Source organism: Mercurialis annua, linkage group LG6, assembly GCF_937616625.2.
Source record: "Mercurialis annua linkage group LG6, ddMerAnnu1.2, whole genome shotgun sequence".
Lineage (NCBI taxonomy): Eukaryota > Viridiplantae > Streptophyta > Magnoliopsida > Malpighiales > Euphorbiaceae > Mercurialis > Mercurialis annua.
The window spans coordinates 5,293,483-5,436,997 of record NC_065575.1 but is presented as its reverse complement, the minus strand read 5'-3'; the positions used below and the strand labels follow the sequence as shown (position 1 = coordinate 5,436,997).

The 143,515-nt window shown below is 33.0% G+C and overlaps 13 protein-coding genes across 20 annotated transcripts; 6 read left to right on the top strand and 7 right to left on the bottom strand.

Annotated features, from left to right (window-relative positions):
- Positions 1–29,763: 29,763 nt before the first annotated feature.
- On the bottom strand, positions 29,764–35,195 carry LOC126653539 (uncharacterized). Of its 6 annotated transcripts, none has more exons than XR_007632257.1 (6): positions 33,968–34,279; positions 33,129–33,200; positions 32,911–32,954; positions 32,644–32,849; positions 31,515–31,640; positions 30,914–31,228 (listed from the first exon to the last, which is right to left on the bottom strand). XR_007632257.1 is itself a non-coding variant. In XM_056106284.1 (5 exons), exon 5 carries the CDS (start codon positions 30,491–30,493, stop codon positions 29,963–29,965), a length of 531 nt encoding a protein of 176 aa, XP_055962259.1. In that variant the 5' UTR covers positions 30,494–31,228; positions 31,515–31,640; positions 32,644–32,954; positions 33,129–33,200; positions 33,968–34,279; the 3' UTR covers positions 29,764–29,962. The 6 variants fall into 6 exon arrangements, 1 of the variants encoding a protein (XP_055962259.1); XR_007632259.1 differs by having other exon boundaries at positions 32,942–32,954; XM_056106284.1 differs by having other exon boundaries at positions 29,764–31,228; positions 32,644–32,954.
- Positions 35,196–39,019: 3,824 nt separating this feature from the next.
- LOC126686619 (glutamine-dependent NAD(+) synthetase-like) lies at positions 39,020–42,604 on the bottom strand. Its single transcript, XM_050380754.2, has 12 exons — positions 42,495–42,604; positions 42,192–42,397; positions 41,690–41,995; positions 41,280–41,607; positions 40,972–41,106; positions 40,729–40,897; positions 40,507–40,642; positions 40,287–40,425; positions 40,025–40,201; positions 39,672–39,935; positions 39,436–39,564; positions 39,020–39,348 (listed from the first exon to the last, which is right to left on the bottom strand). Exons 2-12 carry the CDS (start codon positions 42,383–42,385, stop codon positions 39,229–39,231), a joined length of 2,097 nt encoding a protein of 698 aa, XP_050236711.1. The 5' UTR covers positions 42,386–42,397; positions 42,495–42,604; the 3' UTR covers positions 39,020–39,228.
- A 7,392-nt stretch (positions 42,605–49,996) lies between these two features.
- On the top strand, positions 49,997–51,458 carry LOC126687477 (putative receptor protein kinase ZmPK1). The gene is made up of 4 exons (XM_050382039.1): positions 49,997–50,039; positions 50,563–51,009; positions 51,154–51,302; positions 51,396–51,458. Exons 1-4 carry the CDS (start codon positions 49,997–49,999, stop codon positions 51,456–51,458), a joined length of 702 nt encoding a protein of 233 aa, XP_050237996.1.
- A 77-nt stretch (positions 51,459–51,535) lies between these two features.
- On the top strand, positions 51,536–60,552 carry LOC126687297 (glutamine-dependent NAD(+) synthetase-like). The gene is made up of 13 exons (XM_050381814.2): positions 51,536–51,645; positions 51,742–51,947; positions 52,144–52,449; positions 52,532–52,598; positions 58,029–58,289; positions 58,454–58,588; positions 58,663–58,831; positions 58,919–59,054; positions 59,135–59,273; positions 59,359–59,535; positions 59,625–59,888; positions 59,973–60,101; positions 60,189–60,552. Exons 2-13 carry the CDS (start codon positions 51,754–51,756, stop codon positions 60,306–60,308), a joined length of 2,097 nt encoding a protein of 698 aa, XP_050237771.1. The 5' UTR covers positions 51,536–51,645; positions 51,742–51,753; the 3' UTR covers positions 60,309–60,552.
- Positions 60,553–73,667: 13,115 nt separating this feature from the next.
- On the top strand, positions 73,668–77,260 carry LOC126687298 (glutamine-dependent NAD(+) synthetase-like). The gene is made up of 12 exons (XM_050381815.2): positions 73,668–73,775; positions 73,862–74,067; positions 74,240–74,545; positions 74,625–74,952; positions 75,174–75,308; positions 75,397–75,565; positions 75,651–75,786; positions 75,867–76,005; positions 76,091–76,267; positions 76,357–76,620; positions 76,728–76,856; positions 76,943–77,260. The coding sequence occupies exons 2-12, from the start codon at positions 73,874–73,876 to the stop codon at positions 77,060–77,062; spliced, it is 2,097 nt and encodes a 698-aa protein (XP_050237772.1). The 5' UTR covers positions 73,668–73,775; positions 73,862–73,873; the 3' UTR covers positions 77,063–77,260.
- LOC126687299 (UPF0548 protein At2g17695) lies at positions 75,057–79,821 on the bottom strand. 2 transcript variants are annotated; one of them, XM_050381817.2, is made up of 6 exons: positions 79,715–79,821; positions 79,526–79,615; positions 79,271–79,447; positions 78,816–79,014; positions 78,018–78,218; positions 75,057–75,330 (listed from the first exon to the last, which is right to left on the bottom strand). In XM_050381817.2, the coding sequence occupies exons 2-5, from the start codon at positions 79,582–79,584 to the stop codon at positions 78,036–78,038; spliced, it is 618 nt and encodes a 205-aa protein (XP_050237774.1). In that variant the 5' UTR covers positions 79,585–79,615; positions 79,715–79,821; the 3' UTR covers positions 75,057–75,330; positions 78,018–78,035. The 2 variants fall into 2 exon arrangements, with proteins under 2 accessions (XP_050237774.1, XP_050237773.1); XM_050381816.2 differs by lacking the exon at positions 75,057–75,330 and having other exon boundaries at positions 77,863–78,218.
- A 1,258-nt stretch (positions 79,822–81,079) lies between these two features.
- Positions 81,080–83,132, bottom strand: LOC126653456 (oil body-associated protein 1A-like). The gene is made up of 3 exons (XM_050347354.2): positions 82,934–83,132; positions 82,046–82,449; positions 81,080–81,558 (listed from the first exon to the last, which is right to left on the bottom strand). Exons 1-3 carry the CDS (start codon positions 83,050–83,052, stop codon positions 81,383–81,385), a joined length of 699 nt encoding a protein of 232 aa, XP_050203311.1. The 5' UTR covers positions 83,053–83,132; the 3' UTR covers positions 81,080–81,382.
- An 8,702-nt stretch (positions 83,133–91,834) lies between these two features.
- LOC126687982 (MACPF domain-containing protein At1g14780-like) lies at positions 91,835–97,278 on the top strand. The gene is made up of 7 exons (XM_050382536.2): positions 91,835–92,219; positions 92,439–92,677; positions 93,788–93,992; positions 94,074–94,151; positions 94,259–94,442; positions 95,340–95,506; positions 96,408–97,278. Exons 1-7 carry the CDS (start codon positions 91,974–91,976, stop codon positions 97,113–97,115), a joined length of 1,827 nt encoding a protein of 608 aa, XP_050238493.1. The 5' UTR covers positions 91,835–91,973; the 3' UTR covers positions 97,116–97,278.
- Positions 97,279–100,170: 2,892 nt separating this feature from the next.
- On the top strand, positions 100,171–104,937 carry LOC126653589 (vacuolar protein sorting-associated protein 60.2-like). The gene is made up of 7 exons (XM_050347512.2): positions 100,171–100,358; positions 100,505–100,656; positions 102,050–102,143; positions 103,016–103,087; positions 103,185–103,296; positions 103,530–103,690; positions 104,667–104,937. Exons 1-7 carry the CDS (start codon positions 100,290–100,292, stop codon positions 104,718–104,720), a joined length of 714 nt encoding a protein of 237 aa, XP_050203469.1. The 5' UTR covers positions 100,171–100,289; the 3' UTR covers positions 104,721–104,937.
- Positions 104,938–107,564: 2,627 nt separating this feature from the next.
- On the bottom strand, positions 107,565–116,900 carry LOC126686515 (phosphoglucan, water dikinase, chloroplastic). 2 transcript variants are annotated; one of them, XM_050380585.2, is made up of 19 exons: positions 116,552–116,900; positions 115,810–116,419; positions 115,049–115,135; positions 114,820–114,951; positions 113,601–113,726; positions 113,331–113,509; positions 112,866–112,950; positions 112,359–112,508; positions 112,184–112,236; positions 111,428–111,636; positions 111,202–111,320; positions 110,903–110,973; positions 110,633–110,750; positions 110,237–110,323; positions 110,061–110,147; positions 109,903–109,979; positions 109,494–109,650; positions 109,295–109,406; positions 107,565–108,835 (listed from the first exon to the last, which is right to left on the bottom strand). In XM_050380585.2, the coding sequence occupies exons 1-19, from the start codon at positions 116,758–116,760 to the stop codon at positions 107,934–107,936; spliced, it is 3,570 nt and encodes a 1,189-aa protein (XP_050236542.1). In that variant the 5' UTR covers positions 116,761–116,900; the 3' UTR covers positions 107,565–107,933. The 2 variants fall into 2 exon arrangements, with proteins under 2 accessions (XP_050236542.1, XP_050236543.1); XM_050380586.2 differs by having other exon boundaries at positions 115,810–116,416.
- Positions 116,901–120,519: 3,619 nt separating this feature from the next.
- Positions 120,520–122,452, top strand: LOC126688031 (probable xyloglucan galactosyltransferase GT14). The gene has a single exon (XM_050382592.2). It carries the CDS (start codon positions 120,719–120,721, stop codon positions 122,189–122,191), a length of 1,473 nt encoding a protein of 490 aa, XP_050238549.1. The 5' UTR covers positions 120,520–120,718; the 3' UTR covers positions 122,192–122,452.
- Positions 122,453–125,689: 3,237 nt separating this feature from the next.
- Positions 125,690–127,716, bottom strand: LOC126685832 (probable xyloglucan galactosyltransferase GT14). Its single transcript, XM_050379802.2, has one exon. The coding sequence runs from the start codon at positions 127,514–127,516 to the stop codon at positions 126,044–126,046; it is 1,473 nt and encodes a 490-aa protein (XP_050235759.1). The 5' UTR covers positions 127,517–127,716; the 3' UTR covers positions 125,690–126,043.
- Positions 127,717–131,267: 3,551 nt separating this feature from the next.
- LOC126653513 (probable aldo-keto reductase 2) lies at positions 131,268–133,799 on the bottom strand. The gene is made up of 5 exons (XM_050347420.2): positions 133,424–133,799; positions 133,144–133,344; positions 132,343–132,515; positions 132,135–132,237; positions 131,268–131,758 (listed from the first exon to the last, which is right to left on the bottom strand). Exons 1-5 carry the CDS (start codon positions 133,634–133,636, stop codon positions 131,420–131,422), a joined length of 1,029 nt encoding a protein of 342 aa, XP_050203377.1. The 5' UTR covers positions 133,637–133,799; the 3' UTR covers positions 131,268–131,419.
- Between the last annotated feature and the right edge of the window lie 9,716 nt (positions 133,800–143,515).

Below are 143,515 nucleotides of genomic sequence, written 5' to 3'. Positions count from 1 at the left end.
TAAAATTTACTATTTAAGCTAGGATGATGTTTGAACGTGCTTAGATTTTACTATTTAAGCTAGGATCAAAGTATTTTGGATCATAAAATTTCGGGAGAAGTGGGTGCCTTTTTGGGTTGAGTTGGATCACGACACTCAAAATCTAAAATCCAACTTGAAATCAAAACTCCTAAATCTAACACACCAACTCAAAATTTTAAATACAAAGCATCAAAGTAAAAAGTCTAGAATCTGAAATATAGAACTAAAAATCCAAAAGTTAAAAGTTAAAAAACAAACCTTAAAATTGATAATTATACAAAAACAATCTTAAAAAAATATTTTTGATTCGGTTCAGTCTGATATTATAAGAAAACCCAATTTTTTTCATTTAAATTAAGTTTTGGAAATAAAAAAATTATTTAAGTTCTAATCAATAAAAACATTATCGAACCAAAAATCTGGCTGTTCAGTTTGGTTGAATCTAAATTATAAAAAGCTAATCCTTCAATTCATTTTAGCTTAATATTGAAAAACATTATTCGTCTCGGTTCAATTCAAGATTATAAAATTATTTAGTTTTTCAGTTTAACTCGGTTTAGCTTAAAATAAATACATGGTTGTGTTCGGTTCAATTTAAAATTATAAAAAAAAATAGTTATTCGATTTGGTTCGGTTTGGTTAATTGTGCTTTTGAACAAATGGAAAATTTTGGTTCAGTGTGGATCAATTTGAAATGATAGAAAAATAGGATTTTGGTTAGTTTCAATTTTGTAAAAAATAAAATAAAATTGGTTCGATCCGTTTTTTTTTTAAAATATAACATTTTGATTTGATTTAGTTCAATTTAAAATTATAACAAATTAATTACTTGTTTTTTACGGTTTAGTTTGGTTAAATTTTTTAGGTCCAGTAGTTTAATTTGAAATAATAAAATATTGGTTATTGATGGATACCGAATCCTATTGTAAATATAATGGAGCCGAGTCACAGGAGATCCACTCTCAGATGATACCGGACTCCCCCTGAAGATCCGAAGATATGGAAGAGACGCCGAATCCCTTAAGATTCGGTGATATGCTAATAAAGACCGAATCCTTAGAGATTCGGAGATATGCCAATAAAGACCGAATCCCACATGATCCGCCCAAAGCGTGTTAGGTCCGAGATTCGGGTAATCGACTAAGAATGGAAGTATTGTCCTATTCGGACACAAACACTATATATGGAAGGATAAGCTCTACTTTAGGAAGATAAGACTCACTACTAGAAATTCGTTGATTAGTGACGGATTTTAGCGACGGATTTCAAATCCGTCGCTAAAATTAATATTACCGACGGATTTAGCGACGGATTGAAAATCCGTCGCTAATTCCTAATAAAAATTGGCGGGAATCATCCCGCCAAATTTCGCGACGGAAATTCCGTCGCTAAAATTGGAGGGATGATTCCCGCCAATGAAAATTGCACTTTTAGCGACGGATTGTTGAATCCGTCGCTAAAAGTAAATAAATAGCGACGGATTGTTTAATCCGTCGCTAAAAGTTCTATTTTAAAAAAAAATTAGTTAATAGAAAAAAATTTATTAAAAATTTATTATTAATTAAAAAATAAATATTTATTAATTAAAAAAAATTATTAATTAAAAAATTATTATTAATTAAAAAATTATTAATTAAAAAAATTATTAATTAAAAAAATTATTAATTAAAAAAATTATTAATTAAAAACGTATTAATTAAAAAATTATTATTAAATCAACAAAATTATTATTTATTAAAAAATATTATTAATAAAACTATTTGAATTAAAAATATTAATGTAAAAAATAATTATATTCAAATGTGGGGGTAAAGTGTAAAAACAATAATTTGTTGTTTTTATTTAAAATAATTATAAAAAAGTTATTAAAAATATTAAGTATAAAAAATAATTAGTATGAAAAAAATATATTTTATATCGTGGAAGTAAATTGTGAGAGCAAATATTTGTTGCTTTTAGTTATATTTAAATATAATATACATACATATATAACAAGAATATGAGCTGGTTAAGATGGAGTTACGCGTGGGGGAACTCCAAAGTTAATGAGCTTTGGATGGGAGCAATGGAAGGATGAGTGACCTACTGGGAAGTTGGGAAATTTGCGGATGGATGACAGTGTGTGGTCTATCGCGGGTGGTTGGGTGACAGTGTGTGGTCTATCGCGGGTGGTTGGGTTCGGTGGGCTACCGATTAAATAATATTGTATTTTATGATTTTAATTAATTTTTTTTAATTTTTAAAAATTAGCGACGGATTAAAATCCGTCGCTAAAATCCGTCGCTAATTTTTTAATAATCCGTCGGTAAACTTTTTCTTCTGTCGTTAAAAAAATTTGCGACCAGAAATCCACCGACGGACAACGTCCGTCGGTAATCCGTCGGCAAACACATTTGCCGACGGATTTTGGCTGTTTAGCGACGGAAATTTCCGTCGCTAAACAGCGAATTTCTAGTAGTGACTATTTAGGAAGACGTTCCTAAATAGGACTCTTATCAGATTAAGGTAGATCACGACAAATCAGGAGAATCCCTACGATATCGCCGAATCCCTGCAAAGTAGGATTCACCTGCCTAATACAACTTGTTAGCAAAAATGCCAACTCGTAATAAAGTGGACTTTAAGTCCGGGTTGTCGAACCCACAAGGATGAGAGGTTTAAAGTGAGCGAAGTCGATCTTGAAATTCAATTCGGATAGCAAACGAGTGATTGGTTTTGATTAACACTACGGAAATAAACTCAAGCAATAATAAATAAACTAAAAGCAACAACAATTCAACAACTAATTGATTAACGGATTAAAAACGATAATTAAAAGTGCCTAAGGGTTGCTAATCATGCCAAAGCAATTCCTAGGTAGATAGGTCAGGTATACGGGTATTGGTTCGGGTCAAGCCATTCTAAGGTATCCAAATCCGCTCTCTCGAGCCGGAAATCGAAGAACCGGCAATTGATTAATAAGTCGAAATCCAACTCACTCTCGCGCAATTGAATGTCGACTACACCAATCAATCCGATTAATCCGCAAACTCAAACAACCGCTAAATCCCTAAATCACTCTCGCGCATTTAGGTCTTAAGCTTATGCTCAACTAGGTCTATTCGATTAGTTTAACTCTCGCCCTCACTAATCAAACACTAATCAAAGATTAAGAGGCCAACTTAATCAAGGCATTAAGACTAATAAACACAACAAAACCCTAACCCATACAACCCTAACCAATCATCTAGCAATTAAACATGGCAATCATAACAACTCCTAGACTAGGAGTTTAGCTACTCATGATTAAAGTTAAAGCAACAACTAAGCAATAATTAATTAACATAACAAAAGTGAGAATGATTACCTTAAATGAAGAACAATAAATCATAAAGAAGATAATGAAGAATAAAAGATAAAAGCTTGTATTCAATAGGTAAATCTTGTTCTTACAAAGCAATAAAAGCTTCCAAGCACCAACAATGGTGGAAACTATGGAGGCACAAAACCCTAAGTTATTCTACTCCTAAAAGATGACTAAAAGTGTTGTTACAAAATAAGTGATACCCTAAAGTTGAGAGATAAGGTGCCTTATATAGGCAAAATCAAAAGAGGAAATATAAAACATTCTAGTACAAGCTTTGTTGGGCTTAATAAGGAAATGTTCCAAGCTAAGCTCTAAATTCGAAATTTGGACTTTTTCTGAGTTTTCTTCACTTCTCGATCGAGAAACTTCATTAAAGTCAGCTTCTCGATCGAGAAGCAAGATTTTCCAATTCTCTGCCATTTTTTGCCTTGCTTCTCGATCGAGAAGGTGAGGTTCTCGATCGAGACATGCACAAAAGTTGTCTTGAAAGAGACACTATTTCTGCTGCACAAACACTGACTTCAAAACTTCATAACTCGCTGTAGAAACCTCCAAATGAGTTGGTTTTTGAACCCCTGGAAAGCTTAAGATGTCTACTTTATTTCTTATGAAGAACACAAATTCATTGGAAGTCTCTTACTGGTCCAAATTCTTCAATTAGTGCAGCGGGGTCAGATTTTCAGATTTGCAAATGTGCTTTTGGCATCTCTTTGCTTCGGAAATCTTCGGAATGCTCAAATTAAACCCAAAACTCATTGATTTCCATGTATTTAACCTGAAATACTAAAACACACAATAAGACCCAAAATAGCTCAATTATAACAATAAAAGCATATTAGAAGACCCAAAACCGACATAGAAAATAGGAGTATTTCTACTCCTATCAAACCTCCTCACACTAAACCCTTGCTTGTCCTCAAGCAAGAAATGAATCTTACTTAAGAACACATGCTAACTAATAAACTCATACTTGAACATGTATCAAACATTGCATTCCAACCAATGAATACTCAACCAAATGCTTCAAGAACCAACAAATAAGAGTGATGCAAACAAATGAGGAATGCAATTATAATGACATGATCCGGTGACATTAAGACTACAATCACGGAAGTACTTTAACAAAACAAGTTACATCTCGAGGTTGCTATCATATGCGAGACATGTACACAAATTTATCACAAGCTAACTTGGGCAAAACATGGCATAATTCTTAAGTATTAAGCAATGGAATAATCCTCTCTAGATTTCACTCACTCAAAAGATCAAGGTGTAAAAGAACACATGCAAAGTCACCACAGGCTTGCTCATAGTCCGGACTCCACTACTTAGTTCGGTTTCCGACAATTATCATATGGACTTTATTGGGTTGTAATGAGGCTAAGGGTTAGGGTAGGTAGAAAGGTAAAATTTTTGGTTAAACAAATAACTTGATGACTAACTCACAAAATATATCAAATTGATCTAACTTGGAATTTTGCACAATGTGAACAATTTTTTCCATGCCTCTATTTATTCTTTTGCATTCAACTTCTTTTTCTTTCTTTTTCTCTTTTTTTTCTAAACTTTCTTTATTCTTTCTTTGTTTTGATTTTCTTTCTCTTCTACTAAGATATTTTGTTCACTTTTCTTTTTCTTTTCATCAAGTTAGGATCAAGTGTTTCTTACATTAAAGTCAATCAAGTCAAATGTGGTGTTTAAAGAGGTAAATTTTTGAAAGGTTAAATGTGTGAAAATGTGGTTTAAAAACAAGAAAGGTCTTAGGCTCAAGTTTGTGTTATCTAGGGGTAAAAAGGTAGGCTTTTTAAGTGGTTTAAAGAAATGTGTAATCCTAATTGCCATACTCATCTAATTGCCAAAACTCAACAATGCAATCTTGAACGGACACCGAGCAAGTTCTAGAACTAAGCATGCAAAACACAACAAGAAATGTAGGCTCAAAATATTCAATCAATGAAAAATGTGTGTTTTTGCCATATGCTAGAAACTACATCAACTATGCCAAGCATGCCCAAATTTTGAAAATTACATAATTTTATGACATACATATCATGAATCCGCATCAAGCTAAATCAAGCATGCATCGAGGGTAAAAATTGCTCACAAGTGAGTTCACCCTAATCCTATCGAATCATGTCATACGATTGGCATTTCATTAGGCAAGCATCACCAAAAATTGTTTACTCGAGAAGCATCATTCTAAGCATTCATTAACCGAAAAATTGACAATTAATACGGTTCAAACATTTCATTCAACTTAGATAACATGCTTACAAAATTAAGCAAATGCTTCATGCACTAAAGGCACCAAAATCCCAACCTAAAATAACACAAACATCCTAAAACATTTAAACTAAATAAACACATAAAAGCATAAACACATAAAAACAACCTAAAACAATCTAAACACAAACGAGATTCAATTTTCCAACCCTCCTCACACTATTTCTAAGCAATGCCCTCAATGCTAAGAAATAAAACATATATGAAAATTGCATGAGTTTGGGTTAGAGAATAAAATCTTTTTCAATCAAACGCAAAATAACATAAATGAAACACTAAAAATAAATAACAAAAGATAAATGACAAGAAAAGAAATCGAACCTCTCGGGATTGCCTCCCGAGTGCGCTTTAGTTGGAGTCCAAAGCTAGACTCTTCACGCAAGGTTGTTAAAAATACAACCTAACATGTGGAAGCCGTCTTGGTAGCATCTTTTCCCTTTTTTTTCGTGTTGGCTCTTTCAAATAAAGCTCATGTGATATGAAGTATGCTTGTACTCTAAAATAATGAACATGAGGAGTATGAAGCATCTTCATATACTTCGTATTATTTCCATCAGACTCGGAATTAAACCCCTCTAAGAATGGATCTTTATAATCCAAGGATTTGTTGAATTCCTCGTAGAGTACCGTAATACCACATTTCTCCTCACTTTCATCATTTACACTCTTGGGACAAGTAAGTGGCTTGAAAATTGGAAGTTCAAGTTCAACATCCTCACACTTTTCTCTTTCGATCTCTATGTGAACCATTGTGTGAGGATGTTCTACTAAAGTACCATTATCTTTCAAATCTATGGCTATAGCATGTTGTGTTGGAGTAGCTTCAATTGCGGCTAGTAATCCTTCTTGGTTTGTCTCTTGCAAATCACTAGCTAACCGAGCAACTTGTATCTCTAGGTTATGAAGATGTGTAGATTGAATTTCATGATGTACCTCCATTCTATCTAATAACTCCATGATCTTGTCGATTTTGCTAGATTCATCAAACATTTCATCTTGTTGAAAACCATGCGATTGTTGTGGTTCATTGCCAAATTTGGAATTGAGGTACCATTGGTTTTGATATGGGTGATAACTTGAATTGAAGTTCAAGTTTTCATTGAGGTTCTCCCAATTGTTGTCCCAACCATAGTTTGGAGAGTTGTCCCACCCTGGATCATACATGCCGGAATAAGGGTCATTAACTTGCCATTGATCACTCACATAATTGACATGGTCATTCCAATTATAGAGTGTAGGACACTCGGCTCCGGTATGACTAAAATCCCCACAAATCTCACAATTTGGATTCCATGCCATTACTTTCGCCCAAAAAGATTCACCATAAAACTAATATTTGAAGATAAACCAACAAACACACAAATTTCCTGCACAACCACAAACAAGAACACCGAGCGTAAACCACGAAAAAGCAAAAATAAACAATAAAAATAAAAACAGAAAATAAGGCTAACTCGACCGAATTTCAAAATACTTTCAATCAATTAAACGCAACCTCATCCCCGGCAACGGCGCCAAAAACTTGTTAGCAAAAATGCCAACTCGTAATAAAGTGGACTTTAAGTCCGGGTTGTCGAACCCACAAGGATGAGAGGTTTAAAGTGAGCGAAGTCGATCTTGAAATTCACTTCGGATAGCAAACGAGTGATTGGTTTTGATTAACACTACGGAAATAAACTCAAGCAATAATAAATAAACTAAAAGCAACAACAATTCAACAACTAATTGATTAACGGATTAAAAACGATAATTAAAAGTGCCTAAGGGTTGCTAATCATGCCAAAGCAATTCCTAGGTAGATAGGTCAGGTATACGGGTATTGGTTCGGGTCAAGCCATTCTAAGGTATCCAAATCCGCTCTCTCGAGCCGGAAATCGAAGAACCGACAATTGATTAATAAGTCGAAATCCAACTCACTCTCGCACAATTGAATGTCGACTACACCAATCAATCCGATTAATCCGCAAACTCAAACAACCGCTAAATCCCTAAATCACTCTCGCGCATTTAGGTCTTAAGCTTATGCTCAACTAGGTCTATTCGATTAGTTTAACTCTCGCCCTCACTAATCAAACACTAATCAAAGATTAAGAGGCCAACTTAATCAAGGCATTAAGACTAATAAACACAACAAAACCCTAACCCATACAACCCTAACCAATCATCTAGCAATTAAACATGGCAATCATAACAACCCCTAGACTAGGAGTTTAGCTACTCATGATTAAAGTTAAAGCAACAACTAAGCAATAATTAATTAACATAACAAAAGTGAGAATGATTACCTTAAATGAAGAACAATAAATCATAAAGAAGATAATGAAGAATAAAAGATAAAAGCTTGTATTCAATAGGTAAATCTTGTTCTTACAAAGCAATAAAAGCTTCCAAGCACCAACAATGGTGGAAACTATGGAGGCACAAAACCCTAAGTTATTCTACTCCTAAAAGATGACTAAAAGTGTTGTTACAAAATAAGTGATACCCTAAAGTTGAGAGATAAGGTGCCTTATATAGGCAAAATCAAAAGAGGAAATATAAAACATTCTAGTACAAGCTTTGTTGGGCTTAATAAGGAAATGTTCCAAGCTAAGCTCTAAACTCGAAATTTGGACTTTTTCTGAGTTTTCTTCACTTCTCGATCGAGAAGCTTCATTAAAGTCAGCTTCTCGATCGAGAAGCAAGATTTTCCAATTCTCTGCCATTTTTTGCCTTGCTTCTCGATCGAGAAGGTGAGGTTCTCGATCGAGACATGCACAAAAGTTGTCTTGAAAGAGACACTATTTCTGCTGCACAAACACTGACTTCAAAACTTCATAACTCGCTGTAGAAACCTCCAAATGAGTTGGTTTTTGAACCCCTGGAAAGCTTAAGATGTCTACTTTATTTCTTATGAAGAACACAAATTCATTGGAAGTCTCTTACTGGTCCAAATTCTTCAATTAGTGCAGAGGGGTCAGATTTTCAGATTTGCAAATGTGCTTTTGGCATCTCTTTGCTTCAGAAATCTTCGGAATGCTCAAATTAAACCCAAAACTCATTGATTTCCATATATTTAACCTGAAATACTAAAACACACAATAAAACCCAAAATAGCTCAATTATAACAATAAAAGCATATTAGAAGACCCAAAACCGACATAGAAAATAGGAGTATTTCTACTCCTATCACAACTCTACTAGGTATATTCGACTACTATAAAAGGAGCACGAGGTATGCCTAGAATCACAATTACATTGATATACACAAAACGCTGCTCAAAGCTCTAAACTGACTTTAGCATCGGAGAGTTAATCGGACAACCACCGTCCGGTTAGCTTCTACCCTGTTTTGCAGGTCTTACTCACCGGTTCAGAAGGCAGACTCCATCAATTGGCGCCGTCTGTAGGAAAAACTTAGCTAAACTTCAAAAAGAAGGAGCTTTTCTGAACTCAAAAACAAATCTCATTGAAGAAGATGACTTCTGAAAGAGTAAACCTGAAGAATCAAACGTCACAGAGAAAACGGAAAGCAACAGAACTCTCAACTCCTCCTCCAGTAACTTTTGACGGGGAAGACTTCGGGAGAATAGCTGAAGAGCATAACGAAGCTCTAGTGGTAGCCATGATCATCGAACACTGGAACGTTGAGAGAATCCTGATCGATGAAGGAAGCGCAATAAACCTAATAACAAGAAAGGCTTACGAAAGCCTAGGAAGAGAACTAGCAGAACTAAAAAGAAATGCCACACATGTGATAGGATTTGGGGGCTCGCCAATTAAGCCCAACGGAACAATTACACTCGATGTCAAGCTAGGAAGGACGAGGAAAAGCGAGGAATTACCTACACGGTTTAGTGTCGTAGAAATCGACTTGCCGTACAACGCGATACTGGGGAGACCTTTCCTCCACGACTCAGCCGCCGTGACGAGCATAAAGGCATTGACCATGAAGATACCAACGAAACAAGGAATTATCACGATACAAGGAAACCGAGCCGAGGCGAAAAAGTGCTACGAACGAGCAATAAAAGAATCAGGCGAAACAATGGCAATAGAAGAAATCCTTAATCACGACATCAAAGAAAAAGAAACAGCACCCGAAGGCGAAACAAAGAAACTCCAACTCGACAAGGAGAAAAGAGTAAATCTCGGCGCAACCATGAACCCAAAGATCGAAAACGAAATCACGGCCATGCTGAAAAACAACGTCAAAACCTTCGCTGCTAACGCGTCAGAAATAGTCGGGATAGATCCCCAAGTCATTACTCATGATCTAAATGTAACGGAAGCGGCGAACCCTGTGAAGCAAAAGAAAAGGAAGTTCTCGGAAGAAAAACAAAAAATAATCGCTGAAGAAGTAGAAAAATTGGAGAAAGCGGGATTCATACGAGAAGTCCACTACCCCGAATGGCTAGCTAATGTAGTTATCGTAAAGAAAGCCAACGGAAAAAATAGAATGTGTGTAGATTACACCGATATAAACAAAGCGTGTCCTAAGTATAGTTACCCTCTCCCAGACATCGATCAACTCGTGGACTCTACTGCTGGACACGCGATGTATAGCCTAGCTGACGCAGCTCAAGGCTACCACCAAATTCAGATGAAGGAGCAAGACCAGGAAAAAACTTCATTCATCACGGAAGGAGGAACTTACTGCTACACGGCGATGCCTTTCGGTTTGAAAAACGCCGGAGCGACATACCAAAGGCTTATGAATTTCATGTTCAAAGACGAGATAGGAAAACGAGTCCAGGTGTATGTAGACGACCTAATCATCAAAAGCGAGAATGAGGAAACCCATGCAAAAGATCTTGAAGAAACATTCAACATACTGAATAAGTTCGGAATGAAGCTGAACCCTGACAAATGCACGTTCGGTGTACAATGCGGGAAATTCCTGGGATTTATGATATCTCAAAGAGGAATAGAGGCGAACCCCGTGAAGATCAAAGCAATTATGGACATGAAGGCACCAAGAAACATAAACGAAGTTCAAAAACTCAACGGGCGAATCACAGCACTCGGTAGATTCATGTCTTGCTCAGCAAAAAGATGCTTGCCTTTCTTCAAAGCCCTCAAAGGAACACAAAAATTTGAATGGAATGAAGACTGTGAGAACGCTTTTGAAGAAATAAAGAAGTTCCTCGTCACCCCTCGATTGCTCAGCAGACCGCTGAAAGGGGAGACGCTATATCTATACATCAGCACCACATACGAGACTATCGGAACAGTACTGGTGAGGGAAGAAGACAACGAGATGAAGCCAATCTACTACATTAGTCGAGTCCTGAAAGGCGCGGAGACACGATACCCCGAGATCGAAAAAATGGCACTGGCCGTATTAACCACAGCTAAAAAGCTGAGATACTACTTCCAAAGTCACAACGTTGTGGTAAGAACAAATCAACCATTGCGAAAGGCGATCCAACGACCAGAAACGTCCGGAAGATTAGTCCACTGGTCCATCCAACTCAGCGAACACGACATAAGATACGAACCTCGCCCGACTCTAAAAGCACAAGCTTTGGCAGACTTTGTAGCAGAAATAACTCCAACCGAGACTGGTCAGCCCAAACCAGCCTTGGTATGTGAACTTCACGTAGATGGAGCATCGAATGAAAAAGGAGCTGGAGCAGGAGCCATCCTCAAAGGACCCGAAAAAATCAGAATCGAATATGGAGTAAACATCCAATTCACCGCCAGCAACAATGTAGCTGAGTACGAAGCCCTAATCGCAGGCCTCGGCCTCGCATTAGAAATAAGAACGGAAATCCTAAAGATCTGTAGCGACTCCCAGCTGGTGGTAAATCAAGTCAAGGGAGAGTATCAAGCCAAAGAAACAGGGATGATCGAATATCTGGGACAAGTCAAAACACAGCTCCAACAGCTGGAAGCACAAGGAGGATGTTAGCAAAAATACTAACTTGTAGTAATCCGGAAATACGGAATCGATCCCACGAAGACAAGAGGTTTAAAGTGAGCGAACATGTAATTGGAAATTCAATTCGGAAAGCAATGATCAATTGGAATTATAGTAATGACTAAGGAATTTAAAACTAGTGAAATCAACACTTTGAGCAATTAAACACTAAAGCAATTAATTAATAACGGGATAAAACAATAGGAAAAAGGCGCTCAGAGGTTGTTAAATCATGCCACTAACGAATCCTAGAAAATTGGGTATAGTAGTGTTATCGGCTCGGGTCAAGTTTTCCTAGATTGCCTAATCCGCTCTCTCGAGTCCGCAATTAGGTCTAATTGAGATTAGATTATCAAGTTGAAGTCTAAATCGCTCTCGCGTAATTAGAATTCAACAATGACAATCTAATCCAATCGCGAAGCTAACTTCTAACCACCTAATCCCTAAACCGCCCTAGCGTGATTAGATATTAGGTTTGTGATCAACTAAGTCCGTCTAATTAATTGACTCTCGCCTAATTAACTAGTCTCTAAACATAGATTAATAGATCAAGTTAACCTAAGCAATAAGCCCCAATAATCACAACAAACTCCCAACACAACTCAACCCTAATCAACTATTCAACTAATCATGGCAATCATCAACAACCCCCAAACAAGGAGTTTAGCTAGCCATTATCAAAACTAAAGCAATAATTAAGCAAGAATTAAACATACTATTAAGATGTAGAAAGATTACCTTTAATAAGTAGAAGAAAAACATTCAACAATAACTATAATAATGAAGCTTGAATAATAATAATCTTGCATTAATCACCAAAGTTAAGAACAAGAATCTGGAATTAAAACTAAGAACAATTGTATCTAAAAATCTGAGAATAGTAATAGGAAATGGGGGCTACAAATCTAAATCTAGTGCATAACCCTAAAAAGGGAAAGTAATGTATCCTTATATAGTACTACCCATAATAGGGAATAAAAGTACAACCCATCTAGAATGTTTGGGCCCAATAGAGAAAGAAAGCAAGCAAAAACCGAAATCCTACTTTTCTCTTGTCTCGAATCGAGACACTCAACTTATGAGTGTGTCTCGATTCGAGACACACTAAACAGATAATTCTGCTTCTCAAATCTTTGTGTCTCGATTCGAGACACCCATTTAAGTGGGATGTCTCGATTCGAGACACCTCCTCAGAAGGGGGAGTCGACTTCTTTCGCTTCCGGCTTTAACTTCTTTTGCGCTCGACTTTCGCTTCCGCTCATTTTCCACTATTTCGGCCTCAAAACTCTTCGTAATGCTCTTGATTCCCTGAACATAAACACCCTCTATAAGTTAATCAATTCCATATAAAAACGGGGTGAAAACACATAAAAGCATACGAAAAGACATCCTAAAGATAGGAGTATTTCACTCCTATCAAACCTCCTCACACTAAAACCTTGCTTGTCCCCAAGCAAGAAATGAATCTCACTATCAACCACAACAGTTAGCAACCTTGGAGATTGTAAACACATGACTACACATGAACTCCCAACCAATGAAGGCACAAGACAAATTTCTAGTGTTATCAATTGTAAGCGATGCAACCAACGATGAATGCAAGTATAATGACATAGTCCAATGACATTGAGAATACTATTGGTAAGGCATTTGTGTTAAGCAAATTCGGAGTTACAATCATCTACGGGACATGCACACATTGGCCAAAATGAAATGGTAAATCATGGCATTATTCTCATAGGAACCAAGCAAAGCACAATGAAACTCACAAGATATCACTCCAACACACAAGTGTTTAGGGTAAACAATTAAACTCACATCGTGCTTATTCACCATAAGCTTGCCTTTAGTCCCGAACTCCACTATTTGGTTCGGTAATCAACAACTATCATATGGACTTGTGAGGGTTGTAACTTGGCTATGGGTTAGGGGTAGGTAGATTTGGATACTTGGCTAAAACTTGATTTGAACGACTCTTTTCTAATATACTTTCGACCTAGCTCGGATTTTCAACACTTGTGAACTTTTGAATTATTTTTATTTATTGCCTTTGTTTATCCTTTCTTTCTTTTCTTTTCTTCATTTTCCTCTTTTTATTTTTGTTTTCCCTTTTTTTTTTTCTTTTTCTTCTTGAAATTGTTTTTATTCTTTCTTTCTTTTGATTTTCTTTTTTCTCGAGGCAAATTTCTATTCTTTTAACACTTTCACATTTCTTTCTAGTCATCAAGCTAGTGTCACATTTTTCTCATCATTAGGTCATTCAAATCAAATTGGGTGTTTTAAGAGGTAAGTTGTTGAAGGGAGTTGTGTAATTTGTGTTTTGACAAAGAAGGGCTTAGGCTCAAAATGGTGATTCTAAAGGTAGAGGGTAGGCTTTTAAGTGATTTAGTTCAAAAATTTGGGGTATTCCTAAATGCCATACTCATCTAGTCATTAACACTCAACCTTTATAGTTTTGAACGGACACCAAGCAAGTTCTAGGAATCTAGCATGCAATTGACACTCACAACAACAATTAGGCTCAAAAATCACTCAATAAAAGGGTGTCATGCAAAAAAAACTCAATTCCTATGAAAACATGCCAACATCCTCAAATTTTCAACAATGGCACAACTTATCACATTACAAGCACACATCATGCATCCGTATTAAGCACTTCAAACTTATCAAAACACAACACCAATTAATCATGTAATTAACTCGAATTTCATTAAACCATGTCATACAACTTGCATCTTATTTAAACACATCACAATTGATTGATTCACACTAGAAAAATGCACTTACTAACTTCATTGATCGGGAATCAAACTTTTCATTTCACAAATACACCAAGGTCACTAATCATGCTTCAACATACACAAGCCAACGATTTAGTGCGAGGTGACTCAAAATAAACAACATAAAACAAACAAACTAGACTCCTACATTAAAAACAAAACAATAAAACCGAGACTCTAACGCATTCATATTTTCAACAACCCCTCCTCACACTATTTCTATGCTATGTCCCCATGGCAATGAAATAAAACGGAAAATTGCATGAGTTAGAGTTGAAGAAAGCAAATCTTCGAGTTCAATCGAACTCGGGTGGCTCCGGCGAAGGTGTAGGAGACGGGAAACGCGGACCGCCTTGGGCATTGTAAAACTCTTGCATCTTTTGCTCATGTCTCCTCATGCGATGTTGCATCCTTTCTTGCCTATACTCCATCTTCTTCCACATCCTTCTTTGCTCCTCCATAAAAGCACGTTGGTCCGCTTGGAAATCGTATGGGGGCGGTTGCTCCCATTGGACTCCCTCCGGAACACTAGCAAATTGTTCCCCACCTTCGGCACTAGTGCCGGCCATATGGTTATCTTTTCTTCTAGGTTGCTCCTTTGGCCGCCTCGGTATGGGCTCTTCTCTTGGCTCACTCCAACCCGCTCTAGGGTAAGGTTCGCCGGGATGGGTGTCTTCCCAATGTTCTTGTACGTATTTTCCAACAACCCGTTGTTTCCTTGCATAGCCCCCATGCGAGAGATGATCCACATCGATCATCTTTGGAGGTAACAACTTGTATTTGCTTTCATCAAACTCGGGGTCTTTTCTTGCTAAGTGCATCACAAACCAACCATGGCCGAGTTTCTTATTTTTCACCGGAGCTTCTAACAAGATTTTCATGAATCGATAGCCCACATTAACATGCACATCCGGGTTGGTTTCATCCTTGAGTACCCGGAGAATTAGCAAATCCGATCGTGTTACTTTGTTGGACTCATGGCGCCCGGCATAAGAGTGAGCATACCATTTGAGCAAAACTATGGCCGCGATATCCCTCACTTCATTTAGCTTCGCATTGTGGCTATCAAAAACCGCTTTACCCGATGCCCCATTCCAAACCAAATTGTCATCAAATTCTTCCGGTATAAACTTCAATCCCATATCCCACAACGAAAAATCTTCAATCAAGTTGGCCAACGTGTATTCCCGCTCTTTCCCTTCTAGCCGGAAAGTGAGAGTTGTCTCGCTTGTTGGTGATGGTTTGAGTGTGGTGAAGAACTCATAAGTAAGCTCCTCACAATACTCATGTGGAGAAGCTTCCATTTTTGTAAAATCCAACCATTCGAAATAGGGCTTTACAATCCCATGGATTTTCAACTTCGTCATGCTTTCCCAACAAACCTTGTATGGAACGGAAATACCTTTCTTCTTAAGGCTCTTGAACATATTTCCTTCCGCCTCGGTACGGATATCAAAAGGCGTATCAAAACGGTGTCGAAGAGCCCCCGGAGTGTTAACTCCGAAAACGTTGGACCCGGAAGCACTTTTCTTACGATTGGAACGGAAGGTTCCTAGCGTTGGTTCAACCGCTGGTGGTGGTGGGTTCGAAGTTTGCGCGACGGTCTTCTTTGATCGTGTAGCTCGTGACATGGCTAGAGTGGCGTAAAGGGTGTTCGGAAATGTGTTTGGAATTGAATTCGGGTAGATGGAGTGATGGCTAGGGCTTCTTGAAGGTTTGGCTTGATGAAAGAGAAAGAAGCTTTTGGATATGGAGGTTTTCTAATTTAGGTATGGAATGGTGGAGAAGATGAAGTGATGGAGTCCTTTTTATGGCTAAATTCATAGCTATGGATTGAAGGGCCAAGATGTGTTGTAAGTTGGTGATCCATGTCAAAAATTTGAATCTTGAAGGGTTAGGATCGTGCCACATCATCAATCCATGTGAAACAAATAAGAGCCAATGAGAAAATTTCAAAATCCCCCCTTTTAGTCAAGTGTCTCGAATCGAGACACCCTTATTAATCAGGTGTCTCGATTCGAGACACCAAGAGCTGAGAAGCAGAATAATCTGCTTCTCTTGTCTCGAATCGAGACAGCTTCCTAAGAGGCTTGTCTCGATTCGAGACAAGGGAAAACAGATTATTCTGTTTTTCCTTTGTTGGGGAACCTTGATTTTTTTCCGACGAAATGCTTCATCGAACTCCTACACATCCAAAAACCGAACATACCACGCATTATCTCGAACATAACAACATATGAAATACGCCAAATCATAAACAACATAAAAAAATTAAAACTTAAGGTAATTGCAAAATGAAAACAACTAAAAGCATTAAAATTCAAACCTCTTGGGATTGCCTCCCAAGTGCGCTTGTTTAAGGTCGAAAGCTCGACCGTCAATCCGTGGCACTTAAGTTGAAGGGGGAGCAAGATAGATCTTGTCATCTATTTGACCCGTCAAAGGTCCCAAGTAGGGCTTGCAACGGTTTCCGTTGACCTTGAACGTCTCGCCCTTTTGATTTTCTAATTCTATTGCTCCATGAACCGCCACGTGCCGGATCTTATACGGACCACTCCACCGAGATTTTAATTTTCCCGGAAACAACCGCAACCTTGAATTATAGAGCAACACAAAAGCTCCAACTTCAAATGACTTGGGTGAGATGTGAGCATCATGCCATTTCTTCGTTCTTTCTTTATAAAGTTTGGCATTCTCATAAGCATCAAGTCGGAATTCATCTAACTCATTAAGTTGCAACAACCGCTTCTCACCGGCCGCCTTGAAGTCATAGTTCAACTTTTTAATTGCCCAATAGGCTTTGTGTTCTAATTCAACCGGCAAGTGACACCCCTTACCATACACAATCCGATACGGCGACATACCGAGAGGTGTCTTAAATGCCGTGCGGTAAGCCCATAAAGCGTCATCCAACTTGAGGGACCAATCCTTTCTTGTCCCATTTACTGTTTTCTCTAAAATCCTCTTCAACTCCCGATTCGAAACTTCCACTTGACCACTCGTTTGGGGGTGATAGGGAGTAGCAACTCGGTGGTACACATTGTACTTTTTCATCAAAACCTCAAATTGCCGGTTGCAAAAATGCGACCCCCCATCACTAATGATAACCCTTGGAGTCCCAAATCGGTTAATTAGACGCTTGAGAAACTTCACCACTACCTTGGCATCGTTTGTAGGTAAAGCCTCCGCTTCTACCCATTTCGATACGTAATCCACACAAACCAAGATAAAAAGATTTCCATGAGACATCGGAAATGGCCCCATGAAATCTATGCCCCACACATCAAAGATCTCCACCTCTTGGATTGAGGTTAATGGCATCTCATCTCGTTTGGAAATGTTCCCTACTCGTTGACAACGATCACAATGGCCCACAAACTCCTTGGCATCGCGAAATAGGGTAGGCCAAAAGAACCCACTTTCTAGCACTCTAGCCGCGGTTCTTGACGCCCCATAATGCCCGGCGTAGTCCGCCTCATGACAATGGCTCAAAATTGGCATCACTTCCTTTAAAGATACACACCTCCGAATCATCCCATCACCACATACCTTGAAAAGGTACGGCTCATCCCACAAAAAACGTTTCACATCACTCAAAAATTTCTTCTTTTGATGGTGCGATAGATCCGGTGGCATGACATTTGAAGACAAGTAATTAGCTATATCCGCATACCAAGGTGTCTCTACTTCCGAGATTACCATCAACATTTCATCCGGGAACCGTTCATTAATATCAACACCAATTGGAATAGGTTCCGGAACTTCTAACCGTGATAGGTGATCCGCCACCACGTTCTCCGTTCCTTTTTTGTCTCGGATTTCTACATCAAACTCTTGCATTAAAAGGATCCAACGAATAAGCCTTGGTTTTGCGTCTTGCTTAGCAAAAAGATATCTCAAGGCGGCATGATCGGTATAAATGATGGCCTTTGATCCGAGTAAATATTGCCGAAACTTGTCTAAAGCAAATACCACCGCCAACATCTCTTTTTCGGTGGTGGTGTAATTGAGTTGAGCTCCCGCCATGGTCCGGCTCGCGTAGTAAATCACGTGGACCTTCTTATCCTTCCTTTGACCCAAAACACACCCTAAAGCTTGGTCACTCGCATCACACATGAGCTCAAAGGGCAAGCTCCAATCCGGAGACGATATAATTGGCGCGGTCACAAGTGCTTCCTTAAGTCTCTCAAAAGCACCTTGACATTCCTCTGTGAATTCAAACGGCGCATCTTTAACTAGCAATCTCGTCAAGGGCCGTGCAATAGATGAAAAGTCCTTAATGAATCGCCGGTAGAAGCCCGCATGGCCTAAAAATGCCCGAACTCCTTTGACCGTAGTCGGAGCGACTAATTTTTCAATAACCTCTGTCTTTGCCCTATCCACTTCGATTCCCGCTTCCGATATCCTATGCCCGAGTACAATGCCTTCATCCACCATAAAGTGGCACTTTTCCCAATTAAGCACCAAGTTTGTCTCAACACATCTTGCTAAAACCCGCCTTAAGTTTGCCAAACAACCATCGAATGAGTCGCCAAACACGGAGAAATCGTCCATGAACACCTCCATAATATCCTCAATCATGTCGTTAAAGATTGAGGTCATACATCTTTGAAATGTGGCGGGTGCGTTGCATAGTCCGAAGGGCATTCGCCGATATGCAAAGGTACCGTAGGGGCATGTGAAGGTCGTCTTCTCTTGATCTTCCGGGAGGATTAATATTTGATTGTAACCGGAGTACCCATCAAGGAAGCAGTAAAATTTGTGTCCCGCTACCCTTTCTAACATTTGATCGATAAATGGTAGCGGAAAGTGATCCTTTCGGGTTACCTCGTTGAGCTTCCGATAATCGATGCATACTCGCCAACCGGTTACCGTCCTTGTGGATATTTGTTCTCCTTTTTCATTCTCCACCATTGTCATACCGCCCTTCTTAGGGACACATTGGATTGGGCTTACCCACTCACTATCCGAAATAGGGTAGATTATTCCGGCGTCGAGGAGCTTAACAATTTCTTTGTGCACTACCTCCTTCATATTCGGATTCAATCTTCGTTGCCTTTGAGCCGACTTCTTTGACTCATCTTCGAGATTGATCTTATGCATCACAATTTGAGGACTTATTCCACGAATGTCGGAGATTTGCCACCCTATTGCTAATACATGCTCCTTCACCACTTGTACCACCCTCCTCTCTTGTTCCTTAGAAAGCTTGTTCGAGATGATTATTGGTAAAGTCTCATTCTCCCCAACAAAGGTATACCGGAGATGAGATGGGAGTGGCTTCAACTCAACTTGTGGTGGCACCTCGGAAGATGGTGGAGTCACACCACTACTCTTGTTCAAATTCTCCGGCTTAGGTTCATCCTCCTCGGAATACTCATCACTCGGATTATCGGAAATGGAAGGTGACTTTCGAAATTTCAGAAAAATTTGGGTCCCCTCCTTTTGCTCTTGTCTCGATTCGAGACAGTCTACTTATGGGACTGTCTCGATTCGAGACAAAATCATAGGGAGCTTCTGCTCCCTTTTTCTTGGTGTCTCGAATCGAGACACTCTCTTTAGTTGGGTGTCTCGAATCGAGACACTCATGTAGGGAACCCAGAAGTTGATTTTTCGTCACTCCGTCTTGATTAAACTCTTCCATACTCGCTTCAAGAGTATCCCTCACAAGTTCATCAACCAAATCGATTCTCATGCAATCTTCCTCCTCGATGGCATTCCGCATCACTCTCTTCATATCAAACTCCACACTTTCCTCATCAATTCTCAAGGTGAGCTTGCCGGCGTGAACATCGATGAGAGCACGCCCGGTGTTCATAAAAGGGCGACCGAGAATCATAGGACATTCTTTATCCACCGCATAGTCTAAGATCACAAAATCCACCGGAAAGATGAATTTATCCACTTTAACGAGTACGTCTTCCACTATCCCATACGGCTTTTTGAGAGAGTGATCGGCAAGTTGCAATACCATCGAGGTGCGCTTTACCGGTTGATCACCAAATAAAGACCTAAAAAGAAATAATGGCATCAAGTTAATACTTGCCCCAAGATCACACAAACAATTTATAGCATTCATATTTCCTATGGTGCAAGGTATAGAAAAACTCCCTGGATCTTTAAGCTTTGTCGGTAAATTGCTTTGGATTATTGAACTACAATGCTCCGTGAGCGGTATTGTCCCACCTTGCTCCCAACTACGCTTGTTCATAATTATGTCTTTCAAGAATTTTGCATATTGGGGCATCTCCCGAAGTGCATCCGCCAAACTTAGATTGATTTGTAATTTCTTGAAAATCTCAAGAAACTTGTGAAATTTTTCGTTCCCTTGAGCTTTCCTCAACCGGCTTGGGAATGGAACCGGTGGTACAAACGGTGGAGGTGGTGGTGGCCTCACATAGGGCTCTTCAACCTCGACAACCACTTCCTCACAATCCTTTGGCAACTCTTGACTTGAACTTGCTATGTCAATTACCACTTGAGGCTCATCCTCCTCAACAACTTGCCTCTTTCCGTTGGCTTTCTCAAGAGTTCTCCCGCTTCGGAGCTCTACCGCCTTAACATGTTCTCTAGGGTTGTTCTCCGTAGTAGATGGCAATCCCCCTTGTGGTCTACCTTGAAGATTGATAGCAAGTTGAGAGATTTGAGTCTCAAGCATTTGATTAGTGGCGGCTTGATTCTTTTGAAGTTGCTTCATCTCTCTAAGCTCATCCATCAACTTAGCAAGCATATTCCCTTCATCCATGTTTCTTTGAGGTTGAAACCCGGGAGGATGTTGAGGTCTAGCACCCGCATTGTTGCCATGACCTTGATTGTGATGGTAATTCCCTTGTTGTTGGGGAGGTCTATTTCCACCTTGGAAGCTTGGACCCGCTTGATTAGGCCCTTGAGCATTGCCTTGCCCTTCTTGATTTCTCCACCCGAAGTTTGGATGATTCCTCCATCCGGGGTTGTAGGTGTTCGAATAGGGGTCATTAGCTTGCCTTTGTCCCCCTATGTAGTTGACTTGCTCACTCAAGGCTTGACCCGTAACTAGGCATTCTCCTCCCGAATGGCCAAAATCACCACAAAATTCACAACCTACTTGCACATAAGCCACCGGAGCGTTTCTTTGCATCGGAGCGACTTGTTTCTTGAGAGCATCCACTTGAGCTTGAAGCGAAGCATTTGCGGCTTTGATGGACTCCATCTCCCTCACTTGATCAAGAGTCATGAGTGACTTTTGAGTAGGTGGCGCTCTTCTTTCCATAGGACCCCAAGTACTACTAACCACGGCCAATTTCTCCACCAATTCAAGGGCTTCCTCATAGGTCTTTTGCATGAGTGACCCCCCCGAAGCCGCATCGATAGTAGCTCGGGTAGTGACATTCGTCCCATCATAGAAGATTTGTATAACATGCTCTCTATTGAGCCGATGATGGGGTACACTTCGTTGTAAATCTTTGAACCGCTCCCATGCTTCATGAAGTGATTCTCCTTCAAATTGGACAAACTCAAGTATGTCTTTAGTCAACTTTGTAGTCTTGCCATGAGGGAAATATTTGTTAAGGAAGGCTTGAGCCAACTCCCTCCAATTGTGAATGGACTCATTAGGTAGAGAATGCAACCAAATGCTAGCCTTGTCCCTCAAGGAAAAAGGAAACATCCGAAGTTTAATTTGGTCCGCCGTTATCCCATGAAGCTTGAAAGTGTTTAGAACACCCAAAAACTTGGCGATATGCTCATTAGGATCCTCATGACTTAACCCAAAGAAGGCACAACGATTTTCCAAAAGTTGAATGGTACTCGGCTTGATCTCAAAAGTTGCCGCTTGAACCGGCATTGCGAAGCATCCAAAAGTTGCATTGTCCACATCCGGCAAGAAAAACTCACCCAAAGTTTGTCTTTGTTGGTTTGGCACGTGTGCGTGCGCTTGGGGTCGATCATCCCTTGGGTGGTCTTGTTGCCTTGGTCGGTTCACATTCCCTAATGGAGGAGCGGGTGGATATTGTTGTTCCCCTCCATCCAATAGAGGATTGAACCTCCCCTCTTCATCATAATTGTTTCCCTCGTTGTTCATAACTTCGGGTATACGGGCTCTTCTTCTTACACTTCTTTCGTAGTTACCGAGGTTATCTTGGAACGGTTCTAGTGGTAGATTTGCTCGTCGCGTATTGTGCATACACAAAAAATCAAATTCCCTACACAAACAACAACAAGAAAACCGAGTGTAAACCACGAAAGATAATTAATAACAATAAACCAAAAACAGAAAATAACGCTAACTCGACCGAATTTCACAATACTTTCAATCAATTAAACGCAACCTTGTCCCCGGCAACGGCGCCAAAAACTTGTTAGCAAAAATACTAACTTGTAGTAATCCGGAAATACGGAATCGATCCCACGAAGACAAGAGGTTTAAAGTGAGCGAACATGTAATTGGAAATTCAATTCGGAAAGCAATGATCAATTGGAATTATAGTAATGACTAAGGAATTTAAAACTAGTGAAATCAACACTTTGAGCAATTAAACACTAAAGCAATTAATTAATAACGGGATAAAACAATAGGAAAAAGGCGCTCAGAGGTTGTTAAATCATGCCACTAACGAATCCTAGAAAATTGGGTATAGTAGTGTTATCGGCTCGGGTCAAGTTTTCCTAGATTGCCTAATCCGCTCTCTCGAGTCCGCAATTAGGTCTAATTGAGATTAGATTATCAAGTTGAAGTCTAAATCGCTCTCGCGTAATTAGAATTCAACAATGACAATCTAATCCAATCGCGAAGCTAACTTCTAACCACCTAATCCCTAAACCGCCCTAGCGTGATTAGATATTAGGTTTGTGATCAACTAAGTCCGTCTAATTAATTGACTCTCGCCTAATTAACTAGTCTCTAAACATAGATTAATAGATCAAGTTAACCTAAGCAATAAGCCCCAATAATCACAACAAACTCCCAACACAACTCAACCCTAATCAACTATTCAACTAATCATGGCAATCATCAACAACCCCCAAACAAGGAGTTTAGCTAGCCATTATCAAAACTAAAGCAATAATTAAGCAAGAATTAAACATACTATTAAGATGTAGAAAGATTACCTTTAATAAGTAGAAGAAAAACATTCAACAATAACTATAATAATGAAGCTTGAATAATAATAATCTTGCATTAATCACCAAAGTTAAGAACAAGAATCTGGAATTAAAACTAAGAACAATTGTATCTAAAAATCTGAGAATAGTAATAGGAAATGGGGGCTACAAATCTAAATCTAGTGCATAACCCTAAAAAGGGAAAGTAATGTATCCTTATATAGTACTACCCATAATAGGGAATAAAAGTACAACCCATCTAGAATGTTTGGGCCCAATAGAGAAAGAAAGCAAGCAAAAACCGAAATCCTACTTTTCTCTTGTCTCGAATCGAGACACTCAACTTATGAGTGTGTCTCGATTCGAGACACACTAAACAGATAATTCTGCTTCTCAAATCTTTGTGTCTCGATTCGAGACACCCATTTAAGTGGGATGTCTCGATTCGAGACACCTCCTCAGAAGGGGGAGTCGACTTCTTTCGCTTCCGGCTTTAACTTCTTTTGCGCTCGACTTTCGCTTCCGCTCATTTTCCACTATTTCGGCCTCAAAACTCTTCGTAATGCTCTTGATTCCCTGAACATAAACACCCTCTATAAGTTAATCAATTCCATATAAAAACGGGGTGAAAACACATAAAAGCATACGAAAAGACATCCTAAAGATAGGAGTATTTCACTCCTATCAGAGGACAATGTGAAATCATTCAAATCCCGAGAGAGGAAAACACCGAAGCCGACGCCATCGCCAAATCAGCATCAGAACTCAGAGATCTATTCACTAAAATGCAGTTAAAGGAAATTCTCGAATCACCAAGCACCAGAAAAACAGAAGTCATGGCAATCGAAGAGGCCGACTCCTGGATGACCCCATTGATCAAATATCTAGACCACGGCGAGTTACCAACAGACAAAGTCGAAGCCATCCGCACCATCAGAAAATCTGCCAACTACTCATTTCACAACGGAGTTCTTTACCGAACCTCCTTGACTCATCCATGGTCTAGGTGCGTCTCGCCCCAGACAGGAGAATCCATCTTAAAAGAAATCCACGAAGGAATATGCGGAGCACATGAAGGAGTAGTCACCATAGCAAGAAAAACAATACTCCAAGGATACTACTGGCCGACCATCAAAGAAGACGCGAATAAATTAGTCAAGAAATGTGATAAATGCCAAAGACACGACAACATTAGTCGTGTACCAGCAGTACCTCAAGGATCAATGGAGAGCCCTTGGCCGTTCGCCACATGGGGGATTGACATAGTTGGACCGTTTGAAACGGGAAAACATCAATTGAAATTCCTAATCGTCGCAATAGAGCACTTCACAAAATGGGTAGAGGTAGCGCCAGTCGCAACCATCACTGCAGCCAAAGTAGAGGAATTCTTCAAGAACGAAGTAATATGCCGATTTGACATACCCCACACTGTAATAGCAGACAACGGCAAACAGTTCAATTGCAAGCGGTTCAAGGCATTTTGCAAAGGACTAATGATCAATTTGAAATTTACTTCGGTGGCGCACCCTCAAACAAACGGAATGACAGAAGTCACCAACCGAACCATAGCACAAGGAATAAAAAAGAGGCTTTCTCAGTATAAGGAGAACTGGGCAGAAGAATTATACAGCATTCTGTGGGCATACAGAACAACTCCTAGAAAAGGAACTGGCGAAACACCCTTCAGGCTCGCCTACGGTACTGAAGCTGTAATTCCGGTAGAAATTGGCATACCCAGTATCAGAGTAAACTATCTAGAAGAAGAAACTAACGAGGCTAGAACAAGGCTATGTCTAGACCTACTAGAGGAAAGGAGGGATGAAGCGGCAGTCCGAGCCGCCACATACAAGAAGCAAGCTGCAAGATACCATAACAAGAGAATGAATTCAAGAGAATTTCAAAAAGGCGATCTGGTCTTACGAAACGCGGAAGTTGGCAGAGGAAACGCAAGAGTAAAGAAAATGCAGGCTAATTGGGAAGGCCCCTACATTGTAGAAGAAGCTACTGGCAAGGGCGCATATAAACTAAAGACAATAACTGGGTCCATGGTACCCAGATATTGGAATGTAGAGCACCTGAGAAAGTATTATCAATAGATTAATTCATGGCATGTACTTATTTCCATTTTTGAAATAAAAGGGCGATTTGGCGATAAGAAGCAAATTTTATAGGCTCGCTCGAGACCTAATATATACAATTTAACAAGAATCGTTCGAATGTTAGTTAAAAACAATGTAGACTCGTCTGAGTCAAATAAATAAAAGGATCCATTCGGACCTACAAATAAATCACACCAACAGAAGTTTAGATTAACTTCTCAAAATAACAAACGAGTTTCAATTAACTCTACAACTAAAGAAAAGCAATGGTCAAAAGATCATTATATTCACAAAGGAAAATTACAAAGGATCCGCCTACGATCCAATACAAAAGCAAAAAATAATACAAAAAGAAGAAAATAAAAACTAAGCCTTCTTCAAAGCATCTTGCTTCTGCTTATCAAGCTTCGCCTTCACCTCCTTCGCCAAAGAAGCAGGATCCAACTGATTGACTCCAGAAAGATCGACGCTAGGATTCTGCTCCCGCAGCTTTGCCCCGATCGCCAACCGGTATTGAGTCATGACTTGGGAATAAAAGCTCCCAGAGTCACCCAAGCGCCGGCGGAGACGCCCCTCTTCTTTCTTCAGATCATCCCTTTCCTTAGAGAGAGCATCTGAAGAAGACTTTAGAGACTCGACCTCATCGGATAAAGTTCGAACCAGAGCCTCTAAGGCGGAAATCTCCCGAGTCTTGGCGGATACGGAGGACCTCAGCTGTTGGATCAGACCTGTCGCCTCGCCAGCTTCCTCCTCCATCTTTTGCTTTCCGGAGAGCCAGGATTCAGAATCCTTCTGAAGCTTTTTCATTTGATCCACCGCATCCCTTCGGCGGCGCTCCAAAACAGCGATGGACTGGACCACCTGCGAAAGAAAGCAACAAATAAGAAAAATATAGAAGCAAATCATAATATAAAATAAAAGAAGAAAAACATACCGAAAAACCGCCGAGACAGGCGAACTCAGCCAAACTATCGCCATGTTCGCGATCAATGGACTCGATGTCCTCTTTTACCATAATATTCTCCATGCAAGCATGAAGAATGGCGACGTTTGAAAGTCGAGGCCGATTTTGTGCGTCCGCCCAAGCTGCAAACCGAGGTGCCTCCTCGACAGACACCCCAGAAGATTTCTTCTTCTTGGGACGCTTGGAAGAAGCTCCAGCTTGGTCCTCAGCGGGACGTTTCTTGCAAGCGGTAGGCAACTCCTTCAGAGAAGGAACTGAATCCTTCGAAGGATGCAGAGGCGACTCAGGAGTCGCAGCAGGAACCTGATCGCCAGAAGCAGGATCAAGACCCACCGAATCATGCGACGGATTCGGCACGACAATCGTAGAAGGGTTAGGAACGCCGCTAGTGACCTCGCCCATATCTACAGTCATATCGACATGAAAATTATCAAGCAAATGTTCAAGAGAAGTCGACATCCTACAAAACAAAAACATAACAGCAAAAGTTAGAAAAATACCTTCTAAGGGAAGACCCGCCAAAAGTATTTCACGGCGACTTAAATATCGTTCTAAAAGAACGCTGTACTTGGGCATATCAAAGCGACAATCAGACAACAAGGACACGGCGAAGTCCCTTTCCCAATCATTCAGATCAGGTACATCAGTAAGCGAAACCTTACTAGAAGTAAAACTCCGCGAAAAAGAAGAAAAAGAGGAATGTTGAACCAAGAAAAACTTAGGGGTCCAACCCTTCAAAGAAGATGGAAGACTAAAAAGAGACCGATTCGGTCGACCACCCGCAAAAATAAATTCCTCACCCTTTCGGCGGGAGAAAACATAAAAATAATTAAAAAGAGCAAGCGAAGGCTCCTGCATCCGAACCCTACACGATTCCATAAAAGAACAAAGAAGGCGAATCGCGTTCGGATGAAGTTGACCCAAAGGAATACCTAAATTATGACAGACCTCTACGATTAAAGATTCTAAGGGAAACCTAAGACCCGCTAAAAGCTGCTCATGAAAAATTAATATCTTGGAAGACGAATCGGTGCTATGATTCGCCCGATACAGTTTTCCAGGCCTTAGAATAACATATGACCCAGGAAAACTAAATTCCTCGGCATAGCCAAGTATCTGCTCCCTTGACAAGGAGCTCCGGGTATATTCCAGCTCGTCACGAGCACCCTTCGCCCCCTCGGTTACTTCTGACATTTTTTAAAAAAATTAAATGGGGGGGAAACACGGAATGATAGTGAAATTAAAATTCTAAAAGATCAAAAGAGAGAAAAAGACGAAGAACAAGAAGAACAAGAAGAACAAAATCAAAACTGCAAACAACTACCAAGAAATCAAATTAGCGAAAAGGTAAAATACCTTGCAAGCAAATACGCAGGATCGAAAGAAAGATAAGGAACAACTTGAAAACGAGGAATCTTGAAAGCAGAAGAAGAAAACCCACAGAAAGCTTGAAGAAATTTGTTTTAGCAGTTACAGAAAGAGCAAAGATGGAAGAAGAAGGAAAATGAGCAATTATATAGCCTAAAACCGAAGAAACTGAAAAGACGAGATCCCATAATTACAAATAAGGACCAACTAATAGCGCACGAAGACACTTGTCCTTCATCCAGTCACAACCCTCTACTGATAGACGACGCGTGGCAAACGCGGAATCTTACTAAAGAAGAAACGTCGCCCACAGACATATGAAACGACTCGCCCGGAATACAAAACGACTCGCCCGTATAAGGGGACTCAGCTCCAAAAGAGCTAAAATCCACTAAGGCATAAATGCCAAACTACTTCAGCTCACTTGCGGGGGGGCTAATGATGGATACTGAATCCTATTGTAAATATAATGGAGCCGAGTCACAGGAGATCCACTCTCAGATGATACCGGACTCCCCCTGAAGATCCGAAGATATGGAAGAGACGCCGAATCCCTTAAGATTCGGTGATATGCTAATAAAGACCGAATCCTTAGAGATTCGGAGATATGCCAATAAAGACCGAATCCAACATGATCCGCCCAAAGCGCGTTAGGTCCGGGATTCGGGTAATCGACTAAGAATGGAAGTATTGTCCTATTCGGACACAAACACTATATATGGAAGGATAAGCTCTACTTTAGGAAGATAAGACTATTTAGGAAGACGTTCCTAAATAGGACTCTTATCAGATTAAGGTAGATCACGACAAATCAGGAGAATCCCTACGATATCGCCGAATCCCTGCAAAGTAGGATTCACCTGCCTAATACAACTCTACTAGGTATATTCGACTACTATAAAAGGAGCACGAGGTATGACTAGAATCACAATTACATTGATATACACAAAACGCTGCTCAAAGCTCTAAACTGACTTTAGCATCGGAGAGTTAATCGGACAACCACCGTCCGGTTAGCTTCTACCCTGTTTTGCAGGTCTTACTCACCGGTTCAGAAGGCAGACTCCATCAGTTATATTCAGTTTGGTTTAATTTGAAATTATAAAAACTTGGATATTCATTTGGTTTAATTTGAAATTTTAAAATCTTATAAAAAATTTGTTTATTCAGTTTGGTTTGATTCGGTTCGCTTGGTTAATTTTTGAACAAATTGAAATTTTTTGTTCAATCCGGTTCAATTTGAAATTATAAAAATCAGTTGTTTTGGTCAGTTTAGTTCAATTTTGAAAATTAAAAAAGTAATTTTACGATTTGATTTATAATGATAAAAAAATTAGAGTTTGGTTGGATTGGTTTTGAAAAGAAAAATAGAAGAATTGGTTTGATTTGGTTCGATCTAAAAAAACATTTAGTTCGATCTGATTTTACCTTTTAAAAAAATATTTTTCGGAAATAATATAATTATTTTTTTTATTAAATTTATAGTTCAAATTTATTTAAATATTGTATTTGAAACTTAAGATTTTTAAAAAATTTGGTTGTCCAAATAAAAATAAGAAATTAAGTTTTTGAATTTGAAATATATGATTTAATCTAATTTTTTCTATTTTTTTTTAAATTTTTAACTCAAAATATTTTAGATTAAAATGGATAGAATAAAAAATGATTTAAAATTTATGTCGGACAAAAATAAGGTGCATTTTTTAGGTTGGTTAAATGTTTGGGTTGAAGTTGAACCATTAATTCCCACCTCTACTTGCAAGGATTAGCTCGATCCATAAACATTCTCTAGAAGAACAAATGTCCTCATTCTTGGTTAATTGCTTTTGACACAAGGCACTCTTTTTAATTTCATTTCAATGTAAAAGCAAACATATAATTAGAATTAGAAACCAAAACCAAAACCAAAATTTTATTGCTTTACTACAAGTTCCAAAATCACAACTCAAAGCCAAAAATGTGAGCTGATCTATCAGTAACAGTCAATGCCTAAGCAGAACATAAGCAATTGCTACTATTCTACTACTGTCACTAACCCTAAAGAACTGAAAAATTACAAATTTAAAGCTTGTGTTATGCAAAACTACCACTTTAAACCAATCAAACTAATATCAAGAATTACATCTCTAACACCTTATTCACCTCTTGTTCACAATTTACTTTCTTAATCCATCTCTTCTCCTCTGCTTCGGGTTCCTCAGTTTGATCCCACAGCTCATTTATCTTCGCTTCCATTGCCTTATAATCGCCACTTTCGTTGAGAATCAGATGATCGTCTTCTCCGAAAGTGAGTGCTGATGCATCCAACAGTTCATTCACCTCAATTTCCAGTTTCTTCAATCCTTCTTCACATCTTTTTAAGTCAGCTACTAGCAATTCTTGATCAAATGCAATGTTCGAATTAGGCATTACTCGTCGCTGCATCCAGAAAAGCTCGAAATAACAGATTTCTTTCATTAATGAAAGAATTAGTTCATCAGTAACATCTTCTTCAAGCTCTTCATCATCTTCTAAAATCAACTCTGCCTTGTTCTTGCATAATTTCATATCTGCTGTCTTAAGTAAATCAAGAAGCCTCTCAATTACCACAGTATACTCACCTTCAGAAACCCATTTAAGTGAATCTTTAAGAACTTTAAATTTTGCCATTCACTACAACAAATCAGGGCTATAGGGGCGGTTTTTTCCGCATGTAGGGGCGGTTATAACCGCCCCTATAGGTTGTAGTTGCGTTTCGAGAACCGCCCTTAAAACGCCGTTTTCCCCGGCGCCACTACAACGTAGGGGCAGTTTTAGCAACTGCCGGGGAAACTATCTATTTTAGGGGCGGAAACCTAGGGGCGGTTATAACCGCCCCAATATTCTTTTATCCCTTAGGGGTGGTAATAACCGCCCCATAGTTTATGTATCCATCCCATTGTTCCCATGTCCATTAGGGGCGGTTCAAACCTGTTATTTTTTTTTATAATTAAATTTTATTTGCATGAACCAATAGTTTCAATTACACCAGTTGTATGATACTTGAAAAAACATATAAAAGCTTATTACACGTAATATAAATAAAATTCATTATGCATATAAAATCCGACAGACAATATCATTAACGTCTATATCCAAATTGTATTACAAAACAATATAGCATATAAAAATGCTTTTCATTGAAACTAATAACAAAAATTCATAAATCATTCTAAATCTGACAAAAACTATAAGTGGATAATAAACACACTTGGACTTCAAAAACAAGCCTGCAAAAGCTATTTTTATTGTTCTGGAAGACCGGGTAGTAGAACTGATTCGGCTATAAAGGCGTCTAAATGAAGAAGAGCTTGATAATGGGACGATGCCCCCAATGAGAATGGAGAAGTTGCCAACTAGAGCGTCCTACAAATATTCAAAAATTATTGCACACAACCGTTGCGCCATGTCATTCGTGCAACAAACCAATTGTGCGTTAGTCATGTGGAAAATTGAATGATAAAAAAAATAAATAATAATTAAAAGATTCCCTATCGCAAATGCTCATTGGCTTGATGTAAAAATGACGTGGCGCAACGGTTTCATGGGATAAACACTCACAAATATTACATAAAAATATACTGATCAAAACCATTAATTCTATCAAAAATTAATATGCACAGAATTTCAAACTTACAATATGCAGGATTACCATTTGATTTCCACTTTGTATTTCCGTTTTGATTGTTCACCTGTTGAATTGATGCTTCAGAATACGAATTCTCTGTCACAATCTTTAATTTATCAAAGCTGCGAGACTTTGACGCCATTTGTAATCCTGCATTTTATAAATACATGTTACAGCACTAAAATGTTCACTAAAACAAATACATAATAGCCACTATTATGCTACAAACAATAGCTATATTCATCTCAAGATGCAGCACATGCGACATGAGTCATGACTACGAACATATTAGATTATAAGAACAACGATAACAAACACCAGGATCCATTACAAGCACCATTCTAATTACATTAAAACCCATTAAAATCATATCACCTAAAAATATTACAAGCCCAACTATCATTCTCATCATGCTCATAGTTCAAACATAAAAACTAAAAAATGTCATTTTCAGGTTCGTAAACGTAAGAAACTATGGAAATTTGCAGCCACCATATATTCAAAAACATAGGCCTTTTAGTAGCACAAAATTGTCTCCCTTGTTATCATTAACACTACTTTTTAACCAGCTATCACAAACAATCAAAGTTAATCAATCGCAATCAAGAATTATCATTGACCAGTTGTCAAGTTAATTTCAATTCAAGTCAATTAATACACCCATGGAATCCTAAAAAACAAGCAAACTAAAAGTCTAAATCTTAATAAGAAACTTACTAATTCAGGAGACTCAGAAACTAAAAGGAATATGCAATCATATAATACATGACATTATACGTAATTTAAATCCTCCTAAACACACAAGAGACTATATTCTTATTTCTTCATCCTACATGTACAGGATAATTCACTTCACTTACATATTCCGATTGTTAATCCAGCCTCCCATAGCTAACTAATTGCTTATCCATTCACTCATATATTGATTTCTTGGTCCACAAGGAGTAATTTTTACAGTAAAGAATAACTTAGTGAAAGGAAGGGACTGGAGGACCAAAGATCAAATTGCAAATTAGGTGAAAAGAAATAGACAAAAGTGCTTAAAGGGATGGAATATGGAAAGTGGATCACAAAACTAACTCATAGGAATATGAATACATGAAAAAGAACTTTGTGCATAGAATATGGTAACTTGACTAGAATTAAATGATACCTTCAATACAAGATGTCAGAACATCAGATATGAAGATATAAATCATCTCAGTACAAGATCTTTAGGTCCATGCAACATTGCTTCTTCATCGACCCCTTGAGTTGCAAGACGCTCGTATTGCACGAATTTTCTTACTCATTCTTGTAGAGTTTAGGGGAGTTGACGAATCCGCCTTAAAAAGCTCTTTTCCTTATAGTGGTAATGACCTAAACAGAAAATAATAATGATTCATAACAAGTTATTCTAAGAACTTAGTTTAAACTAAACCTTAAAGTTGGGTGTTCTTAGTCTATCTCACTTGCACATACAACCTGTCAAAAAAATAAAAACTGAAACACATTAGGTTCACTTTAAATAATAATTAAAAGCATTTGTATGGCACATGATTAGTCTAAATTTATTGAAAATAGGCAATTGAGGTTGAGATTTTGAGATGTTCTGCCTCTGTGTATCCAAATTGATTGCCAATGTTCGATGAGAATCACCTTATTGCGGGTTAAGTCAACATATGAGACCTTCATGTACTTCTTTGGTAATTGCACAGACAACAGCTTGATCTGCAAGAAGAAATGGGTTAAATGAACAAATTATAGCACTGAACTTCCAAAATTAATTTTGAATACCTTTTTAAAAAGTTAAATGAACAGTGACACTGAACATCCAGAATTTCATGATAAATAGCGGTGAGTTTGCGTATTCCATACAAAACTTTTTCTTAAAAAGAAGAACAAACTATATCTGGTGTCTAAAACATTGTTGCGTTGAACTTCCAAAATTCATTTCAAATAACTTCAGTTCTTAGTCATCTAAAACTAGATTATCCTCTCAATTCAACATTTTCTTGATTTGATTCACTATAATTTCTTCAAATGACCTCATTCACCTTAGCCTTACCTGATGAGTCATTTTCATGCTGCATTATCCAAACAAATAGCCTAATTAATTAAAATTAAAAAGTATCTGTTTTATATGATTGATTTTAGTTTATTAACTTGAACAATGACAGATTTATAATGAGAATCTACAACCTAATTAATTAATATTGAACTAGTCTGAAATTTGAACAAATAACCTAATTAACTTTATTGATTAAAATTTAAACATATTGAAAAATCAATAACCTAATTTACTTCAACATTGATTCAATTAACTAAATAATTAAAATAAATTAAGCTAGCATAAAAGACAATTGAAGGTTCAAACACCATTATCATCAAGTTAAAGTAGTTCTGCGGATCCAATCTTATTAACATAGCATTTTATTTTCTGCCGCCATAACTGTTAGGGCGAAGGAGAGGAAAAAAACGAAGTTTTGATGTCTTACTTGATAATCGTCAATCGGTGACAAAATTCTGCTGAATCAGTGACAGACTTGCACAACGCACTAAGATTTTGCAGATGGAAAAGAGAAGCTCGTCAATTTTGCAGATGGAGAAGAGAAGCTCGTCAATTTTGCAGATGGAGAAGAGAAGCTTCCTTTATGAATCAAAAACCCTAAGAACTACCTGTACAAGTAATTGAGAGGTGAGATATAGGGAAGAAGATAAAATTGCAAATAGCGACAAATATATCGTGATATCGTGATTTGAAGATGGGGCAGCGGAAGAGAAGAGAGAAAAGGGGAGTGATAAAATTCTTGGACCTGATGTTTATTTACAACCGCCCCTATAATACTCAAATACTAGAGGCGTTTATAAACTCCGCGTCTATAATGACTTTTATTTTCTAATGGTAAATACTAGGGGCCTATTAGGTAACTGCCCCAACAAAACCGCCTCTAAAAGCACTTTCTCTTGTAGTGTTACTTCATCATCTTTTGACATCAAGAACATCAGAAATATGACCATTTGAAAAAGATTCTTCCCATGGCTGATTGCTCTGGCCTTTAAAGATTTCAAAGAATCAGATTTATCAAAATCTTTCAAGAAATTCAAGAAACTTATCTTCTTGATTTCCTCTTTATGATCAGCACTATTACCATTCTTGAAATCTTTAAAACTTTCTTGATCTCCCCCATGCAGCAGTGCATGAATCTTGAATTCGAGCCCGTAAAATCTTTTATTCTCTACAGAATAAGACTTGAATCTGATGATCTTCTCATGGAGTTGTTTGATGTTGCCATAAACGGGTTCTTCCGATTTTTCTGCTTCGTTTTCTTGAACTGTTTGTCCCATTACCTTAACGAATCGGTCACATAAATGATGCAAATCTTGGCGAGTTCTCTCATTATCTTCTATTGTTTTCTTTAGAGCATTTAGTATTTCAAATCCTAACTCTAATAGCGACTCGGTCTGGTTCTTGTGCAGTGACCGTGAGTCCATTTTTAATGAAACTAAAGAATCAAGAACAGACAAAGAAAAAGAACCTAAAATATAGAAATTGAAATCAGAAACAAAAAGATTAGACTTCTGTTGAATATATATAGAGTTTGATTCTGTTTAAGGAACTTGTTCAGTTTATATTTCTGTTAAGGGCGGTTATTGTGGGTGAGGGGAAGTGATCATTTTACCTGCGGGTCATAGTGAGTTCTTTCTTCGGTACATTACATTGGCATAAAATCAGAGACTTGCTTCAAAAATATTATTTGGGCCCATTTTAAGAAAGCTAAATATGATATTTTTGTTCTTATTTTATCATATAGATTAGGTTCCTTGTCATTTCTTAATTACGTTCATCAATTATTGAGTCACTTGACAATAACTAAGCATTAGACTTCTTAATTTCTTCATAAGTCATGTCATATAAATGATCAAGTCTGTTCGAATTACAGTTAACCTATATTATATGAAAATTTGTCGAGTTTTACGTTTCAGTCTTTCATTTTCATTGTTGAAATTAGTTTTGGAATTCCGAATTTTATATTTTATAACCCATTCTATTCTTATAAAACAAAAATATCATTTCGTGTTTCCGTTTTAACATTTTCAGTTTCATTCGTTTCCTTAGCATAAGCATTATGTAAATAGTTTTTTTTTTTTTTAACAAAGATTAAACTTCATTAATTGAAGAATGATATATACAATCAGAAAATGACTCCTCAACACTAATGAGTAAGCCATTTCATAAGTAAATGATGAAAACTGCAAAGCAGTCATCCACAAGGGCTTTTTTAGCCACCGAATGGGCCACCCAATTAAAATCTAATTTCTAAAAATTAGATCGAGAATAACTAAGACTACTCTAGCATCTTTGTCATCAGTGGTCTGAAATCAGTGACTCCTCCATTGCTGTTCGTAGTCCTAGTCCATCCGCCACAATTACTTCTATAATGCCAAGAAATCGCCGTGCCTATATAACAACTGAAAAAGCCAAATCGTACAAAAAAATAACATAATATAATTCGCCATATAAAATAGGTCTATAGTTACTTTGTTTTCAAAAAATAAATATTACTTTATCCTCTTATTTCTATTAGATGAATTGTAATGACATTCATCCAATAGTGAAGTAGATAAAGTAAATTAACACAAAGTAACTATACAAACGGCCATAAAAAAATTAAATATATGTTGTCGCCATGTAATACGCATTGTATATAAAAAATCACTAAATGATCAAAAATTCAAAAATCCATATACAATACCAAAAATTGATGAAAATATCAATTAGTCTTTAGATATAAGATCAACAAAAATTTAAAATAAATGTATATGAAAAATACCAGCATAATCATCCAATTTTATAGTTAAATCATTATCTTTATAAATTTAGAATTAGATTTTATATTTATATTTTTAATAACTAGATAAACTATTCTCCATACGACATATATTTATATTGCATACCATAATAGATCTAGCGTCATTAATAAAAATCTGTAAATTTGACATTTTTTAAAGATTTTTTTAATAATATAGTAAAAATCATGCCAGTTAATAAAATATTTTATAAAAAACATAATATAGTTTTTTTTTAAAATAAAATAAAATAAAAATTAACTAGATAAAATAAAATCATTAGAAAAATTAATAAAAAGTAATGAAACAAAATATAGACATATAAAAGAAAATGAAATAAAAAAGCGGACTAACCATAATTAGTCGTGCATATGATTGCAGTAATCTTTCATCGACATTGAATAGCTCCATATTCCATCCAAAATTTAAAATATTGCCAAATAGATAAACTTTACACTTTTAAAGCATCTCTAATAGATTTTTTATTTGTAAAAGATATAAATATAAAATAATACTATAATAAATTCTTTAGTTTTATAATTAAATAAAGATTTGGTTTAACTTGTTAAATTTGAAGTGTCAAAATAATTTTTTAATTTTTTAATAGCATTAAATACTTCTTTTACAATTATATACTTTTGAATAAAAAACTTTAATTTTTAAATTTAGAGAGTCCACTAAATAAAATTAATTTTACTCTTTATTGTTGAAAATATATTTTATTTAAAAATATTTTAAAAATAAAAAACACTATTTAAGATGCTTTAAAAAGAAAGCGCCAAGAATGTGATATGTAATCACGCCAAATTTATATTTTAAAATTTTAAAACACAGAAATTTGAAGTAATAAAGTAAATGCCAACAAAAATGGGTTTTTTTAAAAGGAATCGTTCAATTGTAAGGTTGTTGATAATACTTAATTTTCGACAATTATAGCTCATACCACAAATCAATATGTAGAGCAAACTATAGAACCCAACAAAAACACCAAACAAAGCAAATGACAAGAACTAAACAAGAATTAAAATAACAATAAAAAAATAAAAATGCCTTTTAGATATTATGAAACTGAATAAATGCATGAAAATATAAAACTGTTCAACCATTAAAAGGAGAATGACAGTTTGGTGAGTGTTACCGGAACAATGATACATGATGATGAAAATGGTTTCTTTAATAATAATGATTTTTGAAAAGCAAAAAATTAAAACAAACAAACCAATATTAAATAATGACATGCAATTGAAGAGAAAATATTCAAAGAATAAAACTAATGTCTAATAAGGAAATAAATTTTGAAGTTAAACTTTTTTGAGAATTTTATGTTATAAAAATGATAAAATTTAATATCAAATTAGAAGGGAAAATAAAATAACTTCCTACTTAAAATCAATATATTTATTGCCAAAAAATCAATATATTCAAGTGTCATAATGGTGCAGAAATTCAGTTTTTTAGTGAGCTAAATTCTACGGTCAGAAACTAAGACTTCCCGTCGGGCGAACAATGGATGATTTTGTTGTCTTTTGAAATTATATACCAGTTTTTAGGCTAATAAGGTTTGATATAATTTTTAAATGCATAAAAAATCATTTGATTTCTGTTCAATGAAATTCCAAATAAAGCACAGATTAATTAAGATTTTTTTTTTGAGAAGTCATATTAATTAATTTAGCTTGTTTTATTAAATAAATAAACAGTTAATTAAATATGAAATTATCAAAAGTAAACAAGAAAATAGAAAGAGACTGAAAGAAATAGCGGTTACCCTTTTCTGCAGAATATAATAAAAACTTACTGGAAATCTGCATCCATCTCCATCGGAGAGCGGCGCCGGTCTCATTGTGCGGTGGTTGGTGGCGTTGTTGTCGTTGTTGCGACTTTGAACCGAGAAGAAGGAAAAAGATGAAACTGCATCTTCAGGGTCACCGTCCGGTTACCAAATTGAAACTGCAACAAATTGACAATATCGGTTTCTCCATGCTAAATGTGGGTTTGTATTCGGAAATTGTAGCCGTCGGATTCTTCGGCTGGTAGGTCTTCTCTCTTCATGCTTTATCTCTCTGATCATCGACAGCCTGCACTGATAACTGCCAATGTAGTGTAAAATTCGCACCACCACTAGAAACCGCTGCCCCTTCTAAAAACCACCGTAACCACATTATATAAACCATCAAACTGTCGCTGCTTCAACATTTTGCACTTACAACAGCGCCTCCATTTGCATCCGGGTGTTTTGGAATAGAGACTCAATGATTCGAACCATATGAAATTGTTTGCCGTTTCAGAAAAGTGGTTCTTCAAAACCCTTGGATAAACAACAGTGGCCGGATGTGCCATGATTCTCCGACCTTTGTAAACAAAAGCATCGATCGGCCACTCCACCGCCGCCGCTACGACAAATGCTATGAACCCAAGAGTTGAACCCACCATGAATTAGGCAGTTGAAGTTGCAATTAACCGGAGGCGGAGGCTGTCACCAGAGAAGGAGGCTGTCACCGGAGGAGGAGGCTGATTTGAAGAGAGGGCGGTGGAATTTAATGTCAAAAGTGAACCATTATGTAAATAGTTGATCATAAAAGTAGTGACAGGCAGGCTTAACAAGATCCTGATGAATTTATAGGAAAAATAATTTGACATTGTAACCTCAGGTTCTCTGAAATATGTATTTCACAGTAACGGAAATTACTTCACAATGCTTTTGATTATAAATTGCACAGCCAGAATTACTTCAATTTATAACATAAGTTTACAACAATAATTAAAATGAAAAATTAATGATGGCTACAAGCCTTATTTAAAATTGCATACAATTTTAAGTATAAATAATGGGCAAGAATTGATAATTTCCAAAGCTTTTACACTGATGTGTACTTGCATCAGAATCCAATGGGATGCGGGAAGTTGTCTATGATTTGTTTTCTTCCAACTTCTGAACAAGTTCATCAATCTTTCGGAATTGGAATGGCCATGAAATATTGTACAGAAACTGACGAAGATCATAACGGTTGTCCTCTGCCGAATAGCTCTGCATGAATTAAGATATTAACAAGTTAATTTCTTGAACGGAATCAAATTATAGATTAATTATTGACATAATTCGATTGATTTATACCTCGACATAGTAGGAAGGTGTCAATGTTGTCATCTTGTGGCGATTGACGGAATAATAATAGAAGAAAAGTTTGACCTTTTCGGCCACCTCCGACGGACTACATTTTGAACTCCATTCAACACACAGATTCTGTATCAAGATATAGCATTGATAGAAGACAGTTAGATTTTGAAAGCAATATATAATATAGAGACATTGAAACCATTTGATGAGCAACGTTTTCCTGGATGAGATACCTTAAACATTGAAAAAGGACCGCAACGGAATGTCTTTCGCAACTTTCCATAAACAGAGAGTTCCTCATAAGTCATTCCCATGTCTAATTCATCGGTCTGTCTGTAGTCGGGACGAATAGGCTCCAATTCAGCACTTGGTGGAGAATCTGCTACTTGAGCTAAAGTTGGATAACCAAGATTCACAGCACCCCATCGCATAAATGCCCAAATATCAGTCTTGTTCATGCTTCCAAGAGGATTTAAATCTGCTGAGCTGCAATCGTACTGCACAAGGAAAAGATTTTCGTTTTAGCACCATCGATCAAACTGAAACGAACTTTAATTATGCAATGGTATGATTTTACTGTTAGTACCTTGGTAAGGTGACCGCGCAGCGATTCGTCAACATTAGAGGTACTCAAAACAAGATGGTATCTTGGTTTGTTGTTAACCCAAGGCAAGAGTGAGGCCAGAAAGAATGCTATAACCATTCTGATTCTTGCTTGAATGTTCTGCAATGCTAGGTTCTCAACTTCAGAACCTCCATCAACCTGCAGGGCGGGTACCGATGTTTTGAGATTGGCATATGATGTAGATATAGAGAAACATATATACGGATGGATTTTGCATAATTACCGCAAAACGTGGTAGTTTGCCTGTAAGTGCCTGAAAGAAGGTGACGAGTGGTGAAACCATGCTGTCGATTGTAAGATTATAATGCTTAGAACCAACCTCGGCAGCTAGTTTCTTTGAAAGATTTCTTGTTTCTTGGGAACTGTAAGCAAACCGATTCAACACTTTGTTAGGTCCAATGTTAATATTTGTATTGAAAAATCTGAGTAATATTAATTCCGACCTGTTTTCTGTCCCGAGGAAGAGAGTGTAAAATATTCGGCCTACAAATTCTTTAGGATCTGTAGGGTATTGTCCATCACTGTAACATCCCATTCGAACTGCATCGGCTTTCACTTGTTCATTTCCACTAGCAATCTCTGCAAATGGCAAAAGAAAATGAATCAGGAATGAACTTTACAGTTTGTCATATGTTTCTTGAAAAAATAATTTAGTATATATGAACCTTTGACAACAAGTTGACACATAGAGCCAACAATGGCAGAGACGGAGGAGCTATCTGCTCCACCGGAAAGAGGAAGTAAGAATCCTGAAGCTCCACTTCTTCGCAAGTAATCCCATAGCCAACAAGCAGGTCCCAATGCAATTTCTTCCTCAGGACAGTGATAATTGATCTGCAAAATTAAGTTTAATCGGCAGGAATTGTTGGCATTTTTCTTCTGTAGGTGAAGATGAATAAAGAGCGAACCTTAATGGGGCTCGAAAGGGATACTTTCCGGTCTATAGATTGACACAGATTGACAGGCACTTGTACTGACTTTACTGTTGGTACGCCCTTTGATTGTTGCTGGAAGCTAATAACAGATCCGCGTAGACTAGTAACCTGCAGGAAACATTAGCACCAGATTTTGCTTTTATTTAGTGTAGCACTAAGATATTTAGATACAGATACAGCCAAACAATGTTGTTTTAGCAGAAAACGTTGATTGAATGAAGCGTTTTTGCTACTTGACTTTAAACAGTACTAAGGAGAGTTTATAAATGTATAAAATTTACCTTGTCCAAATCGACTTGAGCAGTCACTACTTCAACATCCTTGAGAGAAAATTGTGATGCCAGAGAAATGACATCTCCATTGAGAACAACACAAGAACATCCATCGTAGTAAAGGCGACCACCGTCACATCCTTGGTGATTACTATACACATAAACTCCTCCAAGAGATTGGGTAGCAGATTCCAAAGCGCGAACACGAAGATTCAGCTTTCTCAACTGATGATGGCTTCCGCTCGCATTCAAGAACACTTCCACTCCATTAAGCGCTAGCTCAGTGTGCGGAGGGACCGGAGAGAAAAGCTCTTCACAAACTTCAGCAGCAACAGCACTAAATAGAAACAAAACATTAACTGGCTGCAAAATTCTAAAACTAGCCATAGCCAAAAGCAATGAGCACAAAATCTACTCACGCATCTAAAAATTGAACGTAACCATAGCCAAAAGGAGCAGATGTTTGAGAAATGGCCTCTGCTACATCAGTCGGGAGTTGAAAATCAACAAGCTGGTATTTTTGTTTCCATGCCTTGAACCATCTAAACTCCCTATAGTTTCCATCATTTGCCAGCCTCAACTTGGGACGAATCATTATGATTTTTCTGTCCATGCACAAAACTTGACAATTATAACGCTCTGATCCGTTGATCACAGCCATCCCGATGCTGCATAATATTCCATCTGTCCAGTCTCCAACCAGAAGTTCTTTCAAGCATTCCCATCTGCATAATGTGAAAACTGTTAGATTACCAGTTCACTCAACTTAACACACTCTAGCATGTATAAGCGCTGGGCAGCATTCTGCCAAGGTATCTATTTTTTCTATAAACACTCTCCGACACGTAAATCCTTATTGAACTTGAAGCGTGAACAGACAAACAGACAGCTAATAGTAGTACTTAAAATGAAGAAACTTACGAATGGGTGACGGTATCGAGCTCAAGGAAGTGGTCTTCACAGCCATAACCGCTGACTTCGAGCTCAGGACCGAGTCGGATAGCTGCACCAGCTTCCTTAGCCTGTCTGATGGACTCTTTGATGTTCTTCAAGTTGTTATCAAACTCCATAGCCCATTGTGTCAAGTTGCAGGTGGCTACTTTCAATATTCTCATTCTCTCTTAATCCTTCAATAACCAAAATTTTAAACTCAAATAAACATTAATTATTCTGAAACTAATTAATACAACAAAAAACATAAAGCTAGTGAAGCATTATGCTTACCGTTAAGTGAAGAATATGTCTTGAACTGTGAGGCCAAGTGCAGTTATGGTTTCTTATGATAAGTAGAAGAAGTGAGTGATGTTCGTATGGGACAGTTTCTGTCTATTTATACCACTTTATGGAGTTTGTTGGACAATCTTATTTTTCAAGGGAATTTTACTGTTTATTTTAATAAGTGGTGTGATAATATTGTTAAAATAATTTCTCACTTATACACCACATGCTATAATTTAAAAAAATCAAAGTCTTTGTTTCTATCCAATGTTGAATGGATGTGTGGAAATTAAGGGCCCTTCTCAATTTTCAGTTTTTTTATTTGAACTTTTATTATATTTTTTTTTATATTTTCAATTTAAATACTAAAAATTTATGACTTATTTTATATTATTTTTTGAAATTATTTTTCAAATACCTGTTTTTGGCAAAATATTTACAGTATTTTAACCCATCTTTTCCTATTTTACAACGTTACCTAATTTGGTAATTTATTTACCAAAAATACTCACTATTTAAAAAAATCTTGTCTCATTTTAAGTTAAATTTTTACATAACCACTCGTTTTTCTCTATTTTCTCTCTAAAGTTCTCTTCTTCTTTCCTTTTCCTTTTTCGTTTGATTTTCAGTTTGTCTCCTCCGATTATTTTTCCGTTTGTCTTTTCCGTTCGTTTTTCTGTTTGCCCTTCCGTTCATCTACTTCCGATGGATTTCTCATCATTTCCGGTCGTTTTTCCGTTCGTCTTGTCCGTTCACGCTAGTCCGTTCGTCTCTTCCATTCGCGCTATGGATTTCTCGACTCGTTTTTAGATTTGGTAATTTTTTGGGCTTTTTGTAATGATTTAAACATTTTGTAAATAAATTATTGTAAATCTATAATTTTTTGTTTATAAAATTATTCTATTATTCATATAATTATTTATTTTGTCTTTCTCTTATTCATAAATTTGTTTATTGCTACTGATTTTGTAATGCACAAATTGATTTATGGAGCATTTGTGCTAATTTTATAATATATTTACGTTTTAGTGTATTTTTGGTGTATTTATAATGTATTTCTGGTGTTTTTCGGGATATTTATGTTTTTTTTGGTGTATTTCTACCTTTTTAGTATATTTATGGTGCATTTACAGTGTTTATTGTGTAGTTGCAGTGTTTATGATGTATTTTTAGTGTTTTCATGGTACATACCACAAAAACACTACAAAAGGCATAAATACACTATCTATACACTAACCTTACACTATAAAAATACCACAAAAACACTATATATACACTATTGTTACACTATAAAAAAAAATTTAAGAAATAAATATATAAAAAATGATTTTTAATGTGAATAACTCAATTTAATAATATAATTAATTATTTCCAAATTTTACCGATACTATTGAAAACAAAGCAATTTTTTAATGTTTTAATAGGCATCGTTGTACACATTTAAATACGAATATAACTATCCAAATAGATTATGGTCATAGAAAATTTGTATTAAAAGTGTTTCTAGTCTAATGATGAAATCAGCGGGTTCTAATTGAAAAGAAAAAATATTTTTGTTATTTACAGAGAATTAAAAAGAAAAGTTAAAAAAGGCGAAGGATAATTTGGTGGATAAAGAATGAATTTATCCAAAATCTTTTACTATCACAAACACTATGTACACATGCTTAAAGTAATAAATCAATCAAAAAAGGGATGCGGCCTGCCATTTTTCAAGTTGGAAAATTGACATAATTATCATTTATGCAACGCCCAAATATCTACACGTTAGCTGGGAAAATTAAAACGTGTTATTACGGGGTAGCCTGTGAGATTGGCACCACTTATTTTTTTTCTGTGGCCCCATTTTCATATGGTGAAAACATTGGTACTAATCAGAATGTTTTATGGGTTAAATGCAAATTCATACACCAACTTTGACCTAATTTGCAATTATAACATAAACTTTTAAACTTGGCAATGTCGGTAACCAACTTTCATTTTTTGGTAAATTGGTACACCGACCAATCATAAAACGACAAATGGCGGCTTATTACAATGTCCACGTTAGTGTTTTTTGAGTTTGGTGTATCGATTTGCCAAAAGTGTAAAGTTGGTTACTGATATTGTCAAGTTTCAAAGTTTATGTTGTAATTGCAAATTAGGTCAAAGTTGGTGTATGAATTTGCATTTAACCCATGTTTTATTGATCTGGCCGACTACAGATACCATTTACTACTTTGAAAAATACTCTCTTCATTCTAAAACACTTAACACTTTTAAAGATATCACATTTAAGAAGTTAATTAGTATGCCTTAATTATAATTATAAATGAATAGTTTAGTCTCATTATACAAAATATTTTAGTATTTCTGTGCTACATTTGCTGCTCCTTTTTAAGAGTATTTATTTTTTTAAGAAGAAACTCTATTAAATTATAAATAAATTAAGTTGATCCGCGAGCATTTCACAAAAACTTTTTCAATTAGAACAAATTAAATGTTAGAGTATAATTATCAAATTTTCATATAATTAACCGATCATAAGAAGCGGAAATGTATTATATGTATAATAACAACCAAATTTGCATTTTTTTTACAAGTTTAGCCACCAATTTAACTATTATTTCAACAAAAGATACAATTTAATTTTTATTATAAAAATTATAAAAATTAGTTTAAATTGTAATAAATTATAAATATTTAATTTTTTTTTACCATTAGACCTTGTTTAAATAGCACGGCAATCACTGAAAAAAATAAAATTGAACCAAAACCGTATGTACCTCTACTTTTTATCCTCAACGTTTAAATTCCTTTACATGTTTTTAAAATATACACCAACATCCCTTTCACCGATACAATTACTTAAATGTCTAAACATACCAAATCTTTGAAATAAGCTATCTTAAACAAATAGAAGATTGATGACTTGGGATGGTGACCTTGACCAAAGAATGCAATATATTCATTCAAAACAAACTTCCTGAAAGGTAACGGGTCCAAAAATCTTCATATTTTCATATATTTTCATATACAATTTATTTCCAGGTTCCTAAACTATATCTGTTTAAACTATAAGGACCGGATGAATAATTTATTTCCAGATTCCTAAACTATAAATGGGTTATTCGAAAAAGATTTAGTATATTTTTTAGGGACCTGTAAATGGGTCCCTAAAAAATAGTTTAAGGACCTATAAGAACAAAAAATAGTTTAAGGACCGGATGAATAAAATAGATATAGTTTAGGGACCTGTAAATGGGTTATTCGAAAAAGATTTAGTATATTTTTTGATCTCTGAACATTGTATCTCCCCCTCCTCTGACCTACATCTGGATTGCTTTCTTCCCCATTCTGAATCTTCAAAGAGAGCTCTCTTTTATGATGAGAAGGTGCAGTTAGTCAAGCATACAGATACAGCCATAATTATAGTAATTTAATAAAACTCATAATTAAAAAATTAAAATTGAATCCAATTTTTTTAAAAAAACAAAATTGATATGATATTTTATTTGTAGTTATAAGAATTATATATCAAGTATGTTTATTTTTAAAGTTGATTTTATTTTTGGAGTTGACTTTATTTTTCCATATATTAAAAATAGAAATAAAATTCAAATTTATAAGTTTTGATTTTTTTTTAATTTATTTTAATATAGTAATTTATTTTTCATTTTTTCTCATTTTTTTGAAAAAGTACAAAAGTTATTTTTTAAAAAAATTTAAAAAATTTATTGTAGAAATTTAAAGTTCAGTAATTATATAAAGTAAAAAATTAACTTTTCCAATTGTCATAATAAAAAAATTTATATAAAAATTTAAAAGTTGGAATGTCAAATAGGTTAAACCGAAAGTTTGGGAATTATATGTATAAAAGAATGGTCATAATATACCTTAATTATATGACATATCAGCTTAAGTTTAGAGGTCAAATATATTTGGGTGCATTTTTTTATTTGTAACTAAACGCTTGTACCAGCTGGACAAAAAGAGGTTAAATAATCATAAAAATAACAATTGCAGAGATTAATTAATTATAAGTAAATTTTATTAATTTAACATTTCATTATGAACAGAAGAACTGTTTTCTTTTTCAAGTAGTGTTCGATTGATAACGTATTAATCAATATTCAATTGATTGGTTTGAGGTTATCAACCAAAAAAAAGGGAAAATGGTCATTTATGCCCCTAATGTTTGACTCGATGATCAAATAAGCCCTCAACGTCTGAAAAGGTTCAAATGTGCCCCTAACAACTTCAAAATTGAACAACCAGACCCCCAATTTTGACAAGCATGTCCCCAACGTCTCACTTATAAGTCAAAATCAGGGCCTGATTGTTCATTTTTCAAGACGTTAGGGGCATATTTGAACCTTTCCGAACGTTGAGGGCTTACTTGATCCTCGAGTCAAACGTTAAGGGCATCAATGACCCTTTTCCCACAAAAATTGTCTCAAGTCACTTCGTTTTTTTTTTGTCCAATTTTTTTTTGTTGGAAAAACTTAATTGATTAAGTACTTAAGTTCTTATTTAGAAGATTGTTTGAGTAAACTAAATGCGGAACATACCTAAATCCATGATTGATAACTTGAAGGAGAAGAAGAGTAGGGAGAATAATCTTCTAATTGAATATGTTGTGTTTTTTTATATATATCTAAATGGCAAATGGGAAGCCTATTTAAACAAACTCAATAGACACATCAATTAGGGACCATACCCTTTCATAAATAACTAATGGTGTAAATTACTAATCTGCCCATTATTAGTTAATAATTTACACCTCAGGAATTCTACACATTTAAATTAATTCCCGCATTTTATTTTAGATGACTTTGACCCTATATAAAATAATATCATCTCAATTGGGTCCTTTAAACTTTATAATAATAATATGTATATGATTATTAACTATAATACATGTACGTCTACATGTTTATATATATATCTATAAGTATGTATGCACATTATTACAATCCAAACTCTTAACATTTTTATCCAAATTTGTTCTCTTTTTATATAATTCACTTCCTTTTTAAACAGAAGTTCAGATATCAATAGGTATATTAAACCAAAAAATATATGGTAAGATACTTTGTGATATTGTTAGTGCACCTATTAACCTAATATTTCTGTTCATCTGTAGGAAACTTGAGATGTTGAAAGAAGGAACCTTCATAATTGAAGGATAAAGTCAATCACATCTCCAAAAAGAGTACTGGATAACATTATCATCAAGCTGGATGAGTTCATATTTTCAATAGACTTTAATATGGATAATTATACAAAACAACCGATCACCATATCATTCGTGCGACAAACCAACTGCGCGTTAACCAAGTGAAAAATTGAATGATAAAAAAGTAAGTAATAATTAAAAAATTCCTTATCGCAAATATTCATTGGCTTGATGTAAAAATGACGTGGCGCAACGGTTTCATGGAATAAACACTCCTTTTGTATTCTTCACGAAGATAAGAAAATACCACTCATTTTTAAGAGACATTTTTTTGCAACTAGTAAAATCATAATCGATATAGAGGGATTTAAATACAAGAGCAAGTCAATATAAGATAACTTTTAAAATGTTCACCTTATTAAAGTACTCTATGAAGCATGAATATTATTGCATGTTGATATTATTGTCCATTGTGAATGCTTATGTTAAACAGTTAAACTTGAACATAAACCATTGCATGGCATAATTTTTAAAAGACATAATTGTCCAAATATTCTCTGTTATATTAGGGCTAATCAATGAGGGATTTTTATTCTATTAATATTTTTGAACTAGTCCGCTATTTCACCACTGAAAGAGCGTTTAAGAGGCAACGAGCGGATTTCTAGAGAAATCGAGAAGTTCTCTTCCTATTACCGTCTCTACTTAATTAGGATCATTAAGTGATTTCTCAAATGAGGATTCCAATAAATTTTTACTTTTGAGCACAATATGAAAAGGTGCCATAAAAATGACTAAATATTGTCCAGACATTTCCTGTTTTTCTTTTTGTCGGTAATTTCCTGTTTTAACTATACTAAAATCTTGAGTATGGTCTTAAGGTGTGAAAAATTAAATAGACTATGCCAATCTCAGGCTACCAGCAGGTAATGATATGTCAGTAACATGTTTTAATTTCCCAACTCCTGTTATAGTGTTTGAGTGACTGAATTGTAATGATATTAATATTTGATCATATGTTATAAATGGTGCTCCAAATATGTCCAATTTTACACTTGAAAATGGTAGACCGCATGCCTTTTTATTTATTTATTATTTATTTTAAACATGTGCACTGTGTTAGATAGAAGATATGATCTGTCCTCTTTCAACAATAAAAGGCAACTTAGCATTTTCCGGAAGAAAAAAAAAGACAAATTAGCTAGTACTATTTCTCCATTCCAAAAATAGACACCATTTTTATTTTTATTTTATTCTAAATTATAGGCAATAATTTATTATATGAATGTCTAATTGACATATATATTTTTATTAATTATGATTGAATACGCGAATAAGCTATATTTTAGATTGTATAAGCGCTATATAGCAATTTGTTAGGTTGTGAGTTGAGTTCCTCTCACAAATGCTCTCTTCTTCCCAATTATTAAAAAAAAAACATATAGTTAAATGTATTAAATAAACCAAAAAATACTAAAACACAAAATTACTACTATAATAAATAAGGATAACTGTGATAATTTTTATATATTTTTTCATTTCACCTTGATAAGTGCAATTTTTTAAAATTTGTATTTGTCCTAAACGGTCAATTGGAGACGGAGGGAGTATTTTCTAAAAAAATTGACCTACTAATGGCTAAAATCGAGTTTTATTATTGGTGAAAAAACATTATTATTCCAAGACTAAGATAGTATATTTTTACCAATGAGTTATATCTCAAACATTGGACAACAAGTTGTCAAATCGTAGAAAACTTAAAAAAAATTATTGGAAATTTAATTTAACAAAATATGAAATAATAATATATCATTGGGTAATATATAATACAATAAAAAGTTTTTTTAAAAAAAAAAAAGTTGAGGGCCTTAAATTCTATATATTCTTAATCATTGGACAGAAAAAAAAATAGAATTTTCTAAATTATAGCATGTGGTGTATAAGTCAGGATTAAAATCCCCTTAAAGAAAATAAAAATGTAAAAAATATTAATTAATAAAGCTTTAAGGAACATGTGATTAAAAACAAGATGGCTTAATACATAAGCGTGTCCCTGCACTTTTAATTTTTTACACATAAGGTCCTTGCACTTCATTATCCCTGTTATAAAGCCATACACTTCTTAAATCAGTAGCCCGTGATCCCTCAGTACAAGCGAGTGTTGACGCCGTTAGAAATTCCATCCACAAGTCAGTGACCATACACATGTGGCATGACTTGAAGATACTTTATGTGCAAAAAGGTCAACTTTAACTTCTTTTTCTCTTTATTCAATTTTCTTTTACTTTTTTAACTTTTTGTTTATGTGACCCAAATTTGAGAAACCTTTTAAACTTTCATATGAGAAGTAATGGAGATAAAAATCTGGAAAATAAAAGAAGCAAATTCCAACAGTGTTACAAAAACTTGAGCAAAGGGCAGGAAATAGAAGATGAAGCAGAACTGAAATAGAAGGTACCACTATTTGAATAAAATTGAGGTTTATGGCTAAAATCAGACATTAAACTAAGATTGACCAAATTCAATCTGGGAAAAATTCACTGAAACGTGAAACTGAAAATTGCAAAAAACAAAGCTTATTATCTTCAATTCATTTAGTGAGAATATATCTTCAAATTTAGGGACTTATTGATCCAAGATTTCCAGCTTCCGTTTCCCTTTTGATTAATAGCTGCAATATTCATAACCGTTGCAACAAGTTCTTCATTCACTGCAAATCAGATCAGACCAACATTGCCCATCACTGTCACGCTAATTAAGAGCATGTTGCCCTTAGCAGCATAGTGATTCTTCTTTGGCTTACAAAGCCAGATTTTTTCACAAATCAAACAGAGATCCTTTTGTTATAATACACTTAACAAAGCCAGGTCTAATTAAACTGTACTGTCGGATTCTTCCCACACGCAACTTTCATAGCCGGATTCTTCCCAGTCAGCGACAATACCTACTCCTTTGCCCTATGGTTCAACGAACCATCATGCGGCAACAACTGTAGTGTCGTTTGGACGGCATACCGCGACGATCCCGTTAACGAGAAAAATTCCCATTTATTTCTGCTACAATCCGGCATCGTATCATACACCGATCAAGTCACCGTTTGGGCTACCAATACAATTTCAGAATCTTCAGCCGAGTTGTATCTTGAGGAAAACGACAATCTTGTTTTAAAGAACTTAAACGGCGTTGCACTGTGGAAAAGCTTCGATTTTTCGACGAACACTCTTCTTCCTCTTCAGCCTATTACCAAAAATTGGTCGCTTGTTTCGTCGAGAAGTGAGAGCAATTACAGTTCAGGTTTCTTTAAGCTATATTTTGATACGGATAATGTTCTTCGTCTTCTTTATGATGGTACTGAGACTTCAAGTAAAGCGTCTCATTCAAATATAGATTTTGCCGCAAACGAAAGATTGGAATGACCGGATAACTGGCCGGATCTTGAGCTTTTAAGCTGGGAAGCTGGAAGGTCTACTTATAATAATAGTAGAATTGCTTATTTTGATCATTTAGGAAGAGTTAGGAATATTTCTTCAATATCTTCCATGTCAGGAAGAGGAAGTAGGAGAAGAAGAAGCAGTGGAGAAGATCTGAGGCGGGAGAGATTGAGGTGGAAAATGAGAAGTAGGAGAAGAAGAAGTAGTGGAAAAGAAAAAGATGAGGTGCCGTGTTTATTTAGCAAAAGAATAATGACGTGGACTTTGGCCTACATTTATTATTCGCACTAATAAAACGTGAATTACACGCGTTAACAGAAGGACGTCGGGTTAATAGATATTCAAAGTGTAAGGCTTTATAACAGGGATAATGAAGTGTAGGGACCTTATGTGCAAAAAATTCAAAGTGCAGGGACACGCTTATGTATTAAGCCAAACAAGATTGTCCAAGAAGTGGTATAAATAGGCAGAAACTGTCCCAGACGAACATCACTCACTTCTTCTACTTATCATAAGAAACCATAACTGCACTTGGCCTCACAGTTCAAGACATATTCTTCACTTAACGGTAAGCATAATGCTTCACTAGCTTTATGTTTTTTGTTGTATTAATTAGTTTAAGAATAATAATGTTTATTTGAGTTTAAAATTTTGGTTATTGAAGGATTAAGAGAGAATGAGAATATTGAAAGTAGCCACCTGCAACTTGACACAATGGGCTATGGAGTTTGATAACAACTTGAAGAACATCAAAGAGTCCATCAGACAGGCTAAGGAAGCTGGTGCAGCTATCCGACTCGGTCCTGAGCTCGAAGTCAGCGGTTATGGCTGTGAAGACCACTTCCTTGAGCTCGATACCGTCACCCATTCGTAAGTTTCTTCATTTTAAGTATAACTATTAGCTGTCTGTTTGTCTGTTCACGCTTCAAGTTCAATAAGGATTTACGTCTCGGAGAGTGTTTATAGAAAAAATAGATACCTTGGCAGAATGCTGCCCAGCGCTTATACATGCTAGAGTGTGTTAAGTTGAGTGAACTGGTAATCTAACAGTTTTCATATTATGCAGATGGGAATGCTTGAAAGAACTTCTGGTTGGAGACTGGACAGATGGAATATTATGCAGCATCGGGATGGCTGTGATCAACGGATCAGAGCGTTATAATTGTCAAGTTTTGTGCATGGACAGAAAAATCATAATGATCCGTCCCAAGTTGAGGCTGGCAAATGATGGAAACTATAGGGAGTTTAGATGGTTCAAGGCATGGAAACAAAAATACCAGCTTGTTGATTTTCAACTCCCGACTGATGTAGCAGAGGCCATTTCTCAAACATCTACTCCTTTTGGCTATGGTTACGTTCAATTTTTAGATGCGTGAGTAGATTTTGTGCTCATTGCTTTTGGCTATGGCTAGTTTTAGAATTTTGCAGCAAGTTAATGTTTTGTTTCTATTTAGTGCTGTTGCTGCTGAAGTTTGTGAAGAGCTTTTCTCTCCGGTCCCTCCGCACACTGAGCTTGCGCTTGTTGGCGAAAACCGCAAGTGTACGGTGTCGCAACTAGTAATACTCGGTAAGACCGAGGTCGAATCCCACAAGGATGAGAGATTTAAAGTGAGTGAAATATGATTTTGGAATCCAATTCGTTTAGCAATAGCAAGGTAGTTTATTTGGACTTTGAACAATTAAAACATTAACTAAAGCAAACACAATTACTAAACAATTTAACTAGAAAAATGCGATAAACAAGTGATTGAATGATTAAGATAAACTATGGATAACGAGCTTGAGGGGTGATACTACGATTAACCAATTACTATCAAGGGGTCGGACTATGGCTTCTAAACGCGAACCGAGTTTTTTCTAAATCGCAACTCCCGCTCTCTCGAGCCTCAAAGAGTTACAAAACCACAACTAATTAAGCTCAACCTACTCTCGTAGCACTAAACACAATTAGAGGCAATTAGCAATTAAACACAACTCATAGGCCACCTAATTACTAACCCACTCTCATGGTGTTACTAATTAAGCATCTAATTAATTAATTCCAATTAATAAACCCTCTCTCAAGGTGAAAATTAATCTAGCAACAAATACTAGGAGATCAATCTAGCATAGGCATTAAGCAATTAATTAGAACACACAAGCCAAAACCTAACCAAATCTAGCAATTATTCAACCATCATATCAACCCCCAAACATGGAGGTTTTAGCTACTCATGGCAAAGTTAAAATCAACAAACAACCAAAAACAATTAATAAACATAAAGGAAGAATTAAGTACCTCTTGAAGACAATAAATGAGTAGAGACATTAGTTAGAAAAGATAAAACTTCATTAAATTGCAATATCCATATAATGAAAGCTTGAAATGTTCTTCAATGGGAGATACTAAAAATGCTGGAAATGATGAAGAAGATGGTGGCTCAAAACCCTAAAATTAATCTACTCCTAAAAATGACTAAAAAAATGTGTAGAGAATAAGTGATGTATGTATTTACATGATAAGTGATACCCTAACAAATGCTTCAAGAACCAACAACTAAGAGTGATGCAAACAAATGAGGAATGCAATTTTAATGACATGATCCAATGATATTAAGACTACAATCACGCAAGCACTTTATCAAACAAGTTACATCACGAGGTTGCTATCATATGCGGGACATGTAACTATCACAAGCTAACTTGGCCAAAGCATGGCATAGTTCTTTAAGTTTCAAGCAATGGCATAATCCTCTCTAGATTTCACTCGCTCAAAAGATCAAGGTGTAAAAGAACGCATGCAAAGTCACCATAAGCTTGCTCATAGTCCGGACTCCACTACTTAGTTCGGTTTCTGACAATTATCATATGGACTTTATTGGGTTGTAATGGGGCTAAGGGTTAGGGTAGGTAGAAAGGTAAAATGTTGCTTAACAAATAACTTGATGACTAACTCACAAAATATTTCAAATTGATCTAACTTGGAATTTTGCACAATGTGAACATTTTCTTCTCTTTTTTTTCATGCCTCTATTTATTCTTTTGTATTCAATTTCTTTTTTTCTTTTTCTTTTTCTCTTTTTTTCTAAACTTTCTTTATTCTTTCTTTGTTTTTATTTTCTTTCTTTTGTACTAAGGCATTTTGTTCACTTTTCTTTTTCTTTCCATCAAGTTAAGATCAAGTGTTTCTACATTAAATTCAATCAAGTCAAATGTGGTGTTCAAAGAGGTAAATTGTTGAAAGGTTGAATGTGTGAAAATGTGGGTTAAAACAAGAAAAGTCTTGGGCTCAAGTTTGTGTTATCTAGGGGTAAAAGGGTAGGCTTTTTAAGTGGTTTAAGGAAATGTGTAATCCTAATTGCCATACTCATCTAATTGTCAAAAATTCAACAATGCAATCTTGAACGGACACCGAGCAAGTTCTAGGACTAAGTATGCAAAACACAACAAGAAATGTAGGCTCAAAATATTCAATCAATGAAAGAAATGTGTGTTTTTGCCATGTACTAGAAGCTACATCAACTATGTCAAGCATGCCCAAATTTTGAAAATTACACAATTTTATGACATACATATCATGAATCCGCATCAAGCTAAATCGAGCATGCATCGAGGGTTAAAATTGCTCACTAGTGAGTTCACCCTAATCCTATCGAATCATGTCATACAATTGGCATTTCATTAGACAAGCATCACCCAAAATTGTTAACTCGATAAGCATCATTCTAAGCATTCATTAACCGGAAAATCGACAATTGATACGGTTCAAACATTTTATTCAACTTAGATAACATGCTCACAAAATTAAGCAAAGGCTTCATGCACTAAAGGCACCAAAATCCCAACCTAAAATAACACAAACATCCTAAAACAATCTAAACACAAACGAGATTCAATTTTCCAACCCTCCTCACACTATTTCTAAGCAATGCCCTCAATGCTAAGAAATAAAACATATATGAAAATTGCATGAGTTTGGGTTAGAGAATCAAATCTTTTTCAATTAAACGCAAAATAACATAAATGAAATACTAAAAATAAATAACAAAAGATAAATGACAAGAAAAGAAATCGAACCTCTCGGGATTGCCTCCCGAGTGCGCTTTAGTTGGAGTCCAAAGCTAAACTCTTCGCGTAAGGTTGTTAAAAATACAACCTAACATGTGGAAGCCGTCTTGGTAGCATCTTCTCCCTCTTTTTCCTTGTTGGCTCCTTCAAATACAACTCCAATAATATAGAGTATGCTTGTACTCTATAACAAAGAACATGAGGAGTATGAAGCATCTTCATATATTTGATATTATTTCCGTCATACTCGGAATCAAACCCCTCCAAGAATGGATCTTTATAATCAAAGGATTTGTTGAATTCCTCGTAGAGTACCGTAATACCAAATTTCTCCTCACTTTCATCATTTACGCTCTTGGGACAAGTAAGTGGCTTGGAAATTGGAGCTTCAAGTTCAACATCCTCACACTTTTCTCTTTCAATCTCTATGTGAACCTTTATGGGAGGATGTTCTACTAAAGCATCATCATCTTTCAACTCTATGGCCATAGCATGTTGTGTTGGAGTAGCTTCAATTTCGGCTAGTAAACCTTCTTGGGTTGTCTCTTTCAAATCACTAGCTAACCGAGCAACTTGTAACTCTAGGTTATGAAGATGTGTAGATTGAATTTCATAATGTACCTCCATTCTATCTAACAACTCCATGATCTTGTCGATTTTGCTAGATTCATCAAACATTTCATCTTGTTGAAAACCATGTGATTGTTGTGCTTCATTGCCAAAATTGGAATTGAGGTCCCATTGGTTTTGATGTGGGTGATAGCTTGAATCAAAGTTCAAGTTTTCATTGAAGTTCTCCCAATTGTTGCTCCAACCATAGTTCGGAGTGTTGTGCCACCCCGGATCATACATGTCGGAATAAGGGTCATTAGCTTGCCATTGATCACCAACATAATTGACATGGTCATTCCAATTTGAATAGAGTATAGGACACTCGGCTCCGGTATGACTAAAATCCCCACAAATCTCAAAATTTAGATCCCAAGCCATTACTCTTGCCCAAATATATTCACCATAAAAAATAATATTGAAGATAAACCAACACAACACAAATTTCCTGCACAACCACAAACAAGAACACCAAGCGTAATTCACGAAAACAAACCAACAAAAGAAAAGTAAAAACAGAAAATAAGGCTAACTCGACCGAATTTCAAAATACTTTCAATCAATTAAACACAACCTCATCCCCGGCAACGGCGCCAAAAACTTGTTGGCGAAAACCGCAAGTGTACGGTGTCGCAACTAGTAATACTCGGTAAGACCGAGGTCGAATCCCACAAGGATGAGAGATTTAAAGTGAGTGAAATATGATTTTGGAATCCAATTCGTTTAGCAATAGCAAGGTAGTTTATTTGGACTTTGAACAATTAAAACATTAACTAAAGCAAACACAATTACTAAACAATTTAACTAGAAAAATGCGATAAACAAGTGATTGAATGATTAAGATAAACTATGGATAACGAGCTTGAGGGGTGATACTACGATTAACCAATTACTATCAAGGGGTCGGACTATGGCTTCTAAACGCGAACCGAGTTTTTTCTAAATCGCAACTCCCGCTCTCTCGAGCCTCAAAGAGTTACAAAACCACAACTAATTAAGCTCAACCTACTCTCGTAGCACTAAACACAATTAGAGGCAATTAGCAATTAAACACAACTCATAGGCCACCTAATTACTAACCCACTCTCATGGTGTTACTAATTAAGCATCTAATTAATTAATTCCAATTAATAAACCCTCTCTCAAGGTGAAAATTAATCTAGCAACAAATACTAGGAGATCAATCTAGCATAGGCATTAAGCAATTAATTAGAACACACAAGCCAAAACCTAACCAAATCTAGCAATTATTCAACCATCATATCAACCCCCAAACATGGAGGTTTTAGCTACTCATGGCAAAGTTAAAATCAACAAACAACCAAAAACAATTAATAAACATAAAGGAAGAATTAAGTACCTCTTGAAGACAATAAATGAGTAGAGACATTAGTTAGAAAAGATAAAACTTCATTAAATTGCAATATCCATATAATGAAAGCTTGAAATGTTCTTCAATGGGAGATACTAAAAATGCTGGAAATGATGAAGAAGATGGTGGCTCAAAACCCTAAAATTAATCTACTCCTAAAAATGACTAAAAAAATGTGTAGAGAATAAGTGATGTATGTATTTACATGATAAGTGATACCCTAAAGGTGAGAGATAATGAGCCTTATATAGGTAAAAACAAAAGAGGAAACATAAAAGACATTCTAGTCCACGTTTTGTTGGGCTAAATAAGGAAAATGTTCAAAGCAAAGCTCTAAAGTCGAATTTTGGTCTTTTCTGAGTTTTCTTCATGTCTCTATCGAGAAGCTTGTTGAGAAGTGCTTCTTGATCGAGACCCAATTTTGGCTTGCTCTCTGTTTCTTTTTGTAACACTGGTCTCTATCGAGAAGCTCATCTGAACATGCTTCTCGATCGAGACATGCACAAAAGTTTGTCTTGAAAGAGACACTATTTCTACTGCGCAACGACTGACTTCAAAACTTCATAACTCTTTGTAGACACCTCCAAATGAGCTGATTCTTGAACCGTTGGAAAGATTAGGATGTCTACTTCAACGTTCATGAAGAACACAAATTCATTTGAAGCTTCTAGCTAGTCCATATTCGTCGATTAGTGCAGAGGGGTCAGATTTTCAGGTTTGCAAATGTGGTTTCGGCATCTCTTTACTTCGGAAACCTTCAGAATGCTCAAATTAAACCCAAAACTCATTGATTTCCATGTATTTAACCTGAAATACTAAACACATAATAAGACCTATAATAGCTCAATTATAACAATAAAAGCATATTAGAAAGACCAAAATCGATATAGAAAATAGGAGTATTTCTACTCCTATCAGCGCTTAACGGGGTGGAAGTGTTCTTGAATGCGAGCGGAAGCCATCATCAGTTGAGAAAGCTGAATCTTCGTGTTCGCGCTTTGGAATCTGCTACCCAATCTCTTGGAGGAGTTTATGTGTATAGTAATCACCAAGGATGTGACGGTGGTCGTCTTTACTACGATGGATGTTCTTGTGTTGTTCTCAATGGAGATGTCATTTCTCTGGCATCACAATTTTCTCTCAAGGATGTTGAAGTAGTGACTGCTCAAGTCGATTTGGACAAGGTAAATTTTATACATTTATAAACTCCTGTATGAAGTCAAGTAGCATAAACACTTCATTCAATCAATGTTTTCTGTTAAAACAACATTGTTTGACTGTATCTGTATCTAAATATCTTAGTGCTACACTAAATAAAAGCAAAATCTGGTGCTAATGTTTCCTGCAGGTCACTAGTCTACGCGGATCTGTTATTAGCTTCCAGCAACAATCAAAGGGCGTACCAACAGTAAAGTCAGTACAAGTGCCTGTCAATCTGTGTCAATCTATAGACCGAAAAGTATCCCTTTCGAGCCCCATTAAGGTTCGCTCTTTATTCATCTTCACCTACAGAAGAAAAATGCCAACATTTCCTGCTGATCAAACTTAATTTTGCAGATCAATTATCACTGTCCCGAGGAAGAAATTGCACTTGGCCCTGCTTGTTGGCTATGGGATTACTTGCGAAGAAGTGGAGCTTCTGGATTCTTACTTCCTCTTTCCGGTGGCGCAGATAGCTCCTCCGTCTCTGCCATTGTTGGCTCTATGTGTCAACTTGTTGTCAAAGGTTCATCTATACTAAATTATTTTTTCAAGAAACATATGACAAACTTGTAAAGTTCATTCCTGATTCATTTTCTTTTGCCATTTGCAGAGATTGCTAGTGGAAATGAACAAGTGAAAGCCGATGCAGTTCGAATGGGATGTTACAGTGATGGACAATACCCTACAGATCCCAAAGAATTTGTAGGCCGAATATTTTACACTCTCTTCCTCGGGACAGAAAACAGGTCGGAATTAATTTTACTAGATTTTTTAATACAAATATTAACATTGGATCTAACAAAGTGTTGAATCGGTGTGCTTACAGTTCCCAAGACACAAGAAACCTTTCAAAGAAACTAGCTGCCGAGGTTGGTTCTAAGCATTATAATCTTACAATCGACAGCATGATTTCACCACTCGTCACCTTCTTTCAGGCACTAACAGGCAAACTACCACGTTTTGCGGTAATTATACAAAATTCATCCGTATATATTTGTCTCTATATATACATCATATGCCAATCTCAGAACATCGGTACCCGCCCTGCAGGTTGATGGAGGTTCTGAAGTTGAGAACCTAGCATTGCAGAACATTCAAGCAAGAATCAGAATGGTTATAGCATTCTTTCTGGCCTCACTCTTGCCTTGGGTTAACAACAAACCAAGATACCATCTTGTTTTGAGTACCTCTAATGTTGACGAATCACTGCGCGGTCACCTTACCAAGGTACTAACAGTAAAATCATACCATTGCATAATTAAAGTTCGTTTCAGTTTGATCGATGGTGCTAAAACGAAAATCTTTTCCTTGTGCAGTACGATTGCAGCTCAGCAGATTTAAATCCTCTTGGAAGCATGAACAAGACTGATATTTGGGCATTTATGCGATGGGGTGCTGTGAATCTTGGTTATCCAACTTTAGCTCAAGTAGCAGATTCTCCACCAAGTGCCGAATTGGAGCCTATTCGTCCCGACTACAGACAGACCGATGAATTAGACATGGGAATGACTTATGAGGAACTCTCTGTTTATGGAAAGTTGCGAAAGACATTCCGTTGCGGTCCTTTTTCAATGTTTAAGGTAGTCAGTTATCCATGAAAACTTTGCTCATCAAATGGTTTCAAAATCTTTCTTTCTTTTAATCTATGCTATATCTTGATACAGAATCTGTGTGTTGAATGGAGTGCAAAATGTAGTCCGTCGGAGGTGGCTGAAAAGGTCAAACTTTTCTTCTATTATTACTCCGTTAATCGCCACAAGATGACAACATTGACACCTTCCTACTATGTTGAGGTATAAATCAATATAATTATCTCAATAATTAATCAATAATTTGATACCGTTCAAGATATTAAATTGTTAATACTTTATCTCATGCAGAGCTATTCGGCAGAGGACAATCGTTATGATCTTCGTCAGTTCCTGTACAATATTTCATGGCCATTCCAATTCCGAAAGATTGATGAACTTGTTCAGAAGTTAGAAGAAAACAAATCATAGTCAACTGCCCGCGTGCCATTGGATTCTAATGCAAGTGCACATTAATATAAAAGCTTTGGAAATTATCAATTCTTGCCCAAGAATTATATGCCTAAAATTGTGTGCAATTCTAAATAAGGCTTGTAGCCATATTTAGTTTTTCATCTCTGCTTTTTATGAACTTATGTAATGGATCATTATATCATTAATGTCAATTGTAAGTGCTCATGCAATGTATTTAAGCTATTTTTTATTCTTCTTTGAATGCAACGTCTAATGCTTAATGATGTATGTTAATGTTATTTTTCTGAAGAAGAGGATGTAACTAAATATTTAATTAGTTTTCTTAATATTTATAAATGCAACGTCTACTCAAAATTCATAGCCTATAAATATTTATAGTATATCAAAACTCTTAAACTTTTATAAATTGTAAACATAAATAAAAACTCTTTAAATTTTGTAACCTTCAAATTTATAAAATTCTATAAGTTTAAATATTAATTAACTAAATTTAATTTAATTCTTTTCATATTTTTAGTATATAATTATATAAAACATATTTTAGTTCTCATAATTTATTTATTTTTACTTCTTTCAATATTATTTTAAATATATGCAATCTTTAATAAGATGTATTTTTAAATTGCGAGATTTAATTTTTTTTTTATATTATTATATAATAAAAAATATGAAAATATTTAAAAATTTAATTTAGTTAATCAAAATTTAGACTTCTAGAGTTTTATAAATTTAATGGTGATGAAATTTGAAACGTTTTTATTCATGTTTAAATTATAAAATCTTAAGAGTTTTGATATATCATTATTTATAGGTTATGAAATAAATTAAATTATTGCAAGTTTTAACTTTCATATTTTATAATTTAAAAATATTAATATTAATTCTTAATTTTTTATAGTATTAAATGAATAATTTCCACTGGGTAAAATTTTAATGTGCCATTTATCATGTTTTTGTTCATTCTCTCTAAATGGATCAAGATTATTATATATTAAAAATATAAAAATTTAATTCAGTCAATCAAAATTTAGCCTTTTAGAATTTTATAAATTTGATGGTGATGAAATTTGAAAAGTTTTTATTCATGTTTAAGTTATAAAATTCTGAGAGTTTGGCTTATAATCACCTATGACTCTCTAAATTAGGCATTCAACTAACTAAGACCTCTGAATTAAATTTTCGTCCGCTAAACACTCTAAACTTTACTTAATGATCACATATGGCCTTTTTGGCGTAATTTGACCAAAATACCCTACAAATCTATAAGAATAACATACAAACCAATACCAATCCAATCTAACCAAACCTAAAGTCACCCATCCATCCAACCAAATCAAACATAACCCAAACCCAAATCAAACATGATTTAACCAAACCTAAATTCATTCAAATAATAAATAAACAATTACTTTTTAATTTTGAAAAATTAAATAAATAATTATTTTTTAATATTAAAAATTCAAATAATTTTTTTTTAAAATTGTCGGGTGAACAGACCCACCGGCATGGGTATGCAATTTGCAGACCCACCGGCCACCGCGATGGGTAACAGAAATTAAAATAATATTTAAATCACAAATAGTTATTTATTTAATATTTAAAATAAATAATTTTTTCCGACGATGGGCGGTGGTGGCCAGAAAAATTGGCAGCGGCGGGTGACGGTTTTTGGTTGAGTGGTCTGATTTAATTGGATAGATTAGTGATTTAGGTATGATTTGGTTGAAGAATTGGATTATGATTGATTTGGTTGGGTGGGTGTCTTTAGATTTGGTTATATTGGGTTGGCTTTGCTTTGCTTTTCTTATTGACTTCGGGATATTTTGGGCATTTTTGAGAAAATAAGGGCTTAGTGCGGTTTTTTGGGACAATATTGGGGAAAAAGTGTCATGGGTGATTATTAAGTGAAGTTTATGGGATTTAGCAGGCCAAAATTTAGTTCAGGGAGTTGGTGGTTGGAGTGTAAATTGGAGTGACATAGGTGATTATAAGCCTGGGAGTTCTGATAAATGATAAGAGTAGAAATATTCCTCTCTTTAGGCGCGTTTAGAACTCGATAATTGTATGTTTTGATTATTTTATTGGTGTTTTATTGGTTTATTATTATTTTGAGCGTTTCAGGTAAAATATGTAATTATAGCGAGTATAGGAGTATCTTTGGTAAAATTCAAGTTAGGGGTCAGAAAGCAACCTAGAGCAGATTTAGTGTTACACCCTCAAATTAAAACATTATATACTCAAACATTTGTAACAAACATCACAAAATCAATTTAATATATGTTATGTTCCGAGACAAAAGTTTTAACTTATCGCATAACCGTAATATTCAAACACTTATACATAGCTTTATACAATAACTCTTAGTACAAAAGTTTTGTTATCTATCTTATTCACATAAACACTTCAAAATATGCACGTGCAATGAACTCTCCATTGGCCCACCTGAAACCTCTATCAGATGCAAATGTCGACTCAATGCAACTCTTTGTATCCTGGAAAAAAAAACGCAGAGGGGTGAGCCTGCAACTCAATAAGCAAATAGATATATGCATACTAGATATACACATTCATAAGCATTCGAAGTAGCTAAAATATAAATCAAGCGATTATCCATTCAACATCAGCAATAACCATAACAAACATAGTAATCCAATGTTCAATTCAAACCAAACATATTCTCACATTTCCAATCAACATCAAGCTTACAGAAGGATATTCAATCATGCGCATAAATCTCATGTTGGCCCAAATCGCCATATAGGCAACCAACATATGTTATTGGCCCAAATCGCCCTTTAGGCAACCAATAACTCAATCTCACGTCGTTGGCCCGAATCGCCATTTTAGGCAACTAACGACTATCTCAATTCTCATTGAATATCCAAACATAAGCATGACATGATTCTCAAAAATAAAACATGACTCGCGCAAACAATTCAACCATAATTCACAAGCGCATTTACGTCTCAAATCAACACACACTTGCAATTGCAAACAAAAGTATATACCAAGTATAACACTATCTATTCACTTACTCAATTCACCGAGTCTCAAACCCGTGAAGTTACAGGCTTGTCCGTCGTATTACCTTCTGGTCTATAAGTACCTATTCACATATACGATCTCAATTCATTCACAAAGTAAAACTATTTTGATAATTTACATAAAGAAATAAACTAGTAACCATAACCCCTTTTCCTAGGCAGATTATGTGCAATGACTTCAAATAGGTACTACTCCTAACTCAAACATCATTTATATAAAATATTGATATGAGTCCTGTACATTGGAGTCTAATTTCATTTCCAATTGGAAGCACATCAATTGGACTAGTATAAATCAGATTATGCAAAATACAACACAACTAGGTTAAACTGTCAAAACAGAGTGCACACCTAAATGTTTCTTCCTTATTCACCATCCTAATAACAGAATTAGTCTTTTGTCAAAACTACAAAGTCTTATTTAACATCCTAATGAATCCATAGAAACAATAATGGCATCATTTGAATATAAATAACTCATTTTATCAATTTCACAAGCAGCTAATGTTGCAGACATAGTTCTACAAAGTAGGCAGAACATATACCCTGTCTTGAAATTGATCCACATATCAAAATAAACACAATTTGACAAAACCCTTCGGTGAAGTTATAGGTATATGAGTCTAGAAAATATACGAAAAAGAACCAACTCAATTAGATCTTGAAACAATGAGATATGCATATTTTGGTGACACCTTATCAGGCTGTATAGGCAGACAGAGCAACAAAATAGTGTGGCGTATTAGGCTATCGTAACGACTTCAAATGATGATACACAAAGAATAACAATTGTAGTAGACCGGATATAGTTTCCATAGACTCAAGAATCAATCAATTTGGAGATGTATAACTTTACTTATAATATAAACAACACAGACCAAATTTCGGATATAAGCAGATTGCTTGCCAAAAAGACGATGAATCCTAACCTAATCAACCAGAACACTTAAATTACTTACCAAATATCTTCTTTTCTTGATCCAAACTTAAATTAAGGTGTAATTGATCTGGTTTCTGAAGTTAGGTTTAGGTTTTCATCACTTTCTTACTCTTGTTTCTCTCTTTTTGTTTTGGTAAAATGAAGATAAGATAGTTAAGAGGTGATATTTAACCTTTAGCTAAGATTTCATCTAACTAATATAGGAATGCTTTTATGGAATCATTTACCATTAAAAATATCTCATATAGTCCTTGAAATAACCTTTATGTATAACTTAAACCTTCTAGTTTATTTGTTTTCATAATAACCAAATAACCCTAATTAACCGACATACTTTCATTCCAATTTAGTTTGAATATATTTGTTTGTCGTTATACTAACTCTTAATAAATTGAATGGTTATAGCGTTAATCAAACTTCCATATTTCCTATGTAAATGAATATCAATCATACATGTAATGTTTCCGTAAATGCTAATGAATGCCACTTACTCTTAATCATAAAAAAATGAATGAAATGCATGAGCATAACTATATGATATTCAAATGTGGGTGTTACATTTAGAGGGCCAAAAGGAAGTTTTTAAGGGTTAGAAATGAGGGATGTGCGATAGCACACTAGTATGCGTTCGAGTACAAGCTGCTCAAGCTCATCACGAACTGGGGACCAAGTCATATAAGTGAAGAAGAAATTTGGATGGCCAAGTATAGGGATGTGCGTTCGCACACTCCCAAGAGACAAAGGAGTGTGCTTTCCAGGATAAAGCATGGTGTGCGAACGCACATTCCCATGTGTGCGATTGCACACTATGCCGAGAAACAATTTGGTTGGACAAAAGTGCCCTTATTCGCCAGCGATCTCCATCCAATTAGAAGGTATTTTTAAGATTTCACTACCATTCAACCTAATGACATCAGAAACATCGGGAGCCATATAAATATAAGTTTTAATTATTATAAGGGGTTCGCTTAATTTTCGTATTAGACATAAACCATAGTTTAGCAATTTTCTTATCGTCTTGTTATTGGATTGTTTAGTTCTTCATTATTCTTTCGTCAATTGTTATTAGTTTACTTTTGAACAAGGTACGATCTATATCAATTTCATATTCAATATTCACTTTAATCTCAGAATGAATTCGTTAATTATTTTTTTTAGTCTTTTTATTATTATGTCTAGCTAAACCCTTCGCTGGGATTATTAATCAAATTATGTTTGTTTAACTAATTTGAACTTATGAATTTTTATTCTTGATATGTTTTAATTATTGTGTTTAATGCTTAGCCTAAATTGATCACTTAGTCTATACCATATGTTTTAGTTTTAGCTCCACAGAGTAAAATTGGAATAGAATAACATAATTAAGAACGTAGAAGTTAATTGAACGAGAGTGAATTAACGAATGCGTGTGCTTAGGATTCACTTCATAATCATTCGATTAATTAGTAATTAGGTTAATCATTATGCGAAACTGAGTAATTAACCTGTTATTCATTAGTTTTATGCTTTTGCCTGTAATTGCTCGAGAGAGAATTTTAGCTGCCTTCGATTAGTCTGAACCATATCAGAATATAATCCATAACCCGAATTAAATAAACAGCAACGAAGATTAATAATCCATACTTTTCTCATTATTTTTAAACACCATTTTAATTACAATTTTAGTTTACTTAATTTACATTAATTTGATTTTGTTATTATATCTACTCAAACAAACAAAATTATCTTTTTGACTATAAAAATCGAGTCTCTTAACTGGTTGTCTTTAGAAGTTTTCTCTGTGGGTACGATATTAGGACTTCGCAGTCTGCATTACAAGTTGGCATACATACGCTTGCATATTTTTCCAACAAATTATTACACTACTAAAAAACAGCCATTTAGCGACGGATTTTTCCGTCGCTAAACGAGTTTAGCGACGGATTAGCGACGGACAACGTCCGTGGCTAAATATCTGGTCGCCAATTTTGCAGCGACCGAATACTTTTTTTTTGCGAGGGATTTAAAAAAAATTGCGACGGATTTTGCGACGGATTTAAATCCGTCGCAAATTTTTAAAAATAAAAAAAAATATTTTTTAATTAAAATCGTAAAATGAAATATTATTTAAACGGTCAACCACCGTCACACACCCACTGGCTATACAGCACAAACCCGCACTGACCCGCAAATATCGCAAATTTTCCAACTTCCCAGTAGGTCACCCATCCTTCACATTACTCCATCCACTCCTCTTTAACTTTGTAGTTTCCCCGCGCGTGACTCCAACTTATCCAGCTCAGATTCTTGTTTTATATCTATGTATATTATATTTAAATATAACAAAAAGTTACTCCCGCAATTTACTCCCATATTATATAAAATAATTATTTTTTCATACTAATTATTTTTAAATAAAATAAATTATTTTTTAATAATTATTTTAAATAAAAACAACAAGTTATTACTATTACACTTTACTCCCACATTCTAATATAATAATTTTGTTATAAATAATTATTTTATTAATAAATAATTATAATAAATAATTAATTATTTTTAAATAAATAATTATAATAAATAAATAATTATAATAAATAATTATTTTATTAATAAATAATTACAATAAATAATTTTTTAATAAATTGTTTTATAATTAATATTGTTTTTATTAATAAATATTTGTTTTAATAAATATATTTTTTAATTATAATTTTATTAATAAATATTTGTTTTAATAAATATATTTTTTAATTATAATTTTTTTAATAAAAATAATACTTTTAGCGACGGATTTAGTAATCCGTCGCTAAAAGTTAGCATTTAGCGACGGATATGGTATTCCGTCGCTAAATGTATTACTTTTAGCGACGGATTACAAAATCCGTCGCTAAAAGTGAAAAACAAATTGGCGGAATTCATAAAAATATGCAAATTTTGATTTTAGCGACGGATTTCAAATCTGTCGCTAAAATCCGTCGCAAATCGACTGTTTTCTAGTAGTGTTAATATTTATAGATTATGAAACAAATTAAATTATTACAAGTTTTAATTTTTCATATTTTTATAACTTAAAAATATTAATATTAATTATTAGTTTTTTATAATATTAAATGAATAATTTCCACTTGATAAAGTTTTTATGTGCCCTTTGTCATATTTTTGTTCATTCTCTCTAAATGACTCAAGATTATAATATAGTATGATTATATTAACACTTTTCATTTAATTTTACACTTGTCAATAATATAATCTTTTTTCTTTTTTATTATTTTTAAATATCATCTAGTTTTTAAAAATATAAAATATAAATAATATTTTCAAAATGTGTATTACTCATTTACATACATATGTGCAATGCAAATATGACTTTTAAACCAACATTATGTAGTTGTCACCTCATTTAATTAGTTTAATTTAGTTTAGGAGCAGTGAAGCTACAAGAATCATTAATTTGTCATTAAAATTGATTCATAATGTTAGTTGTCAATAGAAACCAATAAAATAGAATAAATAATATCTCATACAATTAGTAACCAATGAGCACCAAAACAACAAACAACCAAAACAACAAACAACTAAAGAGCACCAAAACAGCAATTAACAAACAATAATAGCAGCGAACAAGCACTAGATAAAATAAGAACAGATTAGTGAAAACAAAAATTCAGTAATAAAAAATAGGGTTAATTACATATAAAATCACCACCTTTACACGAATTTTCAAAAATAATACGACCTTTAAAACGTGTCAATTCAGGGCATCACCTTTCATTTCTTTTCAAAAACAACATGGGCACGTTTTTTGATAAAATTTTGCTGACTTGGACACCCAATGAGAGTGCCACGTGTCACGCCACGTCAGCAAAAATGCCACTAAAAATGTGTCCGTGTTATTTTTAAAAAGAAAGAAAAGGTGGTGCCCTAAATTGCCACGTTTTAAAGGTCGTGTTATTTTTGCAATTTCGTGTAAAGGTGGTGATTTTATATGTAATTAACCCTAAAAAATAAAATTTCATTTTAGATTACCCTCCTCACTTAAACCTTAAATAATTAAATGTCACTTTTAATAATCTAAAAAACAAATTGAATTCTAAGAATATATCACAAAACCCACCTCAAAAATTTGTTTCTCATATACAAACGCATCGGATAAGTGTGAAGAACCTTATTAGTACCACATGCATTCTCAAAGAGATAATCATCATAAGTCTGCAATTTTCTCCTTTAAATTAAAATTAAACAATAATGGGTGCTACCTTGAGGAATAACAAAACTGAAAATGGTAAAATCCCATTAAAAATGGAAAAGAAAAATTGAGGATCCTAATATTGTGTATCTCTATTCTTGTACAAGTTGGTGGAATTACTATAATTGCTTTATTACGGTTACATAATGCTTCAACTTGATTTGATGAAGAAAGAAAAGAATAGGGTTAATTACATATAAAATCACCACCTTTACACGAATTTTTAAAAATAACACGACCTTTAAAACGTGTCAATTCAGGGCATCACCTTTCATTTCTTTTCAAAAACAACATGGGCACGTTTTTTAATAAAATTTTGCTGACTTGGACACCCGATGAGAGTGCCACGTGTCACGCTACGTCAGCAAAAATGCCACTAAAAATACGCCCGTGTTATTTTTGAAAAGAAATGAAAGGTGATGCCCTGAATTGCCACGTTTTAAAGGTCGTGTTATTTTTGCAATTTCGTGTAAAGGTGGTGATTTTATATGTAATTAACCCAAAAGAATATGATGTTGAAAATTCTAATCCTTTCGGCTGGTAGAGTACCAATTCTTGCGGATTTTAGGGCTTTCATTTTTTTCTCTTTTGATGGGTTTGCATTTCAAAGAGATAGTTATCTATTTTAATAAACAACGTATATTTACAAATTAAAATTAAAAAAAGGACACGCTTATAAAAAGAAAAGATGGTAAATATTTTTGTAAATAATTTAGAAAAATAGGTAGAAGGTATAATTTCCTTTTATATTAAAAATTGAAAAACTCTCATTTTATTGTCGTCCCTATTTAATATGGACCACTATGTGATTTCTCTCCAATACTAAATGAGGATTCCACTAAAATAAATTTTGGGATTTTTAGACAAATACCTATAAAACACCAAAATATTCTCAACAACACCTGTTGACTAAAATTAATTAAAATTTACTGTTTGACCAAGATCTGTTGCAGAAATAAACTTTTTATTTTAAAAAATACGACTTATTCATTTTACCCAAGCAATTACTTAGTTCACTTGGCTCTCCTTCACCTGCCATTGTTTCTGTTGCCACTTTACTGTCGCACTCATTTTTCAAATTGACAGATTCAATTTGATCTTCCCAAATTAAGAATTGTGCTTGATTTTGTAGTGCAGCCATAGTGTCTTGGTAACTCATTGCTGCAAAATCTTAAATCTGAACCATGTTTAGACGCGACCTGAGATTCCCAATAGCGGACAAAAACCAAAGGGTGGGTGGCGACACAAAAGACCTAGACGAAACAGGCAAGAATAACACGAACCCTGATGAAAATTAGGAAACTGCAGATGGCCAATTCGAATTCATTGATGGTGCGAGCGGATCTGAAGTCGATTTTGGAACTAATTGATTCAATTTTAATTCAGCTTCATAAGAAGTTATGGATGTTGGAGTGATCAATAACTTAAAATTTTCCATGCACTTTTTTTTATTAGGGGAGTGGTGACAGACCGTAATGGTAAAGAGTAACCTGACAAAATGGCTATGTTCAATTGTTCATGCTTCTAATTCAAATACTCAGTTAATGCATCAAGTCTGGAAATAAACATTAGGCTTATATCTTTGGTTAGCCAAATACATGGATCTTCTTATTTCCATATACTTTTTTGTGGAAAATGTAAAAATGGATGCATACACTTCATTCGCATGAGTAAGATGCTACATCAGATGTCTTAAACCTCTTCAATGCACCCCCAGCATGAGCAGGTGTATATAATTTAGTATATTTCAAATACAAATAGTTATTAAATTAATTGTTTTAGGGTTTAACATCAAGGTTATTAAATGTCTGAAATTAATTTTTAATTTAAAAATTTCAATCTTTTAAATTTAGTTTACCACAAATTTATCATGTGCTTATCATAAAATTTCTTTTAGTTTACTAAAAAATAATTTTCTATTAGATTACTATGGTTTACTACTGGGTAAATTGAGAAATAAGATATTCAAATCATTGATGTGAGCATGCTTTCATATTAATTTTACTATTGCAACTTTTGATTCCTAAACTTAAACTCTCATAATTATGCATTTTCCCTCTCTATTCATCAACTTTGGTGGTTAGAAAGATAAACAAGACTACCATAGATTTTTTATTGTTTTGACATAATAAACCATTTTAAAATTTCATTCGGTACAAAATAAGTTTACCATATATTTACTATTAGTTCACTAACAGTTTATTAAGGGTCTACTGTCGGGTTTTTTAAAAAATAAATTACTATTTTTTTATTTTTAAATCATAAAATATTAAAAAAGTTTACTATCAGTTTATCAACAATAGTATAAAAAATATACTAAATTAGTTTCAACTTTATTACTTTTATTTTACAGCAAAAATAAATTTATTATTAATTTATTATCGATTTATTATCGATTTACTAACGGTTTACTAAACATTTGTTTACTATTAGTTCACTAACAGTTTACTAAGGGTGTATTATCGATTTACTTAAAAAATAAATTACTATTTTTATTTTTTAATCATAAAATGTTAAAATGAATTATTACTTAATTTACTATCAGTTTACCAACAATAGTATAAAAAAATGTACTAAATTAGTTACAACTTTATTACTTTTATTTAAAATAAAAATAAGTATACTATTAATTTATTATTGGTTTACTAACGGTTTACTAAATATATGTTTACTATTAGTTCACTAACAGATTACTAAGGTCCACTATCAGTTTACTTAAAAAATAAATTTCTATTTTTTATTTTTAAATCATAAAATATTACAATAAATTATTACTTAATTTACTATCAGTTTACCAACAATAGTATAAAAAATATACTGAATTAGTTTCAATTAATTTACTATTTTTTACTTTCAAATTATAAAATATTTAGTTTACTATCAGTTTACCAACGTTATTATAAAAAACGTACTAAATTAGTTTCGATTTTATTACTTTTATTTTGCAATAGAAATAAGTTTACTATTAATTTAATACAGTTTCAGTTTACTAACAGATTACTAACGGTTTACTAAATATCTGTTTTATTATAAGTTCACTAACAGTTTATTAATGGTCTACTATACTTTCAGTCATTTCATGTTGGATTGGCTTAAAATCTGAGTTTCAGAATTATAAAGCTATAATATACTATTTTATTAAGTTTACTATCACTATTATAAAATATGTATGAAACTAGTTTCACTTTATTTACTATTAATTACTCAACAAAAATTTACTATTAGTTTATTCTAATTTACTAAAAAATAATTCTGTTATTAGTAAACTAAGAGTAATCCAATAGCAAACTACGAATATTTACAAATAAAAAAATGAATAGATTTATCAAATGAAGTATGCAGTACACAATCTTTTTTTGTTAGAGACAATTCCCATCTACCATATCAATCCTTGGTAACTTGCTTCTGGACATCATTGAAGTAGGTTGCAGTTTGAGCAGGAACACCAAATTAGCAAATAAACAAAAGCCATCTCTCAATTCTAGCACCGTCATACAAGTTGAAAGCCATTTCAACATTATCGGCGCGTCCGTAGCAATCAATCATATAGTGGAATTTTGATCCATTTTCCAGAAATAATTTAGAACGATGTCATTGTTTTTGTGCAAGTGACATGGAATTTTATTCATAAAAAAAGTGACATGGAATTTAAAAGGCCCGACTGCACACAAACTTAGCCCACCCTCTTTATCACCTGAACAAACAAATTTTTTATGGCTCATACTTTTAATAGCATTGATAAATAATTACAATTCAAATTCACAAAACTCTCCTTAAATAGTACAAATCACTCAACTCTGCACAATAATCATCATTAATTTCTAAATGGCACACACTATCAGTATCAAAACCAAAGAAAAAGTAGCACCAATCAAAATAAGCTCAAAGCTTCACTTGGATAAAACAACAAACACTTGGTGAGCTATCTCATGTTTAGAACAGACGAAAGAGATTTGATTAAATATTCGACTGTCAGATTCACCGATCTCATCATCGTCACTCTCAACAATCTCGACGTTGTCGTTTACTCCAAGCGAACTCAAAAACTAGCAGATTACTTCTACCAACAATGGCCAAGTAATGGCAGGCCATTAAAGGAAGAAAAAGACCGTGTTGAGAATAACATGTTACCTAGAAAAAAGAAGTTGTACATTTCAATATATTGAGCGGTAAAAACATCAAATAAGAACGTGAAAAAGAAATGAAGAAGAAGAATGTCGTATTTTTGTGGCGAGCCATGCCCAGTCGTATTAGTGAGATTATTTATGTGTTTAACTGTGGTGGGTGTAATTTCCTCTAAATTTTTACTTTTGAGTATTGTCTAAAGTAAATGACATCTTCAGTATTGTCTATCTTTACTTTTGAGTATTGTCAAAATATCTCCTATTTTTCACTTTACTAACATCTTCAGTATTGTTAGCTTTGAAAAAAAAAAAGGAGAACATCTTCAATATTGTCTTAAACGTGTTCAAAAAGAAAAGATAGACAATGTCAATCTCAAGCTGCCACGTAACGTAATGACAGGTTTTAATTTCCCAACTCCTGTTATATAGTGTTTGTACTAACTATAATTGAACATATGTTATAAATGGTCCTTCAAAATATGTCCTATTTTGCACTTCAAAATGGTAGACCGCATACCTTTTTTATTTATTTGTTATTTTAAACATGTGCACATACAGTTTCTGATAAAACATATTAATTGGTCCTCTTTCAACATTAAAAGACAAATTAGCATTTACCCTACAAGGACACATTAGTATTTACCCCAAAAAAGACAAATTAGATACTACTAGAACTTTTTATTGGAGATTTTTTTTAAAAAAAATTGAAGATTTTATTTTACAAAATAAAATAAAATAAAATAAATCATAGGGTATATATGTAATATAAAAAAAGGAAAAAAATTTAAAGTTGAGTAGGGCCTTAATTTCAATATATCTGTTCAATCACTGGATACAAAAATATAAATATAAATTTTAAAATTATAACATGTGATGTATAAGTGAGTGGGGATTTTTTTAAGAAAAGTATCACATCGCTTATTTTCATAGACATTCAAATCCCCTTCAAGAAAATAAAAATATAAACTATATTAATTTATAGGCACATGTGATATAAAATATATTTATTATTGCCGAAGAAGTGGTATAAATAGGCAGAAACTGTTCCAGGCGAACATCACACGCTTCTTCTACTTATCATAACATTGCACTTAGCCTCACAATTCAAGACACATTCTTCACTTGACGGTAAGCATAATGCTTCACTGGCTTCATGTTTTTTGTTGTATTAATTAGTTTCAGAATAATAAATGTTTATATTTTGGTCATTGAAGGATTAAGAGAGAATGAGAATATTGAAAGTCGCCACCTGCAACTTGACACAATGGGCTATGGAGTTTGATAACAATTTGAAGAACATCAAAGAGTCCATCAGACAGGCTAAGGAAGCTGGTGCAGCTATCAGACTCGGTCCTGAGCTCGAAATCAGTGGCTATGGCTGTGAAGATCACTTCCTTGAGCTTGATACAGTCACCCATTCGTATGTTTCTTCATTTTAACTATATTATTATTCCCTCCGTTTCATTTTAGAAGTCTCATTTTGTTTTACACAGTTTAATCAAGCATTATATTGTTAGTTGTTCGACATTATATGTTTATTTGTTCACGCTTCAAGTCTGATAGAAATTTAATTTTGTGGGCATAATATGCAGATGGGAATGCTTGAAAGAACTTCTGGTGGGAGACTGGACGGATGGAATATTATGCAGCATCGGGATGGCCGTGATCAACGGATCAGAGCGTTACAATTGTCAAGTTTTGTGCATGGACAGAAAAATCATAATGATTCGTCCCAAGCTGAGGCTCGCAAATGATGGAAACTATAGGGAGTTTAGATGGTTCAAAGCATGGAAACAAAAATACCAGCTTGTTGATTTTCAACTCCCAGCTGATGTAGCCGAGGCCATTTCTCAAAAAACTGCTCCTTTTGGCTATGGTTATGTTCAATTTTTAGACACGTGAGTATATTTGTGTTCATTGATTTTGTATGATTAGTTTTGAGTGTTTGCAGCAAATTAATGTTTTGTTTCTATTTAGTGCTGTTGCTGCTGAAGTTTGCGAAGAGCTTTTCTCTCCAATCCCTCCGCACACTGAGCTTGCGCTTAACGGAGTGGAGGTGTTCTTGAATGCGAGCGGAAGCCATCATCAGTTGAGAAAGCTGAATCTTCGTGTTCGCGCTTTGGAATCTGCTACCCAAACTCTTGGAGGAGTTTATGTGTACAGTAATCATCAAGGATGTGACGGTGGTCGCCTTTACTACGATGGATGTTCTTGTGTTGTTCTCAATGGAGATGTCATTTCTCTGGCATCACAATTTTCTCTCAAGGATGTTGAATTAGTGACTGCTCAAGTCGATTTGGACAAGGTAAATTTATACATTTATAAATCCGCTTACTGTTTCAAGCAAGTAGTATGAAAATTTTATCCAGTCAATGATTTCCGTTTCATATATATGTTGAAAATATGACGTTTCGGAGATGAAACTTTATTTTAAAGTAATAATCCTAGCAACAACATTGTTTTCGGTATATTTGTGTTTGTGCTACACTAAACAAAAGAAAAATCCGGTGCTAATATTTCTTGCAGGTTACTAGTCTACGCGGATCTGTTATTAGCTTCCAACAACAATCCAAAGGCGTATCAACAGTAAAATCAGTACAAGTGCCTGTCAATCTGTGTCGATCTTTAGAGCGACAAGTATCCCTTTCGAGCCCCATTAAGGTTCGCTCTTATTAATCTTCACCTGCAAAAGAAAATTCTGCTGCTAATCAAGCTCAATTGCTTACCATGATATTATATAATTTTGCAGATCAATTATCACTGTCCTGAGGAAGAAATTGCACTTGGCCCTGCTTGTTGGCTATGGGATTACTTGCGAAGAAGTGGAGCTTCTGGATTCTTACTTCCTCTTTCCGGTGGCGCAGATAGCTCCTCCGTCTCTGCCATTGTTGGCTCTATGTGTCAACTTGTTGTCAAAGGTTCATATATACTAAATAATTTTTCAAGAAACATATGACAAACTGTAAAATTCATTCCTGATTCATTTTCTTTTGCTATTTGCAGAGATTGCTGGTGGAAATGAACAAGTGAAAGCCGATGCAGTTCGAATAGGATGTTATAGTGATGGACAATACCCTACAGATCCTAAAGAATTTGTAGGCCGAATATTTTACACTCTCTTCCTCGGGACAGAAAACAGGTCGGAATTAATTTTACTCGATTTTTTAATACAAATATTAACATTGGATCTAACAAAGTGTTGAATCGGTGTGCTTACAGTTCCCAAGACACAAGAAACCTTTCAAAGAAACTAGCTGCCGAGGTTGGTTCTAAGCATTATAATCTTACAATCGACAGCATGATTTCACCACTCGTCACCTTCTTTCAGGCACTAACAGGCAAACTACCACGTTTTGCGGTAATTATACAAAATTCATCCGTATATATTTGTCTCTATATATACATCATATGCCAATCTCAGAACATCGGTACCCGCCCTGCAGGTTGATGGAGGTTCTGAAGTTGAGAACCTAGCATTGCAGAACATTCAAGCAAGAATCAGAATGGTTATAGCATTCTTTCTGGCCTCACTCTTGCCTTGGGTTAACAACAAACCAAGATACCATCTTGTTTTGAGTACCTCTAATGTTGACGAATCACTGCGCGGTCACCTTACCAAGGTACTAACAGTAAAATCATACCATTACATAATTGAAGTTCGTTTCAGTTTGATCGATGGTGCTAAAATGAAAATCTTTTCCTTGTGCAGTACGATTGCAGCTCAGCAGATTTAAATCCTCTTGGAAGCATGAACAAGACTGATATTTGGGCATTTATGCGATGGGGTGCTGTGAATCTTGGTTATCCAACTTTAGCTCAAGTAGCAGATTCTCCTCCAAGTGCTGAATTGGAGCCTATTCGTCCCGACTATAGACAGACCGATGAATTAGACATGGGAATGACTTATGAGGAACTCTCTGTTTATGGAAAGTTGCGAAAGACATTCCGTTGCGGTCCTTTTTCAATGTTTAAGGTATCTCATCCATGAAAACTTTGCTCATCAAATGCTTTCAATGTCTCTATATTATGTATTGCTTTCAAAATCTAACTTTCTTCTATCAATGGTATATCTTGATACAGAATCTGTGTGTTGAATGGAGTTCAAAATGTAGTCCGTCGGAGGTGGCTGAAAAGGTCAAACTTTTCTTCTATTATTATTCCGTCAATCGCCACAAGATGACAACATTGACACCTTCCTACTACGTTGAGGTATAAATCAATATAATTATCTCAATAACTAATCTATAATTGACACCGTTCAAGAAATTAACCTCGGCATATCCAAATTCTTGCAGAGTTATTCAGCAGAGGACAATAGATATGATCTCCGCCAGTTCCTATACAATATATCATGGCCATACCAATTCCGAAAGATTGATGAACTTGTTCAGAAGTTGGAAGAAAACAAAGTATAATCAACTACCCGCATGCCATTGGATTCTACTGCAAGTGCACATCAATATAAAAGCTTTGGAAATTTTAAATTCTTGCCCAAGAACGAAATATTGTGTGGAATTCTAAATAAGGCTTGTTTGTAGCCATAATTAATTTTTCATCTTTTTTTATAAACTTATGTTATCATTTATATCATTAATGTCAATTGTAAGTGCTCATGCCATGTCTTTAAGCTTTTGCTACCAAACTTTTCTCATTAATTTTCCTCTACTTTTTATTCTTTTTTCCTTCTTTGAATGCAACGTCTAATACTTAATCGATGAATGTTAATGTTATTTTTCTGAAGAAGAGGCAGTGTAACTAAAAGATTAATATGCTGAAACTAAGTATATGCATGTAAATTTTAACAAAACAAGCATCACTTGACTGAGTGATGATGCTTTGAAGAAGAAATCTAGATTAGCTGGCAGCGGCATCGTTATCCTACAAGGCGGGTGAAGATTAATATTGATGGAGCTTTTAGTTCAATCACGGACATTACGAAGGCTGTAGGTGTTGTGAGGGATGACTTAGGTAGATGGATGGGAAGTTTTTCAATAACAATCAGAGAAAAATAGAAACAGAATGAGTGATAAATATAATTATTGTTTATTTTTTGTCATTACATCTTTTAATTATTGTTTATCTTTTATCATTAAATTTTCCACATGGCTAACGCATTATTGGTTTGTTGCACGTAAGTATATGACATAGCGCAACGGTTGTGTTGTATAAAATTTTCTTAAGGAAGCCAAAATAGAAACAGAATGAGTGATAAATATAAAGATCTGAACATCTGTGTCCTTGTTATTGATTTAAATAAAGATTCAAGTTTCGTGTTTATAGATGGTAGGAATTCACATCAAGTCTAATCCTGATTAAAAATAAGGTAAAATAGTTGAAACTATTAACAAAAAAACAAGTGTTAAGACTTACAGTTGATGTTACATGAATTTATGGAGCATTCATATGTTTTAGAACTGCCTCGGCGGACTGATTGGCGAAAACTTTCTGCCTGAATTTCACGTACGGGTACGCAATAAAGCTCAGAAAGTTGGCAGGTTTTGAAAAGGAAAGTATCTCATACCATACTTGATTTTTCTCATCCATTTCAATTGAGAAACGCTCTTCCCCAGCCTGCTTTGCAGCAACATTAGGAGCAAACCAGTTACTGTGAGATCTTTTACGTTCTAAACTGGAGTTAGCAGCAACCCGAAATCTCTATCTAGACAGTATGAAGTACTAATGTAATGCAATTCCCAGCTAATGAAGCACATCAAGGACACTTGCAAACATATATAATATTTCAAACCAAACCAAAATGGTCAGTCCGGTTTATATCAAAAATAAACTGATATTTTTTTCACTTTTAAAACCAAACCAAATCAAACAACCAAAAATTTTTAATAATGTCAAAACTGAATCGAACCAGATTTATTGATTCAGTGTTTGCACACTGAAGCACAACATTTCTTGCAATTCACATAAAGAATGCAACAAGATGATTTGGAGGACATAAGTTAACTCAGAATATAATCTGCAATACAACACTCTAGTTAAGCTAATTAATTCCAAGCAAATACAAAATAAAAAACCACATTTTTTTATAAAATAAAGCAAACAATGAAAGTCCAATGATAGCAGTAATTAAACTTGAGTCTTGACAACATAAAAAAAACAATAGCAAAGCATCCTAAAATATCCAAGCTTATAACTAAGCATAGAAGTACTAACCAGCAAGTGACCCTGAAGAGTACCGCTACCGAAACGAAACGAAGCCGCACCCTTTTTAGCATTTCCACTGTCTTCAACATAAACCATCTGAAGAGGCATCATAACCCATGGCAAAATCTCCTTATTACAAACACAAAACTTCACCTCACTTCGAATCGGAGTCTTAGAGTCAACAAACGCCCAATTCAATCCAAAATGCCTACAAACACAATCAAAGTTCAGTACAAATTATCAATAGCAATCGTCAAAGGTAGCACGGACACAGGAAACACGACCCTTAGACACAGACACAGCGAAACAGTATTATTTTAAGGTTTCCTATATAAAAGAATAAAGTTTTATGTCTGAAACGTTTCCTAAACATGACACGTTCGATTGAATGATTTGTCCGTGCTACTCCGTCATTTGTTTTCGCAATATATACATATAAAATAAAGATTAAACAACCCACAAACCTCCAATTTTGAAGACCAAACTTGGCCTTATCAAAAGAATCAACACCAGACCCGAGTAAAACACGAGAATGGTTTATAAAGAACCCATCTTTAGTAAGTTCAGCATCTTCTTTAAGGGAAGTTACAGGTTTAGCAGTAGCTCCCTTGAATTTAGTTTTATAATTAAAATCAGTTGACCTGAAATTCAAATGAACAATAAATAAATAAATAATGAACGGAATTAAGAAAGAATTAGAAGGGGGTTTAGCTAATTACTTGGATAAGCAATCATTCTGCTGCTGAAGAGAAGGCCTAGTCCAACTCAAGAAAACCATTTGATTCTTGAAATTACTATCATTAATTGACCTTCAAAGAGATTAGCATTAATTAATTACAATTAAAATGGATTTGAAAGGGTGATATAAGAATCTGAGAAGTGAAATTCAAATGTAAATAGTTAGTTACCTGTTGGGGATTTATTGTAAGCTCTTAAATTTTCAAGTGAAATGCAGTAGATAGGTCGCAGATTTTTTCAATTCAACTAGATACTCAAAACAAATTTCTAATTACAGTGTTAATTTTTATTTTCTCACTGAGTAACAGTTAAAATATTTTTATTAAAAAATATCTAATAAATAAATATCATATCTTTTAATGAACTATATATTAAATTTAAATAATATAATATTTTATTTAAACATTAATATTCCCTCATATCAAATATTAAATAAACATTACAAACTAAACTATTAATTGGTTTGAGATTATCAATAAAAAAATTATATATTACTTTGTTTCTTTTTATCTCACTCACTTTCTTCTTCTTTTTATGAGTTTCGGAAATATTTTCATTCATAGGTCCAAAATCTATATCTATAAAATAAAAAGTCTGAATTATCCATTCTGCACTATGCAAATAAAATATTAAATTAATATTAGATAATTAAATATTAAATTTAAAACAATAGTAAATAATAGTATATAATTTCAATATTATTTTATTTGTTTTATCTATTTAATTAATATAAAAAATAACTAATAGACGAGGATGTAAATTTTTAAAAATACAAATAATAAATAAGATGTGATAAATGTTTAAATATATAGTAGAGTATTAAATGTGAAATAAATATATAGAGAATAATATTTTAAGTGAGAAAACACACTGATATGGTTTAGAAAACCATACGAATGAGCAATATCTCAAATGCCGCAAACGCATGATAGCAAACTGATAGATCGTAAGTTAAAATTCTTTTAGAGACGCTCTTCCTGTTTAGTGTCTTCGCTTGGAAATGTTTTTAGTTGTGCAAATTGACAGCTGCTTCACAGTTTCATACATAGATATTTGGATCCTTAAATTTATGAGTTGTGTGATTATATAAATTAAATTTAACATATGCTAGTAATTTAGCTCATGACTCTTCAAACCAGTATTAATTATGCTAGATTCTCTTATATTTTTATGTCTTACTAGTTTAAAAAATTACCAATTTTATGTATTTTATATACTAAACTAATTTTGGTAAAGTTAGACACTAATATTTAATTTTTCATAATTTTAAATACCGAATAATTTTTCATCAGAAAAATACTAATATATACAAATCACTGAATCAGCATATTTCTAACTGAAATTTATTTGGTATCTAAAATTACAAAAAACAATAGTTTATATATTAATTATCAAAATTAGAAATCGTGTTAAATTTACAAACCCCCCATAAATTTTATGTAAGTGTACAAAATACCAATTTTAAAATGAAAAAGAAGTGAATTGTAAGATTAGCAAAATTATGCTACACAATTTTAATTAATTTAAAGTAGGCAATTAATCACTTTTTCTTTCTAGGTCCGCCCGTCACTTGTACAACTAACACTGCATTTTTAAACCTTTCACAACACGAATATAGTAATATTCCAACATTACAAGTAGTAATATTCCAACATTACAAGTAGTAATATTCCAACATTACAAGTAGTTTTCGACGGATACATCGACACGACAACACTGTATACTAACAAAAGCTGTAGATACCACATATTCAGACCACATAAAACATACTGTAACTGTACTTATTTATATCCTTTGTACATATAGGAGGAAATCATATTTGTTGTATGTACCAAGTCTCACACGAAAACTCGAGGAACGGAGTCCACGGGCTTACAATCGACCTCTCTTAAAACTGTCCGTACCCCTTTTCCTGAACCATTTGCCAGCGGATGTATTCCGAGATCAGGACCGCTCATGTAGGCTCGATGCTCCCTTTCTTTTCCAAAAGATACTCCATAACGCTTCTCCACTTCTGAAAATTGTATACAATGACGTTTAAATTTCAAAATCGAGCATATATAAAATTAGTATTCACCTCATCTCATATCGCTAGCAAGAACAACGACAAGCATAGTCCAATTTTGATGCGATAATGACATCAATTATCAGTTTAGTAGTAGTACTAAAGTTCATACAAAGAACTAACAACTGCTATAATAGGACAATTACTATTACGAGCCATTAAAAAGATCAATTTTTTTACAATTCAAAATTTAATACAGCATTATCATACAAAACCATAGCATTAGCAATGATAATTGCTCAGTTTTCCGTCACCGTATAAACAACAATTGTATGAATTTTTACAACCACCATCCATTTTTATAAAATTAAGAATTTGGCAGATTATCGTTCTTCAAAATGCATGCCTATATATAGTAACCGCTATAAATCTTAATATCTATTTGTAAATTCTTTATGTCATAATGCATAAATATTCAAATTTATCAACCAATTACCTCGACTAAGGTTCTCATCAAGCTGGCCATCTCGAGTTATCGACATCATCACCTGAGGGATACCAAGAGGAAGATTGTCACCCTTATCAACCTGCCAGAAGTGAAACGTTTTTCCATACGTCTTTGCAACTTTCTCGAGATCTTGTCTTTGTATAGTCCCGGGAACTCCGGGCATGAACAAAATCCCACCTTTCACTTCATACTCGTGTGAATGCCAAAGCGGCTTCTCAGCATCTGGCAGTGTCATAAACAGAGCCTCCGAGATGATATATTCCAACCCGATAAGCTTAGCGTCCGGTTCAGGACTATCGTATATTAGACATTGTCGCATTTCCTCATTCTGATGGCCACAATAGTGATGTGATTCGACTTGGCGGGTCATGTCGTCTCCATAAAAATGGAACCTAAAAATTCATATCGGGTGTTAAATTGTTTTTGAAACATTAATTTTTTTTTTGTAATTTCTTTCTAGTCGCACAAATTTTAATTTGTTCTAATTCAAAACTAAATTTTAACACTGTAAGTAACTAAAAAAATTATAGTTTTAGATTAAATTGAATTTGTATGACAATAAAATCTTAGTGTTTCCTCAAAAAAATAAAATTGTCATAGAGCTCTAAAACTAAAATTTCATTCACCCCCAAAATAAATTAAAACAAAAATTTAATATCCAATAATAATATTTGAGAAAATACATCTTGTCAAAATCTAGTTGCTACGTAAAATTTATTTGAGCTGAAATTATTTTAAGAAAATTCTAGTCACTTATAATTTTAAAATTCATAATTTATATAAAAACAAATTAAAATTTCATGACTAAAATTAAATAACATAATTCATTAATAAATATATTAACAAATGAGAATCATGAGAGAACAGGAGACTCACGCGCAGAGGTGCTGGTGAATTTTCTTGACGGGGCCGAACGATTGAACTGCACCTGTAGCAGTCTCAAGTATAGTCACACTAGCCGGAGTTGGCTCGCCGGGGACTTCAGGGTGCTGCATATTACTGCTGCTTTTTTTCGTTTCTAATAATTTGTTTCAAATTAAGGATATGAATGGATTAAATTCTTGCATTTGAGAGTTTGTATAGTCGGGCTGGGTTGCATGCAGAGATTACTCGTGGCAGGTCACACGACAGATGAAGCTTGCTGGTGTTGCAACGTGGTAATATACGTGGCTGATGAGGAGGAGTTTCTATTTAATTTAACTTTTTTTTTATTTATGGTTGGCTGATTATATACAAGGAATTTAGGATTATAAATTAAATTGGTTAAGATCTGCTTATTCACGCGAAATTAAAATAAAATTAATATTCTTCTTATCTTCAGAGCTTAGTTTGAATTCGTTGTAATGACTTTATACTGTACTTCTTTTTCTATCTAATTACTATCCATTTATTAGCCTTTGGTAAAAAAAAAAAATTACTATCCATTTATGGAAAAAAAATTAATATTTATAAAAGAAAAGTTTTTTTAAAAAAAACAAATTTTATGTGTAAACTAATAATATAAAATATTATTGACTATCTCCAATACTAATATTTTTATACTAAATAGAAATCAAATAATTAATAGAATTAAAATAATAAAATCAAAATAATATTTTATATAAATTTAAACTTGATAAGTTTTATAATAATATTTTTTTAATAATATTTATATTAGGTAAAAATAAAATAAATTAAAATATTAAAAATTAAATCAATATTTATATAAATATGAGTTTATCAAAATTTTATATTAATTTTTTTAACAGATTGATAAAATAAATAATTTGGAAAAATTAATAAATTAATATATATTAGAATATTATAGATATTAGAAGTTAATTATAACATTCATTGAAATAAATATATTTAAATGAATGATTTAGAAAAATAAAAACTGATGAAAATGCTTTACTTGTTAAAAATCAATGAAAAAATTCTGTTTATAAAAAATTAATAAAAAAATTATAAACTAATCATATTCACGCATTTATATAATTATTTAATTTAAATAATAATTCAATTTGTGAAAAAATAAAATATAATATATTATTTGTCAAATAGGTTAGCAAAGTTTAACTAGTATTGTGAAATAACTTTTTAAATAAACAAATTATAGTCGTGTGGGAGTCGAAAATCGAACTCCGACATCATGCACTGATGAAGGACTTGACCATTAGGTCTTGGATTTCTCAGATGAAATAAAAAATGAACAAAGAATCACTTTACTCCCTGAACTTGGCACAAAATATCAAAAACGTCCAAATTAGCAAAACGGGATCACTTTTACCCTGAACTTGTAAAAAATGGTGGTTTCGGTTTTTTAAGGTGGTTTTTGATAAAAAAAAAGTTTAAAATGGTCCTTATTGTTTTTAAACATTTTAAATTAATACCTAATAATTAAAAAAAATAAAAATTAATCCCTTTAATTTAAAACTTTATATCACAAATTAACCCACAAATTTCATTACATACAACAAATTAACCCTCAAATTAATTTTTTTAACAAAAATAAATTAATTTTTTTTAATTTTTTTTAAAAAAAAAAAAAAACAGACTCGGGGTCTGTTCTTCTTCCTCAAGAACAGACCCCATGGATCTGTTCTTCCAAAAACAGACCCTGGGTCTGTTCTTCAAAGAATAGACGCCGGAGCTGCTGCTCCTCAGGAGCAGCAGCTCTTCTTCTCCGGCGAGGAGCTCTTTCTCGCCGGAAATTTAAAAAAAAATTGATTTCTTTTTCTGAAAAAAAGTTCAAAAAGGCCCCTGGATTAATTAGGAGTTAATTATGATTAATTAGTATTTTGGAATCTCACTCTCCAATTTAGTGCCACATCAGCATTGGGGGGGGTTTTTGAACCGGTTTTGCCAAGTTCGGGGTAAAAGTGATCCGGTTTTGCTAATTTGAACGTTTTTGATACTTTGCGCCAAGTTCGGGGGGTAAAATGATCCTTCGTTCAATAAAAAATCTACCTATCCATTGTTTTTACATTGAGGTCTCCACTAGCAAAAGGTCTCTTATTTAAATTTGAAACTCATGAGAATATCTATTTAATATAAATATTTTATTTAAATTGATAAATTTATTAGAATAATCTATTAATACTAAAAAATCAAAAATATTTAATGTTTTATCTAAGTTTTTGACAAGAAAAAGGTCATATGTTAACTCAAATTAGGAGCGACTACTATTATAAAAAATTCAGAAAAATGGTTCAACCAAGTTGAAAACTATAAAAATATTACTTTGGTCATCTCAATTAATTAGAAATATTGACATATTTTTTTTTTTATCAAAGATAGGCCTAATTTACTTGTTAGCGGGGTTAGTGGGAGTTAGTAGATAATTTATACTCCTTTTGTCTCATTTTAATTGAAAAAAATTTTATTGCACATTATTCAAGAAATTTTAGTAACTTTACTTTTATATTCTCATATTATCAATTGAATTGTGAATTGATTAGTATGATATAGTTTTGCCTTTTATATTTTTATATATAATTTGTTTCATAATTTTAGTCTTTTGAGAATCGAATATTTAGCAAAGAGGAGGTGTTTTATTATAAAATGTACGCTCAATTAATAATGATGCATACGTATTTATCCTTTTATAATATTACTTTAGATTATGAAGTTCTTTTATACATTTTTATGCTAAAAATTGATGAATTTAAATAATAAATAAAGAATATTTATTTGTTTTTTGTATTATAATATAATACCATAACATATTGAATCTCAAGGACGAGGTAGGGGCTGCCTCACACAATAATCGATTCAAGGTTCACACAAGCTTCGTCTCGGAAGCCAATTCTGAGCCAGTTCGAGCCTGAATTTGGACTAGGCTTTCCCGTAAAAATTGTAGGTCTATTTGTTATCTTTTCATGCAATTTTTAACCATATGACTTAGATACTCCTAACTTCAGGTATGGCTTGAATACGAAACTATATGTCTCAGTTTGTTCAACTCAAAATTTCTGAAACTGATTAAACGACTACTTCGCTTATACTTGAACTTGGACTATCCATCATTCTTCTTCTTGGAATTGATAGAAATTAATTCGGATTGGCTTTAATTTTGTTTAAACTCGATTCATTTACTTATACTCAACGAAAACTTACATTTTATATAAAAATATAAATAAAATGAGAAACTAACCATAAACCTCTTTATCTAATAAAACACTAAAAATACTATATTAGAAACATAAAATTGACATAAAATTAAGGTTTATCAATCCATTTCAAAAAAAAGGTTTATCAATCATGAATTAATTCGATGAATATAACTCCTATAAGGGCGTATGATACGTTACTTAAACTTCAATTAACTAATGATCTATAGCTCAAATAAAATGTACAATGCATGAGCAATATTTTACTAAGTTTGTGGGGTCAAATCTTTTCACAAATGCTACAAATCTCTCCTCTCTAAATAATAATAATAAAATCAATTAAGTTATACATTAATTTCTATTTATCTATTATCATCTTTATATTTTCAATGCTCTTTATTTATAAAAAAAATATTCTTTATTATTAAGAGCGTCATCAAAAATGCACTGATAAATCCATTTTTCTAACTCCTTTATGTGTTCGTCAACTTGATGATATTAAAATTATTAAAAAGAACTTAATTATATGTTGGTAAAAATACGCAAACGTACGTAGCCAACTTGTAATACAGACTGTGAAGTCCGGATATCGTACCCACAAGGAAAGCTCTAAAGACAACCAGTTAAGAAACTCAATTTGAATAGTCGAAAAGACAATTTTTGTTGGTTCTGTAAATTAAAAGACAGATATTGATTAATGTAGATTAAAGTAAAGTAAAGCTGAAATTCAAATGGTGTTTTAACAATAATGAGAAAAGCAGGGATTATTAATCTTAATTATGCTGTTTACTTGATTCGGGTTATGGATTATACAGTTCTGATGACGTTCGAACTAATCTAAAGCACCTAAAATTCTCTCTCGAGCAATTACAGGCAAAAGTATTAAACAAATTAATACTAGGTTAATTATTCACTCTCACATAATGATTAACCTATGTATAAATCAATTTAATGATTATTAAGCAAATTTAAAGAACCCGCACTTGTTAATTCACTCTCGCACAATCAACTCCTGCGTTCTTAATTATATTGTTCTATTCCAATTTTACTCTCTCGAGCTAAAACTAAAACATATGGCATAGACTAAGTGATCAGTTTAGGCTAAGAATTAAGCACAATAATTAAAACCCATCAAGAACAAAAACCCATAAATTCAATTCAATTAAACAGACATAATTTCAATTGATAATTCCCAATGAAGGGTTTAGCTAGACATAATAATGAAGAGACTTAAAGAAACAATTAAAGAAGCCATTCTATAATTAAAATCAATACTGAATATAAAATTAAGATCAATCGTACCTTGTTCGAATGTAAACTAATAATAATCAGAGAAACAATAATGAAAATAATCCAAGAACAAAGCGGTGAAAAACTATAATCTATGAAACTAGGGTTTATGTCTAGAAAGCGGTAAATTCGTCGAACCCTTTACAAGATGTCATTGTTAACTATTTTATACCCATGTGTGATTAGGGTCTAATTCTGATTTGTAGCTCTGTGAAGTGTCTAATATGCCCCTGAACTTCAATCTTTAAAACACAACTCGCAGTGGCAAACTTGTAATAAATTCAGATTGCTGGAATATAGGCTTCGCGACGTGCGTTTCATGATGCACGGCGTGCAAATTCTTCCTCTGGCTCACGACGTGCGTCTCGTCGTACGTTGATCGTGCAAATAATCTGTCAATCTTTCTTTCCCTTCTTCACTGTTGCACGACGTGCAACACCTCTTTCGCGACGTGCGCCTCACCGTGCCCAGATCGTGCAATTCTTCTGCCAAGTTCCTTGCTTCCTTTCTCATCTGGCACGTCGTGAGAGTCAATAAGCACGTCGTGAATTCACCTCCAATATGCTTTCAAACACTCTCTAAGGTTACCCAACGCATTGCCCATATGTCCAAAATAGTTCATTTAATCCTGAAATACACTTTTTTATGCACAAGTACCTGAAACACTCGAACATACAATTAAGTACCAAAACAAGATCAAATTCCGCATTAAAAGCATACAAACCAATACTAATGACCCTCGGAAATAGGAGTAATTATACTCCTATCATTATATTAAACTGATAAATAAATAAATAAATTTTAAACGTAAGTATCATTTTCTATTAGCAAAAGGAATTTATCTACCTATACATTTTAATGTCTGTTTAAAATATACCACGATTTTTATTACTTCAAATACGATTTAGTTTGAGATTTTAACAAAATCGAATCATGTTCTCTCCTAACAACCGCATGAATGATATACCAATATTTAATAAATCTATAAATCAATTCACAATTCAATTAAATAACTAATAATATAGTAATAATAAATCAAACTGAAAAGAAAAATACATAATCAATTCAATTAATTAAATCAATTCAAACCTTTTCTTGATCAACATTATTGACTACTTAAGAGATTGATCGAAGCTTTAAATCATACCTTTTTCAGTATAGCAATTCGCTTTGACTGGCAATGAAATGAGAATAGTTCTTCATCTATAACAAGAAAATTATAATTGCAGAACAGTAGGTATGAAATTTCCTCATCGTTAGACCAACATTCAACTCGGTTCCAAGGGCGTGCGGTTGGTAGACTCGGACAAATTTATTTATTTTAAATCAGACTTGGACAAATCTAATGGACAAAGAATCAATATATGCAGTGTTTTAAAAATCGAACTGATGAGCAATAAATATGATCATCAATTCAAAATTCAACTGAGTTAGTTACTAATTAAACCATTTGAATTTAAGTGTGTATATATAAATAATTGAGTTATTTTCATTTAAATTATAACTTTTTTGCGTTTGTAGTGATTTGAAACGTTGTATCTACATTTCATTCATTTTAAATCTGATATTTTATTTTTCCAGAAAATATAAATCTACTAGATGTGTATTTAAATGACGTCGTTTTGCATAAAATAATATCAAAAAATGGGAATTTATTATAAAATGCCATTTAAAAAAGTGTAATTGCAATATTTTAAATGACTAGTTTCGCCTTACGTGCTACGCACGTGGCTCGTAACGTGACACGTCAATTTATGTATTAATTATATCCATTACCATTATACAAATTTATTTTATTTGCAATCAACATAAAATATATAAATATATATAATACTTCGATTTATTAATTTAAAATTAATTGACATTGATAAAATTTATTTATAATTTATTATATTAATTAAATTTATTATAATTATATCAATGTAATTTATGTATAATTAAATTAAAAGTGTAATGGGAAATTCATAAAAACGTTACTAATTTAACAATTACTTTTTAATCCTTGTGTAAAATCAATCTTGTCTATCTTTGTCAGTGAAAAGAATATCTAATTTAATGCTTAACAGAAATTCATTTATTAGAAAATAATTTAATGCTAGCTAATTATAATATTTCTATTCGTATAATATACTGTAATATTTTACTATAATTAGGATTCTAATATGGATTGGGATTCTAATATGGATTGTACACTTTTTAAGGCTAATTTTTTATATTCCTTTTTCAAACTAAAAATCAATTTTGTTAAGGAAATATTGCAATATATTAGAAGATAGTAATATCAATTATATAAATAGTATATTATTTTTATACTTGGATAAATAATAATAAAATAAGATTATTAGTCTAAAATTTAAATGAACTAATACTAATAAATTAAATTGTTTTTCAAAAAATAAAGAAACGTACAACTAAATGTATTATATAATTTTTTTTTAATGAATAATGTATTATATAATTATTTGACTTGATAAACTATATATAGAGAAGGAGAAACTCACTCTTCCTCTAATGAAGTTTAAAGGCAAATGTCACAAAATATTGGTCACTGAGAAATAATTCTCTAATTAGTTTTCTAGTTTAGGTTAAATTCTTGAATTCCTATCTCTAATGGCACTCTATTACTTATAATTAATCGTGAATCATGTTAGTAGTTTAGTTTGTATAAAACACTTAAATTAAATTATTAAAAACAACAATTTTGTTTTTCTCCTTAAGTTTACAAACTGTTTAAGTTGCAAAAAATTAATTTAGGAAAATTTTTAATTACTCAAAAGCTTGTAGTAGTAGACATGGTATAAAATTCTATAAAATAAGTGAGTATTTTAATTGTATTGCAAGTAGTTTAAATTAGCTAATATTTAGGTAAAGTAATTATTATTGAATAATAATTTAAATAATATTAAGGACATTAACGTAAATGTGCCTGCCCCCCCCATCCGTGCTTTTATATATAGTATAGATGTGTTTAAATTGCTACAAATATGAAACAAAAAAATTTAATATATAAATAATCTTTTGTAATTTTATACAACTAAATTGATCATTTATGATTTTGTAATTCACCGGCTTATATGGTATTTTTTTGATTCGAAGTGGCTGAACCACATTTTTAATTTTATAAAAAAAATAAACCGTACAGATCTTTAATTTGCGATCGAATCGATTGATCAATCAGATCGATAAACACTAAATATACCCCTTCAATTTGGTATTTTTTTATAATTAGATTTGTAATTATTCCAATCTATACGATTTCATTTCCTAAATGATTGATTTAAGAAACATGTGGGATTATATTCACACTACAGTTCATAATTTAATTAAATAAATTGTACATTTAACTATAACAAAATATCACATGTATATATTTTGGATTAAAGTTGAGCAGTGAATTTTATTGTTTATTCCAAACCTAACATGCCCATAATTAAAAAAAAGAAAAAGAAAATGTAAATGCTTTAAAAGTACATTAGGTTAGTTTTGGTAAGAAGTAGTGTACAATCGTTGACCTCTGCACCTTCCTCTTCGTATTCTTACCATCAGTCAACACCAATACAATAACTTGACCCCACTTTTCCCCTTATTTATAGTTAATTGCAAAAATGCCCCTATCTATGTACTCACTTACAATTTAACTCCGAAAGGATATTTTTCTTACGGTCTTTAGGCTAAACTATGGAAATTAGTACAATTGTATCCTTTTTCCAGAAAACATACTTTTATTGCCTAAGTATCAAGTATAATTATGCTAAGATGTTTTTTTATCAATGTTTTAAATCGACCATATGTGGTATTTTATTTATGTAAAAATAGAAAATTCATGATTATAAGCATTTTAATTTTGTTTTTGCCAATTTAAAATATTTATTCTCGAAAATTTAATTTTCATGGAGTCCAATTTAAGACTAAAGAAAAATAACAATCTAAAATGACTTTAGGGTAAAGTAATTGATATATTTGAACGTCATTCTATAGACCATGACTTTATGCATGTGGAAACATCATAATTACATACAAACCCCTTTCTAATTGATCTAAATGGCTATTTACCCCATATGTCCTAATTTTATTTCAATATCTGTTTTCATATATTATTATCTCAATGGATTAAGTTTGACCAAATTAAATGATTCACACAAATTTATGGACCGAAAGCAACATTCTCTTCGTTGGAGGTTGAAATTGTAACTGTTTTTATAGTTTAGCATTATTGAGTAAGAGAAACTTATTTAAAGGACCTAATAATTGATAGTGAGGTTGGCAAGCTTTTGTAATTACTTCAATTAGGTGAATGATTATTAATTTATTTCTGTTTCAAATCTTTGTATTCTATTGACGAAATTTCCTTTTCTTGTATGCCTTTACTAATAATTAACAAAATAAAATAATAATAAGCTCAGCTCAAATTAAAAGTAGAATAATTATTAATCATAATCGATTAATCATTAATTTAGTCAAATCTGTTGGTAATCACTGTCTGACTACTATAATTAAGAGCTCTGTAGAGTTCAGTAGCTCTCTGCAATTCAGTAATGGAAGCAGAGAGGGGAATGGAAATCAGGGCGATGGATGCATTAGGGAAAGGATTTGATTTAAGCAGTGATTTTAGGTTAAAATTTGCTAAAGAAAGATTAGTAAAACTGAACGACGATCAAAGAGATTTAGTAATTCCGAGTGGTTCCGGTGGTTCCGTCACTATTTCTAATGTTTCTCAAGATATTCGTTGCGATAAAGGCGATCGAATTCGATTCAAATCCGATGTTCTTGAATTTAATCAGGTTTAATTCTCGTTTTTTAGTTTATTTATTTTTGTTTAGTTTAGTTATTTCAGTTATTGCTGTGCTGATTTTAGTGTTTTTATTTAAATGTTTTGCTTTGTAATTTCTTGTTTTAGTTAAATTTTGTATATGAGCTAATCAGGACGGGTCGTAATCGAACTCATGTATGTTGTTCTTAGATTAATCTGAGATATTTACAATGTGTTCCTATGTTTGCAGATGTCGGAGCTACTTAATCAAAGATCCTCAATACAAGGAAAGATTCCTTCGGGATATCTTAATTCTATATTTGATTTCAGTGGAGATTGGTTTCGGGATGCTTCCGAAACGAAATATCTTGCTTTCGATGGTTACTTCATTTCGTTATACTACTTGCACCTAACAGCGTCTCCGTTAATTCTGCTTGACAAAGTAAGGAAGTCTGTTCCACCACGTTGGGATCCGGCATCGTTGGCTAGGTACCTTTTCAGTATTTTCTATCAAGTATTTGTCTGTTTTGTGTAGTTAAGTGAACTTGTATCCCTACTGCCATGTATTCTTAGACGTCATTGTGCTTTGCTCCAATCGCCAGTAATAAGAAAATTGAATCAGTCGTGTGTCATTCTAGGTAGAATAACAACATAAACGAAGTATCCAATAATTTAGAAGAAGTGATAAGTAAGTTCGGAGCCTTAATTAGCTCGAAAAACATCACCTACAGATGATGTTTTTGCTTCAAAAAGAAAAATCTCTTTAGTTGACCTAGCTGATTTCTGAAGATGATGACTGTTTATATTTTTCTTTGTATTTGAGTATGTGTTTACTATGATATATCTCGAGTGCATGCTTGTATCTGGGTGGGAGCTGAAACCTAATTTCTTAAAACTGTTTTATGTGTTAACGTAATAGAACTTCTTAGCTGTGCTGCGCTTGTAGCTTATGATTCTAAGTGGAGCGAACAAGTCTTCATATTTTGATGATCAAAAATAGATATATTAGATTCAAATTTTTCAGAATTCTTCCCAATGTGTGCTTCTTTTGGAAACTAAAGTAAAAGAAGTAAGAGAGATAGAAACAGGGTTTTAAAACTGAAGTAAATGGATGGGTGTTTGAATTTTGTTGCTCATTTGTAAGGTTTGGTGAACATCTCATATTTGCTTTTAGAAATCCTTTTTCACGATGCTGTCCATTTAATTGCCAATGTTGTAAGCCCTCTCCTAGCTCAATTAGGATGTTAAAATTTTGTAGCACCGTAATTTCTTCTTGTGGCTATACTTTTACTCATTTTTTTGTGTTCCACATGTTGCTTTTTAGTCACAAGCTAAGATTCAGCTTACAATAAGGGACTTTATTCATATATAAAAGGGTGGTGTAAGCCAACATACAATTTGCAATGAAGCTTTTGTCTCTTGCTTTAGAATAAAAATAAGCGACTTCTACGGTGTTATCGTCTTAATTTTCTTTTTTTATTTTTGTTTCAATGAATAGTTCGTCCAATGATTTTGTTAGTATGATGCAATATGGTGCTCTGCATGACCTGGACCAATGTGGCACATTGGTGATGGATGCTGATTAATTTTATTAGGCAGGTTCATCCGAACATTTGGCACACACATAATAGTAGGGATGGCTGTTGGAGGTCAAGATTTAATTTGTGTTAGACAAACGCCTACCTCACCTATTCCTCCAGCCGAACTTAGAAACCATTTGGAGGATCTTGGAGATTTTGTATTTTCAGATACAAGAAGCCCACCACAACTACTACAAAGGAATACAAGAGACAATAAATACAAAGTATTAGTTCTTTGACTTATGCATATGATCTAATTTTTTTTCTTCATATTCATGGGTAATAAAAACGGGGTATTTGCTTAGGTACCCGAGGTCTTTAATCGTATTTTGCAGTCGAATACCATGCAATTGACCAGCATTACAGAAACATCAAGCAAGGATGTAAGTTGAAAACTTGAGAAAATACTGTATGCATTATAAAAGCAGGATCCCTTTTTTTTTTATATATCTTTCTAATTCTGTTTTTTTTCTTTCTTAATTCTTGGCAGGGCATCACTATCATTTGTTCAAAAAGAGGAGGGGATGTGTACTCACGCAGTCACTCTAATTGGCTCCAGACAGTTCCTGTTAAACCAGAGGCAACTCTCTTCACGTTTGTACCAATTACATCTCTTCTTACTGGGATTCTGGGAAGTGGTTATCTTAGCCATGCAATCAACTTATATCTGCGTTGTAAGTTCCCCATTGCCTAACTAGTGGAAAATCATTAGTATGTTTTCCATTAATAGCTCATAGTTAAGACTTTTGTTAGAGATAATAAAATTATAATAGGAATCTCGCCCAATAATCTAAAGGTTTAGACTAATTGGTTAGACATGGTATCAGAGTCTATATGATTGACATGTCTTCGCTTCTTATCAATCCACATCTGATTAACTAAATATTTGAGCATATGGTAAGGTGAGCTTGTGTTTGTTCACGCTTTAAATTGACAAAATTTACAAAGTGAAACTTTCACCCACTTCTAGCTGATATTATTGGAAATTTTTTAGTAGGCTACATATTTTAGGGATTTTTGTAGCAAAGGAAAATTAATCTTAGATTCCCTCTTCTCTTGATCTTTCATGAGCTGTGATTGCATTTTTCAACAACCTTTCGAAATCGGTTAGGAGGTTGAGCAGTGAAGTTCACATCTGCTTTGAACTAGTATATATTAAACTCACTGGCGATTATGAAGTCACGTACATTGATTTATTTGACAGGCAGGATTTAAGTTTGAGAGACGAGCCAAACTCGTAAAGTATAATTGTGGTTTCCTGATACTATTTTCTACTCTATGATTGTGTTTTAGATCTCATTGTCAGTGTTGGGTTATTTTTCTTTTATTCTTTTTGAGATATGTCTCTATATCTGTGTGTGTGAACAGCCGGGAAGGGGAGAGCAACCATTTGAACCCCTGCTTGTGCACTATTGAGGCAGGTATTCAATCAACAGGAACATAAGTGGGATGTTAGACTGGAAATTAATATTCTGCATAACTTGGCATTTTTCTGCAGTCAACGAGCTTTTTTTTTTTTGTTCGGAGCTCATAAAACTTGATGTTGATGTCTTTATTTTCTCTATTTCCAGACAAGCCTACTCCAGAAGATTTGCAGTACTTCTTGGAATTTCAAGTTCCAAAGCAATGGGCACCTATGTTTTGTGAGCTGCCTTTACGACATCAAAGAAGGAAAGCTTCTAGCCCTTCCTTGAGATTTAGCTTTCTCGGTCCTAAGATATATATCAGCTCTACACAGGTAACACACTTGTAAGCTAGGCTTTAGGCAGACTACTATTTATTACACTCTTGAAGCTTGTTTCATTTTGAGGAGGCATGTATTGAGTTATTCCTTAGTTCAGCTTAAGTTTTTTGTTTGCATTCCATCATTTTCTTCTCACCAGTTTCACTTTTCCTTCCTTTGAAGAAACAAAGAAATAAAATATAATTTTTTCAGATTAAGAGGATTTATATTGGAAGGCTTTAGTTTGAATTTGTTGCTTGAAAGCAAGAGCATCTTTTTTAACTGGGAAATCTGAACGCTTACAATATTATGTTGTTTATGCATCATTATCGGTGGCTATTAAACAGTACTATAGAATGATCTGTTTCCCTTGAAACCTAATAACCTCAATGTAATGGCGAGTCCTTTTGAGGATTCCTTATGCCAAGCATGCTCGAATGAGGCACACACTTATAGTTGCAGAAAATGATGAAATAGTTCACTCAAGTTATATTTGGCTGCTGTTTATGATCTTTGATTAGCTCAACTGTATTGTTTGAAAACGTTTTTTTTTTGCCTATTCTATGATGATTTGTATATACCAAAGCTACGCCTCTAATTGACATATCTCAATCACTGTTATACTTCGCTATCCTATGTTAATTTATGTTCTTGTTTCATTTGAAACTATTGCCGATACTTCAATTTATCTTTGAGATCTGTGAGACATTTTTCCTTAGAATTGCTACTGCTAAACTATCATTTCATTGAATGTAATAAAGTAATCTGTTATCATCCTCTCATCATATTTGGACAATTTCTATGTGTTCCTGCACTCTCGTAGTCAATTTTACCCGAGGAACCTTGAATAAAGACATGCACTTTCCGGTTTCCGATTATCAAAATAATAAGTTTCCTCGATCTTGTGACATTTCAGGTTTCATGTGATAAAAAGCCTGTGCTCGGTCTACGCTTGTACTTGGAGGGGAAGAAATGTAATCGATTAGCATTACATCTACAGCACCTTTCCAGCCTTCCAAATATCATGGCAATTCCTTCAACAGACACCAGCTATTGCAGGCCATGTGAATGGCGAGGTTCCGATGAATATCAACATAGTGATCAGTTCTTGGAACCCATTAGATGGAAGCGATATTCTAAGGTTTGCACATCTGTTGTCAAGCACGACCCCAACTGGTTGCAGGGAGATTCAGGTGGTGTATTTATTGTAACCGGCGCACAGCTCCTGAGCAAAGGGAAGTGGCCGAAGACGGTGCTCCACCTTCGTTTACTGTTCACACACTTACCCCATTGCGCTATCAGAAAAACTGAATGGGCTGCTGCGCCCACAGGATCGCACAAGTCAAATTTTCTTACTAATCTGAGCACAACATTTACATTCATTCAGCGAAACCCCGCTGGTCCAGAGAAGCAACCACCAGCTGCATTGAACTCCGGCGTGTATCCAGATGGGCCTCCAGTACCAGTTCGTTCCGGAAAACTACTTAAATATGTGGATAGAGCGGAGGTGGTGCGAGGTGCGCATGATGCTCCTGGACATTGGCTGGTAACCGCTGCTAAGTTAGTAACCGACGGAGGCAAGATCGGTTTGCACGTGAAGTTCGCATTGTTGGACTATCTATGAATTGCATATTGTGCATTAATAATGTTTTTGTTTCTATATTTATAACATTCTTTGCTTAGTAGACGTGTGGTGTTTAAGAGAGTTAACAGAGAGTTTGTACAGAAGACAACGTTAGATGATTGCTTTATATATGGTTTATATATGGTTGATGTGATTTTCAATATTTTGGTTTGTGGATACGGAGACCGTGATTCATTTGTTTTATTCATAACCGACGTGTTGATAGAAAATCATATTTATGGAGAATCCATTCGACCTCAACTTGGAGGGGCGCATCTCTAATCTTAAGCCCGGACTCTGTTCGCTCGTACATAATCTTAGCAGCGGGCGGTGCCTTCTAGGCCGGAATGAAGAAAGTTTTGGCACGGACAGCAACAGGGTTGTGATGGTTATCAAACAGCTTATCAGCTCCAATGACCAGGAGGCATGTGGTGGAACAGCGACAACGGACCTCCTTAGCTCAATGGTCCCATCACCATTCACCCAAGGGCGAGCATAAATAGAACCGGAGATGGTGTTGACGCCCAGTGATTCAAGATTTTAATACTAATCCGAGCCACTAGTCCAGACCGCATAATAGCATACTGTACAAAGATTTGCAACGAGAAACATTCTTGAGAGCTGAATAATACTTGTCACCTGGGTCAAGTAGGCTCTCGGACAAGACCGTTGTTCAGATAAGTAAGACTTGTCAAAGCAGGATAAACCGTGAAACAAGCTCTACAAACTTTGTTACCAGGACCAAATACTTGATCATCCTCATAAAAGTAAACATCAGGGCTTGTACATTGCAATGTAGATTGTCCATCGAAAGCAAGAGCAACGCCGATCCCCGATAAGCAATCATACACATGAAATTACATCTTTTGAGCTTTTTTTTATAATAAAAAAATAAATTCGAAATTAAAAATTTAAAAATCCAAATTCAAATTAATTAAAAATCCTAATTTAAGGCGTGAAAGTAAAATCGAACAAAAAATTTCACTTTTATAATTTTATTATTATTTACAACATACTATAAATACATATTAAATATCTCAAAAATGCACCGCGACTATATTTTTGATATATTTTAATACATTTTTTTCATAAGGAGCATACAATTTAGTTTTTGAAGATCTAAAGTGAAAATATAATGCATATAAAAATAAATATATAAAAAATCGAAAATGTTAACAAGTTTTATACTACCATTTTTTGTATTTTTTCATTTTAATTCGATGAAAACTTAGCTCCTAATTCTATAGAAAATCGGTGTAAATTAGATTTTCATATTAATTCCGCTTGTTTTTTTTCAATTAGGGATAAAAACTGAATAGCACCAAGTTAAAGTTTAAAAATATAACTATTCTTTTATGCTAATAATCACCTATGACATCTCAATTTAAGACCTTCTATCACAAAATCCCCTAAAAAAACATCACTAAACTTCCTAAGGTTAATGACGGCGTTCACAAAATCTTCTAAAAAAATCAGATTCAACCAAACTCAATCAATTTCAACCAAACTCAATTAAACCTAAAACCACTCACCCAATCCGCTAACCGGCACCCACCCATCTGCCGTCGCTGGAAACTTCTGCCACCGCCGCCTTTGAAGAACAGACCCAATCTGGGGTTTGGTCTTCGTTCCCTTCAACGATGAAGAACAAACCAAGATAGGTATGTTCTTCAGAGGTGGCAGCAGCGGTTTTAGGTGATAGAGGAGGTTTTTGGCAGCGGCGGATGGGTGGGTGTCGGCTAGCAGGTTGGGAGGATGGTTTGGGTTTAATTGAGTTTGGTTGAATTTGGTTGGATCTGATTTTTTTTAATTAATTAATTAATGATTGTTAGGGATATTTTAGTCATTTGTAGAGCAAGAGGAGTTTAGTGAGCGTCGTCATTAAATTTAGGAGGTTTAGTGATTTTTTTTCTTAGAGGGTTTTGTGATAAAAGTGCCACGTGAGGAGGGTTAATGAAGGTGTTATAAAATGGTGGGTTAAATAGCATTTTCTTAAAGATTGTTAGCAACTTTCAATTAAAGTTATTCCCTTCGTTCCAAATTGATAGGCAAAATTTTAAATTTTTTTGTCATAAATTATAGGCGGTAATTTATTGCTTTAGTGCTTAAATGGTATATATATCCTCATTAATTATAGGGTTAATGTCAAAAAAAATCATGAACTTTACACGTTTTCTCATTTTAATCACGCAGTTTAAATTTTCTCATTTTCATACACGAACAACCACTTTTTCTCAAACTCATGCATGGCGCTCAGGTGATACTCATTCATTGGTGTAAAATAACTTTCACCTCAGCGAATTACACTAATGGAGCCGTGACATCTCAACACCGTGTATGAATTTGAGAAAAAGTGTTAGTTCGTGCATCAAAATGAAATTTTTTAAATTACTTGATTAAAATGAGAAAACGTGTAAAGTTGGTTAATTTTTATGACATTAATTCTTAATTATACTAATATATTATATATTAAAAAGAGAGTAAACCCACCAAGAAATTAAATCAACACTGTATCAAGTAAGAGCAAGTGGTATGTTTTTATAAAAATACTCATTTTGTATAGATTTACTAAATTTTTTAATAATTATTTTTTTCTTAAATTGCCCATTAATTTGGAATAGGGAATATTATTGTACCTTTTATTAAAAAAAATTAAAAGAAACAGAGAAGCAATTTCCCACATATTTATTTTGTTCGCGCGTAATCCAAAGAACTCTAATTCTGAAGTGAAAATTTAATACATATAAAAAAAATTAAATTGAAAACTTAAACAAGTTTTATATTTTCCCATTTTAATTCAATGAAACTCGGCTCTTTAATTTATAGAAATCGGTGTAAATTAGCTTTTCATATTAGTTTCATTTGTTTGCTTTTTCAAGATTCAAAAAAACCCTCATAACTTTTCCAAAAGTACACATAGGGATAAGGACCGAGTAGCGCCAAGTTAAAGTTGAATAGTATAAATATTCTTCCGTTAAAAGTTTAAGGGCATTATTGTACCTTTTACTAAAAAAAGTAAAAAAGAAAAAACAGACGCAACTTCCCAAGTATTTACCTTGTTCACGCGTAATCCAAAAGAACTCTAATTCTGAGCAACCTGATATATTTGAATTTCTTCATCTTCTGGTCTTCATTGTCGTTAAAAACTTACAATCCCGTCGCTAAAAGAAGAAGATGAAAAGAGTTTTTGGTGTGAAGAAAGACAAAGAACCTCCTCCTTCTATTAACGATGCTTCCGATCGGGTAATTTTTTACTTTTAATTTTTAATTTCCTTTCTGTTGTGGTTAATTAACTTAATTTGGATTGAATTGGTGATATAAGTTTGTTTGATTGTATTATTGTAATTGTTGAATTGATTATGATGATGATGATGATTATGATTGATTAGATAAATAAAAGAGGAGAAACAGTAGATGAGAAGATAAAAAAGCTGGACACGGAGCTTAGTAGATACAGAGAGCAGATTAAGAAAACGAGGCCCGGTCCTGCTCAAGATGCTGTTAAAGCGAGAGCTATGCGTGTCCTTAAACAAAAGCGAATGTAAGAACTATTTACCGATTTTTGATATATTCATAGTCTAGTTGAAGTTACTTAATTCTAGTATTAACATGTGCTATACATTCCGTAACACGATAATTAAGAGCCGTGTTTAATTTCAGTAACACGATCTAGCTCTAGCTTTAGATGGAAGGCATGTTCAACCTTAGGAAGATGCATTTGCATTGTGTTGCTTATTAATTTTATGTCAGTTCAATTTAAACAGCTGAGACTGCTTCTTTGGTGTTGCTTCAAATCAAACTAGTTCCTTAAATTTGGCTTATTCCTGAGTCCTGGCAGAAAAACTATGAAGTCTATCTCATTACTTAACTTTTGGGCAGTATTGTTACTACATTTATCATCCCTTAGCAGCTTCTCAGATGTTTCTGCACCTGATGCTCAATATCAGGAGGATTTTAAACGATGGAATACTTTTCTATCAGTGCCTAATTTGATTTGTCTGGCATTATAAGCAGCCAAAGTACTTAGTATATGTAGAAGTCTTACCATGAAATCTTATATTATTGTGAACATTATATAATATTTTCCATTTTCTTAGAACTCAAGGGAAAGAAAAATTCCTATGCCTAGCCTTGCCTTCCTTCATTTATCTTTTATTTGAGAAATGAAATTGAGTACCTAGTACTCACGCAGTCACACTGGCCAGTGAAGGTGCCACTTTTGGAATGTTGTTCCGGTGTCATAATTTTAATTGTTTTCTATTCAGGTCTGAAAGGTCCATCAGACTATCTGCTTAGTTTCTCCAATTAAAAGAATTACCTGACAAAATATATTAGAAAATCAGTAAATTGGGATGGGAATGTATAGAAAGAGGTAGATAATTGAAGCGACCTTTCAGAGGGAGAGACGTGGGATATTAGATATGTTGTTTCTTTGTTTATTTTTTTCATTGTTGCTATTTTAGATTTTTTAACTTTTAGAGAATCTTTTTTTGTCTAAAAAGAAGGAAGAGCTAAAACTTCAGTTTATAAAGATAATGATGGTAAACTAACTAGAAAAATGAAGCCATAGTAAAAGGTCGAGAGGAGGGAGAGTAAACAAGGTCTGTTTGATGGCTTAGTAGAGTAAGATGAGCCATTTGACTGGTTATGAGGATCCAAATGCTCTTTTCTGCTTATTTGGTAGTTTATCTGTTGCATTCCTTTATTAATGGCCAAAACCCGACCAAAAGAACTGTCATGGCCATATGAAGTTCAGTGATGTATTTTAATCCCTATTGATCCAGTTCATGGTAATGATTTATACTGCCTTGGTTGGATTGGATGATTTAGAATTTAAAAATTTATTGATAGTCTTTTAATTGGATATATGATATGGCTTGTCTTTGTGTGTTGTTTTCTTCCTGCATTTTAAAGCTAATGAACCGATTGGACAGGTACGAAGGACAGCGGGACATGCTTTATAATCAGACATTTAACCTTGATCAAGTAGCATTTGCTTCTGAGGGTATCAAGGATGCTCAACAGACCGTATGCTCTAGACATTCAACATTTATAAAGATTTATTTTTCCATTTTGCTTCTTAAAATTGGTCTTGTGATCTTGTCTTCTTTACATGTGCTGTCTGCTGAACTTACAATGTCAAACGATTAAATTTTTAAAATGGATATTAGTACAATATGAATTTGTTTCTTTGTAAATTACATATTTCATTTTAATTAATCTAAGGGTAAATGCTATTTTGTCTATTGATTAGGACAATCTCCACAGAATCTTGTGGTTCAGGACTTGTCTCCCACGAGTCCCACCTACTCTATGTTGTCCAGAATTTCCCTAAAATTGTTTAACCTCTAAGTAGTGCTCCTACTTGTTATATAACAAGACATCGGACCATTGTTCTTCTCATCACTTTGCAATAGCAACCTATTTTCTTTTTTACTTCATGTGATCATTGTGCATCAATCCTTTAATAAGTTGATCATGGTAGTAAGAATGCCGATTAATTAACTTGGTAAATGTACATAGCATAGTCTTAAGCTAGAGGTTTGATTCTTGTTCACAAATTTGTGTCTTCTGTTGAAAAGTCACTAAATCTAGATCAACTATAGTTCCATTGTGGTATGGGTCATTCACTTTGAAATATTTGCTTTGTATGGTAGCGTCGCAAGGGGCATGGTTCGAGCCTGCCAAGATGGCTCTTTTCTTTGATTGGAACAAGCTGTCTACCTCATGATAGGTAGGGGGGTGAATACATATTTAGTGAGGGAGCCATGGGATTATATGATGTTCATTAGTTTGCATTTTTATTTAGTTAAAACTAAATTGGTCATTTGACTATAGCTCTCATTGAATCAGAAGTTCATTAAATAATTATAAAATCTTCTTTTTGGGTTTCTCATCAGATGTCAGCTTTGAAGTCTGCCAACAAGGAATTGAAAGGAATGATGAAAACTGTGAAGATTCAGGACATAGATGTATGTGATTTCTTAATTACGTCTTGCTCCACTTCTTATGGGTTTTTCATGTCCGTTTTTTGTTTCTAAACGGTTTACGTTTGATTATTTTTTTAAGAACTTGCAAGATGAGATGATGGACTTGATGGATGTGAGTAGCGAAATCCAAGAGACCCTGGGTAGAAGCTACAATATACCTGATGACATTGATGAAGAAGAACTCATGGGAGGTAAGCTCAATTTAAAGGATCAAATGGCTATTTTTCTTTCAGCACATGATACGGGGTCTTTTTACCCTTCTCTACCTATTTTATTTTTTTCTTGCTACATCTTCTCAAAAAAAACTATTCAAATATCTTTCACGGTTTTTTGAAATCTTTTTCTGTGGGTGTCAACTGAAATAGATTTCGATGCTTTAATTGAAGGAAAATTTCTTCATTTACTTGTATATTTGGCAATCCAGAACTTGATGGATTAGAAGCAGACATGGGAATGGAGACTGAAGGTGATGGTATACCTTCTTATTTGCAACCTGATAGGGAACCTGATCTGGATTCCGAACTCAACTTGCCTTCAGCACCCATAGGACACGCAGCAGGACAAGCGGGTAGATATAATGCCCAGGTAAATCTGATACTTACCCTTTTGTTTGGTTCAGCTATGCTCTAGAATTCATTTCATACGCAAATAAATTCACTTAGTAATTCATTTCGATATAAGCATTGATCAATTCTATAATTTGTCTTTTTAAATAGAGCTACTAAGTGAATTTCAATAAATCAAACACATCTTTTTTTACAAATGAGTTTCATAAAATTTTGTGGAATTCATTGGAAGTTTGAAGTTTGAACCCAACAATACCATTAGTATATTATTCTTTGCCCTCAAAGTATAAATTGAGATGAATTGATACTTTTGCACTCTTTGGTTGGAGTGGCTTCCAGATATGTTTGCTTTCACACGGCTAGCCACTTTGAATGTTTAAAAGCAGCTTCTTTTTTTCTTCGTAATTTTTTCCTTTTAAGGGGTTAAAGTCTTCGTGATAAGTACAAAAGATTTGTGCACAATGCAGACCTGTGACATGAAAATCTCTGTTTTTTTCAAATATGAAATTTACAGCTTTTCAATGAAATTAACTTGAGATTTGTAAAATGTAGGAAACATTACATAGTGGTGTCTAATTTTTTTCAAATCTTCTATTTAGTGTCTGACTTCTATTTTTTTATATTTTTGTTTTAACTTTTTTAAAATGTATCAAACAAGTAGTTTCTCGGTCGCCATTGTGTTAAAAGACAAAAATAACTCTTGTACCTAACTTCCAAAAAATTGAAACACAAGTTGCTCACATTTGAAATATAACTATGATTCTTATTGACTTCTATACATGAGATGCCAATTAAATTGGCAAGCTATGTTGCACAAAAACTTTTCAAGTTCTACCTTTTGGCATTTTGTTTCCAGTTTTCCAAAGATTTTCTAAAACTACAAAAAATATTCATGTAAAACTCATTTTATGTTTCAACGCTTACCATTTCAGCATTGATTCCCCCATTTATGCCCCATCTAACGATATATATTCATGGATTTTGATTATTGACAGGCTGAGGATGATCTAGGGTTTCCTGCTGTCCCTCATGCGTCTATTCGTGGTTAGGAAACTACTCGTTCTGATCCGCATGTACATTTCAATGGAGATTGATGGCAGAGCTGTGCAGAATTAGCCTTGATGTGATATGGTGATTTAATTTTTAATTGGGGTTGGTTTATTGTAGCAAATGTATTCTTTTTCTTTATCCCCTTCTTTTTCTTAAGCAATAACTGCTGCCTGCTGATAGCATTTGTATGGAAATGGAATCATCATCAGTTTGAAACTCTGGAATGCACACAGATTAGGGGTGGGCAAAAAAACCGGTCAAACCGATTAACCGAACCGAAACCGGAAAACCGAACCGGAAAATGTGGTTAACCGGTCCAACGGTTTAGGTTTAGGTTTTGATTTTTAGTTTTCATGGTTAATGGTTTAGGTTTAGGTTTTGAATTTCTAAAAACCGTGGTTAACCGGTTAACCGGTTTATATATATATATTCATATATTTTTAATAATTAATAAGATATATTTTATGATCTATAAAATAATATTAATTTTATAATATACACAATAAAATCTAAATATAAAAATATATTGACATATATTTTATTTAGGAATATTTATATATTTTAGGAGATTTTATATATGAAAATATTGTAAAAGAAATTTGTTTTCCTTATTAAAATATTTACTTAACAAAAATAGGAATATTTAAGTCTATAAATAGTAGAAAGTTGACGTGAACAACACTACAAACAATTCAAAAAATACAATCCTAGCTTTAATATTACTCATAAATTATTTGTAAATAATAATAGTTTTAAATATTTGCATTGATTTAACTATTTATAAGATAGTTTAGATTTATATTTTTTTAATATAATTTGAATTTCTATAGTTTTTTTTTGTTTGCTAAAAAATCAAATAGAATTAAAAATATATCTTTTTTTGTCTTTAATTTTTCTAATGGTTATATGGTTAAAAACCGCAAAACCGAAAAACCGAACCGTTTTTTATGGTTAACCAATTTACCGGTTAACCGTTTAAAATTTTAGGTTTAGGTTTTTAATTTTAAAAACCGTATTACAATGGACCGGTTTACAAATTACCCTCATGGACCGGTTAACCGGTCCATGCCCACCCCTAACACAGATGGATATAATTTTTTTATGAAGCCATGTATTATCTATAATGAGAATATAAGTCTCCATTTTCATTTTATTTTAAAAGCTGTAGTTAATATCAAAAGAGTCAATTCACAAGTGCAAGAAAATAATAAACAAAAAAATCAAAGAAAATGAAAGTTAGTATATAAAAATTAAAAAAATAGCCTAAAAAGGACAATTAATATAAACTGTAATTTAAAAAACAAATAGTAAAAAAAGAAAAAATTATGCTATATTCTTCAAATATAAAATATTTATAGATTCACTGTTTGCACTTTTTACTTTTCATCTTTGTAAAAATATTGTGTTCTCTTTTTTATTTACAAGTATATTGGTAATTCATTGGTTTTATTGTTCTCACATTTCTAATCCATCTTGCGTTCCTTCTTAAAAAATATCTTTTAATTCTCCTCTTATTTTTCATTGTCCCTTACATTATTGTTATCTTTGTTTTATAGAGATCACAATTATAAATTGCTTAGACTTTCATCACATATTTTATCTATCTGCGCCATTAAAACTCGAACTTGAACCATTAAGTTTCTCTTCTCAATTTGATTATTCGGTTCGTTTAACAAATTAGTATGATTTTAAAACTTGTACCAAAACCAAAATTTCAAGAACTTACGCACAAAAAGTGGCACACACAAATATGCATATTAAAGGCAACGGCTTCAGTTTTGAGAGAAGGATTACAAAGCCGAAGACATTAAAATACAATCTCGATTCCTATAAAATTCCACGCCTGAATAAGAAAATTTACACAAATTACACTTAAATAAGAAAAGGCCTAATGGCAAAAAAAACCCAAACCTTTACGACTTGTTGCAATTATATCCAAACCTTTTAATTTTTGTAATAATATCCAAATTGCATTTTTTTGTTGCAATAATATCCAAATTGCATTTTTTGTAGCAATAATAGTCAAATTGATGGCCAAATTTGTTGTTTTCAATTAAGATAGTAGGATATTATTATGTTTTGATGTATAATAATATAGTAAAAGTCCCCAAAAATGACAAAAAAACTCAAAAAAATTCACATAAAAAGTGCAATTTGGATATTATTGCAACAAAATAATGCAATTTGGATATTATTGCAAAAATTAAAAGGTTTGGATATAATTGCAACAAGTCGTAAAGGTTTGGGTTTTTTTTGCCATTAAGCCATAAGAAAACAGCTCTAACAAGATAAAATTGCACTAACGATTCCGCATTTATTTCTTTACCCTCAAAAGTTCTCTTGTTGCGACTTTTCCAAAGTTCCCGTAAAACAGATAACTTGTAGTTTGTTTGTCATCTCTATCAGTAAAAAAAAGACAAAAATTCTGTGATTTTTAACAACACCAAACAAAATGCACAAAATATGTAGGTAAATCTTTCATTAAACTTTTGGGACAAACTCATATGTAAGAATATAATAAATGTTAATAAAATTGAAACCTAAATATCACTGATTTTACCTGTGATCATCATGTTTGTGCTGCATTTTAATAACAATTGAAGCGAAAAAAATACTATGAAAAATACATTGATAAAGGAAAGAACAGGAGATCATTAATCTTTGTGGGACGAACTCATATGAGTCAAATCAAATTCAGTATATTTTAACAATTTAGCCTATAACTCTCCAACATAAGTCTAATCACGCCCGCTAATATATTCTTAGAATGCGTAACAACTATAAAAATATTTATGTTTAATATCGTATACCAATTCCGATGACACCAACTTAAGTTTACGAAATAATAAGCAACTCGGAAATTTTGCATTTCAACTGCCTCTATATAGTGCTCATAAAATAAGCTTATTCGATAGGAAAAATAATACAAGTAGCCGGATAGACTGATTTGACCCGAGATCTCTTATTGAATTGGCAGGAGGTACAACTAGCTACAGATCTTACATGAAGCCCTTACCTTGCCGGTCGAAATGGGACCGCGGTCAAAAGAAATTTATTATATAGTATGATATAAATAATTTTATTTAAGCTTGCCCAATTGATACATATAGAATACCATAATTCCTGCCTGTTAGTGACCAACGTAGCACGGTGAATGCAATATACAAGCTTTCTCATAGTAGTGATCTGAAGAGATGTACGAGAAACTGTTGCTACGGCTGTGGGCGTGTTTGGACAATGTAGATATCTTTTCCGACAAGGCATCCTTCCACATCTTGTGGACACCCAAATTTCCTTTCCAAGAAAAAACCAACAGCGCAGAGACGCTGACCAAGCTGACGACGGAATACCGGATCAACCGTCAATGGCTTCTTGCTATAGTCGACATTCAAACGGATTACTTCCCCATCAGCAGGACCTGCAGTAGATACGATCATTTCCTCGCTAAAATTTGCAAAGGCCAATGTTCGAACAAGCCCGTCAAACTTCCCAGATGCGAGACGCCAGGGAGTGCCACGGGTACCTGAAGCAAGGGTTTCTCCGAGCCCTGGGGCAATCTCGGCCTCGACTAAATTGTGATCATTGTCAGTTGGGCTGACTGTGTGCAGAACAAATGAGAGATCCGGCGAAAGCATTTCTTGTACTAAAATTGCCATTGTAGCATCCTTTTGAGACACACCAGCAGCTCGACGGCTCAAAACAGCTCTTCGGGTATACAAAGAGGCCCAAACTCGGCTAACAGCATTCGCAAATACAGTTGGATTTGATGGGCTAACATTAGGTATTGATTCATAAAGTCCGGCAGCTGACATTCCGGCCAGGTCCTCAACATTGGCACTTGAACGTACAATTAACCGTGCATTGCCTGGAAACATTTTGCCTATTCCGTCAACTATATCTTTCGGAGGCTGTGTGGAAGAGACTAATTCCTGAAGTTGAGAGCATAATTTGTCGAGTTCACCACCGTCAAGTCCAGCATTTTCAATAAGTTCTAGAAGTGATATAAATGTTTCCATGGATTTACTCTGCTCTAATGCTAATTCCATAGAACCAAAAGGTATAACTGCCCCCTTAGGGACTTGAAATGAAGCTGGCACTCCTTGGTCGCTGTAAACTGTCATTTAAGAAGCAAGTCTATGAGACTAAATAAACACAGAAGTGACAGTATACATGCACGAATTAGTATATAAGACTGATTCGGTCAGTTCGGTTAAGTTTTGGGGTATTTTTCGGTTCGGTCGAATCCAAAAATTTATGTTTGGTTAATCAGATTGGTATAGTAACCGAATGCTCACCCCTGAATTTGCTACTAATACCTGAGGAAGATGATTTTAATCCATGATTTTATAACATTTCAATGATTATTAGACAGTCATCACCTAAGACTTCAACAACTCAGAAAGTATCCATAAATATTTCAAACTACTATTTTCACCATTTATTTATTTATCAATAATGTGTTTTAGAGAAAGTGTATCAGAATCAGTATGCACCTGCATTTTCAAGAGATACACTACTTGCATAAGGTGATGTGTATATTTTTTGATAGTGAAGACATTAACAGAAATTTTACCTTCCTGAGAAACAGCTGACAAAGAAGCTAAACGACCACAGGCAGCAGCCTTTGCACCTGAGGAAAGCGCGTCTGCTTCTTCAAGTAGAATAAGACCTCCAGATGAAGAACCCTTCATTACATCAAATATTTTTTTAATTTCAATGAACTGCGTCAATTATAATCACCCAAAACATGTAGAATGTAAATAAAAATGTACTTGATTGGAATTAGAGGCTTGGCTAGCCAACTCATTAGATTTAGAGGCTTCAACTGTAGATGCTCCATTAACTGGAACATCTCTCAGAATAGAGTCACCATTATCACCTACTGGTGATGCCAAAGTCAGATTTACGCCACTTGAGGATGCTTCCAGCCTGAAAAATACATCAAAATATTGGACCACTACGACCATCTTCACAACAGACCTCACCCATCCAAAACCAAAAAAGAAAAACGGCACCACTTCATTTGATCATATGATCAATCAAACAAGAACGAAGCAAAATGGAACAACAAAAACCGATATTATCACCACAGGTGATGGCATTGTGAAAGAAATGATTAATGGGTATTTTCACAAAATATAGACACAGAAAAGGATTGCAGATCTTGTGCAAGAAAATAACCTCACATATTTTCCAGTGAGCCTTTTCATGTCAGCAACTTTCTCATCGTCTTCACATGTCACAAAGACAACCTTCTCCTGCAGAAACCCAATTAAAGGTCAACTTCGAGAATAATTTTGAAACGTATAATAACTTTGATTGTTAGTAAAGAGACTTGCTTGTCGGGCCCTAACGCCAAGATGAGATAAGTGAGGTAGCTCCTGCAGAAGCACAACTCCCACAATGTTGCTGCCAGCAGCTGTTACCTGCAATCCACATTAATGTGAACTTCATGTTCATTTTGATGCAAAATTGAAAGGTCTAGTGATAGAGAAGACAAGATCATATTTCAAACCTCTTCATCTCCATCAGCTTTGTTAACCACAAGAATAATCGGTCCTTTTGTAGTTGATGGTAGTGATCCGGGCACAATGCTTTCAACCTGATGTTAGGAACTGAATGTTACACCTTAAGCTGAATCTAATGGGATGTAATGCATTATTTTCTCGCATATACTCTAATGTTGGAATTTTTATACCAAATATCTGAAGCATAAAGGGGGTGAGAAATTCAATGGAGAACTTTTGAACACCTTTGCCCCTTGTTTGGAAGGCATTTGGGAGAAGGAGAAATTCACCTCAAAATGGGTCAATGTTACATTTGTTGCAGATGAATGTAAGACCAGATAACTAGTAAGTCTACAATGTTAACTAGATGTACTTTTAAGTAAAACAGTTGTCCATGAGGATACCTGAAATAATAAGCCAAAGGCAGCTCCAGGAACAAGAACATCCCAACCTTGAGAGCCAAGTGTATTTCTAACAGCTTTCAGAAGCAATGTACATAGTTTTGAAACCTGAAAAATTACCCTGCAATCGACAATTTCTAGTTAGAAAACAAATATATTTTATAAGTAATTGTCAGTGCAAAATAAAACCAAGAATCAGAAAATATCCCTACAAAATCTAAAAGTCTATCAAGAAGAGCAGAGTCTTCATAAAAAGGAGAAATATCAACATACCCAGCACGAATCTCAGCTTCAGTGAACGTCCTTACACTGTTTTCAGGAATTCCAAGTGCTTTTCCTAGCCTCTGCAATGACCAAAATACAATGTCACATATAGTTTGTGTTTGGTGCATTACTATACAGCACTTTTTGGAACTTTTACATTCTGGAAGAGGTTATGGAGGTAGCTTACACTAGAAAAGATCCATAAAATTGTATTTTACCGATGACTATGCAGTAAATTATTTAAGGCGTGTTACGCAACCCATCAGTTACCATCATAGGAAATTCAAAATTGTTCTGAATGGTTTTACCTCCACTCTTTGTGGAAATATCTGAAGAAGTGATTCAGAATACTCCTCCGTTAGCCTTCGTGCTCTATCAAGAGTAGCTTTCAGCCTCAGCGCCCATATTAGCTTGCCATCCTCACTTCCTTTAAACAAATACAGCAAACTAATAATAATGATGTTCGCAGCAAGTAGACTAGAAATGTCAATTATGTTATGAATTAGAAAAGAAAAAGAGACCAGGAAAAAGTACCTTCCTTTTCAGACAGACCTTTCTCTTGCCAGGCAAGGAGCTCAGATCCAATAGCAGCACATTCCTCAGGCTTCCAACCAGATAAACCCAGTTGGCGAACACCAACAACAAGGGCCCGAAGTGGATCATTCCAAGAACTTACATTTTTTGAATTCACGTTGTCTGAAAGCCACTTGGCCCCTCCCACATTTTCAAGTGTGTTAAGTAACCTACAGGACCAATAACCAAACACCAGAATGACTTCCAAAACTAAAATGAAATGACTTAAATAAAGAATTGTCTTGACAAGCCGAATAGTTCTTGAAAGAGAAAAAAGGAGTCAAGAATGCACATTTTGCCTTTACTTCATTTTAACGACGAGACTATTTATTAGTATCAGAAACAATGCAGATCATAAAAAAAATCAGATAAACAAGAAATTGTATTTATTTGCCAAGTATGGTGGATGAATGACTGAACAGTTCACACATAGCTGCTATCGGTGTAAAAATTATAACCCAATTCAGAAATTGTCATGTTGCTTCATATATTATTAAGTCATGAAACAAATTTTTTATCATGCCTTAAAAGAACAAGAACAGAATCTTGTGTCAGCCCTAGCTTGTCTGGAAACATGCCAATAGAGGTCTCAAGTACTCAAGTTTATAAATTTCTAAAAACCTGGTGGTTTTAATTATTTTTGTTATAACATTCATGCTAACTTTGTAAACAAAAACAAAATGATTTTCAGAAACTAGGAAAAAAAAATCAAAGTACCTGCTCAGAAGAACAAAAGAATAGTCCTCGAGCCCAATTTCGGAAAGACGCCACTTTAAAGAACAAACCGCCACCGCCACAAAGAAAAATGGAAAAGGAATGACAGAGGAAATATCAGAAGCAGAAGCATCAAATTAGAGCTCCAAGAAATATAATTAACATAAAAAGATCTTACCTTCTGTCGCATAGCTATTGCAGCATCAGAGGCATCATTCCTTAGACCACTTTCAAGACCCTTTACGAGTGCATCTCTTAGAGAACTCAGAGACCTTATGGTTTTGATTAAATCAGAATTATTGCTTGATTCTTGAGAAGTATCTAAGTTCTGTCAATCCAACATGCATTCATCAATGCGATGCAGTGATTGGAACAGAAATGTATGAAACAATGTGATGAAATTGAACTAAAACCAGTACATCGCAGTATTCCAAAGAACAATAAATGGGCACGGGAGAAAGGGGAACAACAACAAAGAAAAGGAACACTTCTTACTTAAAGCCATGAGTGACAAATCCACAATTAAAAAAATAGGAGCTCTAGCATTAATAAAATGGTAGAAGGAAAAAATGGGGAAAACTGAATCTTCAATAACGAATGAGCAAATTTATTGTTCCGTTTGGTATTTAATAAGATTTTACACATCCTAGCAAGAGATATGACCAAGATTATAATGAGCAATTACCTTCTTGCATTCCAGAAACAATGTAAGAGCTGAAACACCTCTTTCATCCAAAGATTCTTTAATCGATTCAAGTTGTTCAGTAAGACTGCATGCTTCAAGATTGTAAATAGATGTGGAAATGACAAGAAATTTAAAACTAACCACTAGAAGTTCCATTGATCAATGATAAAATATTCAAAATTGCATTAACTTGTCAAGCCAAAAGAACTTGGAACCTGGATGTATTAAATATCTTTTTATTTATGTAATTCTTCATAAAGCAGGTGATTAAGTGAAACTTTAACTTCAAGAAAATTTATTAGTTTTTATAGCAGTCTAGGTGTGCTTCACCTAGCAGCTAGCACTTTTGGGTGAATTGGTTATTTGACAACATAAAACAATATAAAAGAGCTTCAAGGTAGAAAACAAGGAGTTGATATGGAAAAATAAATTGATGAACAAAGATTTAAGACAAAGGAATATCACCTTCCAGCATTGAAGAAATCTTTGAGTTCATGATGGAATATCTTGAATTGTTCCACAAATGCATCATTGTATTCCCCAGGGTTCCTAGTAATTCTTGCAAGCATTGCTTCTGTAGCAACTAAATCTTCTGGGCCGGCGTTCCGATGAAGCTTGTTTTGTATAGTATGTTTGATTTCTTGCTGGAATGAGAACAAATAAGTAAATTAAGACAAAGTATCTAATTATACCGAAGAATCTTTCGCAAAGATAGTTTACTAGATGATGTTTAACCTTGAGATCATGAGGGATATCATTCCGATGAGCGATATCTCTAATTCGAGTTAGAGGAACTGATGCTGTAAATTCCGCCTTAAAAGATGGCAAGCATGGATGGATCTTCCGGATAACAAGTATTTCCTAAATATCACATATAGAATATAGTAACTAGAGGGAAATATAATATATGATAATCAAAATTTAACTTAAAACATAGATATTAGAAGACAAAAACAGAGCAAAACATTAATAATTAAGATAAAATTGCTATGACATTCAGAAGTAGATATCAAATTTCGAGTACATTAACGAATAAATCTAAGAAGATTCAGCTATAATAGACCAAATAACATAAAACAAGTATAACCAACCATAATCTATATTTTTCCCAGCGAACTAAGAGGATTCAACCACCATAGACGCATAAGATAAGACAACTATAAATCCTACCATAAATTAGTATGCATTGAAATAAATATGGAAAAAGGGTCATTTATGCCCCTAACGTTTGACTTTAGGATCAAGTAAGTCCTCAACGTTCAGAAAGGTTCAAATATACCTCTAACGTCTTATAAAATGAACAATAAGGCCCCTGATTTGGACAATCAGACCCATAACATATCATTTATGCGTCCAAATTGAGGGCGTGATTGTCAACATTTTAAGACGTTAGGGCATATTTGCACCTTTTCGGACGTTGAGGGTTTACTTGATCCTGGAGTCAAACCTTAGGGGCATAAATGACCCTTTTCCCAATAAATATCAATGACATATGCAAAATTGAGTTTTCCATGTCTATGTTTGCTTCTGCTCGGTGGAGTCTTCATAGCCGACAAGAAAAAGATACAAAATAAAAAAAAGGACATTACGTAAAATCAAAAAGGGTATCTTGATAACCTCGTTGTAGATATGTCGTATGAGTACTCAGATACTAAATCTCAATCAAAATATAGCTGTCAATTGACAACCTCGCTCATCCTTAACTGACTTGGTAGTCAGACATAGACAAACTATGTAGGAATCAACCTAAGGTAATCTAAAGGGACGGAACTTGCATTTAACATGAAGCTGAAAATATCACATCGCAGATATTTGACTGGACAAAATTAGAGATAGATATTTGCAGATTCTGTTATCCTTATATACATGCAGATCCTGTTATCCATTAAGGAAAGCTACAATGTCTTCCAAAGATTAAACATCCTCGTCATGTTAAATAAAATTATAAAACTACCTTGGGTGAAGTATCTTTCCTATAAGAAATGCGTTCCAATTCCCGAAATATAAGCCTGGATATTTCAGCATGCCGATTTGGCCTGTGATGACCTCCATCTTCAAAGCAAGGAATTTGCCCTGTGTTTATCCACTGCAAAGAAGAATATTTTAAAAGGAACATAAAAAAAGAAAAACTGAAAAGAAGTGGAAAGAAACACCAGTAATAAAGAGAAGAAGCTAGGCAAAACCTTTAGATATATAGCAGAGTATATAAGAGCTTCCAACCGATCTGCACTTTGAAGATTTCCAACTAATAGTTCACTTACAACCTCAAGCTTTAGCAGTAGAAGGAAAATATATCAGTACACATGCGCAAATTAATATAGTGGTAATTCCATGAGCTGAATTTAATACATGATCAAAGGTATTGCTCATGTCAGCATTTGTTCGTCATGTTTTGTTTTTCTGACATTTTATCTACCAAAGACCTTCTAGAACTGAATTAATTTTCATAACTTCATGAGTTATTTCTTTTTTTGTTTAATTATTAACAATGAATCAGTAGTTCTAGAATCTTTGTCATGGGTGTTATTATAGAGTATAGACAGAAAGAAAAGGTTGAGCCAAGAATTCTCTACAGTTTTATCCCAGGCGTGATTTACTATAGTCTAAGTTAATTGTCAATGTGTTTCTTTAGTTTGGAACTTTATGCTTTATTTCTCTCTACAACTACTTCAGGCTCTTATATTTAGATATTGAGTAATTTCAACATGGAAGGATAAGCACATAACATTAAGGTGGTGACTTAAACAAATTAATATCAAACTGTTATAGTAACAATGGTGACATCAATCGATGCAACAGTGGGCCAATGTTAGGTGCAGTCATGGAAAACTTGAAAAACACATGCCGCAAGGGAAAACAATATAAAGTTGATAGCTCATATCATGCAGAATAGTATCATAGTTTCCACATACATAGACATTCCCAACACATTAATTAAGAATACCTTTTTCCGCCAGTTCCTCGCTCCCCGATCACCTTCCACTAGTGCTAAAGCCGATCCCTCAAGGCCTGAAGTATCCCATTTTCTTTCAGATTCTCTGCTCCCGTGATCATTAGATCGCATGAACGAGACATCCTTCCCTTTCCATTGCCCAACAAAAGGACTAGTAGTCCCCACCTCCAGAACAGCATCACCACTAACCGATCCATTCTGACCCTCACCCTCATCCACAGCCACCACATTCTCTTCCAAATTCAAAGGCAACAGCTCAATAGCCTCCGAAGTTGCGTGCCACCGACATACAATCTTATAACTCCCTCCTTTCGGCAGTTTAATGATTCGATTAGCCCCTCCTTCCCATGAAACACTCTTGTCACTCCCAATAACAATAAACTTAAACTCAATAGACTCATCCCCTTTCAACTCCAAATCACAAACCCAACCTGACTCTTTCCAATTCATTTTCACATTCTTCTTCCACATTCCCAATTCTTTTGCAGACCCTAAAATTGCTACATGCTCACCATACTTAACCTGATGATCTAAATGAACAAAAAGCCTCACTTTTCCACTACCCAACTTTGATTTGGTATTCCTCATATCTTCCCCTCTGCTATAACACAACAAAGTTTACAACTTTCATCACTGAATGGAAAAAGAACCAAACTTTCTCCACATAAAATCAAATTCCATGAATACCCAGAAACAAAAACATATTATTTGAGCTATAAATTAAGCAAAATACCTGGTTTCAGTAGAGGAAACGCTGGTAATGACTGTGTTGTAATTGACGGGAGGTGATGATGATTGGTGGTGACGAAGAAAAGAAATTCTTGGATTGAAGAAGATAAAAGGGTGATTATGGAATTGCTTTGTGCGGAGTTTAATGAATTGTGGGGATATATTTGAATAGCAGGAATTGTTGGATAATTGTAGTGCACGTAAGGAACCCATTGTAGTACAGACTGAGCTTCAAAGAGTGGAGAAAGAATGGTGTTTAGTAGTAATTGATTTTCATGGATGAAGGTGACACGTGCTGTGGTTTTAAGAAGCTAGACAAATCCCAAAAAGGGATCTCATCAATTAATTATAAATTATTATAGTTATATTTTCTGAACTTTTGGAGAAGGAAGATATTTTCATGTCAAAAAAAAAAAAGAGAAGGAAGATATTTGTGGAATTGATCTTTTAAAATAGGGAAAGGTTTTCTTTATACCCCTAAATTTGTCCCTCGTGACATTTTTTGGCCGAAATAAGCCCTTAAATTTTTAAAAACGGCTCAATTATGCTCCTCTTCTATATAGCGTTAACTCTCCGTTTTACAAGAAGGGTATAATTAAACCATTTTAAAAAAATTAAGGGTATATTTGAACCAAATTTATCACGAGAGGCATATTTATTCGTTAGATAAACGTTAGAGGTATAAACCCTAAATTCTAAACTCTAAACCCTAAATTCTAAAAAGTTAAAATTATATACTTATATTATTTCATATAATATAAGTAAAATAAATATTAAAAGTTAAAAGTTTAGTCACTCAAACACTATCCATTTTGAGATTTTTTTTTTTCAATTGCATTCTAACGTTGGGAAAAAAATAATTGTACCCTAATTTATTTTTTTGTGTTTCAATTGTAACTCAAAACATTAAATTTACCTATATTCATAGTTTAAAATAATCCTTCATTTTTAACATATATTCTAATTAAAAAAATGTTATTAATAGTATAAAAGCACCTTCTTCCTCAAAAATTTCAACAAATAATAATAATTTTTTATTTAATTTAATTAATTATCAATATTTTTTTAAAATTAAAAAACACTCTTTACACAAACCGGAATCAATTTACGAAAAACAATTAAAACACTTCGCCGGAAAAAAAAATTAGAAATGCTCATCCGATTTGCTTGAAAACTCACCGGAGTTCCTCGAGGAATAACAGTCCCAGACCCATCTGGGTCTGTTATTCCTCAAAGAACAGATGGAATTGTGTTCTTTCTTGAAGAACAAATTGTTCTCCGAGATATTTATGGTGGTATTTCCGATGAACAGTGGCGTTTTTGTAAAATCGGAGGAGTATGGTGGATGGTGGTGGTTTCGGAAGCGTTTTTTAATTTATTTAATTTTTTTAATAAAATTTAAAAATTAATTAATTATTTATTTATGATTTATTTGGACTATTTTAAAGATGAGGGACATATTTGTATTTTTTAATAAAAAGGAATTGATATAACCTTTTTATTTAGTTATTTTGAATGTTTTCATCCTTATAGTGATTAAATCGTCAAAAAAAATTAATTTTGGATACAATTGAAACACGAAAAATCAAATTAGTGTAATTGATTTTTTTTCTACGTCATGGTGCTATTAAAAGAAAGTTTAAAGATGTATATTTTTTGAATAATCAAGCAAAGTTTTTTTTTAGATGAATAATCAAGCAAAGTTAAAAATATAAAACTATTAAAATGTTAGAAAAGTTAACTTAAAGATGAAAAGTTAATATGGCTGAAAGAGAAATTGTACAAAATTAATGGTTAATGATGCATTAAGCCTTTTTGTTTATCTCATGGTCATCAATTTGAGCCATTTCCAGGTTTCCATAACAAAAGACTTGCCCATAACATAGTTGCATATTTATAAAGGCCTTCAACCTGATATGCTAGTTCTGATGAAGGATGAAATTATGGAGAGACAATAATTTATAATCTCTTCAAGAAAAGAATAATAAACATAATACTTTTTTCTTTTTCTTTAACAGAAAAACTTTCAAACATTGCCATGCTCCCAAGCAAAACATCATTTATTAGTAGTGTAAATTTTAAGGCAATAATTTAAAATTTAAAATTTAAAAATCAAATTATATTTAATTAAAAAATCGTACTTACCTTTTCGTTATTGAAATTATCATATACATTGTTAAATTCAGTGGTTTGAAGAAATTCATTATTTAGTATACATATTCATTTATAAAAATTCAGTATTTCAACATAATTTTAATGTTTATAAATACTATGTTTTTCCGAATTTGATACACCGGATATTAAACTCTCTAGGTCACTAAGTTATTCCAATATTACAAAAAGGGTAATAAAATTCAAATCGTTATAAACTAGTCACTAAGTTATCACATTATTTCTCAAGGAAGTCACCGTCTTAAAGGAATGTCACATGCAAATTACAAAACAGGTGCTGAATTATACCATTTTGTTAAAAAAAATGATACCGAATTATACATTCTTTTGTAATTATGGCATATGCCACGTAGGATAAAATGCAAAAAGTTTGATGCGTTTTGCTTCGAGTGATATCCCGTAAAACAATTTGATAATTTAGTGACCATTTTTTAACAATTTGAAACTTGGTACCCTTTCTACAATATTGGAATAATTCAGTGATTTAGAAAATTTTAATGTCCTTGATACACCACCTTACCTATTGTTGGCATCTCAACATAAACCTTTGATTAATGAGTTAATTGTTCCATATTTTAACATAGAGTAAAAGATATTTTTAGTACCAATTGAAAATACACTAGTGAAAAAACTAGTCATCAATGTATATTATTTACATATCACAAATTTATAAAAGAATAAAATTAGAAAAACAAATTATAATCTATTCTAAGTATAATTTTTGAAATGGTATTATTATTTTTTGACGGAGGAAGTAACATTTATATGGAATAAATGAGTGTTTAGTTTAGTTTTTCGGTGGAATTTTTAGCTTTTACTTCTTAAAAAGTTTCACTTATAAACATTTGATGAATTTTTTTAAAAGTTTTTTGGGGTTTTTTTTTAACCTACAACAACTGCTATTGGAATATCTCTACTTTGAAGATTTTTGCCAATAGTTGATAGCTGTTTCAATATTTTTAATGCTTCAGACAAAAATACCCTATTAAAATATATCGTTCTTTTAATATATAATATCATTTAAATTACTTTTAAACACTTTAATCATTTCTAGTTTATGTAAAATTATTTTATTTATATTAAAGCAGCTATAATTTAGTAATTATTTTAAAATAAATCATAAATTTATAAAATAATATCTTACAATATATCTAAATAAATCTAAATAAAATGTTACTTCTTATAAAAAAGATAATTGTTAATTTTTTTATTAAATATTATATAAATAATATATTTATAATTCAATAAATAAAAATAAAAATTATATCTTTTAAGGTCATTTTATATATAAATAATAACAACTAATCAAATCTCATCAAATACAGATAGTGTGTCAGCTATCAGTAACAATTAATTTTTACAAAAAAAAAAACAGTTGCACCAAACGGGGCCCAAGATAGAATAAAAACTTACTCCCTCCGGTCCATAATATTTGTCGCATTTTAGAATTTTTTTTTGGTCCATAATATTTGTCATGTTAGTATATCAAGAGAGCATTAATTGCTATTTTTCAATGTTTGCCCTCCATTAATTTATTGAAAAAATACAATAAATAAATAAAAATGGTAGATAAATTAAGACATATTAATTATTTTTTTAGTTCTTGTGCTAAATCTAAATGCGACAAATATTATGGACCGGAATGAGTAGATTCCTAATTCTCTAAAAGAAACAAAAAACTAGATTCCTAATTGGCTGTTCTGTTTGCCGACATCTTATTATAGTTGCCTTTTAAGACGAAACATATTATATTTGTTAACAACCATTGGGAAATAAATATACTGAGATTACTTGAGATTGGAAAGTTGACAAGATTCCTTGAAATGTCACAAAACCTTCCATTTTTATTTTTTCTCTCAGATTTATTTCCACCATTCACTAACTTAATTATACACTCTCTTTCACCAACTACTTAACCCTATTACTTCTCTCAAATACTACTCCATTAGCAGCCACCATTTTTGTTCATTATTTCCACTAAACTAAGCTACTATACACAATGCTAGAGAAACAATCCACAAAACGGCAGATGGAAAAATCTGGTTTAGAGCATAATAGATCAGTCTGGTTTGTCGTTTTGATCATTCTGATACCTTTCTTCTTCTTCTTTCTTTATGCTTTTGATTATTTATCTTTATTTGCTAACATATCCAATCAAAAATACGAGAAAAATTCTGATGAATCTTGTTCGGGTCGTTATATATATGTTCACGATCTTCCTCCACGGTTCAACGATGATATTCTTGAAAATTGCAGTACCATTAACAGATTTGTTAACATGTGTCCTTTTCTGAAAAACTCAGGTTTTGGTGTTCAGGTTGTTGGAGACTATCCTGACGGGGTCGATTTAGGACAGAACTGGTTTGCAACTAATCAATTTTCTTTAGAGGTTATATTCCGTACTAGAATGAATTATTATGATTGTCTGACGAATGATTCTTCTTTAGCTTCTGCCATTTTTGTACCGTATTATGGCGGACTCGACGTGGTTCGATACCTGTGGGATTATAATGCTACAAGAGATTATTTAGGTGTTGATCTTGTCAATTGGCTAACTCAAAAGCCTGAATGGAATAAAATGTTTGGTAGAGACCATTTTTTTGTTGCCGGAAGAATTTCTTGGGATTTTCGACGCCTGAACGATCAGAATGACGGTTGGGGAAGTAAACTCATGTCGTTACCTGAATCTATGAATATGACAATGTTGTCAATAGAATCAACTGCGTGGAGTAACGAGTTTTCAATACCATATCCGACTCATTTCCACCCGTCAAGCGACGCTGAAGTGATCGAATGGCAAAACCGAATGAGAAAGCAGAAGCGGAACTATTTGTTTAGTTTTGCAGGCGCTCCAAGGCCTGATCAGAAAGATTCTATCCGTGGACAGATAATCGAGCAATGTTTAGCTTCAACAGGGTTATGCAAGTTGCTCAATTGCAGTTCGGGGAACACATGTGATAATCCTGTCGAGGTGATTAAGGTATTTCAGGATTCTGTTTTCTGTCTGCAGCCTCCAGGGGATTCATACACAAGACGATCAACTTTCGACTCGATTGTTGCAGGATGTATTCCAGTTTTCTCCCATCCGGGATCCGCTTACGCACAATACGAATGGTATTTACCGAATAACTATTCTAAATATTCCGTGTTCATACCGGTGGATTTAGTAATAAATGGAAGTGTCAGCATTAACGAGACTCTGATCAAGGTTTCTGATGATGAAATTGTGCAAATGAGAGAAGAGGTCATAAAGCTGATACCAAAGATTATATATGCAAATCCTAAGTCAAAATTAGAGAGTACTGAAGATGCATTTGACATTGCAATTAAAGGAGTTCTTGAAAGAGTTGAAAAAGTGAGAAGCAAGATTGATGAGGGAAAGGATCCAGCCGTTGGATTTGCAGAACCAAATTGGAAGCTCAGATTTTCAAGAATGGGTCTACAACAAAATTGGACTCATTTCTTCACGTAAATGAAAATGTTGAAACAGAAAATGGTAAAATTAGTACAGTTTTATAAATATAAATTTTGGAAAGTTATTTTGAAATCATAAATGCAAAAATGTAGGACTTAATAAATTTTTGTGAAATTATAGCTTCTGAAAAGTAATGTATATTAGTGTGGTTAATTAGAGGTTCTAGCATTTGCATAATAGCATTTCTTCTGTTCACAATTCTCTATGTGATTAGATGATATAAGTTTTGGTGGAAATTTTGCAGTCCACCAATTTATACTTTTGCACTCCATAAATTGATGCACATAATTTAAATTCTAAGATATGAATGTTAAAAATATCAATGGAAGTAAATTAAAATTGTGTTAATGATTATTTTAATAATATAGTTAAATATCAACTAAAAATAAAAACAGTTTTAAAAATTTATCTTATTCTTATTCATAAAGAAAAAGTAATCTTATTTGGTATGTTAGATGATAATTTTCATAGTTTAATTGTTTTAACTAATAGGTAAATTTATAACCATATATAATAGGCCAAATCTTTTATGAAAGTTTCACAAAATTCTAAACATTTCAATTTTATCCAATTTATCCTGAAACGCATGACTTCATTTCAATAATGTGCAACTATGTAATTTTGCTCATGCGGCGCCTACGTGGCGCTGATGTGGCATGCCACACATCTGAGCGCCACATAAGAAAAATTGTGTAGTTGGACATGATTGAAACGAAATTATGCGTTTCAGGACAAATTGGATAAAATCAAAAGATTTGAACTTTTATAAAACTTTCATAAAAGGTTTGGCCTTTTTTAATCATTTGGCCTATGTAATACTATAAATAGAAATTACCAAATAACAATTAAAGTAGTAGTTTATTAAAGGCTTAAATGCATCAAAAATCAACAAGTTTCACGTGTTTTTGGTATTTAACATGACCTTTTAATTTTGTGCAATTAATTTATGTATCACGTTTGCCTTTTTTTATTCAAAACAGTGCTGCTTTATATTCAAAACGGTGTCGTTTTACATCCACAACGACGCCGTTTTACATCCAAAACGGTGTTAGTGTCATTATTGCAAAATTTTAAAACTTCATGTATTTATATGTCAAAATTAAAAAATCCATTCAATGTATTTTGATAACTAAAAATTTACTCCCTCCGTCCTAATAGAATTGTCTATTTTACTTTTATCATACAGTTTAAGAAAAACAATTATTAGTTATGAGTTTTGTAAAAAAAAATTTACTTTTTTATCATACTCTTATTTAATATAGGGTTCACTTGTAATTTATTTTCAATTTACTTATTAGTGGATTTTAAATAAGGATAATATAAAAAAATTGAGTATAAAAATTAGTTATTTTTTAAAAGTGAACAATTTTTTGGGACAAAACTATTAGGACAGAGGTAGTAACAACTTTTTTGGGACAAAACTATTAGGCTCAGTGTATAAAAAAATCCGCTGCCGGGGAATGTTGCTTTTATTTAGACAACATATATTTTTAATAGACACAAGATTCCTCTTGACTGTCATACATTACACCTCCTCCTATTTATTTAATTACATCTAACCATAATTTATGTTAACTCAAGTCATTTCATCATTTTATATCTAGTCTTGGATGATGCAATATGCATAATAATAAAACAAGTGATAATTTTCTGAAATACATGTTTTGATAATTTATTTATATTTTTATCTGCCAAATTTAATTTTTTATCTTTTGTTATTTATGAAAAATATTTTTTTATTTTTTTAATTTCAAAAATACCTTGTTTTCAGTTTCCAATTTCGGTTTGGTCGACCAAACCGACCGACAGTTTTTTTATATAGTGTAAGATTAGTGTATATATAGTGTTAATTTTTATTTTCTATAGATTTTTTTTCTGGATTTTTTTTTTATTTTTTATAGTGTAACAGTAGTGTATATATAGTATTTTTATGGTGTTTATATAGTGTAAGATTAGTGTATAAGTAGTGTATATATAGTGTATAAGTAGTGTATATATAGTGTATAAGTAGTGTATTTATGGCATTTTGTAGTGTTTTTTGTGGTTTACACCATGAAACACTGCAAATACACCATAAACATTACAAATACACCATAAATATACTAAAAACGGCAGAAATACACTATACATACACCAAAAATACACTAAAACGTAAATATATTATAAAATTACTACAAATGCAGCATAAATCAATTTTTTCTTTACAAAATCAGTAGCAATAAACAAATCTATGAATAAGAGAAGACAAAATAATTATATGAATAATAGAACAATTTTATAAATAAAAAATTATATATCTACAATAATTTATTTACAAAATATTTAAATCATTACAAAAAATCTAAAAAATTACACAAATCTAAAAACGAGTCTAGAAATCCATAGCGCGAACGGGAGAGACGAACGGATTAGTGCGAACGGAAAAGACGAACGAAAAAACGACCAGAAACGACGAGAAATCCATCGGAAGTAGACGAACGGAAGCGCGACCGGAAAGACGTACGGAAAAGTAATCGGAGGAGATAAACTGAAAATCAAATGAAAAAAAAGAAAAAAAGAAGAAAAAAAGAAGAGAGAAGAGAGAGAGAAAAAAGGTGTCTATATAAAAATTTAATCTAACATGAGATAAGGTTACTTTATATAGTGGGTATTTTTGGTAAATAAGTTAGCTTATTAGGTAACATATTATAAGAGGAAAAGATCGGTTAAAATGATGTAAATACTTTACTCAAAACATGTATTTGGAAAATAATCCCATAAAATAAACATATGAGGTGACCACGATTTATTTTATTTTTTAATTAGTAATATAGTGTAAACTAGTTTATTATAAAATTAAAAATAATTCATAAAAAAAATAAAAATAATGTAATGTAAGTAACATGCAAATGAAATTCTTAAAAATAAAGAGTGTATAGATGAATTTTAAAATAAAATTAATATAATGTATATATAATTAAATATATTTTATCGTGATTAGCATCAAATACTACATTAGTGAGTAGTGATATTTTAATTTTCAAAATAAATTTATTTCTTCTTGTTTTTAGCATATAACCCTTTCATATAATAAATTAGAAAGAAAATTTTGTACAAGAAATTTTTTTTTTTAAAAAAGAGGAGAATAAATGAATTGATATTATTTAATATCTATGCGAGAAAAAAAATCAAGAGATAAAAATTAAAAAATTCATCAAATTTAAACTAAAATTTAATTCTGTAAATACAAATTTCTTTTTTTTGTAAGAAATACCACTAGAGTAGAGATGCTCTAAATCCAATGCACCATTAGTTGATTTTGATAATATTGGATGGTATCCACCAAATAGATTTGAATTCTAAAACAGACACAATGGATTTGAGTGAATAGTTAAATAAGGAACTTTATGATTCTCATTACCATTTATATAAAATTTAAAATCAAGGATAATTATGACAACTACACTCTATAAATAACCCTTATGGAATGCAAATATAGATTGGTGGAGTGCAAAATTTCCAGCAAAACTTGTATCACCTAATCATTTCTTAAATCTAGTTATACAAACATATAGAGACTTGTAAACACAAGATATGCATATATACAAATGTTTAGTCCCTCGCATTAACCACAACAATAAACACAATGATGAACAAGAAAAAAAGGTCATTTAATCCCTAAATTACTTTTCAGAAACTATATTATATGGAAACTCGTCGAGTCTTATATTTCAACATTTCTATTTCCAAAAATACTTGTAAATACTTTGAAACTTTATATTCATAACTTATTATTGTATAAATTGTGGTTCGTCGTTTCCTATTTTAGCGTCTTCTTGTATCAACGTTTCTGCTTACATGCAACATAATTCAGAAGAAATGAGACCAATCTTGTTTTAGACCCATTCTTGAAACCCTTAGCTTCCAATTTGGTTCTGCAAATCCAATGGCAGGATCCTTACCCTCATCAATTTCACTTCTCACTTTTTCGACTCTTTCAAGAACTCCTTTAATTGCTATATCAAATGCATCTTCAAAATTCTCTAATTTTGACTTAGGATTTGCATATATAATCTTTGGTATCAGCTTTATAACCTCTTCTCTCATTTTCATAATTTCATCATTAGAAACCTTATTCAAAGTCTCATTAATGCTCACACTTCCATTCATTACCAAGTTCTCCGGTATGAACACGGAATAATTAGAATAGTCATTCGGTAAATACCATTCGTATTGCACGTAAGCCGATCCCGGATGGAAGAAAACCGGAATACATCCTGCTATAATCGAGTCGAAAGCCGCTCGTCTCGTGTACGTATCCCCTGGAGGATGCAGGCAGAAAACAGAATCCTGAAATACCTTAATCACCTCGACAGGATTATCACACTTGTTTCCGGAACCACAATCGAGCAACTTGCATAATCCTGTAGAAGCTAAACATTGCTCAATTATCTGTCCGCGGATAGAATCTTGTCGAAAAGGCCGCGGAGCGCCTGCGAAAGTAAACAAGTTGTTCCGCTTCTGTTTTCTCATTCGGTTTTGCCATGCAATCACTTCATTATCACTCGACGGGTGGAAATGAGTCGGATATGGTATCGCAAATTCATTACTCCACGCAGTTGATTCGATAGATAACATTGTCATATTCATAGATTCAGGCAACGACATAAATTTGGTTCCCCAACCGCTATCCTGGTCGATCTGCCGATGAAAATCAAAAGCAACTCGTCCGGAAACAAAGAAATGGTCTCTACCCCACATTTTAGTCCATTCAGGTTTATGAGCCAGCCAATTTACAAGATCAACACCCAAATAGTCTCTTGCTGCACTATAATCCCACAGGTATCGAGCCACGTCAAGTCCGCCATAATACGGTACGAAAATCGCTGAAGCTAATGAAGAATTATCCGTCAGACAGTCATAATAATTCATTCTAGTACGGAATATAATCTCTAAAGAAAACTGATTAGTTGCAAACCAGTTCTGTCCTAAATCCTCTCCGTCAGGATAATTTCCGACAACCTGAACGCCAAAACCTGAGTTTTTCAGAAACGGACACATGTTATAGAATCTGTAAAGAGTACTGCAATTTTCAAGAATATCATCGTTGAATCGCTGAGGAAGATCATGAACATATATATAACGACCTGAACAAGATTCATCAGAATTTTTCTTGTAGAATTCTTGATTAGCAATACTTGTAAATAAAGGTAAATAATCAAAAGCATAGAGAAAAAAGAAGAAAAAAGGTATCAGAATGATCAAAACGACAAACCAGACTGATCTATTATAGTCTATAGCAGGCTTCTCCATCTGCCGTTTTGTGGATTCTGTCTCTAACATTGTGTGTAGTATACTTTAGTTTACTGTCTGAATGTTGCAGGCCTAATAAAGAACAACAATGGTGGCTGTTAATGGAGAGTAAAATGGTTGAAAAGTAAGAGATTACATAATTTAGTAAAAGATTGGAATAAATCTCAAAGAAAAGACAATAATGGAAGGTTTTGTGACATTTCAAGAAAACTTATAATAGTGTAATATAAAATAAAATATGGTATAAACTTAGAATTAGGCGACTAAACCAAAGCAATATAATATTGAATAGTCAACATCAATAGTGTGGGTGGACCAAAATGCAAATAAAATGAGTTAAATGGCATTTGATGCTATTGTTGATTTATTGATTCAAGTCTCCTTATTGGCTATTTCTGCCAAACCTAAATATGATGGTCAAAAATAGCATAAGTATATACACAGCAGAAAAAGAAAAAAATTAACTAATAAGTATGCAAGGAGTTAAAATGGTAGAAAAGTAGATTTTAGAAGTTGATGAAAGAGATTACATAACTTAATATGAGAACCATGGGATATCATTTTTTTGTGCTGGAAATTGAACTCTTGATGTTAGACTTTGATATCAATTGTTAGATCAAGCGCTTACCGGTAAACTAAATGTTTCAATTTTTAGTCAGGACATAATCCTTTTGTCCGAATATCTATTCCATATAACCGTCGCGTCATATCATTTTTACAACAAGCGAATGAGGATTTGTAATAGGAATTTTTTTAATTATTATTTATTCTTTTATCATTCAATTTTCCACATGAATAACGCATTATTAGTTTGTTGCACGAATGGCATGATAACGGCTGTATTGTATAATTTTCCCTTTTGTTCTTATCGAATTCAGTCCAGACATCATGTTTCGCTGTGAATTGGCTCAACTTAACTTTTACCATGTAACAATTGATGTCACTTACTAGATTCACACTTTTTTCCTAAAAAATAAAAATAGATTCACACAAAAACATTTCCATTTATATGGCCTCATAAGAGCTTGTTATATAGACTTTGTATATTTTATGCCACAAGTGGATAGAGTCAATGATATAATAAGATATTATTAAAATGATATTACTAATATCATTTAGTTAATTGAATTGTAGAACCAACGAGTTATATCTCAAATGATATAAACATTTGACAAAGAAGTATACTTAAAAATTATAATTTCAATTCTTTCCATAAGTGTTCTTCCTCTTTTGATTATATATATAAAAAGAATTGTATACACATTCAATGATAAATCATAATATAATTAACACAGTCCATATATGACATTATAAACATAATCTATAAAATATTTTTTTTGATAATTTAGGGAGGGGAGAGCGCTTGTGGGAGGAATCGAACCCACGACCTAGCAGTTTTCTGCTTAGCGCTTATACCATTTTATTTAATGAACAAATTTCAAATAAAAATAAGAAAAGAAAGCTTCGTGAAATTCAAAGGAAACTTATTACAAAATATTATATAGTACTGCACAAATCAAGTGTTAACAAACAATAAGGCTTAAGTAGCAATTGGCCCCTTAAATTTGTAAGTAATAGACAATTAATATGTAAATTAATTTTGTTGGTAAATCAATACACGAATTTGGTAATTATGGGAAATTAGCCCATTTTGGCAAAATAATTTACAAGTTAAGGGGGTAAATAGCCAATTTAGGAGACAATTAACTTACAAATTGAGGGGGCAAATTGCTAAAATGGAGTAAACTGCCCATAATCATTAAGTTCGTGTACTGATTTGCCCACAAAGTTAATTTATGTGCTAATTATCCATTGCTTACAAGTTGGAGTGGCATATTGCCACTTTAGTCCAAACAATAATATATCCAAGTCTGTTTACTAGTGATAGAGGGAGAGGGGGCAATGGGATGACCATAATTCCCTCTAACTTTTTGAAAATATTAAAATTAATATTAATATCTTTTACATTTTACAATTTATAATTTATAATTAATCTTTCTAATTTAAAATCATTTCCTCCATATAATAAATATTACAATTTGACCGTCCAAATAAAATTATGTCTTCGTTACTGTATTTTATAAATATTTATAGTTTGTTATATATTCTCACTTTCATGATCTCTTCTTTTCTTTTCTAATTTTAAGAGGGCGACAATGAGCTTGTGGATTAGAATCTAAGAATCTCTCCTATATATATACATACATATATATATATATATATATATATATATATATATATATATATATATATATATATATATATATATATATATATATATATATATATAGTAATAGTGATTTTAATATAGATTCTAAAAATAAATATGCATTTTAATAATAATGGCAAAAACAAAAAAGGAAGTTTGAGCAGCATGATTGTGAATGAGATTTGATAAGTTTGGAAAAATTGAAGAAGAAAAATGGAGATTTTGATATGCTATTTGTCATACATTTCAGCTACTGTTGCTGGTTATTCTGCATTAACAATACCCGTCTTCTTACCACGCCAAAAAAAAAAAACTTTTCAGTATTATCATTAATTTGAAATATAATTTACTAAGAGTTTATGAATTATGATATAGAAATTGAAAAGTATTAAATTAAAGATAATTATGAATTTAATATTTTATTTATTAAAAAAATGTATAATATTAAATGTATCATTAATTTTTTTTATTATTCAAAAAAGGGTTGAGTGTTTTTTCAGAAAACCCCCTCTTATAAGCCACCATAAAGAAAAGCCCAACCCTTACAATAATCTAAATATTTGAATTTCATGAATTTAAAATCTAAAGAAATACTATGCAGTCATATATTACTTCTAATTGTTTTAAATCTATAATTTATATGCAAGGACTCCTTCAATAATCCATATATTTCTATAAATTTATCTTCTTGACTTGGCCACATTGGATTAAGTTTGAGTGAGAAGCTTTTCGTGTTGTTTGGGTAATGATATCAGCACTCAACATCTCCACCAGTATGAAGATGTCAGTGCGTTGTGCGGATGAAATTAAATAGTTAGACGATTTTTTGATTAGTTTTTAAAATTTTAACACTGTTATTTATATAAAATTATCTTGAATCCGACAAGCTCGCTATTTTCAAAGCTAAAAGTCACATAGAAATTGTAAAGTGACAACTATTGATGAACAAAAATTTTGGTCTGAGCTTGAATCCGAAAAGCTCGCTATTTTAAAGGCGGACTTCAAATTTTTAACATTTTTAACATTGTTAAAAGATTTACGTAGGTCCGGCCAAATCAGTCAAAACCTATATAAAAATTATTTTTGGACTAAGCTTGGGTAATAAATTAAAGTCCGAACCGAGTTTGGGTCAGGCTTAGGCTAGCATTTAGAAAAATCAAGTCCATCTGAGCCCGGTCCGTGCCTGCCCGAACCCGGCCATGAACAGGTATAGAACAATTACAACCAGTAATAGATAATATACAACTAAAATACGTTATTAATCACCTACTACACTGCAGCTTTAAGACTTCAATTGGTTAAAGATAGTTTTAGCTGTGCATGTGCTAACCTCAAAATATATTTATTGTTACAATTAACCTATAAAATATCCATTATTGAAAGAAAAATAGTAATATGAAAAATTTATAAAAATCCATACCTATTGGAATCAAACATTAGCAAAATGTGTCAATTTTTGGTAATTCATTCCTATGCCAATCGATAATATCACGTAACTGTCAAATTTAATGCAAGTGTATATTCAAACCTCGAACTATATCAGTTTTCTTAAAATTGATACCTGAAAAGAAATATTGAAAATGATTCATTTTTTCAAATTGAAACATGACATTGTTTGTAACACAGATATTTTCTCTGTCTATAAGGTATACTAGACAGGCAGAAGCGAAAACCTTGAAATCCAGAAGATGACGAGGATGTAACTCACACATGCTGACTACATTTTAAACGGCTTTCCATGAAGACAGAGGAGGAGTGTCCGCCGACTCAAATGTATACGCGCTGCCGCCATATCTTTCACCTTTTACAGCATCTGCAGAGGCAATGGATTCAAGTTCAGCCATTTCTTCAGGTGTAAGTTTCACAGACAGAGCTCCGATGTTCTGGTTGAAGTTCTCTATCTTGGTAGTTCCAGGAATGGGACACACATCGTCTCCTTGGTGATGAACCCAGGCCAGTGCTAGTTGTGACGGAGTGCATTGTTTCCTCGCTGCAATTTCATTAACCCTCTCAAAAAGGCGTTTGTTATGCTCGAGATTTTCAGGTTCGAACCTTGGCAAGTACTGCAGTGTCAGGAATATTCATCTCAGTATCACAAGTAATACTACAAATTAATACCAACTTGAGAGGGAAGGCAGCTTTTAGCAGCTTAAGTATACCTATTACAGTCTTACTGAATTTTTAACAAATGTAAACCAGCTGTAAAAGCTTATAACAACAAGAGAAACTCGATAAGATTGGACACGCAAAGCTGTCTAACTCTAAGGTATAATAATTGACCATCATGTGAAACTGCAAAATATGCAAGGATATCTGAGCTTGAAAACTTCTATGATAAACCTTACTTTTCTTTCCTAATGAAATATGTTAATACTTAGCATGCCCGAATCAGAAGTGGTCCTTGTGGACAAGAGTTTGTATGTCATAAACGGTACCAACCTTCCGAAAGTCACCTTCTTCAAATGTTTCAACCAGCTTAGGCCCTGAAGAAAAGAATCCCCGTCCAAGAGGACTGTATGCAACAATGCCAATGCCAAGTTCCCTGAGAATGAGAAGAGAAAAATGCATCAAAAACATGATCCCATATACTTTCTTTTGTTTATTATTTAAACCCAAAGAACAGATAGGTATTTCGTTGACGACTAACCTGCAAATAGGAACAATGTCCTTTTCCACATCTCTTGTCCACAAGGACCACTCCAATTGAATAGCTGTAATCGGGTGAACAGCATGAGCTCTTCTGATTGTTGAAGCAGATGCCTCAGATAAACCTACATACTTTATCTTACCCTCTTCAACTAATTTCTTCAATTCCCCCATCTTGCAAAGACAAAAAAAAATGTTTAGTCCCAATTAATAATGCTAAAAAACAAGCAAATTCACTATACAATTCACAATGTAGCATGAGTGCTACGGAAAAAGAAACAATTTTGCATCTAATTGGAACAATTTCATAACATTTACTTCACTTCACAACATTAATCCGGAGCAACAACTATGAATTGCATAAATGCCAAAAGCTGCAAGACGATTGCTGATCATTATCCAGCCAACATGAGATTCTGTTACAAGGAATTAACTATTCTACACTTTGAAGTAGGTTCATATAACATTGAAAAGTAGCACAGTGTCGTAAAATGATTCTAGTAAACATCAATTAAAGCCGTAGTTTATCGAGAATTACCACATTCATAAAGTCGGTAAACTACGTATACTCTGCATTCATATAATCTACTTCAAATGACAAATTTACAAAGATCTATTCTTCAACTATTACATCTTTTAATGAATTATCTATTCTTTTGATCTTTCCAAAACATACACAAGTTCACATTTGTTCCAAACAACTGAACAAATACAATTGTACATAATGAATTATCTAAACAAATCAAACACAATCAAACAAAAAAAAAACAAAAAAAAATGAGTTAAGATCAGAAAGTCAAACCGTGATTTCAATAGGAATAGAAGTATCAATCCTATGTTGATAATAAAGATCAATAGAATCAACTTGAAGCCGCTTCAAACTAGCCTCACAAGCACCTCTTACATGAGCTGGATCACCTTTAATCTCCCTTTTCCCATCTTCAAAAACTATCCCAAATTTAGTAGCCAGCTCCATTTTCTCTCTAACCCCACCTTTAAGAGCCTGCACCAAAACCAAAACAAAACCCATTACCCCAAATTCAATTCCATCAAACACCCACAAAAAATAAGCCAAAACAAACCTTGCCCAGAAGAATTTCATTGGTGAAAGGTCCGTAGATATCGGAAGTGTCAAGAAAAGTGACACCGGAGTCAATGGCGTGGTGGATGAGGTCAATCATGTCGGATTCCGGCTTTGGAGGTCCGTAAAATGCGGACATGCCCATGCAGCCGAGTCCTTGTGCTGATACCTCGAGCCCTTGTGAACCCAGTTTGATTCTCTTGAGTACTGCCATTTTTGGTGTTGATGGTGATGAATGAGTGTGAGTTGGTGGTGTTCATGATTTGGGTTGGTGTGTTTATATAGAGGGAGATTAATGTATGAGTCGATCGTCACGGCTGATTCGTAGATGCGGTTTTTGAAACGGACGTTTACTAAAAGATGTACCACCATTGACAAAAATGAATTTCTTGATTGAGGCTGACGCACCTGCTTACTCAGTATGGTATATCACTTTGGGGTTAAATATTTTTTAGGATGGCTACCAAATTATAAAAATTACACAATAATTATAGTTCTGTAATTATTTTATAATTTATTTAATTGAATAATCTATCTATCTATTTATCTATAATCTATCTATCTATCTATAACAACTCTATATGTGGGAAGGGGGGGGACAGGCAAAATTACCGTAATAGGTTTCATTAAGAATATAATAATAAATAATAACTAATTAAATAGCTAATTAGTTAAGAGTTTAATTACTATTGAAAAGTTAATAGTTTCAGAAGGGAAATCGAACAAAATTGAAAATAGTTTTATTACTATTAAAATACAAAGTTGATGATAGTTAATTAGTTAAAGTGTAAGTTAATTAGTTAAAGTGTAACTCATATAGTATATATTCATAAGTCAAACGGGAAAAAAACCTTCCTTACCCAAATAATTCTTTAACTGTTGCAAGTTTGATTTATAAACAGTTGGTGGGTATTATTTCATCTAATAATAATTTTATTATTATTGAAAGGCATCGGAGTGATTACAAATCAAATATAATGTGGGCATGTGATTTGCATAATATGTTAAAAAAGGTAATTTGGGTTGTTCTATTTTTTTGTAATTATTCCTTGTGTAGCATTTTTATAAATTACATTTAGGTTTATTTTTATTGTAATAACATGATAAAATTAAAGTATGATTATTTTTACTTTTATTTAATATTACAATAAAATTATAACGGGTCATATAAATGCCGCTCACATGCGCAGGTTTATTTTTGTTTTAATTTAATAGTTTAATTAATATATATTATACATAACGGGTCATACAAATGTTGCTCACGTACGTAGTACGTGGCGAAACGCTAGTAACTATTCTATAAATGTGAAGGGGGGGGGGGACAGGCAAAATTACGATATTAGAGTCCAATAAAACTAAATATTACATTAACAAAGAAAAGAAGTTTAATTGTGGTAGAAGTGGTTGAGAAATTCAGCAAAATCGGAAATATATATAATTGCTTAAATACAATAAGTAAGTTAATAGGAGTCTTTTTTTAAAAAGAAAAAAATAATAATATTACACATGTAAATTTTAGATTACAAAATTTACGGAAAATACCTAATACCAATAGAAGTAGTATATTCTACGGAAAAAAATAGTAGTAGTATACCTTAATAATGACTCTCTACTAATCTATAAATTGTAATTAAGAGTTTGACTTTAATAAGGAAACCAAGGTATATAATGATTAATGTTGGGCACTTTATCTTTTGATATAAAAATTTATAAAATAAATCATCCAAATAGATCTGCTATGCAAGTTCGAACCAAGAGAAGCTCATATTTTTATTTATGAAGAAAAAAAGCTTGTATGGTTGTTGATTTAACATATTGATTAGTTATCTTTAAGGAGGTTAGTGCATTGTTTTTCTTGTTTCATATTACCTAGGACCTAGGAACACTGCTTTTGTTACATATTTTTGTGATTAATTCGGTAGATCCATCTATGATAAAATTATTATCACTAATTTTCCATATCCTTTTTAAATCTATTAATTATTTTTTTATATATATATTTATGTACTGATGAATGATTAACTCTTTAATTTTATATTTTTTATTACGTTTATATATGTGTTCTGCTTATTCTACACGTAGCTCAAATTAATCAAATAAATATTATATTTAATAAAATATCATTTACGTACCATATCTTAGTATAGATAAATAAGTTATTTTTTATTTTGAAAAATATATAAAGAAAAAATCAATTATAAAAATTAAGAAAATAATAAAATTTTATATTTAATAATTTAACTAATTTATTTTATTTAACGGATCATATAATTATTATTTATGTGTTATAATTTTAATTTAACTAAAATAGTTTATTGAAAACTTAAGTATAATATTTAATAATATAATTCATATTTAAGTTAAATAACATTGCAAAAATTAAAGGGGTACATGCAAAATTATAATATTGGCATTCAATAATTAAAAAATTACAAAATTAAGTAAAATTATAATCCTAATTAAATAAAACAAATTAATAAATTTATTAATAGAAGCTAACAAGGAGTCTAATTCTAATAAAAAGAAGTTAACTAGCTAATGGAAATTATATATGAAATAAAGGAAAATATTAGTAGCTGTTATACAATATAATTATAATTACTCTTGTTCGATTAGTGTGCGATGTTTTTCCAAACTCTAAAAGATTAGTGTGACTCGGATTCTTTTGCCATTATACTCTATCTCGCATGGACATCATAACTAGCTAACGCTAGAAAGAAAAGTTTAATTTTGATAACAAAGAAGATTTTAATATATGTTTCTATTTAAATAATGTACAAATATTGTGGATGACATTTAATTTTTATAAAAAAGTTATAAAAATATTAAGTCTAGCTGTCTTTTCAAAAATAAAAATCAACATGAATGCTATATATAATACCCTTCAATAATTAAAAAAATTATGAAAGTCTGTTTCTAATAAGATAATGTTATAAGAGGTTACTTTTCAATAGGAGTCAGTTTAATTGGATTAACATATATATAAATAAAAAAATATCACGAAAAGGATGGTAATTAAGATAAAATTGGATATAGAAAGTGTAGTATGGTTGTGCAAGTCTAATTTCGGGATACATATAAATTTTCATAAATATACTATATTTAAATTTTTTTTATATATAACGGGTCATATGAATACCGCTCACGTGCGTAGCACGTGACGAAAAACTAGTAACTATATTATATGTGGGAAGGGGGTGGGGACAGGCAAAATTACGATATTAGAGTCCGTATAAATTAATAATTATAATAAAATTAATTAATTAATTATTTTATATTAACAAGGAAAAGAAGTCTAACTGCAATAGAAATAGTTAAAAAATTAAACAAAACCAGCAAAAAAATTGCTTAATTATAATGCGTAAATTAAAAAGGAACATTAAGCTAACATGACTCTTTCCTAAAAGAAAAAAGTTGATAGGACACTAATTGCTCCATAGGACCACAACTAAAATTAGAAATTAAGTATACAATAGTAATTTTAATTCAAAAATAAAACTTAACTTGAAACAAATATGAAATTGATTAGGTCTCTTATTTTTTATCTGTAAATACAAATTATATATAAAATATATATAACTATAGAAAGAAAATCGATTATAATTAATTTACGTCTAAAATTTTAAAGTGTTAAGAAAATTACAAATTAATCGGTTGGTATTTGTGTCAACCTATAATATTGATAAGTGAATATATAGTATGGACTCTGTTATAATTCACGCAAGCAATATTATTATTAAATCTAATGGATAATATTTTTCCAAATAGTAAAGATTTTTCATTATTTTATTAGAAATAGCGAAATATTTAAAGTTTAGCTTAGTTAACTTATAATTTGTAAGTTTTAAATTCTAATTTAATTCAATTTAATAATATCATTAGCGGGACGTATAAAAATCACTTATGTGCCACAATTTTACTTGAAACAAAAAAAATAATTGAATCAATATTTGATAGAAATAACGGGGAACAAAGGGTCAACGCGCCCCCTGAATTTGTGACACACGGTCATCTAACCCAATTTATACTTTTTTGAGCAACTAACCCCAAAACTCTTCATCTTTGAGTCAAATAACCCCATAATTTATATTTTTATTTTAAAAAATAGATTTAGAATAATTATATCGCAACAATTAGGGAAATATCTAATTACCTTTTTGCATCCATCGCCTCCGATTTATATTTTATACATTTTAAAAATATAATTAGGGGTTATTTGACCCAAAATTGAAGAGTTTTGGGGTTAGTTGCTCATAAAAAGTATAAATTGGGTTAGATGACCCCGTGTTACAAGTTTAGGGGCGCGTTGACCCTTTGCTCAAATAACGGGTCATGTAAATGCCGCTCACGTGCGTAGCATGTGGCGAAACGCTAGTAACTATCTTATATGTGGGAAGGGGGGGGACAGGCAAAATTACAATATTAGCCTCTAATAATTAAAATATTTACTAATTTAAATACAAATTTAAATCAAACTAAACTACTTCTAAAAGAATTTTACCATATGTTACTCTAAAATTAATTACTGTATGCTAAAAAAAATTAATTAAAATAAGAAATACAAGTTTAAACAGGACTCTTATTTTATACAATAAAGTTGCCGATTCTACCTCAAAAAAGTTGCCGATTCTACCTCAAATTCTGCATGTAATAGGAAAAAAGATACAGGTTGTTGTCTATATATGGCACACATATTCTTTTAATAAATAATAAATAAAAATAGAAGTATTGATATAATAAAAGTGATTCCAACCTAAGAAGTGGTATTATAGTCTAATTCAAATTGAATTGTCTAATTATAATGAAAAGTGTTTTATTATTTATGGTCTTCAAGTTCGACAGATACACCAAGGTGCCCCATCCACGATTTCATAAGCTTATTCACCATATCCCTCCTCAAAGGCAGCCCACAAGTCTGTCTTTGCATTTGAATTGCTATATATAATATGTGTTTTGTATGATTTTCTATATTTTTTTTTTTTTTTTATATTGATCTCTAGCCATAAAAATGTTATTATTTTCATCAAAAATACAACAATTTTATACATATTGAAGGTTAGTAATTTATGGTGTGGTTATGTTAATCTTAAATTCATGTAGAACTTTTCTTTATTAATAAATGTTGGCAGTTTTACACAAACCAGAAAAGCTCTCCCTTCTCTCTAAAACCAAAAACTTTTTTTCTTTATTTTTTTTAAGGGTGGGAGAAGAAGATTTTTCCGGTTAACCGGAAAATCATCTTCTCTCCGCCCATAATACTATTAATCGTAGATCTACTTTTCTTATTTCAATAAATCATCTTTTAAGGTGTTTGTTTAAATTTTATTTTGATTGAATGTTGTTGTAGATATAAGAGTTGGAAGATAACTTATGGATTCATATTGAAGATGAGGTTTGAAAAGTTTGAAGCTCCAAGAATCAAGCGGTTTCAAAATCTTATTTTCAGTTTGATTCATTTATATTTTGGGCAACCTTTTGATGGTTGAAAAAGCCCTAATCGATGACTGTATTAACAGTTCTCATCATTAATTTAGAATAGTTCGTTCAATATGTTGAAGAACCATTCATTTATGTAATTTTCATTATCATCAATGAAAGTTTTAGCCTTTGATAAAAAAAAGAAAATGTTGGATGTATATTGTTTTTGTACTTGGAGAATAATTTGATAAATAATTCTATAAATTATTATATTAGTGCTCTGTAAATTTCTATTTTAATATTTGATAATTATAATTTATTTTCTACATGACTAAAAAATATAAGATTTAAGATGTTGGTTTATTAGGATCGAATATAAATTATTTGACATTATTTGAGAAAAAAGGTTGACAGCTATACGTTATTAATAATATATTTATTTAACTTATGTTAGTTTCATAAATTAATTAGTATTTAGTAGTAACAGTATATAGGATTATGGGGTTTAAGGCTAATAGTACATATAAATAACTAATAAGATTTTTTATAAAATTAAAATAAAATATTTAGGAAGCTAATAATTTTAAATTAAATTTGATCTCAAAAATTAAAGAAGGAAATAACACTCATGTAATTTTCCTTAGCTATAACTCTAGAACTTTTATATTATTAAGAGATATGCCAAGCGAAACAGCATAACAATTAGAATGGTCAATCTGCAGCATAATAGTAGGTTTACAAGTATATTTTGTTGTTCTTATTTCTTCTTTTTCTAATTAGATTTTTAAAATTTCAATTATGGAGTGACTTTCATATCCTAAATTTAGTGATTGCCGATTAGGCTATGTAACAATTCCAACTTATTTGTAATATTAGTAGATGATTAAGCTAACATTGTAGTTAATGCTATTATTGATGAAATAGCTTTATAATTTAGGTGCCTGAATCCTAACTAATAACATTATATTTATAACTTTAGACATCATATTTAGTAACTAAACAAAGGGTCATATAATTATACTTTCATTATTTTAGCTAATATTTATTAAAGCTATTAGCTAATGCTATTATTTCATCGTAGATAAAAAATTCGTAAATTAAAAAATTTGTTTATATAACTCTAATTAAAATAGAGAATAATATATTTGAAATAAATTGTGGTTTTACTATATCAATTAATATTTAGTTTAAATAACAAGTTATATAAATATCGATCACGTGCGTAGCACGTGGCGTAAAACTAGTACTATATATAAAAGCACGGATGGGGGGGACATGCAAATTTACTGAATAATCCTTTCAGTTTACTACTAAATAAAGGTTTTATAGTCATTAACTAATTAGTTATTTAATTAATCAATATTGTAATTAAAGTCCTAATTAAAATAGGTAGCTAAATTATCTCCAATTTAGTTTTTAGTATGTAAAAAGTAACTAAATTGTCTCCAAAATAGTAGAAATACCTATCTTTTAGTTTGATTGAACTACAGAATTAAAATACTATATTTGGTCAATATAATATTATTTAAATTTCTATCTTATTATTTTTAAAGATATTATTAATAAAATTAAGTTAATTATTTAATTATGGTTATTATAAAACCAAAAGAAGAAAAAATTCAGTATGGAAAAAAATTTAATAACCGAATATATTATATTTACTTTTATAAAAATTCTTAACTAATTTAATATTAATTATAAATAAAAAATCGATATAATTATAACAAATTTACTAATATGTTCATTGACGAGTTACGTTACGAGCCACGTGCATAGCACGTAATGCAAAACTAGTCATTATATAAAAGTATTATAGTTTAGTAACTTAAAAATATTTAATCTATCACCTTGTTTCGTTTTATTTGTTAGTCAAACCAACAAGTACTTTTTGCTATGGTAGCATAACATATATAATTCTATGAACAAAAGATTAACTTAACCCCTTAACTTGACACGAAAGATTAAAATGGTCCAAACTCTTGAAATGGGTCAAAAAAATTCACAACTTGACAAAATGAATCAAAAACATCCTAAGAGAGTGGGATATCACTCCCCTTCCTTTTCGACTATGCAAAACCAGATCAATTCACCCTTCCATTCCGACTGCCTTCTCCGCTCTATTTTGACTTTTCGACCGCCGTCGATACCGACTCCCAACAAAAACCCGCCTCCGTCAGAGAAGAAACAGTGCTCCTCCTCACCTGAGAAGGAGCAGCTTCTCCTTCTCAATCGGCGGCGACGATTACCGGTGGGTATATGCGGCGATTTCGGGTGGGTGTAGGGATGAAAAAAGTAAAATAAATTTTTTAATTTTATTAAAAAATTATTTAATATATGAAATTGTAGAAAATCATAGGAATTTCTAAATCTTCAAGAACTAATTTAAACGAAAAATTAAAAATGTTAAGGACTATTTTAGACTTTTTATCTTTTTTTTTATGGAGAGTGTGTTTCAAATGCGGTGTGAGAGTGGGCGAAGGTGTAGAAGTGGTGTACTGGATCCGGTTTGTCATAGTAGAGGGTTCGTTTGATCCGGTTTCGCAAGTGTGGGCCATTTTGATCTTTCGTGCCAACTTGAGGGGGTGATCTGATCCTTTGTTCGTAATTCTATTTTTATTCTAATATTATAAAAATATAAAAATAATACTTCATTTATTTCAAATTAATATATAATATAAAATTATGGGTTAATTGCAGATTAAATCACGAACTTTATCTTTATTTACAATTACAACATGAACTTCTAAATTTGGCAATGTTAGTAGTAACCAATTTTTCATTTTTTGGTAAATTGGTACACCGAGCTAAAAAAAACACTAACGTGAACATTGTAATATACAGACACGTGTTGTTGCATGATTGGCCGGTCTACCAATTGTCGAGTTTTAAAGTTCGTGTTGTAATTGCAAATCAAGCTAAAGTTCGTCATTTAATTTGTAATTAACCCTAAAATTGTTTATAAAGTACATATAAATTTATTTTTTGTATTTTTTGTATTATGTAAATTATTAATTATTTTTACTATCAAAATTATAGTCAATTTATTTTTAGTTGAAAAAAATTAATTTAAAATATTTAAATATTTACCTTTAGTTGATTAGTCAACTTTAAAAAAAATCAAAAATAGATATACGATTTAAGATATATATAATAAATTTAAACTTATTAATTACGATAGGAACAACTATAATATAGTTTGAAATAAATTTTAATTATTTTTCTTTATTTTACTAATTTTTTATATTTAACTAATATACTTTTAAAAATACATATTTATAGATTTTGATAAAATTAAATGTATATTACTATAATTTTACGATAAATTATAATTTTATTTATTTATTATTGAATAGGGGGATTTTTGGTGTTTGTAAGGGATGGATCCAGAGAGACGGTTTAGAATTGTTTCTAATCGTTGAATATTTGATTATATATGTTGCTGAAACGGGTAAACTACGTGAGATAGATTCAGAGATAAGGTAAAGGAAAACTTTAGGCTTTATGCCTCGAGTTTACTTTGATGTTTAAGTTAGTAGAGTATTTAATAAGTGTAATAAATGTACATAAAGAGGAACAAGAGAGTGAGACTATTTTTTTTATAGACTTCTCTATGTAGCCTTCCTCTCTTTGGCAATGTGGGACATTTTAAATTTGTAGTGTTTGATCCCCATTTGGTGGTTTGCGTCGAATAGATATTTATGCCCAAGTGCTTCTCGGTGCAATTTGGTAGGTGTAATGTCCTTTTTTTGAATTTCGCAGCTCGTCAGAATTTTACACGTATCTCCAGATTTAGGCATGTATCCAAATCCGGAGGTCACGTCCAAGATTTGGAAGAGCTTGCGTTGTATGTTCCACTTTCGCATGTACGTTGTATCTTCTGTTTCACGTTTCTTTATAAACTCTTTAGAGTTTTGGACGTACTTGCAGGTTTAGGTGAACTTTCTCAACCCAAAAGTGACGTCCAAAGCTTATAGAAATTTATGTTGCCTCTATTTGCATCTGTTGCTCAGGAATGTTTCTCTGATCTTCGTGTTATTTCGGGGTTTGGTTGTTTATTCAAAAATTACACCTAGAATCAGGAAAGTAATCTAAAATGTTTTTTTACTATTTTCAGATTGTCGCTTCTATGGTTTTTGTGGTAACCTGGGGTTCGGACATTGCTCCAAACCCTAAAGTTACCTTAAATAACGGAGGGGGCCAATATGTTTGCTTTCTCCCTTTTCTTTTCTTATTTCTTCCTTTTGCTTGCTATGATATTTATATTTCATTTTTGGTATGATACAGTTGTTTCCCTTCATATTGTGAGCGCTTTTCAAAACTGCTTTTTTATTTAGGGTTTTACTATTCGCCGCCCAAAATTACTATCCACCGCCCAACTTTTTACCAAAATATCTCTAAGCCATTTTCAGTTAAAAAAATAACTCAATCCTCTCAACTCAAATAAAAATCCAATAAATAACCGAACAAATTATAATAAAAATATCAAAATCACCTAAAAATAAAGGAACCTCTAATAATAATTCGGTTTTTAATTTTTTAATTTTTTTAATTTTTTTTAATGGGCTATCGCCTTAATTTGGTCCATCGCCAAATGATGACGATGGTCCCATAGGGCCATTGCCAAATGGTGGCAATGGTCCCTATGGACCATCGCCATCTCACGAAGATGGCCCAA

What these genes read in the sequence shown, in the direction of transcription:
- LOC126653539 (XM_056106284.1), bottom strand. Translation starts at nt 30,493, where the DNA reads ATGGCAAAATTTAAAGTTCTTAAAGATTCACTTAAATGGGTTTCTGAA.
- LOC126686619 (XM_050380754.2), bottom strand. Translation starts at nt 42,385, where the DNA reads ATGAGAATATTGAAAGTAGCCACCTGCAACTTGACACAATGGGCTATG. An exon ending in GCAAACTACCACGTTTTGCG is followed by an intron (nt 40,202 to 40,286) that starts GTAATTATGCAA and finishes CCCGCCCTGCAG; the next exon opens with GTTGATGGAGGTTCTGAAGT. An exon ending in CACCTTCCTACTATGTCGAG is followed by an intron (nt 39,349 to 39,435) that starts GTATAAATCAAT and finishes TAATTCATGCAG; the next exon opens with AGCTATTCGGCAGAGGACAA.
- LOC126687477 (XM_050382039.1), top strand. Translation starts at nt 49,997, where the DNA reads ATGGAGATAAAAATCTGGAAAATAAAAGAAGCAAATTCCAACA. An exon ending in AAAAGAAGCAAATTCCAACA is followed by an intron (nt 50,040 to 50,562) that starts GTGTTACAAAAA and finishes CAACTTTCATAG; the next exon opens with CCGGATTCTTCCCAGTCAGC. An exon ending in GTGGAAAAGAAAAAGATGAG is followed by an intron (nt 51,303 to 51,395) that starts GTGCCGTGTTTA and finishes ACGCGTTAACAG; the next exon opens with AAGGACGTCGGGTTAATAGA.
- LOC126687297 (XM_050381814.2), top strand. Translation starts at nt 51,754, where the DNA reads ATGAGAATATTGAAAGTAGCCACCTGCAACTTGACACAATGGGCTATG. An exon ending in CTCGATACCGTCACCCATTC is followed by an intron (nt 51,948 to 52,143) that starts GTAAGTTTCTTC and finishes CATATTATGCAG; the next exon opens with ATGGGAATGCTTGAAAGAAC. An exon ending in CACCTTCCTACTATGTTGAG is followed by an intron (nt 60,102 to 60,188) that starts GTATAAATCAAT and finishes TATCTCATGCAG; the next exon opens with AGCTATTCGGCAGAGGACAA.
- LOC126687298 (XM_050381815.2), top strand. Translation starts at nt 73,874, where the DNA reads ATGAGAATATTGAAAGTCGCCACCTGCAACTTGACACAATGGGCTATG. An exon ending in CTTGATACAGTCACCCATTC is followed by an intron (nt 74,068 to 74,239) that starts GTATGTTTCTTC and finishes CATAATATGCAG; the next exon opens with ATGGGAATGCTTGAAAGAAC. An exon ending in TATGTTCAATTTTTAGACAC is followed by an intron (nt 74,546 to 74,624) that starts GTGAGTATATTT and finishes GTTTCTATTTAG; the next exon opens with TGCTGTTGCTGCTGAAGTTT.
- LOC126687299 (XM_050381817.2), bottom strand. Translation starts at nt 79,584, where the DNA reads ATGGTTTTCTTGAGTTGGACTAGGCCTTCTCTTCAGCAGCAGAATGAT. An exon ending in TTTGGTCTTCAAAATTGGAG is followed by an intron (nt 79,015 to 79,270) that starts GTTTGTGGGTTG and finishes TTGTGTTTGTAG; the next exon opens with GCATTTTGGATTGAATTGGG. An exon ending in CTCTTCAGGGTCACTTGCTG is followed by an intron (nt 78,219 to 78,815) that starts GTTAGTACTTCT and finishes GCTGCAAAGCAG; the next exon opens with GCTGGGGAAGAGCGTTTCTC.
- LOC126653456 (XM_050347354.2), bottom strand. Translation starts at nt 83,052, where the DNA reads ATGCAGCACCCTGAAGTCCCCGGCGAGCCAACTCCGGCTAGTGTGACT. An exon ending in ATTCACCAGCACCTCTGCGC is followed by an intron (nt 82,450 to 82,933) that starts GTGAGTCTCCTG and finishes ATGAATTTTTAG; the next exon opens with GTTCCATTTTTATGGAGACG. An exon ending in TGATGAGAACCTTAGTCGAG is followed by an intron (nt 81,559 to 82,045) that starts GTAATTGGTTGA and finishes TACAATTTTCAG; the next exon opens with AAGTGGAGAAGCGTTATGGA.
- LOC126687982 (XM_050382536.2), top strand. Translation starts at nt 91,974, where the DNA reads ATGGAAGCAGAGAGGGGAATGGAAATCAGGGCGATGGATGCATTAGGG. An exon ending in GATCCGGCATCGTTGGCTAG is followed by an intron (nt 92,678 to 93,787) that starts GTACCTTTTCAG and finishes TTTATTAGGCAG; the next exon opens with GTTCATCCGAACATTTGGCA. An exon ending in CAGAAACATCAAGCAAGGAT is followed by an intron (nt 94,152 to 94,258) that starts GTAAGTTGAAAA and finishes AATTCTTGGCAG; the next exon opens with GGCATCACTATCATTTGTTC.
- LOC126653589 (XM_050347512.2), top strand. Translation starts at nt 100,290, where the DNA reads ATGAAAAGAGTTTTTGGTGTGAAGAAAGACAAAGAACCTCCTCCTTCT. An exon ending in TTAACGATGCTTCCGATCGG is followed by an intron (nt 100,359 to 100,504) that starts GTAATTTTTTAC and finishes ATGATTGATTAG; the next exon opens with ATAAATAAAAGAGGAGAAAC. An exon ending in GTCCTTAAACAAAAGCGAAT is followed by an intron (nt 100,657 to 102,049) that starts GTAAGAACTATT and finishes CCGATTGGACAG; the next exon opens with GTACGAAGGACAGCGGGACA.
- LOC126686515 (XM_050380585.2), bottom strand. Translation starts at nt 116,760, where the DNA reads ATGGGTTCCTTACGTGCACTACAATTATCCAACAATTCCTGCTATTCA. An exon ending in ACTCTGCTATATATCTAAAG is followed by an intron (nt 114,952 to 115,048) that starts GTTTTGCCTAGC and finishes TCTTCTTTGCAG; the next exon opens with TGGATAAACACAGGGCAAAT. An exon ending in TGTTTCTGGAATGCAAGAAG is followed by an intron (nt 112,509 to 112,865) that starts GTAATTGCTCAT and finishes TTGGATTGACAG; the next exon opens with AACTTAGATACTTCTCAAGA.
- LOC126688031 (XM_050382592.2), top strand. Translation starts at nt 120,719, where the DNA reads ATGCTAGAGAAACAATCCACAAAACGGCAGATGGAAAAATCTGGTTTA.
- LOC126685832 (XM_050379802.2), bottom strand. Translation starts at nt 127,516, where the DNA reads ATGTTAGAGACAGAATCCACAAAACGGCAGATGGAGAAGCCTGCTATA.
- LOC126653513 (XM_050347420.2), bottom strand. Translation starts at nt 133,636, where the DNA reads ATGGCAGTACTCAAGAGAATCAAACTGGGTTCACAAGGGCTCGAGGTA. An exon ending in CTATTCCTATTGAAATCACG is followed by an intron (nt 132,516 to 133,143) that starts GTTTGACTTTCT and finishes TGTCTTTGCAAG; the next exon opens with ATGGGGGAATTGAAGAAATT. An exon ending in GACATTGTTCCTATTTGCAG is followed by an intron (nt 132,238 to 132,342) that starts GTTAGTCGTCAA and finishes TCTCATTCTCAG; the next exon opens with GGAACTTGGCATTGGCATTG.